Consider the following 133,770-nt stretch of genomic DNA (forward strand, 5'->3'; position numbering starts at 1 on the left):
TTCATTAGACGTAGCCTATTATCTAAGTTATGAAGAAAAAGTCTACATGACTAATATTACAATATATTCGCTTAACATCCAACGAACAATTGACTCTCATGGCCTTCGCAAGTTCTGTAAATGTTGACAAACATATCACAACTGGTGAAAATGTATTTGTTTTAGACCATTTTCTTTCTGTGGCATAAAAAAACCCAGTGGAAACATGTGGTGTAAAGAGAGGCCACAGTGCCATAACAGTATTGCCAGGAAAAAGAGAAAAATTATTTCTGTTATTATTAAGTTTAAAAGGCTCTGAAAACACTCCAAAATAATGAGACAAAACATAAGACTATTACATTTATTCTGACTACAAAATGATTTCTTGCTGAATCATCATGCATAAAGACCTTTTTCAGTATATTCCCTCTGTCAAGTACAGCCTGCAGGAATGGAATATTTGAACCAGTTATACAAGTATTCACGGCTTAAAAGCAGTATAATTCTTTTCTTCAGTCGGACCTTCTTTTTTTAAGTTTGGCATTCATGTAGCTATGCTATGCAAGCTCACAAATTAAACAGACCTACAGTATATCCATCTCTCAGAAGTGAAATAACAAAGACAACAGACGAAGCCATATTTTTTGCACCATAACTGACACAGGTCTCCGACTTAAATTCATATCCAGTTTGGGTTTGTTTTGTGACACATAACAGTGTCTTGTGAGTAAGGTCCATGAGTGAGTCCAGATGTGATGGCTATAGAGGCCGAAGTGCGTCATCACAGAGACCACCAGAGCCACCGGAGAGAAGGCACTTATTAGTGACAGATGAATTCTGATTGGCTGATACCTTTTGTTATAGTTGGCAAGCTCCTCCATTTGTGATGGAGGGGAAAATGGAATTGGACATTTAAGAATACTGTTCGGTGAATTTCTGGTGAAACTCCTGGACTTTGTTCAGCAAGATCTTCAGCTTTTCTGTCGGTGGCAAGATGGTCATTCTGGTTGAGAGGGCAAGAAAGGAAAGACAAAAATGATCCCGAGTGAGTTAACAACAGCTTTGGCTAACAGTTAAAGGTTAATATGGACTTTGAAAAATCGCCAAAGAATTATTTTATTATAACTAATAACTAAAGCGACTGCAAAAGGGATAATGTGTAATTTCTCTCTTAAAAATAAGTAACAAGCTTTTAATTAATAACAAACCAACCAGCTTAGGTACACCGAGCAAAAACTGTAGCAGTCTAAAACAGTAGCACTGCAGAAAAAGCCAACCTTTTAAGCCTCCACTGGTTGATATAAATGGTGTCATTTGAATACAACATTGCCAAAACTTCTAACCTGACGCACCAGATGGTTTGTTTCACCGAACCATCTGAGAAATTGCCCTTGAGAACTGTTTGTAAAGGGCAAAAACTTTCAGACCAACCAACCGACAAACCATCTGTCTATCGCTGTGTATCGTTGTTGTTTTTGAACGATCAGTCGCTTCTCGCTGTCATCGCACCTGAACCACATCCGTAGCTGCCAATAGGTCCTCATAAGATTGTTCCAAACCACTGCTGGACACAAACGCATAACTTGAAGGCTAACAAAAGGAATTCTCGCCTCATTTTGTGATCTTACGAATCCAGCTGCCTTGTAAGTTAACAAAACTTCGACTGAATAACTCAATATCTTTGACTGTTGGTTGGACAGAAATTGTTTTTAATGGGCATTTGTTTTTCTACTATTCTGATATTTTATTGATCAATTCGTTGTTTCGTTGAGAATATAACTAGTAGATTAATGAATGAGCAGTATAATAGTTAGCTGCAGCCTCAGAAGCGCTCTGTACCTGAAGTGGTAGGTTCCATCCTTCTGTCCAAAACCACTTCCAGGTACGAGGCAGATTCCCGTCTCCTCCAGCATCTTCATGCAGTAAAACATATCTGGCAGTTGTCCTTTTTCCTAACACAGAGAAAAAGAAACATTACATGAAGTTTGATATTCTGGTAGTTGGGACTATTTCTAAAGTAAGTAATCGACCAGAAATCGAGCAACTTCTTTTTTGATAAGTGTAGTTATTAAAAACTATGTCTATTATGGATAAAACTGTTTTAAAAAATAAACAGCTTTTGGTAGAGATGGTTCATAATAAAAGAGATTTTGACACATTGCATTACTTTATTATTAGCCTTCATCTGAATTCAATTTTTGATTTGACCAAACAAATTTAGGATTTCCAAATGAAATAAAATCTATTCAAAGCAAAGAAAAGATGAATTACAATTTGACTGTTCTTTTGTCCTGCAAAACCTTCTAAAACCTCTTTAACTCATTTTTTTCTGCTGTTCTACACCGTTATTTTGTTCGAGGCCCCCTAGTTAACGTAAAAAAGACATGTTCTTAAGCAGTGTAAACGTAACTTAAGGATTGATGAGAATAAAACAAAAACGTACGAGGAACATAAATCGTAAATCTAATTTCCTCTAAATTAAAAGCTTTCATCAAAATATTCTGAACTGTTTTTTGCGTCTCAACCTTAGAATCCGCTGAGTATTAAAGATCAAGACAAGCTCGACAGGTTGCAATGAGCAACTATGTTTAAATTTAAACTATGACCATGTTGACATAAAGGAGATCTTTCTTTGTGTGTGTTGGTGTTTTGGGGTAAAGCTACGACTGCAAGATCAAGATGGTGATCAGAGTCACTTGGATTGATCAGGCGTCAGTAGGTCAGCTTTTCTCTGACCTTATCCTCTGTAAAGCTAATCAGATTTTCAGTGGCTCAGCCCTCCATGAAATTCCTACAGAGCAGTCAGCCGTGGGACAGAATAGAAACTACGAGCTATTGGAAATCGTTTGTTCTCTTTAGCAAACAGGGTGGTGGACGCACAATGTACTGAACTTGTCTAAAGAGTCTGTTAGTCCAACACAGTGCTGTAACTCCGGTGCTGTGTTTAATTCAAGTCCTAATATGGATCGTGTGGGGTCAAACACAGGTGTTAGTACAAAGGTTGAGGTCATGGAAAGATATCATAATTAAAGCAATAATAAGTGGGCCAAATAATAAGAAGGACATTAGAGTGTGTTGAGAAGGAATTCTTGTATAACTGCATGATTCATTTTATTCCTGTCTTTTTTGTTGCTTCTGATCAACGTAATTACCTTGTAACAGTAATACAGTGCAACTTGAATCACTGAAACATTTATAAAAGAAGATTCAGGACTGACCGTGGCCTCTTTGACAGCCTTTTCAGGGATGGTTATGCGAGGGAAGGAGTACATTGCGCCCTGAACAGGATTGCAGGTGATGCCTTGGACTGTATTGAGAACCTGCTCTGTAAGTTTAGCCTTTTCTGCTAAGGCACTTAATGTGGCTGTGCGTTCCTGCATATGTGGGAGACAGTAAGAAAAGAAAATACACACAATAAAAAGCGTGCAAACAAAAGAGAGATCTCACTAGAATCAGGAAACACAATATTTATGATGCTTTGATTGACTGTTCTAAAATAATGATCCGGTGTAGCTATCCCCTGTATTGTCGAGTTCAATGATAAAATCTAAAGCAGTGTTTTCAAATGACCGGGTCTGCAAAGAGTTTGGTTTTGTACCATTAAGTGAACCACGGCCTTATTTTATTGGATGATCCAATGTGTCCAGCCTTTCCTAAGTTTTTGCTTGAATTTCTCGTGACGTCTTTGAGCTCCACATGACAGAGGAATGGCCACGCCAGATATTGTACAGCACGTAAGATTGAGTGTGTGTTTACATTAAAGAGAAAACTCAAAATAGCAAATTAAAGCAACACCAAACAAATTACTAGGTCAAATCCAGCAATGTACTGACAGCATTTTGCATTGAGAATGTGTAATGACACTGCTGTAGAAGAGATATAGTATATCTGTGTATTATGGATAACTGTACACACTGCTGTGACTGTTGTACAGTAGGATGTACTGTAGACCGTGTACCTTGATAAATCTGTCATATGAAGGCTCCCCAGGCTGCGGAGGGTTGACCACCAGGTCCATCAGAGCCTGTCCGGGAACAGGAGGGCACAGACGGACCGACACAAGCTTGGTCAGCTGGGCCTTCACCTCATCGTCCATGTTGATGATCTCCATGTAGCCTCCACGGAAACCACACCTGAGAGGAAGATTAGGATGTGACAAAGACAGAAAGAATTACAGAAAAATATAAAACAAATAAGACAGAAATACAAGCTAATAAGCTGTACTGTATTCTATGAGGGTTTTTCTTTCTGTGAACTGAGTAGATGAGATCAAATTCCCGCTTCCAATAATTCAAGCAACAACCATGTGGTTATGACCATTTCAACAAGGTCTGATGGACTTATCCCCAGCATGAAAATGAGATGACTTACTCTCCCATGTAACACTTGGAGGTGGAGTGGAAAGACACCAGTTCCACTGTCTGCGAGTACTCCGGCCCCATCTCAAACAGAACCTTCTTAAAAGAGTGGAACTGGCAACCGTCAGCATACACGTTATCCTGGTACACCTGGCAGATGGGGACAGAATGACAAATATTACAGGGTGAAGAAGGAGCATGAAGCGGGTAGATGTCTAAAGAGAAGCAGAGACACTACCTCATCAGCCATCAGCAAGAGACGTTCCCTTGCTGCAAATCGGATTACATTCTCGATGCACTGTCTGCTCTGAACCTGACCTGTGAAAAAGGACGCTCATTATAGAGACAGGTATGTTGTTTTGCCGCCATCTAGTGGGTCTTCTTCTAGCAGTGCAGAAAATGAATTCTACTTGGGAGGAGACATATGTGGACATCTTGTGCATAAATGGCTTAATGTTAAACATTTTAATCCGAGGGTGTCTTGGTGGGCCTTGTGGTTTAGGGTGTACGCCATACAGCCACAACGTCCGTTGGACTCGCTGGCCAGGCAACATTTGTTGCATGTCACGCTTCATTTCTGTGTGTGTTCATTTCATCTGTTCTATCTCCACCTTTGTTAATTCGCTCATGAAAGTAAAATACCTTCAAAATAATCTATAAAATATGCAAAGAGAGGGACAACAGAACACAAATAATCTGTGAGGTAACTGAAGATGTGTCTGCTAAAACAAGTGCTTACTTTGTAAAAAAAAAAAAAAAGAAGTAAATTACTATGTTTTCCATGGCTTTCATCCACACCTTATGGTCTCTTCAGCAGACTGAGAGTTTGATCAGTTGTCAGACAATAAACTCAGCTGTCATCAGGTCCTGTGACGACAACTGAGCTTCAACACAACACAACAAACTCCATCTGCTGAGGAAGACCACAAGATACAACTGAAAGCTCCAGTAAAAGCTAATAAATAGACCTCGAGTTAAGATTTTATTTGATCAAACTATGGTTTCCAAGGGCAGAAATTAAACTTTCATGCTCAACTGCTAAATAATTAATACATCATATGTCACACATATGTGTTGAAATAACAAAGAAAAAAAATATAGCCCACACATTAAATACTGCAAATAGATTCCAAGCCTCATGTGACACCTTCACCTCATTTGTTACATATGAATTCAAATAATTTCCATCCTGGTTTTTATGATCTTCTGCCTATTCACTGTAATGGACGCTACTTGATTGTAAAGAATTCTGAAGATGATTTACTGGTCACTAATAATAATCATAACAACAGCCATAAAAGGAATGATTTTGATTGAAAACCAAAAAGTGTACCAGTGGGGTTTCCAGGGTTGATGATGCACAGGGCTCGGGGGTTGCAGTAGTGTCTGGCCTCATCCAGGGCGCGCTGCAGCTCACTGATGTCCATACTCCAGCAGTTCTCCTCATTTAGGTAATAGTTGATCTGCACAGCGGCGAGTTCAGCCAGGGCAGCCGAATACAGGGGATACTGAGGTATGGAGATCATGACGCCTGTACTGTCCTCACCTTCGCCGCACACCAGCAGCTTCAGCATGGTCTGAGAGGGCAGGACAGGGAGGCCAAACAATACATGAGACATACTGTTTGTCAATTCAACCATGTTACTACCTACTGTACATAAACACAAACATATTTTAAGAATTATACCGTAGCAGCTTCCCACTTAAATATGCATACAAATATACAGTATGTTATATACCATAAAAGGTCTACTATTAGCACATTTATTTAATGTGGATGTTCTGCTTCTGCATTATGGCATGAAGTCCTCAGCATACAGTAAGTCCTCTTTTTAATAAAAACATTATACACGGTGGGTTAGGACCCTTAAGAGGATCTTGAAGAACGTGATCAACAACATACAACTGACAAAACATTTACAAAACAAAAAAAACAAAAACATTACTGTTGTCTTGTGATTCTAAACTTCTTCTTTTTTTTTTTTTTTCATGAAAAACAATATAAGAAGGAAACATAACTCTTAAACACACAGACAGCTCAAAGACAACCCACAAAAGGGGTCATGAGAAGGTACTTTCTGGCATCTTTTACCCCGTTTCCAAGTGGTCAGTCGAGATGCATGTAACGTCAGGTGGGAACACGGCTTAAAGCTCGTGAGCCGATCTTACGTGTCACATGTTGATGCAAGGGGGAAACACCCACCTTGATCTAATTTCTAATTCTAAATTAATACTCTGGTTAACCTTGAATACATCATATTACTTTTGTGCTCCATCATCGAGTTGCTGCTTGTATTATGTGTCTTTTAAAAGAGGAATCACTGATGAAGGTTCAACTTTAAAAAGTTGAATTAGTCCGTTTATTGTTGATAAATGTAGATTTATTTACTAAAACCAGGTAACTTCCCCTATTGTTACTGGAAATTCACATTTTCCTCATTACTTTTTTGGAAAACAAACACGCATGGTTAAAAGCACAGTGGAGACACAAAGTCTAGATGAGAAGCGTGTCGTACCACGATGCCGTCACTGGCCCCCGTGGTGAGGTAAATGTTGTTTGAGTCGCAGGGCACACCGCCATCCCGTCGCTCGATGTAACGGGCCACATCCTGACGCACAGAGTCGATGCCTTGACTGGCACTGTAGGAACCTGAGGGAGATTCAGAAGGAGACAATACAAGATGTTACGGCAACGTAAAGCTTCGACACAACAAAGCACCACCAGAAAAACACATATATCCCTCTGTGGGCGTATAAAGACACTGAAGGTGATAATTAGCAACCACGCTTAAATGAAGATTATTGTGCTTGCAGAAAAAAAAAGAAAAAAAAAATCACACCCATACACACCCATACTGTTCCCTCCGCAAGACTGCAGAATGCGGCATGCTCTACTTTTGGCATCCTCTGGGAACGTGCTGTCACTCAACAGTTCGGGATAGGAGCACAGCGCCAACACCTTGAAACAAAAGAGATGTGTGAGCATAGGAGTGTAAAATCCACCACTGATTACTACACAGATCAGAGACATCTACCTGTTTAAGGAGGGGGAAAAAATCATCTTCACATTAGGGAGACAGAAAGGAGTTGCTATATTTAGAGGTTGGGGGAAGGATTTAGGCGCAGACCTGTCGGAAGAAAGTGATTGGCTGCTGGCCCATAGCATGAGCGTCACCGATGTTGGCCTTGATGACCTCAGCAAAGGGCTTCTTCATTCCCTGCCAAATAGAAACACAACGTACAGAAATGTAAGAAAAATGTGAAAAAAAGTCAACCATTAATTTTTTTTACACTATATATATATATATATGCATGGGGTCGGCTCAGAAGCCCCACTGCAGCTAAAGAACTTTGACCGTTCGCCTGCACACATTTTCACACTTGCACAGCTGTTCTATAAACATGTATGCAAAGAGGCTGAGAGTCCAGCAGCTGAAAACACAATGGGTCGGTTGTTTACTCATAACCACTCGCAATGGATTATTGCTTGTTGGTTGGACCGGACCAATAACTTTCCTGCGGCTGGAGTGTATAAAGAAATGGAGTAAAGGTTACAATTCAAAAATCATCAAGTGATGCAACAGCTATTCTGCTGCGTTTGGAGGCATAGTTACATTAGCCAACAGAGAACCTATACAGTACTTTAAAGCAGGTGATAGGTTTTTTTTCTTCTAGATTTAGGTCAACTTTCATTTAAGTGAGTCGGTCAGTAGTTCTTGCTAGAACTAAGTTGGTTTTTTTTAGAGTGGTTTCCTGTTTTGCTTCTTTTTTTTTTGCACACAAGGACACATGAACAAAAAACATAGCAATGCATCCGCAAAGGCAGAGAACAATGAGGGCAAGAAAGTGTTGACCTAAACAAGGCAGATCTCAAATGCTCCCAAAGAGCAAGAAATGTTTTATGAGGAAGGAATGCATTCAAAACACGTTATGTTTTGATGAGACAGTGAAAAAACAACAACTTATTAAAAAAAAACAAAAAAAACCTTTTATTTCCATGTTACTGATTAACATGGAAATAAAATATTTTCTAAGTGAAATGTTTAGACAAATGTAGGTCTACTCTACATGGAGAACTGGGTTTACTAGGGATGTCAGGGAAGCCCTGATCCAGATAAACACGGGGACAAAGTTTCAACCTGAACAAACCGCTTTATCAGACTAATAATAACCTTAACCTTCTGACACACAAACAGAGACATACATTACACAGAGGCTTTTCACCCGCTTGGTGTAAACAGATAAAAGAACAGAATGTATGATCTGAAGCAGCAGTGAGCAAAATGCCAGAAATATATGATCTAAGTAAAGGTATTAATTTACTGTCTTTCAGGCCAATGAGATGATACTTTTGAAAAGATAATCTCTTAAGCAGCTGAGACCACTGACATCGGATAAACAGAAACGCAAGCAGACGCGCGCACAAGCACAAACACAAGCACACACACAAACACACACGTGCGTGCGTTAACACCGCGTGTTGGGAACAGCGTGATGCTGCAGAAAAGCCACACGTGGAAGCTCACACGGATGCCCTGCAGGAATCCAAACAGCCTTGTTTGTTTGATTTAACCAGTCCAGTTCAGGTTTTAGGAAACTTGAGTCTCTGGCTCTCATTGGTCACGCACAAGAGGCGTCTCTCAGGCTGAGCCAATAACATTATAGAGCGTGAATAACAACCCCTGGGTTAAAGAAACCACCCATTCATGATGGGGATCTTTTATAGACAAGCTGACCTCTGCTCCTTTGAACCGACTTGAATTCCTTTGCTTTTTGTCCGCCGTGCCCGATAAAACAGTCCAGCAGACAATGCCGAAGTTCCAGCAGAACCGGCAGTCTTTCTTTTTCCTGCAGGGTTTTATCACTCAATTGTTTGATCAGTGACATAAAACAGCAAAACCTCTGATCATAAACTACGATTTTAAAAATTCACTTCGCACTTTGTATAATTGAAGTTTCTTTGGTCTGTTCGGCTAAGTTGCGCTCCAATAGGTTCTCAGTATTGATGCCAAACACACACACCAGTGACATCAGTGTGTCTGAAATACAAACCCATCACAGCTTCTACAATGGAAAACATTTGAAATGTTTTTATATTTCTTTTCTTTCTGGTACAACAAGTGGAAAGAATCTGCCCGAAGGAAACGCTTTGTTTCCCTGTCCCCATGGCAACACTCTCAAAAGGTCCCCATTCACCATCAGCTAGCTTCTCATTAGGAATAAACAAAGACTACAATGTAATGACTGCATGTGAAGTCTTTATCAGTGCTCTGAGTACAGGAGTAGGGGATCACAGTGTGCCTTCTTCTGCCTGCCTGCCTGTGTGTGTGTGTGTGTGTGTGTGTGTGTGTGTGTGTGTGTGTGTGTGTGTGTGTGTGTGTGTGTGTGTGTGTGTGTGTGTGTGTGTGTATGAGAGAATAGCACTGCGACCTATTTCCCAAAGTAATCCAACACCATCCAAACCGTAGTTTGAAAAAAGTACAATACTGTGGTTCCTTAACAAAACAAAGAGGAGTATGTCATACCGAAACTTAGCGCGACAATGAAACATTTTTAGAGTTCAGTGCTTCTGAAAAGTGTTGAATAATGTGAGCGAGGACAGTGGGTAATTACTTGCGGCACATTTCTGCGTTTTGGCTGGCTGCTTAACTTTTGAAAAGACGGTGAGAGGGACAGTAAACGGCTGCATTTCATCTGCCCTGGATACAAATGTGATAAATAGTTTATTATCAGCTGTAGAAAATCCTGTTTTGGTTTTAACCAGCTGAATCCAACTGCAATCTCTTCTGCTTTTTGAGCATCTTAATAACAATTCGATAACACCTGATCAAACTCATGTAGAATTAAGAATAAAGTAAATGAACTGGAAGGAAACAGAATAAATCCCATATGAAGAGAGGGATCAGCTGTGGATAAGCATCAGTCAGAGTAAACAGAACATAAAATCTTTGGGACCCCGTGAACCATCTGGTTAAAAGGTTACTGTCATTACAGTCCCCAGCTGGCTCACACCGCCGTGCCTTTCACCTGTGCAAGAACCTGTTCGCATACTCGTTCCTTCCTGAGCAAAGCACTCAAAAGAGGACAGTCTTCACACCAGACTGCACTCGGTACACTAACAGCTGGTTGCCACATCACCACAAACAGTGAGAGAGGAAGAGATTGAGCAGCGAAAAGAAAATACTCCCAAATGGTCAATATTTATAGTGTCAATAAAACTGAAAGAGTCTATAATGTGGCCAATTAAAAGTCATTTCAATTACTGATTTAAATTTTGTATTTAAATGTTGGAAACAGGGTTCAGAGCTCTATTTTTATACATGCTGCAGTCTCTTTGCTCCTAAGAGGAACATTAATTAAACAGACAAAAGTGGAAAAAAAAACAAAAACAAAATCTGAATATTCACCACCAGAAACAGGACGGGGTCAAAAACAACCAAAGAACAACAAGACTGGCTTAGAAATTAACAGTGAGCAACAGAGTGAAACAAAAACAAGTGATATGTGACAGAATGGCACATCCACTGGATCAAACTGTCTGACATGATAAACCTCAGGATTTAGTAACTAACGGATGGACTTCGATAAAAGGGTGTGTGAGCAGTCACAACAAACAGTGTTCTGTTCTCTTTGGGATAAAGTTTCGATGGTGATGTGAGACTAAATCCAGGAATGGAAACCTGCTGATCTGCAGTAACAGCTAATAAAGATGCTGACTTCATCTATACTTACAGGCACACAAAAAAAAACCATATCTTCTTCATCAGCAGTAAATAACAATTACTGACGCTCTTTAACTGATTTAAATCTGTCATGTCATGGGAATTTTTGTAAAGACAAATTAACATTTACAGTTCCATGAGATTAAAATGAGCACATATATGAGAGTATGCCAGACTTGTACAATTTTGCCCGGCAACAAATCACAAATAAATACAACATGCGTTTTAGTTGCACAGATGAGAGGGAGACATGAGACACACGGTGTGCTGTCTACGGAGGATACAGGCGGTGTAAACACTGAGATCAGACGGCCCGTAGTACGAACCTCTGAGAGCTCCCTCTCCAGCTCCACAGCTCGCTGCACGATGGGCCCCCGCACGGCGTACTCCACTTTCTTCACCGTGGGGTTCATGTTGTCGATGGTCAGCACCTTCGCCCGGGACATCATTCCGTTCTCGGACATTTTCTCTTTGGGAAGCCCACGCCGCGTTGCACTCAGACTCGATAGTGCTCTGCCGGGAGAGGAGGAGGAGGACAGAGGGGGAGAGATCAGTGAGCGGACCCTGGCACCGCCGCCGGCCCGCTGCGCCCCACAGCTGCCCGCTAACAATTCGTTTCGCCTCCGGCTCAAAAGCCGGACGTTTCTGGGTGATAGCAACTGCATCCGCGTGGCTGACATTATTACGCGGCTCTCTTTCAACAAAGCTGGGTAACTTTAAACGGCTCGGCGGTGCTCAGCGACTTGCGCCAGGTTGCAGCCGAGAGAAGTGAAATCAAAGTTGTGCAAGTGGAGCCTCCGCGCTCCTGAAGTCACTCAGCGCTCGGACCTTTGCACCTTTCAGAGGTGGTATAATGTTGCCGATTGGGTGAAGCGACGACCGTGATATAATCCCAAAGAGGATCTCAGGACCCTGGCTGCATCCACATACAAGTTTGTCCGTGTTTTTTTTTTTTTTTTAATTTTTAATTTTGGGGGGGCGGGAGGGGGGGGTGCACATATAGCAGCAGCGATCGTATCCCTCCCCCTTTGTGTAACCACTGTTACTTTTCCGCCGTTACACTACGCACCGTGAGGCTGTCAGTCAGCGTCGGTTCTCCGGTTACTGAGACCAAACAGCTCCAGACTACAGACTTCGCTCTGAGCGATACAACCAGCGAAGCGGGTGCAGCTCCCAACTTTGCTCCACGCTTCACTGCGCCTCACTCGTTGTCCTGAGAGCTCCACGCGGTTCGGGAGGAGACTCCGAGGGCGACTTTATGAACGAAATGATTCTCAAAGTTCCTCCTGCCGTTAAGTCACCTCCATACTCTGAAGGGGATTAATGCAAATGATTGCGATCGGATCTGTGATAACTCGTCACATTAGAATCATGTGAAAAATGCTACCAGACGTGCAGTGGTTTTAATAAAAAAAACAAATCACTCTTCCTGGAGTATCTCCGGAGGTATATTTAGAGTTTCTATTGCTCAGCACAAAGTTTGCTGAGCCCTTGGGGGGGCAGGGTCAAGCAGCAGAGACAAGGTCAGGGATAAAAACTAGATCAAATGACCCATTTCGCAGGTTAAACTAGGACAGTCCTTTGAGGAAGTGCAGCACATGTCCTGTTCTCTGACTGTGTCTATCAGAAAACTCTACTAAAGATAAAAAGTAAACACTCAAACCAGAGCATCTGATGATAAACTAGGATTAGAAACTGCTGATTAGGATGTTAGCGATCCTCAGTGTGACTTTCAGTTTTAAACTCAAAATGAAATATGAGACAGTGAACAGTGTTACTTCAGAAGTGCAGTTATAAATCATTAAAAAACACTGATAACAATCAGGAGAAGTGCTTTTCCATACCAGTGTGTGTGTTTGTGTGTGTGTGTGTGTGTGTGTGTGTGTATTTGGTCACTGCATCCATTATTACACTGTTAAATACCGGTTTCTTTTTATTTACACAATGCAAAGGTTGTTTTTGTGTGCATAAATTAGTTATATAACAAGTCTTAACCCGTGTTTTTAGATTAGCTTTCTTTTTTGTTTGTTAAATACACTCAGCTGACTGTACTCAGTGTTCACTGACTGTGTTACGCAACCATCAAGAAAATGTGTAATATGAATAAACATTATAACGTTTTTACTTTCATTGGCAAGCAGGTTAAATTTAAATAATACTGAAATCATTCCGTAGTTGTTGTTTTTTTAAGCGGTTTAAACGTCTCATTTGCAGATGCAGTTGTTGAGTTCTGCAATGAAACCAGGAGTGGGAAAACTTTGTTGTTATCACATCAGCAGTAGGGAAAATGATACCAAGATCCAGAGCAATGAGCCAACTATATTTAGGTTTAAAACCAGAGCGAACAAACAATTTCACCTTCTTTGAATGATTCAAAATACAACAAGAGAGCAGGCACTTATTTTTCCCAGTGAAACATCTTCACATTATATATATATATATCTTTAAATATACTGTAACAGTGCAATCCTAGTGATTATGTTACTGTTGTGACATAAACAGCCTTGGTGCCACTATAAGGTTGGACACGATTGTGCAATCACTTGTTTTCATATTTGCGTCAGCATTGATCGGCAGTCCAATAAAAACAGTCTGATAATTAATTAACAGTGATGTATTTTTCCTACTGAACATCTCGTCCCAGTGCTCAGTTAATCATTGCCTTTACATAAAATTAAAGCACATTTTTATGCCTCTTGATCTGTTTGTCAACGTGTACTCGTATATGTTTGCATTCATCAATAAAGTAAAAAGAAAAATCAGAACACCGGCATGTAGATTCACATTATCGATGAATAGTTATTCACACGTGGTGTAAATCCATTAAAATCCTGTGCCAGCGAGTATATCGGAGAGAGTCTGTGTGGTCACTGTACGCAGAGCAAAGGTGGGCACAGAAGGTAAGATAAGCAGAAAGAGCTGGTGCTGTGGTGTCTGAAGTCCAAAGCTTTTGCACTCTTCTGTTACTAGATAGCACTGTTGTGGCTGGTGGGGGAATCCAAGGACAAAGTCTTCAGTGTTGCGTCTCTGAGCCCTCTCCTCGGGGGAGACGCACGACGTCTCCTCCTGGTTGAAGTAGCGTGACGTGCTGAAGATGTAGAAGAGTTTCAGTAGCTCCCAGCAGCGCGCCTTGGACAGTGGAGGAGACTCGCCGTGGGAGTGACAAGTGGAAGTCCGGACGCAAGACACCGAGCGACGCGTTTCGCGGTTGATGAGGAGAAGTGCCAGCACATCAGGCCTCAGGGATACGGATCCCGGCAAGCAGCGCTCTCCAACAGCCAGGCAGTCTCTCAGGGTCTCGACCAGGGGTGACCAGAAGCGACCCACCGGCCCCGTCTCGGCTCCGTGCAGGGAAGGAGTGGGACCGCACAGCACGCACGCATCTGCCCCGGGGAGCAGCTGGAAGCGCAGCAGGCGGTGGGCCACGGTGGGGCTGCCCTGAGGAAGGAAAACTGGGTAATCACAAGAAGCCGACCCGGAGGCGGAGAGGGAACGTATCAAAGCAGAGAGGAGGACGACTTCCTGCGGGGCCAGGCGCCACCACTTCTCGGTCGCCGTGGCTATCCGCCCGTGGACGACGAGGCACCCGAACTCGCTGTCTGCAGCCTGAGCAAAGCTGTCCACGGCCTCCTGGAGGAGAGCGGGGTTCGGAGGCAGCAGCGAATCGGCGCAGTGTGTCAGGCTCCCCAGAATGCCCTCTTGCCTCTCTTCCAGCAGCTGATCGATGAGGCTGAAGCAGGACCTCAAGTCCCTCTTCAGCCTCTCCACGTTCCTGACGTTCGCCAGCTCATCCTGCCCCAACACCAGCACCATGCAGTTCCACACGTTCTCCAGGAGGCGTTGCAAACGCACCTCCCGCTCTTTGCTGCCGCCCGCGCCGCTCCGTGCGCCCCCGGCGCTCACGGCGATGAGCATCACGCTGTCCCGGAAGACTCGCCACACCACCTTCCCTCCACCCTCGGTCTCGCAGCAGGACAACGCGACTCCCTGGCCCCCTCCGAACATGTGCACGCCGTTCAGGGAGCCGATGACGGAAAAGGGCAGCTGCTGCTTGGAGGCTCCTCGTGTGAAAAGAGGAACGCCGCTGCTGGCTGTGAGGCACAGGAGCTGCGTTGACCCATCCTGGAGCATCGTTGTAGGGTTAGCTGAGGTAACGGTGGTAACGGTGGTAACTGTAGTAACGGTGGCAACGGTGGTAACGGTGGTGACGGTTTCCGCGGAGCTAACTGAAAATCAGGGAGTCAAACACCGAACTAGCTGTTACGTCAGCGCGCGTGAGCCGTTAGCATCCCGTAAATCACTCAGCCGGGGGCACGAGCAACGAGACAAGGTACCATGCAACAAAACCGTCCTTTTATAACCGGACACACACACATACACACACACACACACACACACACACTACCCGGTTGGATAACCACTAAGCTTTCGTTCCGCTACCCCGCATTTAACATGCTATGGTTAACAAAAGAAGTTACCGTCGTTTCCACAGTAACGCTCTCCCATGATTCATTCTTCACACTGGCGAGAGGGCGATTTCATTCGGCTGGTCGAGCTGCAGTTACGAGTTACGAGCTCCGTTGTAGCCGCTTCAGGAGCGGGACACGGAGACCGACCTGGGTTCAGTCCCGGGAGTTTCAGGAAAACCGCTCTTTCGCAACATGGATCGGGCAAACGTTAATTCACATCTCGCGAGAGTGGACCATTTATCGGTTACGCTCGCGCAAGCAGATGGCGAGGGTCCTCAGTGACGCTTTCAACGCGTCATACGATTGGATTACTGAGTAGTACGTTTAGTTACGGACTGTAATTAAGTACACGTTGAAAGGTACTTTTACTTTTATTGGAGTAATATAGTATGTTCTACTCCACAACATTTATTTGACAGCTTTAGTTACTTTGAAGATGACGATTCGACACAATGGATAAAAGAATTTAAAATACAACACGTTAATTTGGTTTTTAACCTTTTGTTGTTGTTGTTGTTGCACGAATCAGTGCATAGTTGGGATCACATTTCAGATGTCTATGAGTTGTTAACAGCGCCACCAAATATTGATTTTTCCCTGTAAAATCCCCACGTGGTTTCATTTCAATAAATGTTCCAATGATCCAAAACCTCACCAAAAATCAAAGATTAAAATATAGCCTATGTGTAGATATAATTTACATTGTGATATTTTTTTTACTACGGCTTAAGAGAAGGATGAACGTACTTTGTTCAGTGATCTTCCACAATCTAATGTCAGAAAATATTTATCATACTGTTCTGCAGCCGCAGTTATTAAAAACGATCTACCAGTGGACACGAATGGATCAGGCAATTCGGCCCAAAAATAGTTTTTTGTATTTATTTGCTCTGCATTCTTCTTCTATTTAATTCTATTTCCTAAGCGTCGCCTTCCAATGAACAAAACTAAAACATAAAACATTGGAAATACAGTGTCTCTTGACCTAACCTCTATATTTGGTCAATTTGGTGATCAACATATTGGTTGTTTCTATTATTATCTTCTTTAAGATACGTTCAAAATATTGCCTCCTGTCAGCTATTTACCACAAGCAGTCATGTTTGTTAGAAATGGTATCAAAAATGATGCCAAGTAACAAAAACAAACAAAAAAGAAAATGCATATTCGTACAACCTTTGAGTAGTTAAGAATGTTTTTATTCATTAAATACAAAAAAGTCCAGAACGGTGATGACTAAAATAGAATAATAGAAAAGGCACAATAATTTACTCAAAAATCACACTGTGCCATGAAAAATAAAACTGTCTCCTTTCTTCTACTGTGGCTGAAAATAGAGGGTCTTCTTCCTGACGATGTGTTTTACACTTGAGAGATCCCGTGGCAGTATAATGGCTTGGCATGAGGAGCAGTGATGAGGTCAACTTTTCCCTGTAGCATCAAAATGAAGGCCTGCAGAACAAATAAATATAAACTGAAAGCGTCAACATTGGATTTGATTTTTCAATGGGAAAATAAATGTAAACAGAGCAGCAACAAATAATTAATACTAATTTAAAATTTCCAATTAAAAAATGCTAAAATCACTGATTCCAGCTTTTTAAAATGTGAATATTTTCTGTTTCCATTAGTCCTCCATGATTATATACTGAATATCTTTTGGTTTTTCACCGTTATCTGACTTTCTAAAGAACAAACAGCTCAGACAAATAAATAATGAAAATAATCTTTTGGTGCATCCCTAAATTAACTACTATTTTTACCTTTTAGGGTAAAGTAAACAAAAGTATAGGGGTGTAGATTTCATTCAACAGATTTAATTTTTGGCACACTGAGGATACAAATCGACAGCAATGGAGTAAAATTTGCTGCGTAGATGTGACAAGTTTCTTTGGATGTTTAGAAGATTTTCCCCACTAACAACTGTAATATTTAAGATGAACACATCAGTCGTTATTCTGCGAAGAACATTACTCACCAATAAATACAGTGGTTTCACAAGAAGGAGCAGACCTTCTGCGGCCTGAAGGGGTTGGTGCTGGAGGACACACCGGTCAGCAGAGGGTCCTGCAAGGCGTTTTGCAAGCAGAACTGTTGGAGGTCTGCAGCTGCCTGGGAAACCTGGTGCCAAAATGTACATGGGATTATACAGTGGCCTCTTTCACAGCCAGGTTAAGGCGCACAAAAACACAAACATACACATCAACTGTGAATAATCCTACACAGCTAGAAAAAACTGCTTTACAGGGTCTTTTCTTGGTACAAGAGGATATTTTCAAAGTCTGGCAGATGACCCTGATGATCATTTGGACAGATAGTACTCATTGAGTTAAGGAAAACCGTAGGATCTGGTATTTAAACTTGCATACGAGATGAGAACCCACTGCCTGAATTGGACTGTTGCACCAAATGGAAATGGAGGAATATTTTAAAAAGAGATCATCTTAATTCACATAGAACTGTGAATGGAGAAGCACGAGGGGACCAAATACTGTGTACTCTGTTTGAGATGTGCTGCGTAAAGCACCGCTGTACTCTTTCAATGTTTCAATTTGCAAAACCATCCTGTAAAGGCGATCCTCTGGATTTGATTCATTTTGAGTACATGCAGTTACCCATTTCTTATCTTACTATTTGGTTTATTTGATCTAGTCAGAGTTCTCAAAGTTGCATTGCTAATTTGCCTTGAAACTTTGTTTTACGAAGTAAAATGTTTGCAATAACTTACATACATAAACCCTCTTTTTATGTGTAACTGGGAGGAACAGTAATGTTTCCGGGTCAAATTGACCCAGTGAATGTTTGACCTTTGAAAGTAGTTCAACTATAACCATAATTTTAAGCCCAGACAATATCAATTAAATCTTTATTTAGTGTAATCAAGTTATCACCCCTTACAGATAATGATTTTACTTCTTTTTTTTTTTTCTCCCAGCTAGCAAAAGCTAGATGTTCAATACATTCGTTTTGTTTATTCTTATATTAATGAGACAGGAGACCCCGGGGGAAAACCAGAACACGCTGGAGGGATTATATACCCCAGCTGGGCTGGGAACGCCTCAGGATCCCTCAGGAAAAAAATGGATAATGTTTCAGGGGAGAGGGACGCCTGGGCTAACTTGCTTGGCCTGCTGCCACCCTGACCCGATCCCAGATAAGTGGAAGAAAATGTCTGGATGGATGGACTTTTACAGGAGTTTGACATATTCTGTCATAATGGCATGTTGATTACAGGTTGTTGTTTTTTTTTATAGTTTTCTGTATAGGGGTTTAAGTGCTGTGGTTGCAGTGGGCAGTTATTTTCCACATACATTTGGACTATTAGCATTGACACATTCATAAAAAGTACTGTACCATTATTATTATTATTTTTAATCACATAATGCAAATAGACTATATTTGTTATTTTCCACTTCCATGTTCATTATACTAACAAATGCTGTAATAATGCTTCAATAATGAACACAAACGCGTCCTATTTACAACAAACCAGCGGAGACGTATGGTGAGATGTTGAAATAATGGAGGAGAGGAAATGACATTTGTGGTGATTGGAGTCGGTCACGTGCAACGTTTTACTGCCCTAATGGAAGTTTTAACCCCAGATTTGGTGATCTTCGATTAAAAAAAAAAAAAAGATAGCGACAACCAGCTCGGCGCGTCGGCATTATTTCCTCTTTCTCAGATGTTGGGGTGGAGGGGGTGGGTGGTGGTTGTAATAATCAAGCGAAATACTTCCTCCCGGGTCCAAACTACGCCCTGCTCCGCCTGTTGACTGTCGGCGGCGGCGGCTAGCTTTGTTAGCAGATCAGGATAACGGTCGAGATTTCTCCGTTTTCTGGCAGGAGAAAGAAAAAAAACAACAACAACAATAAAACAACCGCTTACCTTCACTCTGTTTATGCTCGCCTCGAAGCGGAGCTGCTGCACCACTTTTTGCATGGCTACCAGATTGGAGGAGCCCGACATTGTCGCTGTGTTTTTGTGTGGAAAAAAAAATAAGACGCTGGGCGGTGGGTGCGATCCGCGGGCTGGATGCTGAGACAAAAGCAAAAAAAAAAAAAAAAAAAAAAAAAAAAAAGATGATGACATCCGGATTCCGGTTGTTCAACGCTTCTGACTTGCAGCTCCCGTTTAAATACACCAGTGGGCGCCAAATTAAAAAAGAAAAAAGAAGAGAAAACTTTATTGCGCTTTCACACCTGCAGAGCAGAACATCGTCAATCTATTGTCAACGTATACATAAATTAAAACTCATAATTTAATACTTATAGAATCTGTAAACATTATGGTCGCTTTCAATGTCATCAATATGCAGGAAGGGATTGTTCAAAAAAAAAAAAATCCTCTGGATATAGCTTAAATTGTCAGCGTCGATCTGTTCGTAAAAGACAACACATGAATAATGGCAGACTCCTTAAAGTGCTTTCTTGTTTGATTTAGCTTTGGTGAATGATTTGTGCGTGTCCATAAAAAAAAAAAATTAAAAAAAAGTGTTCAATGCTGTTGGAATTCAGCCATGGGTTTCAAGTCCATTGAAGGAAAAAGAAAAGAAAAAAAGACACTGGTGGTTCTTTAATTGAGGCTGTTCTCATCTTCACCCAAAGAGAACATGCTGAAGTCACTACAGCGACCTCTGCTTCTGGATTTGACCCGAGTGTCTCCTTCATCATGGTGGCTGGACTCTTGCCAGCATCCTCGATTTGAATGTCTGGAGGAACTGAAAAAGGCGAAAGGCAAGATTAACGATTAACATGTGACACGGCACAAACACCGAATACATTCAGGGTGCAAAAGACACCAGATTGTCGTTAGGAAGTTAAAAAAAAAAAAAAGTCATATCCTACATTGTCTGCGTTTCTCATGAAATATCACTGCACAAATTAAACTCAATCACTGAAAACAGAGAAAACGGTGCTTTAGAGACAGAAGGATACCTGCTGTCTGGTATCAGGCGGAGGGTCCGGTAGAGTTCCGCTGTCGATGGCACAGCAGCACTTTGTAAAGGTTTAGGAGTGGAGAACAAGGTGTAGGTTGATGATTTGGCCGGCTGATCCTTCACCGAAGACATCCTGATCTCCGGCTCGCTTCCTGCAATGGAGCAAATCATCAAATTTAACGTCGGTGGAAACAGTTTGGGGCTCCGAGCGCTGCAAGACTTTTCTGACCCGATGTTAGCCCACGTTTGCATTTACATTTGCACCTCACCTTAGCAATATTGGTCTCGTAGAGCCATGATAATTTTCCTCCTATCAAAGCCTGTCCTCCTTTGCTTGTCTGGCAGCTGATTCAGCAGTAGAGCTGCTAGTACTCCGACCAGAGCTTCTTATGTTAGCATCCTTTCCACTGTTGCCACGTTCAGGTTGGGGCGCGTATAAAAACGCTGATATTCTGGCGTGTCTGTCAGACGTTCGAGGTCACCACCTGTCCATTAATAAACTGATCTTACTGGCTTATAGTGCACTTACAGTTACGTAAAAAGCGTAGTTGTCAACAACTTAAGAGTAACATTATCTTTACTTCACCCGTTTCTCCTCTGCTTCTTATGAAAAACACAGAGGAAAGATATTAGCGCGACTGTCAATGACAGCAAAACACTGTACAGACTCCAACTGAACTGAAATTAAAAAGGTGCACATAAATTAGGTAAATAAGATAAATAAAATATGTTTCACAGAGGGTGGGGGGGGGGGGTCCTGTTCTGGCAACGGTCTGCTCCGTCGTGGCAATAATAGTGGGAAAAATGTATAACATAGTTAACAATTATATCTCTTATTGATTAGTTCTCCTGTTGCACTGCATGTGTCTACTATTTTAGTTTTCACTCCAGTAGTTGAACTCAAACCATGAGGTGCCCCGCGTTTTTGCATTTTCCTCACTGATGTCCTTCAAACAGGATGTAGAAAGTGAACCGCAAGACCGGGAGTCGGGTCGGTCTACCTTTCCATTTCAACTTGTGGCACATAAGCTAGGCCCATAATGGATGAAGTGTTACTGAAAAAGGTTGTGTGGTAGTACAAATTGAAATAGCTTTTATTAAAATGACACTGACTTACGAATTGACAAGGCACTCTGACCATCAGAGGAGGAACATCTCCTACGGTCTGTAAAGGGAGTCATGTTCAAAAACTGATTTTTGAGCCAAGAGGCACGGTCCTCCTCAAACGCCTTTTTCTGTGGAATACAAAAACATTCAAATAAGTGAACTTGCAACCCTTAAAATAAATGTTTAATTGAACTAAGGCGCCACTCAAGAAGACTCGAGTACCTCGCGCCCCAGGCGAATAGCGGCCTCTGTGAAGTTCTTTCTCTCCCTCTCAAAGTTTCTCTTCTGTTCCTCAAAGAGCCTCCATTCCTCTTTGAGGCGCTCTTTCTCCTCCAGCGTGTAGCAGTCGTTAAGGAGAGCAGCCGTCTCATCGTCAAATGATGTGTTGAGTTGTTGCTGCAAAAGCAGAAGCATTTATCCTTTAACCCCATGTTATTTCTTACTGTTTCCAAGCAATTTTCAATCATCTGAAACAAACACAGACTCATTTATCTAAAATGCAATTTCATCGATTAATTTGCTCTTATTATGAGGAGGCTTGTTATATTTGTATTAAACGCTTCTTCTTTTTTTTATTTTTTTTACATAGGTTAGGTTAGGTAGTTACTTTATTAATCCCTGAGGGGACTTTTTTTTTTTTTTAGGTTAGGTTTTTTTAGGTTAGGTTTAATGATTATCTCATCATTAAACAAGCAGATGCTGACCTGGAGGAGCAGTTGTTGCGCGTGAATGAACTCTTTGCACTGCTGGACTTCACGCCTCATCCTCTCCATCTCATCCTCGTGGGTTTCCCGTAGCATCACCTCCCTATTGGACTCCAGCTGATTCTGCACTTGTGAGGCTTCGCAAACAAAAACACTTGATAAACTGACAACCCCAGTTTCTTTCCAGGTATAATTTATGTCTTTAAATGCTAAAAAGACCAGAGTAACCACATCGAGAGTGAGTATTACGGATCAAAGTGTTTAAGCTATAAAACTTTTGCCACAAGAATTTGGGAGTACGTACCTTGGCTGTCTAATTTCTCCACGTGGCTTCTCAGCTTCCTCCACTGCTGGCGGATGCTGTTGGTGAGCTGCTCCCTCACATGCTCACAGGATTGGTCCAGAGTTTCCCTGCTGGAGTCCCCCGTCTTCTCGTCTCCATCGAAATCATACTGTAGCAAAAATAATATCTTGTCAGCATCTCCTTTAATCTAATGCACATGAACACGAGTCCTCCCATCAGCCCTTAACTTTTCAAATCCATCTGCTACGTTTCTTTGAGTGTGTAAGTGTGATTCAATACCTGCTCCTGGCTGTCATCAGCAGAGGCTCCTCTGGTGGAGGGATAGCGTGGACTCAGGATATGGATCATCTCCTTCTTCATCTGCTGGAGGACTTTCTTCAGCTCAGCGTTCTCCAGCATTAAGGACCTCTGACTCGCCTCGTAGTCACTGAGCAATGACTTGTACATCTCACCCTCGTGGCTGCAGAAGGAAATTTACAAGTCATTTATGTAAATAAGATTCCACATTCCACAAATTCTATGGTTAACAGATGACAAGGCAGCTTTTATAATACCCGATTGTTGCTTTTGCAGTCTTCCAGTGGCTCCTTTTACCGTCTGACCGACCCAAGCAATTCAATACGTCGATGGCTATTTGGGAAAATATGGAACCAAAATTCTATTTGATTGTTCTAAAATTCACAGATAAAAAAAACAAAAAACAAGGTGCATAAAGTTTCGCTGAGGACAAGGACATTTACCTAGTTTCTTATCTTTTCTGTCAACTAGTAGCTGGCTGAGGCGTTCCTTGAGCTTTGCCGCTTCTCTCTCTTTTCTCTTGGCGTCGTGACTGTATTGAGAGGCACGGCTGGCAATGATACTTTGGAGCTTCTGAACCTGTCCAGGATGATTGAAATATGAGAGTTTGTGTGGTTCATGCGTTCTCAAAATAAGACTTGGAAACACAACTGCTGCAGATTATCGCATAAAAGGAAGTCCTACCTCATCCTTTTCTGTTTTCAAGCAGCTCTGCAAAGTCTTAATTTTGAGTTGGAGCTGCCGCTCCGTCTCATGTAGACCAGACTTCTCCCTTAAGGACAGTTCCAACTGATCCTGGAAGGAAATACATGACAATAAAACTCTCTTAATCTTTTATAAAGTAACGAGAGTTCCCAGCACACAACACGCGTATACTGCTTTGTTAGTTAGTTTGGTTTCTCTATCACAGCAGTCATTTTGATTTGGAAAGGGGAGATTTGCATTATATTGTGTATTCTTTTCTGCCCCCTAGTGGTGAGAAATCTATTACTGCAGCTTTACTACTGGACATGCAGTATGCCGATTATAGCCTGCAGATGTACAGTTAGATCCGAAGAGAAATGGAAAAAGACAGTCTTGTCTCGAAACTGAACTAAGGATAAAGTGACCCTGAGAAACCCCCCCCAGTCAAACATGCCTTGAGTCTGGAATTGCTTATCTGCATGAGCTCCAAGTTGCTGGATTTCTTCAGCTGATCTTTCTCGAGCTCTTCTAAATTGCACATATTTCGTCTGTGAATCTGTAGCACCTCGTACATGGCATTCAGAGCTGGCACAGCGTTCAGGCTGGCTCCCTCTGGTGAGGTGGCCTCGATACATGTGGAGAGGCCCAGTGAGGCAAGCTCCTGTTGAAAGACAGAGGGCTTATGTCACATCAAATTTTCCCTTAATTACAAGAATGCATTTTGTTTTTATAAAACACAGGATATTTCCATACCTGATTGATGTATGAAATGCATTGAGGAATGTTATCCTCGGTGCAAAAGGCACTTATCACACTGTAGGAGGTTTTGAACGAGGGCAAAGAGTACATTGACACAAGGTTGTTCTGTCTCGAGGGGGACATCGTCACGTGCGATATGCTGGAGATCTCATAGTTTTCTGAAAACAGAGAACAGACAGAGGGACACTACAGCAACTGTAAGTACATCACAGCTACTGTTCTTTATCTTACTAGGCTTGAGGCTTGAATTAGGTTGCGGCTCTAAATGAGAACAAAAATATGGGTCACCTCTTAGCACATCCCAAAAAAAGCATCGCTCATGGGCATTTCTATTCTTGAAATGCTCTGGCAAACGCATCCTATTAGCGGAGAAAATTACCCATGGATGTTTCAGTTGTCCACCACTCTCCCATATCACTGACACATCAGGGCACGAGGATGCCGGGTCATGAGTTATCCCCAGGGAGGCGGATTAGCAGTCAGGCGGTGGATCCCACTGGAACAGAGCCCTGCAACAGAGCATCAAGCAATGAGATAAACTACCAGCGATAGATAATCTGGGCTGCCGTTTCACCCACACAGGATTATGCGTCAGATGTGTGCCAGTTGGGTTAGACCGGGGCTTAAAGGGGCCCTCCTATTGGCCGCTGCTATCTAAATTGCTGGGTAGTGAGATGTGATCTCAGCCTTGAGCCAAAGGATTTACAAAGATATTAAAAAAAAAAAAAAAAATGTGACAAGAAGGTCTACATCCGACAAGCGCGCGTGTGTTTTTTTTTGGACGTTGGTGCCTTCAAGGAAATATAGGAGACGTGCTCTGATGAAACAGGCTGAACCAGATAACACTTTTACAATGAGCCACTCCCACAACTTTTACGATGTTCCAACTTGCGCTCAAGGACGAGTTGTGTCGATGAACAAAAGGTGGAATAAAACCTCGCATTCAAGTTCAGTGGTGCCGCCACAGAGAAAAGCTGCGGGGGGAAATGTTCAATGAAGAAAACCAGTCAGCAGAAAAAAAAACAGCCTGCTGCTTCTCCGTGTCGGTCATGTCAAGTCTCTGAAGACTCTCTCCACTCTTTTTTTTTTTTTTTTGTCCAGTAAACAAACACAACTTTTATCTACAGTTAAGCAGACGGGAGGCGGAGATAAAGCCAAGCGTGCCTCGGTGTAATGTAGTTGGTTATAACCGTCGTGTTATTGTTTGATATCCAGAATGTCAATGAGTCAATTAAAGTCATCTACGTCGTCAGTGAGCTAGTTTGCTTTACCCGATGTCGAGCCAATAATACGGCTGTTCTGAAATAACTTACCAACTTCAGCATCGGTTTCTCGTCTTGAGTAATGAATTTGAGAAATACGCGACATTACCGCTGACCTGAATGCCTCATGACGTCAGCTCGCTTAACCTGTGTAACAGTTTACCGCTAACCAAACAAACACTTTGAACATACTCACTGAAAAGGGCGTGAAATATATATAGGTCGACTAAACCCGTTGGCTTCCCGAGTTTCCGAGGTGGTGGTAAAACTACCAAACCCCTCCTTCGTCGACGACACCTACGACTGCGGTGTCCAGCTCGGTCGTCATCGTGTCTGCAGCAGAAACAGCTCTCTCTCTCTCTCAAAAAAAAAAAGTCTCACCTACTTCAATCCCAACGCAGCCAAAAAAAAAAAAAAAAAAAAAAAAACGGACAGAGAAACCTCGACAGGTTTCACAGGTGGAGGCTCAAGCCCGCTGAAGGCAGCTGCTTGTGTGTGGTTTTTTTTAAGTCTCGTCCTCCTGCTGTCTGCCGACCAAACCGCGTTGTTATTGGAAGCAGCGTTGTTAAGCAACCAGTATGTGAGCCGCGCATTGGATGGGACCTTGTGCGGTGCTCGATTACGCAAACGCCGTCATGTGTCTCCCGCAGCACCGCAATGCGCCCATGTGGCAGTAGCGTGTAAGTGTTCACCTGTGATGCTGCAAAGCGGAGGTGGAAGAAGTATGCAGAGACCAAATATAGCGATGTAAAAAAAATATATATATAAAAATAATAATAAAATAAAAATTAAAAATAAATACAAGTACAAGTCCTGCAAGAAAAATCACACTTAAGTAAAAGTAAAAGTTGTATCAGTAAAATGTAGTTAAAGCGTTAAAAGTAAAATAAGTCTACTGTTTTGGTCCCCAATTTAGATGACATCATTAGATTATTAATACTGAAGCATCAGTGTGTATGCAGCTTGTTGTAGCTGCTGCAGGTGGAACTAGTTTGAACTACTTTATATCCAGTTTTATAGCTTTACAAAGGGCACCAGATAAATGAAGAGTTGTCGGATGATTAGGTTAGGTTAGGTTAGGTTAGGTTAGGTAGTTACTTTATTAATCCCCGAGGGGACTTTTTTTTTTACTGGGAGAGAAAAGAAAAGAAAGAAATTGCGATACACAAAGCCGTTTTCAGTTTTTGACTTTTTCTCGAACTTTTGATTTTTAAGTGACATTTTGGATCTTTTGAATATTTTTTGGGGGAATAAAACCATGTAAGAAGTTTAGAGGGAAAAATCATTACTTTGTGGAGCTGTTCACAAATCATAGACATCTGAAACGGGATCCCAACTACACACTGCTTTTTGCAAAGCGTCAAAAGTCACAAAGGTCTGAAACCACTGGCTTAATCTTGTACAATGTGTTGTATTAGAAGAGCTTGTTCTATTAATCATCGTGTCAAATATTCATCTGAAAAGTAATTAAAACGGTCAGATAAATGCAGTGGAGTAGAAAGTACAATATGTCCCTATGAAACCTCCAAAATTAATTCATTTCATTTTTGAGTCCAAGTCAACACTTTTCAAGTTATTCCCCTCAAGACGTTCCTGAGATATTACATAGTTGAGAATTGGACATACGTACAAACGGACAATGTGAAAACATAAAACCTCTTACCAGCGCATAGAAATGCAAAGAAGCACTACAAAATAAACTGCACAGTTTTTTCAAGCTATGGATTAGGTAGGTTAGGTAGTTACTTTATTAATCCCCAAGGGGAAATTTTCTATGGTACATTCAGGGTCACATTTAAGTAAATACACTTGTGTTACATACTGTAAATGAAGTACTGTATGTACTTGTAAAATGACAAGAATAGCTCAGTTATGTTTTTATTCTGCAGTCGGCAGGAAATTCTTAAGTTTCCGATTCTGTAGTTTTAATGCCAAGAAAAGCTGCCCACTACTTCTGAATGCATCACTGAACTGGGGAGGAATCTGTCGGTTGTGCATGTTAATACTGTAATGATAAACATCAGGATGTCATATTAACTTTTTCATGGAGACCATATCCTGGAGCCATTTGAACAGTCTTCAACAGAGAAAGTCTGGCAATTTAAATAAAAATGTATTATATAAACCAAAGTAAAAACACATCTTCTTAAGTAACTAGATAAACTCGCGCTCTTATCATTCACTAACATAATCAAAGACTCCATACAGACTATTAGGACTCAGTGGGGCATTTCGCAGTCTCATGAGGTCACAAGTCTTCGCTCACTCAAGAAGTAAAAAGTACATCCTGTCACTTCATCCACAGCAGCCACACGAAGAGACGCAGCAGGTTGATGCCTCTTCATCAGTCTGGTATCGTCCGGACTTGGGCTGGTCCCTGCACTCTGCTATGAAGGCCTGGAGCTGGGACACCGGTTCCTTGTCTTGCTGGTGATGCTGCATGAGAGCCATTGTAAAAAAAACAAAAAAAAACAGCAACAACATTAGGACTCTCAGGATAAATAACATCTAAGTGTCTGTGAGGGTGACTCAGACTGACCTTGATGGTCTCGTAGGTGTCCGTGATGACAGCGATGAAGAGGCTGAGCACCATGTAGATAAAGAGGGAGATGAAGGAGTAGAGGTAGAGTCGGCTGAAGAGCCACACCACGTAGGTCTTGTCTCTCATCTTCAGGAAGGTGGCGTACATGTCGTCCCCGTTGATGAGAGAGAAGAGGCACTCTGTCACCTTGTCGAGTGTTCGGAACTGGAAAAACAACGGTTTGATTATGGCATTTTGAATTTTCAGTGATTGATATAATGCCAGATCATGCTTGGGGCCCTTCATGAACACTGGAAATGAACTGTTTATATGTTTCATACCTTATCATGGTAAGGCCCGAGGACGATCCAGCCACAGAAACAGTACCCGAGGTAGATCATGGCCGCGCAGCAGCAGAATCGGACCACATTTGGCAGCGCCGCCCTCAGGGTTAAGATTAAAATCTAAAAAGAAATAAAAGAGTTTAGTTCCTCTGGAAATGCATTTGTTATATTTGTTGTTGCATTATCTAAAAGCAGCTCCTTGGAAGTTCTTGCATTGTATTTCTTGAAGAAACCAAGGTATCGAATCACACCGACCCAGACCAGCATTGTGGCGGTTCCCAACAAGATGCTACACACATCATAGTTTGTCAGGAACTGAAAAAAGAAAGAAAGAAAGTATTATACAAGAAGCATTAGGGCCCTTGTTAATATTTCAAGCATCGTGAATTATGGGTGCTTTTTGTAGAGAATTTAGCACAACAGGTTTCCCTTAAAAAGCACAAACTGAGTCCTACAGTATGTGACAATACACTAAAAAAACGCTAAAACAAACCAAACCTTTGTTTGTATTCCAATTTTCAGCACTGATCCAGCGATGGTCAGCGTGTCGCTGAGGATGATGAGGATATACCAGCCATTCACAAACTCCATGCTGTCTGACCAACTCACAATTTTATTGTAGTAGGCATGAAAGAAGACTTTGAACTCCTGTAGAAATCAAGATATTGTAAAAATAATAACAAACCAGTGATTCAGTCTCCGAGTTGGATTGATTGATTTCCACATGAAACGAAAAAAAAATTTTTGTACTTATAGTATAAATTTGTCCTTTTTAATCTCATGAAGAGGTGTTGACTTTTGAAGCATTATATGATCTGATCGGGACCACAGTCATTATTTTATAACACTAATAAACTACCATCCTTTAAAAAATGTTGACAGCAACAACAAAAATAGAAAAAAACCTCTCAAAGTTTAGGTGTTAAAACCTTCAACACACAGCCAAGGACTTCATTTCTGGTCTATTTGTTGCTTAAAAGTCGCCAATAAAATACCTACTAACTGGATCAGTCATTTTTCACTGGATCACTGATCTTGTGTACCAAAACCCTCCACCTATGAGTAGGGAGGGTAAAAGTCCATTTACTTGCGCTTTCTGCTGTAACTTACGGACTGGAGCTTGACGCCGTTGATGACGGATCGTATGCAGAGGATGACAGAGGTGAAACAGGCGAGGACGACCACCGAATCCAGTGACAGAAGGAGGTAGTCGTTCTTCCCAGCTACAAACCAGAGACACAGATTTAGTTTCTACAACAGACAGTTTCTACAAAATTGAGAGACTTGTCTTCAGATCATATGTACTGTATATTGGGACTGTTAAATTCCCTGTGCCCCCTGCTGGCTTTAGAAACAATAACAGTCACTAGTGCTTGGTTTGTTGGTGTCCTACATCATCAACTATGGGAGCGTTTTATAGATATAAGAGTTTAGATGAAAACTTACAGGTGCCCTCCACGGTCCAGTCGCTGCATTCATAAATTCTAATGTCATTTTCAACATCGACCTTTATCTTCCCGCTGTGTGCACGATTATCAAACATAATCTGTGTGAAAACATGCACAGCAAAAGTTATTTCGGAGCTTTTGAAACAAGCTGTAACTAATACCCTTGTGTAAGAATGACCTAAATCCTTGATTGAGTGCGTGCACAGTTTTTAGACTCTCACTTACCATTATATGGAAGTCATAACAGTCCGGTAGCTCGTGGTGCCGCACAGTCTGCAGATTGATGGTTTTCAAAGTGAGGTAGATGTTCACTGATAGCAGCCTGAGCACACAAACAATTATTAACAAGTAGTACTTCTTATCAGCTAGCACCAAACCAGTATTTTCAGTTTAATCACCTTTTGAAATCTAAAGAGAAGTCGACACATGTTGCCAAACTGCTGTCTTTGCAGGGCTGCATGGGATGTATGGAAATACAATCTGTGAGGAGGAACCATGTGTTCAGAGGTTAGAGAAGTTAGAGTTCATTTAGTAGAGCAATCATTTAACATGGATCACTCTAGAAGAACAAGCTTCCTCTTTTTAATGTCACAAGCACGTCCACTTTGTGATTATTTTCCATATTCTTGCCATGAATCAGTACCATAAATACACATGACACAACACAAAGTAGCCACGAGCCTTAAATACAGCAGATACTTATGAGTTAGTCGACTTGTTTATGTCTTCACTCAACATGTTTGTGCTGTTTCACCTTTATCGATATGTGGATCGATGTCAAAGGTATCATTTCCAGGATCGATGCTGCTGTTTCTGTAGAACACTTGGCAGACAGACAGAGGAGTGTACTCGCCATCAACCCTCTCATATGCAAGATTGCCTACAGTCAGGTTTCGCAGATTGGTGTACTGAAAATAAAAGAAGAGAGAAGCATTTTTAAGGCTCTGAAATTATAAAGAAAATGCCATGAAATGTCCATGTCATTAAACTACATTTTTCAGTACCCTGCTGATAATGTAGGAGATGTGATCATACACATCAGCTTTGGTGTAAAGTGAAAAGCTTCCCGGCTGGTGGTCCTTGTATCCTTTGAGAAACAGATGTCTGAATGTCATCAGATTTTCGTCTTTGAAGGTGACCATCATTTCGTTGCTCAGGCCGAAGGAGACCAACTGATTGGAAAAAAGTGGAATAAGAATCAAGCAGATGAGACAAGTCTGTGCACATTCATTCTTGGTGAAAAGTAGATTGTAACGAGTGGATTCGATCTAGTACCTGCACTGTGATGATGGCGATTTTAAATATTTGTAGTGTCAGTTTCCACGGTTTCCGTTCCCTGGCTCTGTACTTCTCACAGGGGCTCATGAAGAAGTATTTGAGCCTCCGTCTGAAATCCTCGACCGCCTTCGAGTCCAGAGTGGGAGTGCTCCATCTGAAGTGGCCGTTCAGCCTCCTTTCCTCCGACCTCGCAGCCAGCAGTGGCTCAGAGTCCTCCATTATCTATCCTGAAGTTCAACACATAAGCGAGTCGACTACTTTTTTGAGAAGATCTGTTTTTTTCACCATACATCTGAAATCTTTTGGAGGAAGGCATTGAGCTATTCCAGTCATTCTGATGTTTATCAAACCAGTTCTCCTTCATGTGTTCACTGCTTTCGCTCTCCCCTCTGCCTCTTAAATTTGATACGTATTATGTGTGTGCAAATTGTGCTACACATAACATATAATGTTCTCCAAAACAGTAAACGTGTATTTTGCATGACTTAACCCATTTTAGTCCTTTCCCCCATTGTGTACTATGGCAGAACTGCCCACAAGAGGAAGTATCAATGACAAGGAAAATTAACAGATTGCAGCAACTTTTAAAACTAATTCCTGAACATATCATACTGTTAAATGTAATTTTCTCTTTGGGAGAAAAATCATGACAGCAAACTGTAATTAAAGTTAAGACACTTAATTTTGATGCCGTTTTTGTCATCTTAGTGTAATTATTTAATATTTTTACACATTTAATGTAATATCTTTACTACTATATGTCTTAAAAAACAACATTTACATAATAATAGTAATAGTAAATGGATTACCACCAGTGATCCAAACAGCAGAGTCCAACACTCAGGGCTTCTGTGCAGCTTCTAAAGACCGTCGCCACAATGACTGTCATTCCTCTGCGTCACTTTCAGCCTTTCCAGTTTTTCCAAACACAAAAATAGAGCGACAGAAGCTCTGCACGCTCATGTCAAGTATAAAGGCTCCAGCAAACTGTCAATGATTTCCCTTTTAAATCTGAAAATTAATACGGCATCTCAAGAGTTATCGATAGTCTCAGATACCGTTTTAGAGAGAGGATTGCTGAAAAGCAAATGGGTCTTCATTATCTCAGAGGAAGGAAAATAAACAACACTTAGTTTTTTTTTCTAATCGACCGCAGAAACACCAACAAAGAAGAAAAAAATGCAAGTTGAATTCAAATATAAAACTTTTATGCAACACATTGTCGTACATAACCAGTGAATGAAGACATAAGCGGGACATATAGTTTCCCTTTCAGTTTTGTAGTGATGAAAGCATGAAGCCAATTCTTGATGATTTAATGCTGACTGGCTCATTATTACAAACATCTGACGCAAGTGTCATTCCAGGGTATAAAACATCACTTATTCTCACTGCAACTAAACTTGAGCTGCCAGGTTGCTTCCTACAGTTCATCATTGAATAAGAATCAGATTTTCTGAGCTCATGACCAGGTTACATTATGCTTACTGTCCTAAATGTGTCTGACGAGTATTGATCAAGTGCTAAAGCTTGTATTGAATGCAAGCACAGATTTCTAGCGTCCTTATTCTCTGATTTAACAACTTCTGATTGAAATTATGATTTTTTTTTTTTTTTTCCTTTTCTAGTACATCTGTTTAAACGTTTGTAGAAATCACATATATGTATTCTAAGAAATAAGGTATAATTTTGGCCAGGGAAACAAATTGGCTCCAGTATCAAAAACTTTTACACATCACCCAGTGACAAAATGTCCCTATTTTATCTCTAAATCATTGATTGGAACAGTGATAACATGTAGTATTTCCCATGTGCAGCGATTTCTCACAAATTGCCTGATCAAAGGGAAGAGCAACCCAAAAGGAGACAATTGGAGTGTTTGTATGTGAACTGAGTTGAGTGGTTGTCCCTTTTTCACGCGAGAACTGTCTTTGCGGACTTAAAAGATGCTCCTGTGTGATGTTGGAGTGAGCGAGCGCGACCGCAGCGGCTGGAAGTTTGGGTCTCCTCCGCTGCTGCTGCACCCCGGCCCGCCGGCATCGATGTTGGAGGGGGATTCAACCAGCACCTCGTCCGGCAGCGGAGGAGCTCCCGGGTCGCCGGGTCTCGGGAGGCTGGAGGAGGGTGCGGAGGAAGGCACGGCGACGCTCGCCCCAGCCACAGAGGGCAAGTCTCCACCCTTCTGTAACGATGGCAGATTGAGCGAGCCGGAGGTAGAAGGGCTGCATTCTCCATCCGGGTGGAAGAGCAGGGTGGAGTTGTTGGAAAACGTGGTGGGGAGGTCTCTGGTTGTGCTGGTTGGGCTGCTGAGCTGGCAGTCAGACGAGGAACTGGAAGCCCCTGCTGATTAAGAGACAGAAGAAGAAAGGAAAAATGGGGACTGAGATGTTAAATCAAAACATCCAGACGATATCAAAGATTTAAACCACACAAAGAGTTTAAGACCTATTCACCTCTGATGGACTCGAGCTTCTCGTTTTTGGCCTTTTGCACCTCATCTGTGATCTTGGCGATGATGTAGTTTTGAGAGCGCATCTCCCGGATGGAGTCGATCAGGACGTCCAGGCCGCGGGGGTTCTCGGACAGAATGTCCAGCAGGGTGGCCGTCCTCTTGGTCTGTGTGCTCCTGCAGCTGATTTCCTCCGCGTCGTCTCGGGTCAGGATCCTGCGAGAGCGCAGGTAGTCCAGATGCCGGTCTGCCCTGATCTTGTCGCAGAGGTAGTGCCGCAGTCTGATCAGCACCTGGAGATCCGTAGCAGCCGTGCGGGAGAGGCGAGACGGGAACAGAGTGAGCTGTCAAGACCCCGAAGAGGAAGGGGACTCTTTGCCTCGGGTAGAGGTATCAGAAATCACACGTAGGCCTAAAACCTGGTCTGGTTCTGCTCTTCCTGAATTATCTTCTGGTAAAACTCATTAAAACACAAACAGACACAAAAGAGTGGAGTAGACCTCCAGCCTGATGCCTCATCTTACAGAGGACTGGCGGTTGTCGTGGGCACAGGGAGGGTGTGGTGGAGTATTTCCTCCTTAATCAGGCCTTTAGCAACCAAACAAGGTACACATGTTTGGTTAGTAAACCTGTCTATTTGCAAACAGACCCAACCTTATTAGAAAGATGATTTACTTGGAAGACAGTTTTAGGCTGAATTATGATACTTACGTCTTTCTTTATCTCTGCCATTTCATCCTCAGTGAGGTGAGGAGCATCCATCTCTCTCACCCGCACAGTGAAAATCCAGGTGTTCCGGGTAAAAGAATCACGACTCAAGAGAAGTGAAAAGTTCGTACAAATGCAAGAAACTTAAGTCAATAAATAAACTTCAATCGTTGAAGTATGTGACACCTCATTATTTGTCGTTAAAAGGCGGCGTATCCACTGCCCATTCAACTTTTTGCGATTCAAGAACGGGAAAAATAAATGCCCGTACTTCCTGATTGTTTCGAGGTTCAGCTACGTCGACAGATGAAGAGAGAAGTACTCACAGTTGAGAGAGCAGTTTAACACTCACACACACTTTAAGCTCGTATCTGTGAAGAGAAAGTTTATATTCGAGAGGAGGTCTATCCAAAGTTTCCAGAAAAGGTCAAAACTGTCCGACTTTCCAGCCTTTGACGCTGCAGATCGATTTGTTTCGCTTTGCAATGTTTCCGATGCAGATGAAGCGCTGCTCCCATTAACTCCTCTGGGTGGCGCTGTCGGATCTCCTCACATACACACACGCAAACACAGTTCATTACGAGGCAGGAGTTGGAAGTAACTAAGTACATCTACTCAAATACAATCTTTAACTGATTTAGACTCTCAGTGATTTTTACTCACCTATATTTTAGTGACAACTATAGAAAACAGTGTTCGGTGTCCTACATCGTCTCAAAGGCCGATGCAAAGTCTGCGTCGGACAAGTATTTAGTTTATTTAAGTGTTATTAACCTGTGGTATTAACCAATACAATATGTTGTTTCAATGCAAATAAATTAGATTAATGAGCTGATATTTGCAGCCAGTGGTGAAAAGTAACTCAGGACATTTATTCAAATATAATTTCGAGGTACTTGTACTTTACTTGAATATTTCCATTTGCTGTTATACTTTATACTTTCACTCCACTACATCTCAGAAGGACATACTGAGGGACATACTACTACTTTGAGATGAATATTTTACACAATGGATTAAAGATTGAACCGTCGGATTATGAACATTTTACAAAAGTCAATGTTCGGGGTCACATTTCCAATGTCCAACTAACAAAAAGTCAAAAATGAAAAGCAGATTTGTGGATCACAATTTTTTTTTTCTTCCTTCCTCTCCCAGTAATCATCTGATGACCCCTCACATGTATCTATTGTCTCTGTAAATAAAACTGGATATGATGTAGTTTAAACTAGCAGTAACATGCTGCTTACACACCGATGCTTCAGTATTAATAATCTAACAGTGACATATATAACCATATATTCGTCAGACCCAGAACCAACAGTATTACTTTCATACCTTAACACATTTTTTCTGCTGATACTTTGGCAACCTCCTTAAATACATACTTAACTTCTTACTTAGGTGGGATTTTTCATGCAGGACTTTTACTCGTAATGGAGCATTTTTACATTGCTCTATTGGTACTTTTATGTAAGAAATGATCTAAATACTTCTTTCACCACTGTTGATAGTAGAAAAAACAAAAACATGCATCTGGATATTTAGATGCTCTTATTTAAAATAAAAAAAGCTGTGCAGGAATCAACTTGAATACTTTGAAGAGAGCGGTATTTTACTTAAGTAAAAAAAAAAAAGAACACTATAGCCTATTAAATACTTGTTTAAGAGGAAGAATCCCTAATTTGAATCCATCTGAAGTACAGACGTATTATCAACTAATTTTACTTCATAAGTGAGAACATAATTGCATCAGATTTTAGAAGCTGATTATATGCTTTATCATTAAAGTCATAATCATAAAGAAACTACAAATGTCTGACAAATATTTTCCTCAGTTGAGTTGAGTAAAATTCCTAATGACTGTTTTCCTCCCACATAACACAGTTCTTGGCCAATTGTGCATGAGTCACACCTCCTCTCTAAGTACACCCAAAATTAATTCAGTACAACAATGTTCTTTATTTTGTCCAAATTGTTTTAGAATGGTTTTATTTTAATTTCACAGTCATTTTGGGTCTGTCATTGATATAAATGGAATGGACAAATACAAGAAACGCCTCTCAGTGCAACAAAAACACACCTCAACACAAACGCAAACTGAAGCCTCCAGCCTCTGAAGAGTCTTTGTTGCTGAGTTGTAGCATTGAGGCTTCATTTTAGCCAGTTACACCTAATAAACTGGTAACTGAGTGCGCTTTGAATGCTGTTGTGTAAGAAGTAAGGAACTCCCACACGGGTGTTTTCACTTATTTTGCCGAATTAGACCTTTTTTTTCAACATTGTGTGGGTGCATAAACTATTCTTGATTGACATTATGCTCCTTTGGCTCCTGTTAAAGTGAAGAAATGAACATTTGTATTGTTCTCAGGGACAACAGACATTTATGCAGAAGGATCCCTTTCAAAGAGTTATATTATTATATACTGTATATAATATGATACTGATGCAACAACAAGTAGCCCATGGCTGAGCTCTGTTTGAACTATATTATATAACTTATTGGTTGTTGGGAAGTATTACATCATATCTCATAAGCTAATCACATGTCTTCTTTGGATTTGTCCACTTGTCCACTATGTAGCACACTACAAAGTAGAGGAGTGGCCAATCAGAGTGTATTTTTTTCACTATCTGGTAAATATTTGGGGGGTCAAAGGTCAAGGTCACTCTGACCTCACATCTGTCCCATGCTCATTATATCTCAGGTAAAAATTTGGCACAGGCACTCCCTTGGACTCACAGATGAACTGATTTGCTTTTGGTAGCCAAAGGTCAAAGGTCATGTGAACGTGAGATCATAACTCAAAGAACAGAAGGGGAGATTAATATTTCAGTTCTGGTCAGATAGGGAATTGGTGATATTAATCTTGGGTGTCCACCTTGATACTGAGGTGATCGTACCATGTGTGCTGTCGGGTTAAAGATGTGTGTGAAGCATCCATATTTTAGAATCGTTTACAGCCATGGCTACAATGTTGTTCTATGAGAATCAGATTTGTTGGCCAAGTTCCTTTAAAGTCTTCACTACATACCGTATATTAAATGTGTGTGAATTGCAACTTGACTGGTTGGTAGCGGCAAACACCCGCGAGGCGGTTACATTAGTTTATCAGTCTTTGTTATAGATTTATTAGACATCCCACATTATTTATTTGTGTTCACTGATCTTCAAACACAATTGAAGGGATGTGACAAAAGCTGGCATTAAATACAAACAAATGACAGCAGCAGCTGTAGAGCCAGCAATAACAGAACTGTTTTGTAGGATTGGCAGATTAAGAGTGAGCCAAAGTAAAGAGAACAAAGTGTGAAAGTTCATGAATGCAACGTGAACTGCGGTGCTGGAGAGGAACCAATGTAACACTCCAGTACACAGGAAATAGATTATAAACTGGCTGAACACATGCAGTCAAGATTCTCCCTTCCCTCTAATCACGATATGCCACAAACCGAGGATGGGTGCTCCCTAAGGAGATTGTTGTCAGACTTGTTTTGTCATGTTCTGTAATGTAGTGTTGTAGCGTGTCACTGGAAAACACCATGCCAAGCTAGAGAGCTATGCAAACTGTAAATCAGGCCATGGCCTTCTGTCTCTCCCCTGAAGGGTTTTTTCGTGCAGTGATAATGATTTGAATTGGAGGGGGTCACACAGGATATGATAACTGTGTGGCTGCTATTGCATCCTATCCCAGTCATTTCTGGAGGAAAAGTGTTGCAGAAAAATGCCTTTTAAATTTCGCTTGTCAAAGGTCAAACTGCACTTTCCTTTAAGTAAGGAAAAAAAATACTTGAAGAAACTGATAACACCTGCCCACTTTTCTGGCTTCATGACAGATCACATCATCAATGCCGGCAGCAGCAGCAGCAGCAGCAGCAGAGTGCAGCAGCAGAGTGCAGCAGCCTGGAAATAATCCACAATTGACTGGGAGACTTTCAGATGAACCCAGTGTACCGACTCGTGAGTGGCCCTTCTCGGGAACGAGACACAAAGACAAGGAGGCATTTATAGAAGTGATGTAATGAACTGGATTTTCACTCATATCTGCGCAGCCCCTACAGACGTTACCGTCTGTGGTACTGTGTGTGACCCGCTCTCACATAGCAGCCAAAACAAGCTTGTCTCAGACCCTCTGTGGTTTTACACTGAACACCACCGAGGTATTTCTGCCTTTTCCATTCTCCGAGGCCAATCTGAAGGGCCACACAGAACTTGAATGCCATATTTGTTTGGCTAACAGCATCAGAAGTGTTGCTTTGCTAAAATGGTCCTGAAAATGGCATCAAGTCTCACCCTGAGCTATGACATTAAGAAAGAGGAAATAATAACAAAGTTTCTCAACCCCAGTGATATTAGAATTTATAAAGTGTAAAGTATATTCACATGCTGCTCTGAGGGTGGGATATGCAAACTCCTTTCCAGGTCCCCCAAGCAGCCTGTTATGTATCTACTGTTCCTCACCTAACATGGTTCTGCAAATTCTTTGTATTACAGCTTCTGAGGGAAAAGTTTCCACTCCAAACCACAACAGTCAGCGATTTCCAGGCACCAGTGAGTGCGCCGAGCTCACGCCTGCTCGCTCTTCATCTGCTTGAGCTGGCACCGACTCAAACTGGCCTTCCTATCCTCAGTTAGATAAGAAGGAGGCCGTGCCAGTCTGCTCTGCCCGGCCTCTTGTTCTCACAGGTTATAATGAAAGGAAAGGCTTTTTTCCCCTTCCCTGATAGTTTTCATTGTTCTTTGATGTGGATAGAAGAGGATGCATTTCGTCCTGGAAGCTATTTCAAAGAAACCTGCAATGCTCATCCTGAAAGGAATGTTGCTTCAGGCATTGCATAAGTTTGTGTGTGTGTTTCTCATTCTGGATGCTCTCGTTCAGACTGAACAAAGGATTCCTGAGGTTCAAACATTCCAGTAGGCACTCGTCTCCCTTTTTTTTTTTTTTTTTTTTGTGATTCTGAAGTCAAACACAAATCCAAACTCGAATCGAATCCATCCACACCTTAATAAGTGACTGACAGGAATTTCATCATCTGCGACTTTTAACACTTTTGAGGGTCAGGAAATCCAAACAGCGATCACAGACAATGTGCAACAGTCTAAACACAGCTTCAACCAAGATAGAAACTCAGTTGGTCATAGAAATATGTAGTTTTTCCTCAATATTTATGTCAGAACTTGTGGTGCCCCCGATGTTGAGGGGCAGCGCTCATATGCACGGGGGGGGGGCTGATGAGGGAATATTTCAGGAATCAGTTACAAATGTATGCCTTTTGCCCATTATGTAATCACATGCAGTATCACCGGTGAGTAGTCTCACTGAGATTAAAATATCTTTTCGATGAGACCCGGATAAAGAAACTAAAGAACACGGCTTCGACAAACAAATAAAACAATCAGAACAATGCATTCACACACACGTCATAAAAGAATAGAAATAATATTCAGTCACGATGCATGCATGAGTTTTAAAACCTAGTTGGATAGAAAAGCAGACAATATTTATCCAAATAACAGATTCATTGCTGTATTTTCTAGCACTGTATATGCATTTTGTACTTTAGGTAATATTTTATTATACTTATAAAAATAATTTTTTGTTCTTCATGGTAGAGAAGTTGGTCCTGGTTCCACCTGATTAGAAAGTAGATATAAAAATATAAAATTACACGGTTAAATTGGAGAGAAAGCCTTGGCAGAGTGAAAGTTGTGAACGGTGGATGTTGGCACTCTGAGTGAGAGGGGAGGCAGTGTGTGTGTGTGTGTGTGTGTGTGTGTGTGTGTGTGTGTGTGTGTGTGTGTGTGTGTGTGTGAGAATTGGGGGTGGATTTCTTCTGGGCTTATGGGAGGACGCGTGGAGAAACATTCCTCTCATAGTTTCGGGACACCTCTTCAGCCCGTGCAGACGTCAGATCTGCTTGGGGAGTATAAAAGGAGATGGGGACTCCGAAAGCGGGAGAGCAAGCACTCTTCAGCTCACTGCCAGGTCTGGCGTTTGATCCTTAGGAGATTCTTTTATGTTATTTTTTTTTTTTTACTTAGGAAAGATAGCTTCAGCTCCTGAACATGTGGACAGTCTTTGTCGGTGTGATCCTTTGCGTGACACTGGTGAGGAAATAATCCCTCATCATGTATAAGATGTTTGTTCTACTGTTGTGTAAGGATTGCTTTTGCTGATGATTAGACATGTGTGATGTTTTGTCTTTTGTCAGGTGTCAGCCTCATGCCCGAAGGACTGCCAGTGTCCCAGAGAAGTCCCCAGATGTGCAGGTGGAGTCAGTCTCATGCTGGATAGCTGCGGATGCTGTAAGGTCTGTGCACGGCAGCTCTTTGAAGACTGCAGCAAGACACAGCCATGTGACATGGCGAAGGGACTGGAGTGCAACTTTGGAGGTGGATATGACTCAGCAAAAGGAATCTGTCGAGGTACACTGACTCCTCTTCTTTATGTTTACTGAATCTCACTTCTCAACCTTCTTATTTCACACCAAACTTCCCTTGTTTCTCTGCTACAGCCAAATCAGACGGGAGAACTTGTGAGTACAACAGCAAGATTTACCAGAATGGAGAAACCTTCTGTCCCAACTGCAAACACCAGTGCACTTGCATGGATGGCGCCGTTGGATGCGTCTCCCTGTGCCCACACGAACTCTCGCTGCCCAAACTGGGCTGTGCCAAGCCCAGGCGGGTCAAGGTACTGGGACAGTGCTGCAAAAAACTCGTCTGCCTGAAGGGGACAAAGACAGTGAGCTCTGTGACAAAGAAGCACAGACGAAAGTACAGTAAAGACAAAACATCTGAAGATGAGCTCACTCACAAGAACGAGTTGGCTCCTGTGTGGGGAGGAGATTCAAAGTCTTTACCTGGTGAGCACAACGCCCTCTCTGGTGGGATCTAAGAGGGAGCCAGATATGTTGAGACTTGTGCATGAGATGTTTTGATTTTTCTTATTCGTCTATTTTTTTTTCTTTCTTTCTTTTTTATCTGTACAGCTTTCAGGAGTGATTCAACGGTCGACATGGTTGCTAGTGGAGTCCAGTGTGTGTCTCACACCACAGCCTGGTCGCCCTGCTCCAAATCCTGTGGCACTGGAGTGTCTACCAGGGTGACCAACCGCAATACTCAGTGCAAACTGATGAAGGAGAATCGGATCTGCGAAGTCCGCCCCTGCAAACAAATGAGCTTGAAGGTACCCTCAAAACCTCTCATGTCCTCATTAATATACTCATGATCTAACGAGACTCCGTAGTGTTAGTGTCAAATGTTATCCATAGATGTAACTGTAAATCTCGGCATCTTCTCTCTTACAGAAAGGTCAGAAGTGTAAGCACACAGGAAAGGCCGGCCATCCAGTTCATCTGTCCTACGCAGGCTGCCGTAGCCTGAAAATGTTCCAGCCTAGTTACTGTGGGTCCTGCTCAGACGGGCGATGCTGCAGGCCTCACAGAACCCAGACGCTTCCTGTCCGCTTCCGCTGCAAAGACGGAGAGAGCGTCAAGAAGATGGTGATGATGATCGAGTCCTGCAAGTGCGACCTCAACTGCTCCAACAGCAACAAAAAGACACGCAGCCTCCATGGAATTTTGAACGACATCCACAGACTGAAAATGGAAAGGAAAGGCTTGATTTAAGTGCAGAGAAGAGTCATTAGGCGGCAGACATCAGTTTCGTGAAATATATTGTTCATAATTTTGCTTCATAACACTGGAGCATTGAAGTTTGCTTCTTTGTGAAGCTTTTACATAACGAAACTTCTTAGTTTTGTAGCTAGTTTTTGTAGCTTTTTAGTTTTGACCAAATTTTGTTCTCCACTTTTATTTGATATACTTAACATATTTTTCTGGACAAAACATGTCACACAACATGAAAATGACGTAAAAACTGCGGCAGCTACGAAAGAAGTCATTACACAATGTTGCCATGTTTGTGTTGATCTACAGTACTTATTGATTTTATTTATAAAGATGTATGTTACATACTTTGCATAATGTATTTTTATATTGAATGTTAATCATGGAATATTGTACAGCAGTTTTGGTTTGTCATTGTGAGCTCTACACTCACTTGTCTACGCAAAATGTTGAAATATGACTGATAAATGGATACATTAATGTTTCTTAAATAAACACAAAGAAAACCAACAGTTTGTCAATATCTTATGATGTACTTTCACAAAGAAAAGATCAAAATATGCTTAACTGTCTGGTGTAACAATTTTCAGTAGGAATTAGGCCATACTCTTCCTTCAGCATCTGGCTGACCTACTTCTGAGAGTACCTACTGTACAAATCTCCGAATACTTTGGGGAATGTAAACCTCTGAGTAGTTTTCCTTCTGCTTGACAGATGCTGGGCACAAGCTGCGAAATTAGGTTTTATGACAAAGTTATAGACCGAAGAGGATAATCTAAACTCCCCACAGAGATTTATAATGTGCAAAATGGAGAACAATCCCGAGTCCTTAAACTGTCATCCAAACATTAGCAGCAATGAATTGCAAATCTGAAGTATTACTTTGTGTAAATGAAAATAATCAGGTTATTTTTCATCCAACAGTTTATACAGCTGCTAGGTAACTTTGTGTGACCTTGAGAGGGAATGTTTTAAATATATGCAACACTGAAGCCTCTGTTTGTTTTGTATAATTGGCTCTGCAGAACTGAATTCTTTAAAAAAAGAAAAAAACAAACAAATGGGTCATTTGGTTTAGAGCCTGATGAGCACATAAGCTGAGGGTGTGCCCCTCATGCCGCTGAAACATAATACCTCCGAAATTGCCAAAAGTCCTATGGAAGCATTTTTCCCCAAGCAAATATCAGAAAAAAAGCGTATTCCCAAAGTGATCAACAGAATTACGTAAACGGGCAAGAACAAGAGCGAAGGAAAAACAGGAGTGCTGACGCAAGCAGAGATGAAATGGTTCCATCCCCTGACAGAGAGCACAATAGAGCTTTGTCTCTGAGAAGTTTGAAAGGAACACTGCTCACTCGAGGGAATACGTCCGCTGCAAGAACACATCAGAGCATCACAGAGGTCTGGACTCGCAGAGGTTTATTACCACAGATACAAGAAGGAACCACAAGCAACAACGGCAGAAAAAGAAACAGACAACAGGTTGTTGTCGGTAAATCTACTGCAGGAAAATCCTGCTGCAGCAGATACCACAGTTCACGGGTTTGTCCTGAAAGCTTCAGAAATATAAAAACCTCCATTACAAAAGCAGAAAAGAAAACCAGCAACAGAGTTTTAAGTGGTTGGGAAATAGTCCAGTGTTTCATGTATCTCACTGATTACAACCTAAAGGCACGGCATTCACATCTAAGAGCTGAGTAATTAATATTCAGCCTAATTCATCTCAGTCCAGGAGAGAATCTGAACATTAACACATTAAAGACACACCACACCTTTTGTATGATCCAAGTTTACTTTCAGCATCAAATTCAGATTTTTGGAGTGTCAAGAGTCTACATTTCCCTCCAGATGCATCATTCACAGAGGAAGAACATGATGATGTGAACGAAAGCAAAGTCAGAACATATTTCCCATTTAAATGGAGCACTGTGGGAATTTTGGCTCATACTACCACAGGTAAACACAAGCACACTCATGATGTCTGGTTTTCAAACACTACTTGTATTGGCTAACACTTGCTTTCACATTTATGTGTATGTACAGCTTCAAACTGTGGCCACAAAAAAAACATCTTCATCAAGTTCATAAGGAGCCAGTTGCATAAAGACAGACAATGTATGGAGTAATGCATTGTTGGTCAAATAAGATACTCCACGGTGGAGAAATACATCTCCCCCTAGTGGCACATTACTTTTCAACAGCTAGAAGCTCTATTTTTTTAGTTCATGAAAATCAGTCAGTGCCTGACCAATTTATTGTTTGGTTGACTTTGGCAGCTGATATTGGCCTATTACAGATGTATCTTTATCAGCGTATATGGTGTCCAATTAGAAAATCTTTTTTTTACAGATCATAATGCACAACATTTACATAAAAAAAAAAAAAAGTTATTTAAAAGTGTTGTCTTAGTGTTGTTTTTTTTAAAATGCCAGTTATTTATAATGATTACATTACCATTTTATGTTTCAGTGCACTGATGTCATTCTGTACGATAAAGTTTATCATTAAACCCGGCCTCCAATACATATATTTTTCATGTGTTTCATAACTACATTTCTGCTGATACTATCAGTATTGGACTTTTTTTTTTTTTTTTTTTTACTTCCGTTTATCTTTATTAACACTGACCACAGATATCCAGTGTCAGTTGGGCTGGAAAATGAAAAGTTAAGGCTTTTACAACAGACCACCTATTTTCCATAATGTGTAAGCTGCTCAAACATATTGCTATGACAACGAGTTAGTCTTTCCCATCCTTACAATAAAAAGGGGGAGCTATTTATACAACAACTGTCAACAGGTTAAAAAAAAAAAAACTATAAAGCTCTTCTTTTTATACAACATTTATGTAACTGGCTCCTTGTTGTATGGGAGTACATAGCACCAAAAGTTCATGGTCCACAAAGCTTTGAAAATGCTACATAGCATATATTGGACTATGAGCTAAAACAGCTAAAAATACCTCGTAGCACACCAGCAGATTTCTTTGATATATGTAAACGGTCACAATAGTAAAGGTAGCTATTTAAAGGCAGTGCAAATCTATTAAAAATCAGCCCTTAGTTCCCCTGAAAGTAATACTAATTCTTGCCCCAATTGTCATTTTTAAAACAGGTCTTATAAATATTACAGTGCAAAACAAATAAATACTTTTACAAAATGTAAATGCAAACCTTTATCATTTCAGAAAATATGATGATCCGAAACACGACGCCTGCAGTCCTTCATCAAACATGGTCTTGTAGGAGTTTTTGAGGAAATCAACATAGTTCTCAATGCTTTGTTTGTGGCTCTCTGATTGGTCGAGGCTAAGCTGCAGGTCCTTCAGACGCACCTCAAACTGTTTCTCTGCCTGCAGATTGAGAGACAGACCGACAGTGGTTTCCTCAGATGTTTACTCAACAACAGCACATCTCATCATTTGCTTCTATGAGCATGGATGCTCCTTGACAAAGACAGGGTTTCTACATTTGAAAGGAAAGCGTGATACTCACAGTGAGCTTGCTCTGACGAAGAAGCCTCAGATCGTTGTCCCTTCTGCTCTTCTCGGCTTCCAGCTCCAGGACTTTTGTCTGAAGGGCCTCCTCTCTGGAAACAGCCAGGTGTTTTACCTTGCTGACCTGGACACATGGAAAATGTGTAGTGAGACATCGCTTTCCTTTGTGCTAAATCTTCTTTCTCGTTGAGACCTGCTGCATCAGAGATTGGGTGTGACTGGGAACTGGTTGTTTACAGAAGAAAAAAAACAGACAATATAAAGACTCTCGGGAACTGCATCATATAGAGGGGGTATTGCGCAGAGCTTTATCATTCAGAGACAGAGAGTGGCAGGACAGATGTACGACTGTCACAACTGAATATTTCTAGCTGAAATCTGTGTGGAGAAACACTAAAACTGGTCCATACGCATAGTTGGACACATTTTTCAAAGTATGCTAATTCGAAATGTTGACTGGATCGCAAGTTTGCACCGTCTTCCTTGATGATGCAAGTCAACGACATTTTAAAGTGAGCTGCTAGACATCATACCAACAGCTAAAAAAAATATATCAGATGCTTTTTTCCCTCGTTTTGTGGTGATTATGTGTGAATTTCCGGTTGGGCCGTCCCAATCACAAATGATTAGTTGTAAATAATAAAATAATTGCGATTAACTATTTATTTGGCTTTTTCTTTTCATTTTAGTTTGACCGCCAGCATTTTGCCGCCTCCCCTAAGGTACTGGGCTCTCCTTTTCCATCTGGTTTAAAACCACAATGTTCCTACAGAAGTGTGTTGTGTTTGGCTTTGCAACTAGGTCATTGATGCTCATGTCGATAGATGCTCACCGAAATGCAGTCGGTCAAAAATGAGAGGTTAATAACTTCGATATAAATTATGTGTTGGTGCTAAATGTCCACTCACGTGCCATTAACATGACGTCATTAAAAGAGCGCCAGTCAAATTTAGAACCGATAGAAATATGACATGTGTTTCATCCAGCTGTTTTTTTTTTTTTAGTAGATTCATGGAAACTATTTGAAAGATTATGCAAAAATAATCGCAATCAGGCGATGATTATGCGGTAATTGCGACGGACCTAATATCAGCAAAAACTTCAAACATCCTCCACTGCTCCTTTCTTCGTCAGACATCAGAAGACGGCCTTTGAGCCGTACCTGTTGTTTGACGTCTGATAAAGCGGCCTCCAGCTGCCGGCTGAGGGCCTGACACTCTGACGAGCGTTGATCCAGTTGCCGGTTACTGTAGCTGAGAGCTTCCTCCTGAGCTGCGAGCCTCTGCACGAGATCCAGGTTCTCCTGCTTCAGCTTGTCCATCTTCCTACAAACACACAGCGTGCACAATGTGGACAAGCTCACTGTTCGAAGGAACCAGACTTTTGTTATGGGATGTCTTACCTTTGGAGAGCGGTCACATTTTCTTGCAGTTTTAAGTTGCCGTCATGAATGGACTCTTTCATCTCCACGGATGATCTCAGCAGTTTGGTTTGACTCTCCATCTGTATATATAAAATTGTAAATTCAGAATCACCTGCACTGAGTACAAATGAATGGTGCAGAAAGATTCATATCACATGCAAACATGAATACAAAAAAAACCAGCTAATTTAATGCCAATTGCCACAATCTTACAAACACAAAACAGGCAGTTTTCCAGATACCACTTCACCATTGTTGGTAACTGAAAAGGACTCACACGGCACAAAACAAAATAGATGCGTCGGTACGGATGGGGACAATCTAAATGCTGCACAGCAATCACAAAACACCAAAACTCACAGCAGGACCAGAGAACAAGAGGCACCATCAGACACATGGGGTTGTACTACCGCCTGGTGGTCAGACGTGGGAAAATCACTGCACTTTACATTCTCTGACCCGCGACAGCGCGCGTTGCACACCTTGACCTGCAGTTGCCTAATGGACTCTGATTTTTCAGAGCACTTCCTCTCTGAGCGTTGCAGGTTCTCCTGGCACTCGGCGAGACTCTGCTCAGCTGCGCTCAGTAACTCAGGGTAAGCGTTCAGTTCGTCCACACGCCTCTGCAGCTCCTGCCTCACCTGGGCTCCAGAGGACGACGGCAGAGGGAGTGAAGTGTTGGGAATAAACACAATATTAACCTAAGGATTTATCACACCTCTCAAAGGGAGGCTCGCAGTTGTGCAGAATTCTTTGAGCGGGCAACCCATGCCGGTTCTCCAGAGTGACCGGAGGTTAGGTTTGTCTAAATGCATGCAGGTGCTGGTGCAACAAATGTTATTGAGCTAAAAAGAAATCTAAGAGCACACTGATTGGACATTCAACAGCAGGAGAAACAGCGCTGTACAGCTGCACATACTTCAAAACAAATCACAGAAGTACAGTTAGAAAGAAAGTTTAATTGAACTGGAAGATGTAATATTTGTGCACATAAAAGAGTTCAAAACATTCATAAAATAAAAGGGCAGTACCTTCTCAACTTCTGTCTCTTTTGCATCTCGTGTCTTCTTAGTCTCTTTCAAATTATTTGCATATTTTTTCCTTAGATCATCAATCTCAGCTTGAAGCTCGGCAGCCTTGGGGAAGTAAACCACATAATATTAGAGTGAAACCCGCTGGGTCTTTCCCAACAGTCGAAAACTGCAAACTAGCACAAGTGCTGAATCATTCATTCAGCAGTCTAAACAGAACACATTCAGTGGTACACTTGATAGTAAATGAAAAGCTCGACAGAATGTGGTGATAAAAATCATAATCCTCTTTGAAAAGCACTTTTCAAAACATGGCTTTTTAACTGCTTTAGGAGGGAGCATTTAAAAACCAGAAGATGGTGTCAAAAGTAAAAATAGGAAAGAGAGTTGAAGAGCACAAGAAAAGAACAGTTTAGGGAATAAGAAGGAAAGATAAAAGGATTGAAATTTGTCTGGAAATAAAACACAGTATGTTGATTCTTACTAATAAGTTCGATTGAATGAATAAAATGTATTAAAGTTATTCATACATTCTCTGAACTGTTGTTATGTGTGCGTAAAATAAGATAAAGGGGTGTCTTTTTCTCTTAATTGCTTGTGGGTTACTCTATGAAAACAAAGAAAACCACGAAAGTAAAAAGTTAAAAAAAAAAATAAAAAAACAAACCTGACATTGAGACAGTTCAGCTTGATGTTTCCTCTCCTGTGAGATGATCTTCTCTTCCGTGAGGTCAGACTCATAATCAGCGAGCTGCTGCTCCAACTGAGCGATGGACGCCTGAGGTCACAAAGAAATAAAAATCAATTCAGTGACGGGAATAAAAATCCGCAGCAGAATGTGCAGTGACATTGAAATTAAAATTTGATATTTAAAAAAAACAACATATATATGTGGCTTCCAGCAAAAACTACTGATTACTAATAATAATGAACTAATTACAGACTGTCTGTACTTTTGCCAACAGCAGCCTGCAGAGTTACTATTGATTTCAAACTTCCTACTAAATGTCTGTGAATAATTACACGCTTGACGCTAACATACAAGCTGTTTGCCAACTTGTACCTTGAGTGTTGCATTATTGAGGCGGAGGTCTCCATTGTCAGCGCTCAATTTTTCAGCACGCTGCATGACAGTTTCATTAGCTGCGATGAAGTCATCCTTCTCCCCCTGCAGCCTCACTGTCAAGCCTGCGATTTGACTTCATTGGAGATAAACATATTCATCATTGAAAACTCTTGTGCATATTGACTTCTACTCAATACAGAGAATCAACCAACCATTTCAATAAGTCTACATGAGCGACAAGTTTGTCTTTCTCGTCTGCCATCTGCTCCTTCTGCCGTCTTCTGGAGTCTCTCTCGGAGTTGGCTTCGGCCAACTGAGCGTCCTGTGAGAAAACAAGATAAAGTCGGTCCAAGCCGGGTCCCGAACTGTGACAGTGAATAGAAACGACACTACTTTTAAAATGAAAAAAATGATAGTCGTTTTGACTCCATACCTTTTTCCTCAACTGTGCGTAGCATTTCTCTATAGCAGCTTCAAACCTTTCTGCTCTCAGTCTCTGAGTTCGGGCGGCTTTCTTGAGAGGCTCTTGGTCCTGTGCGGCCTTCTCCGACATAGAGGTGATGGACCCTTTCAGATCGTTCATCTCCATCTTCTGTTCAGTGAGTGTTTTCTCCAGAGTCTGGAAAAGACCATGAAGACACAAGTCTAACGATTATTTAACAAAATTTTTTTTTAAAGCAGTTTGTCGACACGGCAGCAGGCTGATCAAGACGTTCGTACCCGCAACCGCACAGTCAGACGGTTGTTTTCAGCTTCCTTGTTGCGCAGCTGTCCCTGTAGGTGAGCACGAGTTGCCTCCACTGACTTTGTCATGTGCGCCGCACTTTTTATGTTCTCCTGTGGAAGCCAACATGGGCATATGCTTTCAAATTCAATCATTTTATTAATCTACAAGATGAATGACATGAATGTTTACCTGCTCTTCTCTCCGCAGATCTATCAGTTTCTCGACTCGTCTTTCCGTCTCACTCAAATCTTTTTTTAAATGCTTGGGGACAGAAATTATTCACATGTTAGAGATTGGACTTTTCATCACTTTATCATCCTTCTAGTTTTTATGCTTGTCAAGTGCCCACTTCCTGAAGTGCTTATAATTGCATACATTAAATGTGTTTATTGCATGTCTTTTTTTTTTTTTTTTACCAGGGCAAGATAGCAGCAAGTGACGTGGTTATTTGTTTGCTTGTTGAAATGATATGACATGAAACAATATGCTTGCCTGAATAATGGACTTGTTTTTCCTGTGTAAGATTTCCTTGGAGTTTTGTCGTTTGAATTGAATTGGGTTTATTTATTCATCTTATCGTTTAGTTTGAGGACAAATCGCTACTACATGGATCTTCCCAGCTAAATCCCAAATTCCTATACACTTAAATTAGGTTCTTCCCTTTGTGCCTTCACTTAAACAAAATAAAACACTCACCTCATTTTCACTTTCAGCCTGTGTGATCTTCTTCTGTAAAATGTCAATCCGTTGGTCCGCATCAATTCGGGCTGCCTATATGGAAATATACGAGTTATTTAAAAAAGGTTAAGGAGAACTTGAAAAAAAAATCACATGTTTATAAGAGACATTTCAGTCGGTACTTCATTTGCTGCCGTGAACTTAAAGTTACCACAAAATTATTGTGCACTACAAATCTAAACATAGTACTCATGACCCTGAGACAGCAGTCTGTGGCTGAAGTGTAACTAACCTCTTCATCTTGGAGCCGTTTCAGTTTCTGTCGCACAGATTTATTTATTCGTTTGAAATCCTCCAACTTCTCCAGCAAAAGTCCTCTCTGTCTTGCAATTCGGCGATTATCTTTGGCAGACTGTCTCGAACCCTTAATTGACAGAAAAACATGTTAAAACATATGTTTAATGTAGATAAAGTACTTTGTGTTGCCACATGGAAGGACCAGGTTTGAACCCAACTTGAGTTACGCAAAACTGCATCAAACTTACAGCAAATTCATCCGCTATGGCATCTTTAAAAGACACAAGCTGTATTGCTGCAGAGTTGGCAGCTGCTTCTGCTTCCGTCAGTACTTTCAGAAAAGGGCTCTTTCCGTTGACAACGTCTGCACAACTAAATCAGAAACAGGAAAACAAGAAAATCTTTTAAATCCGTTTTAATTTTCATCCCATCAGATAGGGCTACATGTTCAAATGTTCACGCATCACAGGACCTCACCAACTGATCTCAGACTCTGTGGTTCTGGTTTGGAGAGTGCTGCGCGCCTTGCTCCCCCTCCCCGGCTCATGACTGCCATCCAGATCACCACGGGTCAGGGTGAGATCCTCCCTGGTAGAGCTGAAACCAAGGGGGGGACTTTGGGATTCATCCCCTGGAGACATACCTTTAACTACCAATACAACAAAACAAAAACAAAAAAACAGCATCAGTCAGTGTTAAAACACACAGGAGGGAAAGGATTCAACACCACCGTAATTCATTTAGTTACACTACATACTCTGATTTGGACCATGGGTCGGTTATTGTTATGAAAGCCTGTCGTCAAGCACGCTAACGAGCTTACATAGTAACACGAGGTTAAGTGGCTGCTAAGCGTTGCGTCGCAATAAACACGGCAAGCCGTTTGTTTTTTTTCTACCGAGTAAAGTCACTGGCGCCTCCATTATGATTATTGGAGCTAAAATAGTAATACCTTACAAAACTATGCCATCGTAAATGTAAGTATTACTTACACTGTCGCTGTGTCTGTTGTGAATGACACTACTCCAAAACGGAGCCATACGTACTCCCCAACGGCACCGCTACAAACTGGAGTTGAACGCTCGAACCGGATTGGTTAGCATTGGCGTGACGTAATCACACCGACTGATTTGCTCGCTGCTGATTAGTTTCCTCGGGCCAAAGTAGGCGGGACTCAATTTGATTAGAGTTACGGACAGCCAATGAACAGAAGAAAAGAGGTTAACTGGCTGAAACCATAGAAACGAAAAGGAAGTTTACTTCACGGTATCTGGAAAAGCGTTCTCTTGTAACATCGATTTACGATTTAAGACTTTTTTCTTTTTTTTTGGTGCCTTTCATTGCGTCGTTTTACATCGTTGTTTAAATCTATATTCAGCTAAGTCTCTCTGAGTGTCATTTACCTTAATTCAGCGCTATTGCTTAGCATTGCCGGAGCTTCTTTAATCAAAGTTAGCTGGGCAGCTAATGCTCAGCTTCCGTTGAGTGGAAATGTTCAAAGCAAAAATACTTTTTGTTGGTCCCAATGAGGTGAGTAAATGCTTATCTTATGTTGTAGCTCGCGTAATTTTAACTTTCAGATAACGACGGGTCGTTAATAGTCAAAATTGTTAAAGGTGCATTAGTCACGTTAGCTGATATTGCTGGCCATGCGCAGCACAAGTGTGTTTATAATTACTTAAATGCATTATTTTTCACAGGGTTATGATAAAAAGCTTTATCTGTAAAATAAGCATTTGCTACAATTGTCAGACAAGAATAGTGAAGTAAATTGCAATAGATCCCTCAGAAACACTTGTGGAAATGTGGAATAATAAAGTCGAAGTACCTCAAGCTCGTTCTTAAAAGTACAATAGAGTAGTTATTGTAGAAAAGGTATTTTCAATCTCTGATCTTGAGTTAATGTGTTAGCTTTCATTCAAACCAATGGGACTATTTTAAAGCCATCTGTCTGCCTATTTTTCAGAGCGGGAAAACGATTCTTTCAAATTTTCTCTCTGACACAACAGAAAACGTGGGAGGTGAATACAGACCAACTCAAGGAGTCAGGTACAAAGCCCGTGACAACTTTACTGCTTTCCACATGATGCTCCCACATTTACGGCCCTGAGAAAATGGGAATAAAATTCTTACAAATCTTACAAAATTCTTGATTAATGCAACATAATATCTGTCTTTCCTCGAGAAGTATTCGTTTTTATGTTCACGAAAAGTAAACGCTGTCACTTTTTACCGTTTCAAGGATACTGGAATTTGAATCACAGCCTAAGGGCAGCGGTGACAACAAGACATGCGAGGTTGAACTTTGGGACTGTTCGGGGGATTTCAAGTGAGTTTAAATATCATGAACACGGTTAACAAATTCCTTTCCCTTCTTGTGATATTTCAGAAAGGTCTCATTACTTTCCATTGTTTGTTTCCCTTGTTATGTATAATGCTTTGATGCTGATGCAGTGGATTCTCTTCATACAGATTTGAATCATGCTGGCCTGCTCTCATGAAGGACTCCAGCGGCGTGGCGATCATCTTTAACCCGGACATCCCCAGTCACCTCAAAGAAATTGAGACGTGGCATTCGATGTTCATCTCCTCTCAAGGTTTGCATGACAACCAGTGTCTCCTCATAGCTCACCACAAGCCCGGCAGCGCAGTTGAAGATGGACGGCTGCCTTTAGGTAATCTCCCTGCAGTCCCCCTAAAGCTGTTGTATGAGTTATTATTAGGATTTTTGGGCTAACATATTCACTTTCTGTGATGCAGCCTCACATCTGACCAGACTGCCGCTTATTCACTCCAACCTGGAAGAGGAACCCGAGGAAGCGAGGCAAGCTTTCTGCAGATACTTGGGAAATGTTGTAAATACAATGTCGGAGAGTCGAGAACGGGAGGAGATGTCCATCATTACATAGCAGTAAAATGTATAGAATATGCAGCTTAATGAAGACATATTTTGTTGGCATCTGCAATACTTCTTATTTTTAAGTTATTTGTACATTTTCGCTGCCAATCAGCTGAGCATGAATCATCTTGCAACCTTTAATATTTTCCTACAGTCAGGCGTTCTCGTGTCGTTCTGTTTTTTGCATTTTTGTAAGTCTTTTTGTGAATAAAATATATCCCAACTCACTCTGGAAATCAGGAGACACAAAATCTTCTCCTCTCATTACAAACATCTGTTTATTTGAAAATTTGGGGTAGTTTGTTGAGAATGTGATGATCAACAGTTTAAAGGGAGAAAGAAAAGTTCAACATTTAGACATCGTATCCAATAATGCCTCCTTTGCCGATGCATTCTCCAATGTAGAACCACATTAGAACCTCGGTGGTTACGAGTCCATTCCTTAAAGCATCCTGTGACAAACAAAATAAAACAGCTTTTATTCAAGTAAACTTTGACAGGCTCTCGAATTAGAGACAGATTTATGATAAGCTATATTTGCATGAGACAAGTGTCGGTTGCAATTAAAACTGCAAGCAGTGACCCAACGGGTCGGGGCCGCCGGCTCCCCAACGTGCAGCACGCGAGGGTCCGCATATTGCCCCTTGCAGTTTAAATTTTTTTCTCGATCTTGTTCCTTATTGTTCCTTAAAATAAATTGCCTTTTTTTTGCGGTTTTAACATCTCCAAAAACTCATGACAGTTGGTGCCTGACGCAAAGTTTCGTGAGGTTTGACCTTAAACATCAACTTCCTGAGTCACAGCGAAACATCAAACTTAGCCGAAACGCCCTGGCTATACTATATACTACGTACAATAATACATTTTGACTCACTTTTTGGACGACATGCTATAGTATGACTTTTTTTTGAATATTTTGGACGACGTACAGCATGAATTTTGTCACACTTTTTGGAGTATGACCTTTTTCTGAACTGACATGCATGCCTCAAGTTGCAATCGAACCCAGTTACTTCTCACTGAGGCAACTGCTCTAACCACTGCACCACTGTCATACTACAGCATGTCGTCCGAAATATGAACCAAAAAAAGTCATACTATAGCATTAAAATGTACTAATGGGTTATTATTTTGTATTAAATATTTTATATTAGGGTTTTTGTATTGTTATTGACCTTTAGTTTGGTATTAGTATGACTGCATGTATAACACGAAACCTGAAATTGTGAGCTCTGTGTGAACTGTGTAGCTTACCCTTAGAGGGACTCCCCCCTCCGTGAACCGTGAATCATGATCCATGTGTGTTACCTTGGCGGGGCTCAAACCCGTGACTTCATGAGGTCCTTTCCAGCTCGGTGTCAGTGTCGTAGCGTCGACTAATGCAGGCACTTTGGCAACAACTTTCTGAACTGCCAGAGCCATAGTAAGCCTTCCCAAGGCACCAGAGTGTGCTCGATCTGTACTGGAAACCCGAGGAAAGAAGGAAAAAAATGGTTTCCGGGTCGTTAATTTCAAAATAGAAGCAAAATGTGAAATTGATCATGGACTTTTCTAAATAAAGAAGACTTTATTTATTTTCTAAATAAAAGCAGAAGTTAGAAAATAGGCCAAATAAAGTTTTGTTATATACTTGACTTGTAGCCATAGATTGATCTATTATTTCATAAACCAGAAAAAGGCAAACCAAGGCCACTTTATTTGCATTTGTATACCCTCAAACAGAGACTTTTCAAAGTTCTTTGAAAGTATAAAATGAAGAAATGCACCATATTTTAAAATAAAATATGCAATGGCCGGCCTGTTTTTGATCTATACACTCTAGCTCTGTGTTGTAGGAGGCTGGAGCCAGCCATCAGACTGATTGGGGACACCTGGGCCCGGTGTCTCCACATCATGAAGTCTCCACCCTTCTTTCCTTCAGAGAGACTTCTCCACTCACACGCATGTTTTTGTCATGCCACATAACACAGCTTCACACCATACTACTCACCCATCCATCCATCCATCCATCCATCTCCTTATTGACTTAACTGACTACCACACATCATATGTGTTCCTTTGTTCTTTTGCGTTTAACTTTGTTTAAGTTTTAATAAAGTAGTTCTGTTTGGCCTTCAACCTGCGTCTCTTCAGTTTTGTCATGGCTTTTGAGCTGGACCGTGACAAATAAAATAATAATAATAAAGAAAATAAAAGTGCAGCAGAGAAACCAAACAATTAAGTTTTAAATTTGGACAGATTCCAATCAAACTCAGTAAGGTGGCTTGAATAATTATTTTTTCAAACAAAGGAAAATACTTCAATTATTATTTAATTATCAACGCTTAATCTACTAACAGGCAGCGCACATAAAGATTAACCAGAAGAACAAATAAGACTTAAAGAACACACCCTGATATGCCTCGGTGCTGTATTTGTTCGACTAAAGTTCCAAAATGGCCACACACATTGGATAATTACAGGATCACTATCGCAGTGTGTGCATTGTGTGAAAGTCAAGGAAAGAAAGGCGTAACAGGCAATAAAATGTGTCAACATTGTATGTGTGTGCGTGTAATTGTTATGTATTTCATGGATGACTAAATCATTACTCACTCTCTTCTATCTCACCCTGAAACCCACATGAAACAAGACACCGGTGCAATAACAATGTACCATCAAGAAGGGAGAAGAGATTATTTCCCAGACAAACACCCAACGGCTGGTGCTAGCTGCTTCATTTACAATTTTAAACATTTAGCTAATTTACTGCACCAGATGCCTGCATGATGTCCCGAAGACAACACCTCCTAGTAGCACGAGCATGAACATCTTTAAATTGGACATTTTTTAGACGGTTGTGAGTGTTAATGAACAAATTGAGAAGTTTAATGATAACTTCTAAAGATTTTCTCATCCCATTTTCCAAATCTCTCTCTCTCTCATTTAAGGATGTGTTACAATACTGAAAGGAGTTGTAGAGATACAGAACTGGAGGCTATCTACGCCTAAAACTCAGGAAAAACACTGAACTACCTTGTGTTCCGAAAAAAAACCCACTAGTTGAAAGGAACTTGTATTTAACCTGTGCGGTTTCTCTAACGGAGGATGGGTGGAAGAGTGCTGTGCATTCCTATATTTTCATATTCTCATGTAACTTGTTGCTGAACGCACTTTAATGTAAAGCATTGAATTTACCTGGAACTTACCAAATAGGGGCAGTCTTTCAAGGCCTTAGGTCTATTCGAGCCTCTGATGCATTGGTTCCTCATATGCGTCACAGAGAAACACTGTTCAAATCCACAGAACTTTATTTTGAGTTAAACTTAAATTGCCCATGGTTTCCAAAAATAGCAAAAATGTCAGCTTGAATTATTGAGAAATATCATCAAAAGAAAAATGTTTCAAAAGGAATTAAGAATTTTCCATCTCAAGTAACCATTAAAATGTCACCTTAGATTTCATTCAGTGTAAATGTGACAGCCATTTAAAGCCTTTATAAAAGCAAAAGTAAATTACAAACAGGTATGATGTGGTCAGACACTGGGGCAGACTATGTTACTAATGTTGAGGCTTTTTCAGAGTAACTAAGCAGAAATGTTGAACTGTGAAACAAAATCTGGGCTGTTGTAATGCCCAGAACAAATTACTCATAAAACTGTCCACAGAAAGGGAGGAGTTTGACATTTTATAATTTTTTTGCCAAGAGTTAAATGAGAAGATGGGGACGATTCTCATGTCCTCATTTCCAGTCTTTATGCTAAGCTAAACTAGCCTAGCTCCAGCTCCTTATGCACAGACAACAATTTCTCATCTAACTCTTAACAAGAAAGCAAAGACGCCTCTTACCCAGCATGTCAAACAATTTCTTTAAGGTGTGAACAGGATACACTGGAAGACAATACAGAAAATTGAAACTAACATCTAGTTGCTGCTTTTCAAATGCCATATTTATCCAGTGTTTCATGCTGAATATTTGAAATAGTAGCATTAGGAGAATAGGAGAAATTTTGATGTGGGAAAAGACAAGAAGCCAATTTGAAGAGTAAAAGTCAGAGACTTTGCGCCTTCCGTATATTCGTGAAACCCTAAAGCACATAGGTCATTCAAGAGTTATGTGTTCCACACATTGGAACAGAAGGATAATGCGAGTTATGGAAACAGACTGAGACAGACAGAAATAAACACAGACAGACGGGAACGGAGGCAGCGGACTAAATCTAGCCTTTCATGGTCTAAAATTGCCTACACATGCAAATGCGATTAAAACAAATGACATCACTCCCTCAGCTTTGGCAATCAGCACAAACACACATTTGGTGGCAGAGCAGCAGTACAGGCCATTAATGAGTCTTGGCCCTCCGGGGTATGAAGACAGATAAGGGCCTAATCCAGTTCTGTGTGCTGATCTGTGTATTACTGTCAAGCTGCTTGCCAAGACTGGGGTGATACAGTCATTTGTTTTAATCTCTTCTGTAGCTATTTCAGAATCTCAGACACCAAGCAGATTTTTATACTCCACGGCTCTTTCTCTTATTTCTAATAATCATCTCTACCCTAATCAGTCGTTTCCTCTCATTTTCTCAACTGTGACTGTTTTCTCTCGCTCCCTGGCCCTGTTCAGATCTGACATATCAGCTGATAATCCATCAGAGGCACACATCAGTTCACAATTGACATAAAATTTGATCTCCGATATATTCTGATTAGACTACGCTTCCCCACTTGCAGATTTTATCTGTGGGAATTTGTGGCCATACAGCTTGAGAAGAGGATTATTGTGTGCTTCTGCAAATTGGATGAAACTATAAAAAAAAAGAAAAAAAAAGAAAAGAAAAGAATAGAGTTGGATAATAGAGAAAGAGAGAGTATAGCACATGATTGTACCTCATGTCAGGTAAGTGTGCTCATTTCAACCTGTTGTCTGCATGCAGATGTGTTCAATAAAAAACTCTGACAAACCCTCTGAACACTACCCAGCTCAAAACAGTAGGTAGAGAAAATTAGAGAGTAACTGGTGAACACATTAAACGTTTTAGCAGATAAAGAGACAAATATGGATATGGTGGAGACCAAAACAGAGCTCAAAGGATAAGGTGAATTTTAGCCACACAATCATTAGGTTACCCAAAACAAGCCTAAATATATTTGAATGCGTCTCCATGTCTACTTAATTTAATATTGCAGCTGTTTGCCATATTAATCTGCTGATAACACTAAGTTAGTATTGGGTTCACAGCTTGTTGTGGTTCAAAGGAGAACCATGTTTTAAGAATGCGAGATTGATCTACACTAGAGTTGCAGTCTTCTCAAACTCTGAATTGTATTTCAAGACTGGTGCTGTGCCAAGACCTGGTTGTCTGTCAGTAACAGATTGCCCACAAATAATAGTTTGTAAAGCTACAATATTTCGATACTGCTGCTTTTGTCCGTATTAGTCATAATGAGTATGCATGACTTTATGTCTGTGGTAACAGCATTCACGGGGGTTGTATTCTAAACATTATAGCTCATCCTGTCCTTTTTTTACCAGTAGAATTACACTTAAACAAGCAGTACAAAAGTGATTGCAGCTCCTATCTTTTAGACTTTTGGTTATTTCTGCCTCAAAAGAACAAGAACCAAGAACAGCTCATTTCTAGTTTGAAATGTTTGTTAAGTGTTAATGGCTGTCCCCCAAACGCACAAGGTGAAGACGCTTACCGTCCGAAAGGAGATGTCGGTCAAATCTGCTGCAAAGTTTGGCAACTGAAACCAAAAAGATTTCAGCTATAAAACAGCGTGCAAAGGAAAAAAAAAAGAAAAAAAGAAGAAAAGTGTAACGCTTTCTTGTCAAACTTGAATCTGCACTTTGAGAGGAAGCCCACTGAAAGGTAAGCTCAGTGACGCTGGCTACGGTTAGCAGTCTGACTCTTTACCACAACTCTTAAGAAATCTCTTGGTGATAATTAGTTATAGGCTTTACTTATTTGCGACCATTACTGCACGTATTAGCGCGCAGGTTTCGATCGCTTGCCATTTATTTGCCACCTGGCTGGGTTTTCAAAGTGAACAGACTAACACGTATTTATTTATTTATTTATTTTGTCTGCCACAAGTAATAAACCAATGTTTTTGTTTTAAGATGCCTTAAATTGCCTCAGACGATATTTTATTTATCTCATCTCTCATCATGGCTAACTCATCAAAAGATTTCAAAATGCCAGAAATGCGCAGAGCTTGGCATTTTTTTTTTTTTTATTTTTTTTTTTTTATTTTTTTTTTAAAGCTTCTTCAGTCCCACATAATTTATTGAGTTTGGACACTAATGTCATGTGACAGATGCTGTAGTTAAATATTTCATTCTAAACCCAAAGACTGCTTCAAAAATAGCCTGACGGTCTTAAGGTTTGTCCTGACTCATATTTGTTAAATCTAAAAACAGTATATGCTATATTTGACAGTTTTGGTCACATATGTGAAATGGGTTTTGAGGTGTGTCATTCATGAATGTGTCCGAGTCTTATTTTAATTATTGAAATCTGAAACCTCATGCTGGTTTTGATGCCGTCACAAAGAAGCCTGACGCACACTTTCAAATAATTATTATTATTTTTTTTTTTTTTTTTTTCCATTATCAACACGCATAACACAGACTCACACATGCAGCTGTTGCCGTGTGTGCCGTTTCTCTCAGATGGGGGAGAGGATCTGTTGTCACGCAAGCTGGCATCTCCATCAATTTAGTACAAGTTCATGGCTGTGTTTTTACTGAGATGCAAAATGCAGATAAAGTTCCAATGGTGGCGCAATAATGTTGTGATGTTACAAAGCAAAGGGAAAATGCTGGCTAGTATGGATCTTCTTGGTGCAGTACAGTTTAAGCCCGTGGGAGTAACAAAAACTGGGCTTTATGTAATCGTGGTGTTTGTGTGGTTTCAGACGTGTTCATAAATGTGTATGTGATCACCTTTGTGTGCTGATACAACAGGCCACATGACAAACAAAGCGGGTACGTGACTCATAGCTGCAGGATCCAGACCGGGGAAAAGCATGAGGCTGAGGTGCAAGGTAAGATGTAACACTAGCAACATCATCGCAGCTTCTAAACATTACATCTGTCACTTTTATCTTTTAATATACACCATATTGTCGACCGCTATCTCAGGCTTAGCAATAAGATGCAGTGCAGGATTAATGTAAGCAGGTGCAATCCTTAACGAGGATTTTAATCACAAATGAAAGTCCAAACCAAGATTTTTTTGTTTTTTTTGTTGTTGTTTTGGTTTTACATTGCAATCTTGAGAACGCACTAAACAATTTTGCACGAGTTATTTACATCCCTATGCTGGACATTGATTGGTTTGTAGATAGATTTGCAGCCGGTGGCCTTTTCTGTTTGAATGCAGAAAAGTAATGAACACATTAATTTCCTTGTCTCTATATATTATTATTATTATTATTATTATTATTATTATTATGATGACTTTACAACCAGAAAAGTTTTGACATTTTTAAGTTTTGATTTATTTGTTGGATGAAATCACAGTGAACAACTTTGTCTCATCCTCCCTCCGTGTTCCTTCGATAAGTTTTTACTCCTACTCTGGTTCTTTTTCTTCTTCTATTGTTTAATGTGTGACGATAGCTTCTCTAAACTTCCTGTAATTGGGCTGAAAGTTCAAACCCTCCAAAAAGGGTTTTTAGACTGCGGACAAAATGATCCAGAGTTCAGTTTGATCTTGCTTGGACTGAATTTTGGCCCTTTTGGCCGGACGGGGTCCTCGGCACCTTTCACACCTGCAATTTTGGTCTGAACCAAAGTGAAAAGTCCAAATGTCCGGAACAAAGAAAATAGTTGCAAAGGTACCCTAAGTGTTGCACTGTCCAATAAAGCAATTTGATAATGATTCATTTTTATAAATAATTAACAGAACTTAGTTAGTTTACAAGTTGGAATAATGCTTTGGGCTTTTTTTTTTTTTATATCAACCTTGATGTTGTGCTTAATTGTTTGATTAGAGAAGGAAATTATCATTAAATGCTTGCAGCAGACAAAACCAACTGAGAACTGGCAAAACAAAGGCAAAACAAGCCCAGAAATATGTATATATGTATATATACACAAGACAAAATCACCTTTCAACTTGGTTAGTTGTGGTTAAACAAACAGCAATCAGTGATTATTCAGTCAGGTGTCTGTCTCAGCTTCAACTTGGACTAAAGTTAGTATCTTACAGATTTGTCTTTACCCCGTGTAGAGGTAAACTACTGGAATGAAGTGACAGGTGGAAAAAAAATAATCTTTCACTAACTAGACACGGTCTGGTAGTGAACTGGTTACCATGTGTGCGCCATTACTGTCATCAGTAGTTTGGAGGGCTTGTTGGAGGAACAACACGTTGCCACTGAACAGTAGCCAAAAAGTGGAGCTCATGTTTGCATCCTCGCAGGTTTCAGAGTTTGCCAAACTACTGCTAAAGCTGACAAACTATTTAGGGCTGCAACTAATGATTTATTTTCATGACTGATTGACATCCAGATAATTTACTTGATTAATGTATCATTAAACAAAAGTAATTGCCCAAAGCCCGTGTCAATATATTAAGCTTATTTTTTTTGTTGTCCAACAGACCAAAAGTCAGTCATAACATAACAAAAACCACTGACAATTAATTTATCAACAAAATTATCAGTTCATTGATCAAGTGATTGTGGCTTTTTTTTTTTTGCTCTGAAGTGATTACATATTAAGCTGATTAATAGCAATTTGACTTTGAAACTGCCGACCTCTGCATTTGCAGTTTTGTAATTTCTTGGGAGTATTTAAACTTCAGACAGACATCCTAAATCATTCAAATTATTTCGTAATGCATACAAAATTATTAGATACCCCTTTGTAATATGAGCATAGAGAATACACATGTATATCTGGGGAAAAAAGATCTTCCCCCTGGTCTTTCTGACTACAGCTCCCAGCCTGTGTTGCGTGTCGTGTACTTTCATTCTGATGAAACAAAAAAAGACTGAAAGAATGTTCCAGTGACTCAGTGTTTTCTGTGTTTGGTCAGACAGCCTTATATTTGTACCCAGCAGAAGTAACCCAATACACAAGTGTGTTCCAGTACAAGCCCCCGCTGAAACCTCCTCAACATTTCCACTGACTGAGGAAGTCCTTGCCGTCGTCAAAAGTGCCGATCTGATAGTCTGAAAACTTAAGTAAACTTTAGTAAGGATGAGCCTTGTAGGTCAGAAGGATTCTATGAACAAAGATTTACACTTAAAATGCAGCGTTGTGTTTTCTCATTACCTGGAAGCATAATGTAAGATGGGGTAAGTGATATATAAGTAGTAAAAGAAGTATTCGGTACATAAGTAACATTACAGCAATACAAAAATACTCCAGAACAATTTAACACCATTCAGAAACGTACAGAAATGTTTTTAGAAAATGTACTTCAGTATCAGAAGTAATAGTATTCATTCTGCAGAAAATGGCCCATGTGACTTTTATTATACCGCTGGAAGAATATTAATATTGTAGCTACTAACACTTCAGCTAGTTTAAACTACTTCATACATCTTTTAAGAAATTTACTCCAGTGGTTCTCAACCTACAGACCAACAATCAATGACTAGCTGGGGGTCATTAAATGATTAATGATCTTGGGAAGAAGAAAACAACAAAGCTCTGCAATACCAAATTAGATCTGTAAAAAAAATATTTTATCAAATTGTTGCCTCAGTTGAAGCTTTTTGTGCCTCAGTTATTCAAATGGAAACTTTGGTTGAACTGTTAACAACCTCAGACACTTGAAAGCGTGGCCGCAACCTAAAAAGGTCAGGGACTACTCTTAATCTTGTTAAATGCATTGTATTTCACAAATTTATCAAATATCATTTTATATAAAAACCTTAACCTGTAACACATACTTAGGTCCTTATAAATACATTTACCTAAAACAAACATTAATGATTCTTAGTGAATAGTTTATTAATGGAACCTATTGGCAACAGTCAATTTCCCAGTAGTATTTGTAACCATATTGTTAGTCCTTTTTAAACGTGATTCTGACTTATGTTGCTGGAAGTGCAAAAAGAGACTGCCAAGTAATTATTGAAATGCATCACTTGACATAAATTACAGCCAGAGGAGTTTTCCTGGAACCTTTGATTGGCACGATGTGGTGAATACAACTGGAAAATCTCTGCTCCTGTGATGTTTTAGTAATACCAAACCAACAGAGGCAGATTTCCTCCATCACAAGCTTTACAGTGTGAGGTTTCAATTTAGAGAGGCTGTGTGGGTACATTTATGCACTTCCTCTGCTCTGATGAGTACACTCTGGTGGTTCTTGGAGAAAGGCCTTAATGAGGCTTAGTGGGAATAGTCCGATGACCTTTTAGAACAGTAAATTAAAAATGACATCTTCAGTTGGAGGTAAGCCAACTACTGTATATTGCTACATATGCAGGACAATATACTGTACATGGCAAACACTAATTACACATGCAGATTATTGTTGTACAAAATGCGGTATCCTAATCGGACAGGTGATCCATGCCGGTTGACTGCAGCTGCGTCGATGTTTCTAGAGGGCCTAACTCCGGTTCCTGCTGAACTGAGCCAGTGCTTTTTTAACATATAACTGTTATCAGCTCAGTAGGCACAGGAGGTTGAGCCCAAGCACCTGCACCACCCTGCTTTCACCAGAAGGGGAAGCAAACAACATACATACATACTGCAGAGTTTGGACATTAAATTAGACAGAAAATCTCCCCAAAAGGGGCTTTTACAAATCAATTTAAAGTGTGAGTTCACTCAAGTCACAAAGAATATTTCTTCATTTATATCTGTTGTTGTGTCTTGCCATGTAGACTGTTTTCTATGTGCTCAGGTTTTTAGATCTAATCAAGCTGCTGCCATTAGGAAATCACATAATACAAAAAACTCAACATCATCAACATCTCTATTCTGGATAATAAACAGATTTAATTGTGAACAGTTTAAATTAAAAAAATAAATAAATAAAAATCCTTTAATTAAAGGAGTTTGACACTTAATACGAACGGAGGGTCAATATAATATAATATAATTAAAATTTAAAGGGATTAAAGGGGAGAAAACAAAACATTGAAGATACAATCTCAAAGATCTCTCAATTGTTTTGTTGTTGTTGTTGGTGCCAAGCGGTGATTTTGGAGTTCCAAAACTCTTTCCAAAGATCCAAACAGGTGGTAACACCTTTGTGACGTCAATCAGTTGGCAGTTGAAGTGCGAGCATGTTGCGTTTGCTCCATCTACCCTCCGTCAGAGCAACCACTGCTGGGCCATAAAACACATGCCAGTAACTTTCCTAGCAATGTCGCCACAGACAACCGGCTCGTTCAATTTGTTAAAATGCAAACGAATGCGACAATCACCACCGCTTTGCCTCACTCCGCAAGAGTGATTTAAGAGACATTACTTCAATAAAAATCTTTGAGATTATTACTTTACTAAAAACTGGAATCTAATTAAAAGCCAGACTAAACACAATATTTTAACGTTCTTGTATCAAAATCCCAAAATGATGTTGGTCAGTGTGCAGTGGTTGCTCTTTTAGTTGTCTTTTGAAGTCGTACTTAGATTGGACTTTACAGTTGGACTTATTTGGCTACTGATAGAAAGAAGCTTGTGTTGTTTGTGGTGGACAAATTATACATAGCTGTAAAATATACAGGACATCCCAAACAAGAAAGTCTGTCAGCTTTGGGGAAATGCACAAAGGACAATGTTAGAAGCACTGTGATCAACATACATGAATTCTCATGAGTGTCCACTTATAACACACACACGAACACAATCAGGGCTTTGCTTTCATGACCACCCAGACAGTAAATGAGTTCAGGGTTCACAATTACGTTGCTACTTGTTTTCCTGATGGGACATTTCCTGTACTTCCTTCCTGTATGACGAAGACCACCCTTCACTGCCTGCAGCCCTTCTCTCTTTGCCATCTCTCTCTCTTTTTCATAATCCTTATCTTTGTCTACTTGGAGAACACACCAAATGCTGCGGTTTGTCCTCCGTCTGCTGTCAAGAAAATGCAAAAGAAACAATGAGAGAGCAACGAAAGTTTGCTGCTGAATGCCCTTGAGTCTAGCTGTTTAACACACTGTAACAGAGAAGCTTGTTATTTTGAATTGAATGGCTTGGTCAGAAAAAACATTGTGAGCTCCTCTACAGAATGTCAGATATGCAACCAACATGTCTATTGTACAACACGCGCCTATATAGCCGGACGTTCTCATTATTATTGGTGGGAAGTGGGAAGATGAACCACAAAGTCCAGCATTACGTTTTCTGTGTTTATTTCCTTGAAATGAATCACCTTACTATGCTGGTTGTGGGCTGTAGCGGCTCATAATTTCATAAAACCCCTCGATGTTGACACTTACAGCTGTCACAACAGTCCGAGTTAAAAGCTGGAAAGGCTTGCGAGGAGCGGAACTTAGCCACTGTGAACACAGGCTTTCACTGAACTGTTCACGGAGCGAGCTAAGTCCTTCACCTCCACCAAACTCGTACTGAAAGCATCTGCCGTGACTTTTTTTTTTGGTACATTTTCGAATGGAAATATGCTCATTCACTTTCTTACTGAGAGTCAGATGAAAATGTTGATTCATTAAGCTGATGGGAAGCAATTCTGTACGTAGCACCTTTTGAGATGAAGGCTGTTGTTTGCTCTCTATATCTAATATCTGATTTCCCTTCTCTAGTGACAAAGCTCGTCTTTGATCGCTGATCTGTAGCTGGACGGTCCGCCCGGCGCTTTGCTCTCCAATGACTGGATAGACTTAGGTTACGCTAGTTCTACATGGCAGAGTTTGCACTGCGTCGCACTTTGTTTGCTCTTTTTGGAGGGAGTTGAACATGGAACTTTTTGGCGGTCGTAGTAATCTTTGTATGTTTTGTACCGTAGCATTTCATCTCGCAGTACTGCACATGTTTTACTGGAGCCTGGTAGTTATGTGCTTTTGTCCTTCTGTTGTTTCTTAATGGAAAGTTTTAGGTACATTTCTGCCACCTTCCAGTGGTGGTAGCAGGTTACTGCCAGATGCCGGTAAAAACAAGGGGAAATGTAAGTAAATACAATAGTCCCGTAAACCTTTTTCTTTTTTGGATGTTTAAATGACTATTCAGAAACCTTAAAATCATCACCCATCTCTACTTGATACCGCTTCTTATCTCTGTAATAACACGAAGCTATTGCCAGCGGCAGGTTATCTTAGTTTCGCACAACGACTAGAGCTGGGGGGGGGGGGGGAAGCAGCTAGCCTGCCTCTATCCAAAGATAACAAAATCCACCTGTTGGCACCACAAAAGCTTAACATATAACATGTTGCAGCTCATGTGAAAACCTTCTCATGAAACTAACAAAGACTTTAAGTTACTGGACCTGGCCAATAATTCATCTGGCACATTATCTCAATATAACTATATTTAAATAAACATGTCGGTTTTTTGTGTGGTTTTTTTTTACCCTTTAGTTTTTGTACTTATTAAACTAACAGGATATATAGTGTCAATAAGTGAGCTTTAGTGGGACCGCTTGGGAGATGTTTTGTTTTTAAATCTCTGGACAGAGCTCAGCTTGGCGTAAAGAGTGAAAGCAGCTAGCCTGACAAACCTTGCTGGCAGTAACTTGAGACATTAGAGCAGTGTCGGTTCCCGCTCACATCGTGAAAGGATGCGTCAGAGCATTGAGTGCAGTCAGTTCATGCTAACGTGGATGTTGTTGAGCAGCCCTCAGGTGTTGGAGACTTGCGTGGGTTTCAGCTGTAGCTGGTTGGAAATCCCTGGCAATGTGATTTAAATTACATCACAACCAAATCACTCTGCCAGGAATCCCTCCAGCTAAACCAACCATTCAGTATCCTGTTGGGTAAGACAGACACCGAGGAGGAGGAGGAGGAGGAGGAGGAGGAGGAAGGGATGGAGAGGAGGGGAGACGGTAGAAAAACAGAAAAATAAAAGATGCATGTTATGGTGAGAGAAGGTTGCAGGTGAGGACATGGAGAGAACGAGCGCAGACTGCAGGTGGCTATCTGAGTACACATCAGCACGGCAGAGGACATTTAAACCTTCATCACTATGTAATTATGGGGGACACACTTTTAAATGTTAACACATGCGCACGCACACACGCACACACGCACACACACGTCATGATTGTGGTGTGCACAGGTTGATGGAGTTTTCTTTCTATTGACGCACCTGGACAAACAGAACTGTATTTTAAATCTATATGCTCCCGGTGATTGTAGGCACATGCACAGGTGGCGGGAGATTGGGTGCAAGTAATCTATCAAGCTTATGCGTCTGTTCTGGAGCTGTGCAGGCCTGTGTTGGCTCAGTTGTCTGAGTTGGGCCTTATATTTCAATACTCGTGTGCACACACACAGCAACTATGCAAACGTATACAGAAGCATCTGGAGTAATTTTACCCTAAATCAGCAAAATGGTCTCATTATTTTTCTTGCATACCAATCATGTTACCAATTTTTTTTTTTTTTTTTTAAAGTAACACAAGAAGAAGCCAGCTTTGAGGTATACAGTACATCTAGTATAAGAAAAACAGCCAGTCCTCCAAAGTTAGGGAAAAATCTGACTTGGTTAAAGGTTAGGTGAGCTACGAGCTAACGCTTAGTAGATTGGAAACAAACACTTGTCAAAGTAACAGGTTGTTGACTTACCCTTACCTCCATGTAAAATGTTGTTTTAGGTATTTGAACAAATAATGAATTCATAATTCTTTCAATCTTAGAAAAAATTTCCACAACTAAATAAACATTTTTTTGCTCCTTTGCTGGCCCAGAGCAGAGCGTTTACCTATAAAAGTCTTCTTTAATTTTGAAACTTGATTGAAGCCAAGTTCTACGTGATGTTTTAGTGGTCTTAAATCTTTAGGGGCTTAAAACCCTTTCAAATGAGGCATGTCTACTTGTCACTGATGGGAAAAAAAAGAAAAGAATATACATTATAAAAAGTATATAATTAATAATCACTAACTTATCAAATGTTCAGCAGAGAATAAAAGTTCTCTAACTACTGCTTTTTTTATATAATGTGTTTGAGTCCTCCTAGCTACATGATGTGATTGTTTTTACTGACAACATAATTTTGTATTTTCAAGGTGCTTTTAAAAGTGGTTTATCATTACCAAATATTACTTCATAACCTAGTAGTTAAAATATTCTGTAGCGTGATCTAATTATGTCAAATCAGTCAGTTTGAAAGCTTTATTGTTGAGATTCTTTTTATATTTCACGAGTTTATATTTATTGGTATATGACTGTTTGCAGCCTACACCTACATTTATAGTAGAAAATTCCCCTCATTTTTCACACAATACACAATGTTCCTGCATTTGTCACCAACAGCTTCCTGTAGCAAAGCACTTAAGTGAACTGGTTAAAAAAAGAGGAAAAAGAGATTTTCAACAGAAGATTTCATGCGGTTTAACAGCAATAGTGTATTATTTTTTTTTAATTTTTTTTTTTTTTTTTTTTATAGGAAAAAGGCATCTGTTAATGTTACAGTTCACTATTCAACAGTGAGATTAAAATTATTAGGCATGTTTAAAGTTAGCAGTTTTCTGTTCTTTGAATCGTTGCTTTTTTTTTTTTTTCTTTTTTTTTTTAACAAACTGTCTTCATTGTTTGATTATAGTTGACTGTTGTAGTAAAATGACGACCGCAGCCTCCCTCGTAAGCAGGCAGTAGACTGTTGAACTGCTTCCTGATTTTGCGTTCCAGAAACAGCAGTGAAGGGGGGCATGTGGCTGGCCTTTGCAAATATTTATCTCAGCGCAGTGTTTCATTGAAGAGGAAATGTGAGTGACCAGTCCAGAGTAAACAGCAGCTTTCCTGTCCCTCTGACACCGATATTTGAAGTTGAATGTTTCCGCCGCTATTGCCCATAACTTTTGGAATTGCTTATACAGATCCATTCAAACTGAGAGTTTGTTTTAATCTGTGTTAAGAGCAGGGAGGTGTTTGAAAAGTGATATATTTCAGCTTTCACAAGCACAAACTAGAGCATAAAATAAAGAACTATTTGAACATCCTTCGAGCTGCTTTAAAGCTGCTATAATCAATATTGTTATCTTATCAGTGGATTAAACCATCACGTATGTTAAAGAGGTTTCTAATAGGGACAAATCCACAAATCATTTATCTCTAGAGGAAAGATAAGCTGCAGCAGCACTAACAGATATAACAAAATTGAAGCCAGAACACAAACAATGCTTCTTGTATCCTTAAATTTTCTTGACAGTCTACAATGGTCATTTACCAATATGGCTTTGCACACGTTGCTCACACTGGGGGACGATCTCTACTGTTGACAGCTTAGTGAGTTTTGGAGCACAATATGTCATATGGTGGTTAATACTAATTGTTTGAAGGCTACCCCGGTTGTCTCAAAGTTAACTAGAGGTCTATGAACACTGGGATGCAACACCTGGAAACACTCTTCAATTCAGTCTGTCTAGACCCAAATATTCACGAAGGGAATATTCACGAAGGGAATTTGGGTCTGGTGTTAACAGCTGACCTTTTGGTGCCCTTCACTTCTCTCACCAGGTACCAATTCCAGATTTCAGAGGTAGTTGTTTTCGGCCTAAATGTTCCACAAATCCAGTATACACTAGGCGAGTGGCATGCTGGTCAAAATAGTACAATATAGCCGGTAAACGGACAGATATTTCATTCAGAAGTTGGGTGTGACCAAAACGGAGCCAAAAAGAGAGCGAACGTTGGATTTGCATTTGTTAGGGGGGGCCAGAGACACAACTTGAAATGAATGATGACGTTGCTCAGCATCTGATTTGTAAAAAGGGAACTGTTTGCTAACATTCGCTTTATTTATTTGAAAAGTAATACTACTGTATGTGAGCATTGTGTTTAAAGCTTGTTTTTGTGCCCCCCAGCGTGACATTAAAGTGTACTGAACCCTTTCTAATCGCTTTACTTGTAAATAGTCATGTCATTTTGTGTCGCAGTGCTGCAGTAGTTCTCTACTCTATCTGGTACTTTTTTTTTTTTTTTTTTTTTTTCATAGCTGGCTGACAGTAATAGCCATGAGCTAGTGTGTGTCTGGGCTTGGCTTTGACAGCCAGTCACGGTAACTCAATAGCCTGGTGCTGTCTGCCTTTCTCCATCCATGTTTCCATCTCCCTCACACTCCATCTGTTAACCACCAACCAGAAGGGGTATTTCGGGTAGTGATGTGCGCTAATGCAGTGCCACTGCGCTAATGCAGTGCCACTGCGGCAAGAGTGACAAGTCTGCACACTGTCGAGTCGAGCTTCATCTGCAGGATTTGTTTGGACACCAAATGACAAAACTGACACAACTAAAGAGAGACGCAGCCACGTGAAGCTTTAAAAAAAAAAAAAAAACAGAAATCTGAATTACCCCTGGTTTTAACCTCAAAGGATTGATCACATGGCTCCAAAAACACACTCACATGACAACATGAAAATAGTCGTACATTTCAACCAGAATAAAACTTGCTCACTCTTTGCCTGTGGCTGCCTCTCGGTTATGGCTGTTTGACAGCTAAATGAGCAACAATTGGCCTGGCTGAGCTCCAGACCGCCTGAGCTACTCAATAACAGCAGGATGTACGTACATGACTAATGCCCTCCACTCACTCCAAACTCTATTTTTCTGTTCTCTCTCATTTTCCACCCTTCATTCTTCCAATGCAACTAACACTGAAATGGCAACTGCTGTTCGTCACAACCCATTGTACTGATTTTAATGAACATAACAGAAGATGTTAGGATAATCGAATAAACTTAAATGAAGCTTTTACATGTTTAACCTCCACCTTTTAACAGATTTTTGGAATTGTAATGCAAGCTCCTGACTTTGGTTCAGTCAAGGATGAAAACTGCTCAGTTAATGAAGCGCCTCTCAGCCTTCAGAGCTTGAAGGCAGTCATCTCATGACAAAAACAAGCATTTTTCTAAGACATGGTGTATGGGGGAGGGCAGGGGGTTGCATAGCAGCCTCCATCAGCCAATGACCCTTTAACATTTTTCACTTCACTAAGTGCCTTGTCTGCAGGGCTGTCCTAGTAGTAAATAACACCTGAAACTCTATTTCCACAAGTGCAGACATGTTCTTTAGAATGACGGTTATAAAGTTTGCAGAAAATGGCTTTTTCTCTGCATCGTTTTACCAGGTAGAAAAGTATGCTTGAAACCTAGAGTGCTGCTAGTTGGCCTGAGAGCGCATCCATTTCTGAGGCACCCAAACATCAGCAGCTGCCACCTCAATCTAAAAATGCATTAACGCAACACTCAACACACTCATGGACCTCATGTATGGGATCCCTCGCTGACTGCTTAACAATCTATGCTCGTCTCAGCTTACCTTCTCATTCTCTGGAGAGCTACAAGTCAGAGCTCTTCTTGTGATAACCCCGTGATTTTAACAGCCTCAGCTGTGCAGTATTTTGGCTAGACACTTTATTTGGGATGAGGCCAGGGGCGCACATGATTGTTCGGGGTCTGTCTGGGGCTTGCACATGATTGGTTTAATCTAGTTTGACCTGTGGCGTTCAGTAACCCAAACTACAAACACTGCCGCTCCTGGATGCTTGGATCAGTTTTGGCCATTTGCTCATAAATGTTCAAAGGTTTGGATGAGGACTCGGTGACCAGAGGCACAAGTGGTAACTTCTGTAGTGTCCGTGTCAGTGTGGACAAAGGAGGCAATGCAATTTGTAAACCTAGAGTAGGGTTTCCTGAGCCAGCATTGCAGTTGGCTTTGTGCTCAGTGTGAAGAGCGGCTAGCAGGGAGAGGGCGAGAGTGGCAGGACAGAAAGAGAGGCAGACACAGGAAGAGGGGAACAGAGGAAAGTCAGAGCGAGGAGACATGACCTATGCTGAGACAGTGAGAACTGTAAAAGCACTGAAGAGAATAGCTTCAGAGATGGAGAGATTTAACTTCACATGGCCTCTAGCTGCTTTTTAACTGCAGATTATGACTGCAGGACCACTGATACAGTCCAGAGGCAAAAAGAATCACCAGTGGTGTTTGTGGAGGTATTTGCATATCATCTGAAGACACAATGTCAGAACAAACCCTGACATTAACAGGCTTCTCTTACAATCCTGTAGGCTAGTGGTTCCCAATTTGTTTCGCCCGATGTACCTCCAATGTTAGACGAACAAAAATACGCTTTCATCAGCACCCATCATCTTTCAAATTACTCGTAGCTTTTAACTTTATCAATTTAGTATCCATTACTTTTAGCTGTTTGAAATCATCCAGTGCTTTTAGCTTATCATTTCACCCTTTTTATGAACTACTTTTAGCTGTGTTTTTGTCTTTGACCAAACAATAACTCTCTTATAGTATTCAGTAGGAAAAACTGCCCAGAAATGTCCTTTGATCTTTTATAATTTGTAGAAAAATAATTTAGTTATTTTTCACTGTGGTCATTATTAATTATTATATCAAAATCTGATGGACCAGTATTTCATTATGTTTAAACTCCAACTGGAAAATGGGGAAATTTTTATAATTAAATACATGTTTAATAGCTCCTCTGGCTTTGAAGATTTTCAAGTCCAAACATAACCTGTAAAGTATATATTTTTCCAGGTCGTCTCAAATGTCAACATATGTGTAAAACTAAATGAAAAATGTCTCAAAATAATCCTAATTACACACCATAAAATGGTTTACATTTGCCTGTGAAATAAATCAAAAAAATGATTTGGTTGAGGTTCGGCTACAGCAGCCAAATCACTTGTGCAGAAAGTCCTTGCCCACTAAATCTCTTGCAGACCCACATCCCAGCGAATCTGGAGGCTAAAAAGCTCTTAAAGAGCCCTTAACTTTATTTACCTCTTTACATGATACCAGAGGAATGTAAGCCTTTACAACTTTTTAAAGGGCCCTCTGTGGACTCGAAGTTAGGCTTTGACTGAAAACACAAATTACTGCTTTGGGTGCTTGGAACCAAACAGGCCTTCAACACATGAAGCTCTACACATCAGCAGAAGGAGATGCCCAGAGATACTCAACTTAAATGACTGCGATCATACTTACTCGGAATGTATTATATGATTTGTACTATATTACATGCAAATTAGACCTGACACTATTAGTTATTTTCATTACTAATTAATGTGATTTATTTTTTGGAGTAATACAATTATAATTTAGTCCTTAAATCATTGTTAAATTGTTTTGTTTGTCTAACCAGCAGTCCAGGAGCTAACAATATTCAATTTACAATGGCATAATGAAATCAGAATGTTTATGAGGCTTAGAGAAGCAAAGATTTACTATTCTGTATGATTTCTTGTTGGAGTTAAACAATAACATGAGAAGAAATATTGACATTTTAATCAACCACCTTGTTGTTTAATTGCTCTGTTAGTTATTATAGTGTTTTATATTACTACTCATTAAAAAAAATACAATTATTACGCTTTACATTGATAATTTAGTTTATAACTTTAATAACTTATATAATTGATATATTTTGTATTAAGAAAATACACCATATGATTGATTTGGACACAGCTATATTCACAGAATTACCTTCATGAAGTAAAATTTCAATTAATTGTTGGACATTTTTAAGTAGCTGTGGTCGTTGGTCAGAAGATGAAAACTTGTTGTTTGTGCTTAAAAGCACTGACATTAGACAGCATGACAGAAAAAACAAACTCATGCAGTGACGTGCATAAACGCCACACACACACACACACACACACACACACACACACACACACACACACACACACACACACACACACACACACACACAGGTCTAAGACAGAATGAATTCTTCAGAATGTGATGTCTACCGTCAACCTGCAGCTAACGTGCAATTCACTTTGAAAAACACCCCAAGATGAGTCCAACCTTGAGCCAAGCAGCAGCAGCAATCATAGTTTCCCACACATAAATGAAGGTACAGGGAGTTTATGGGGCTTGGAAAAATGCAATAAAAAGCCTTTCTGTGAATGCAGCCATCTGTGGAACTTTAAAAGAACTTCCTGTAAACAAGACTGAGGAGAACAAATCCTCTCACACTCTTCCAACACTCCACTGCCGCCTAGAATTAGCCTTTCATCTTTGTTTTCCTCCATTTCTGTCCTGCTTTGCTTTCAGCCCTGGATCTTTGACTTTCCGCTTTCTTTCTCTCTGTCACTTCTCCCAGCCTGTGTCAGTGTAGCTGTCTTCCTTGCTCTCTGTTTCTTTCTTCCATGACTTGTCCTCAGAGCACCTTACCGATGTAAATGTGCTATTTATTCCTAAATCAAATTTGTCAAATCCAGGATGCTGTTTGAACTTCATTATTGCATATTAATAGTGGAACTATTCATGCAAGCATAGTGTGAGCATAGTGACATGTATTTATTTGCAAAACTGAAGCTTTTTTTTTTTTTTTTTCTTTTTCATCTGTGAATTGTTTGCTGGACTCCAGTTGTGAACGTTTACAGGAAGTTTATCTAAATATCACAATACTCCCAACATTTTTGGAGCTGGTGTTTATAAACAACAAAATCCGTACTGAACCATAAAGCAGCCTCATGACATTTGTCATTTGGGTGTTTTTCCAAGTTTCCACTGTGCATATTAATATCAGACCAATCAAATTCAATCAGCCAGGCCTGGATATTGTCTCGGTGAACCTCTACTGAAGTGTTGTATTTTATTAGATCAGGTGTTGATATAAAGTAGTTTTACAGCAAGGTTGTACACAAATTGCATGGGATCACAGTATTTTTGTTTTTTTCTTTCTGCTTCTCATAAATTAAAATGTCATTAAACAAGTTTTAAAAAGTCGGGGAAAAAAAGTATTCTAACAGCAGCAAAACAGTTATGAAGTTTTTTAATTTTTAAAAAAAAATTATTATTTAATGTTGATTATTACGCTGTCCCTGACCAAATGGAACTGAAATTTGCCTCCGTGACATGCCACTAAGATAAAAACTATTTTTTTTAGAAAATCACATTTCACGCTTTTGTATATCAATATGTGTGAAATATTACACATTACCAGCAAAATCACATCAAATACAGCTGCACATGATCTCAGTACAGACTTATTACCGACGTATTTTCATGTCAACAGCAATTTGTCACGGTGACGTGCTACTGCTCCTACCAGTCTTTTGTTCAATGCCTCACTTTGTTCGAGAAGTTAACCAACTCTGGACTGTCTCAGCACTCCCCCGACAAATAGACTGAGGCAGGTGTGTTTTTTCAGTCACAGTTTGCTGTGCTTTGCCCGTGTTTTCTGCACAGCATCAGTTCGATTTTTACTGCTCGCTGAGGAAACCCAGATAGACTAGTAAAGCCAACTGGGTAGGCAGCGAATTGGGTGAGACGTGTGCGTGTGTGATTGTAAAGTGATGTCAGGTGGAAAAGACTAGCTACTTCCTCCATCTGTGCCAACGTTCAACGTATGGAGAGGAGGAAGAACGATAGAAAGAGCGATAAAGAGGAAAAAAAAAAAAAAAAAAAGCTGAAAATGAGAGAACAGAAGCCACATGGTCTGAGTTTTAGATTCTGTTTGTTCGTTTTCTGCCGGCATATTCAGAATTACCCAAATCACCTTTGAGAAGAAGTTCACTTAATCAATTATACAGTTAAACACGAAACTGATCCCGATGAAAAGCGTTTTGTAGCTCTGGGCATATTGGCTGTTTGTTGACGAGGGAAGCTGTGGAGGGCCGAAGAACGCATTATGGAGAAGCCAATTATTGTACAATCAGAACAAACAATGGAAATTTTACATCTTGCCAAAAAAATGCTCTCAAAAGGTATAGCAACAGGGCCTTAAATACTTTGAGTTTAATAGAAGAGCTGTTTATATGAAACTCTCACTAAAAGATGTTCAGCGGAATAAAACCGGAGACAGGACAGTAACCCGAAGCCTTCCATGTACATCCGAAATCTGATTAATATTTATAATCTACTGTAGTACGCAGACTGCATATTAACAAATCAGTCTGCTGAAAAATTAACTTTAAAATCAAATTACATTTTACCATTTTTTTTTTTTCTGATCATGCTTTTCTTGCTGTCATGTCGCCTCGATCGCGTACAGACAGTCACATGCGTTCATTTCCTGATGAAATTAGCAACCAGCAAACCAGCAAAATCACTTAATGTATCTATAAATATGCAGGCATAGGAAGTCTGCTAGGCCAAAAAGAAGCCATAAACCACCTCCTAATGAATTCAATTTGAGATGTTTAGGGAAAGAATATCCACGAATGAGCATCTTAAATTCTGAATAAAGAAAGTGACATGCAGTTTTGTAATTTCACCGTTTAAACTTTTTGAAACTACCTCACCTCTTTCAATTTCACCTTTCCAAGCGCCACCACATGCAAACTTCTTCCTCTTCTGAAACTTCATAGATACAAAAATTGTTCCCATACTTACACACATCTTTGAGTGGAGCTAGATTAGGACAAAAAAAAAAAAAAAAAAAGAAACAAAAAAAAAAAAGCCCTGATGCCTCTACGCGCTCAGACTAAAGAGATCCAAAAGTCAGAGTGCAGCACAAAGACAACACAGGTCGCAGCGTGCGTACATGTTGCCTACAAAAGCCTCCAAGCTCAAGTCCAAGCTCACACTGCTCCAAGACATGCTTTGCTCCACCTCCTTTAAACTCCTTTTTAAGTTGAAGGGTGTGGACTATGACTATAGAGTCCACATCATTCACACAAGTTTGCCTCTTGCAAACCACACCCAGTGAGTGAGTGAGTGAGTGAGAGAGAGAGAGAGAGAGAGAGAGAGAGAGAGAGAGAGAGAGAGAGAGAGAGAGAGAGCAGAAAGCAGAAAGGGAAACACTGAAGTTTTCCTTAAATAACAACAGAGGAGGAGTGAGGAAACTTATGGTTTCAGGGTCACCAGAGCCTTGAAATAACCAGTTTCTGTTCTGAAAAGCAAATAATGACGCAAAGCAGTGGTCATTTCAGGATGTTTGTTATTTGGCGGAAGCCCTGTACTTTTTAAGATGGCGGTAGGCGTACGGTGGGCGCCGACATTAAACACCCGATTACCTAGATAAAAGGGATTAGTTTTGTGAGTGTGTTTGTGTGTGCTCATGCCTCCACACGCTCCGGCTGCACGGCATCTTCTACTCTCGCAAACACGTGCATACGTTCATGAGTGTTTGAGTAGGCACGGCTGCAGCCTATAGTTTAGGCTGCCTGTGCTTCTTGCTGATGGCAAACAGCTGCCATCTCTTTCCTGTCTGAGTGGGTATACAATCCATGGTATGATGTAGTAATCATACAGTATACCTACATCTGTTTGGCGTTAACCAAACACGTGTGATCCCAGAGCAATTCTTCTGCCTCTCCGTTTATTTGATCTCACTTTATTATAACATAAGGCCTTGTGGTGGCTGCTTTCATCCAAGGTTTTTTTTTTTTTTAACAGTGCTGTGAATGCAAAGCGTGCATTGGCGGCAATCAAGCTCCTATTCCAGTGTCCCGGCCACGTTCTACCTTTTTAGACTGATTTTTATAACCCGGTCAGTTTCATGGATTAACGTCGTCAAAACCTACAAGTCAGTGTACTTTAAATATTCCATGGTCTCAAGAGGTACGACGTATTTTCCTTTGTATGGATAAGGCTGGTAGCATTCCATGTTTTTGTAATTGTCAATAAGTCCCATGAAAAGACCATTACTAGAAATCCATTAATCTGTCTTGTAATACTTTCCTACTTCTCTTCCCTCTCTTTGGCAGCCCGGAGCTCATTTGTTCCTACTGTAATGTAAATTTTGAATATGAGTTGCATGATGATTGGGTTACAAATATTTACTTTTACGTAAAGGAATATATATATAATTGCCTAGAACAGCTGCGCATTGTGGTTTTTAACAAATATTACTCTCAAATTTTCATTCATGGATTGGCAGTTATGGTGATATTTGTAATGTATATGACATCAGAATAGTGAATGTGGGATCCCTTCAAAATAAACCATAGTTCCCATAATACTTGTTTTGAAGAAACACTTCACCACATGTGTCTTTTTAAAAAATTGTTGGATAACAATAGAGCTCAATGACTAGCAGAAAAGGCTAGATCAGGATTTTGGTGTACACAAACGGCACTTGTTAGTCGGATCAGTTCATTTGTGGTTTTGGTATTTTTGTGGAACTGTAGAATATCACTAGACCTTAATTTTTTACAATCAGCTGTTTAAAAACTCTGGGAATGGAAAAATCGGGATATTTTAATGGAGAGATTAATTCCTTAGGGTTGGATGAACCATCAGACAAGAGGAAATATTGCTGATTTGTGTTTAATAACAGCATGGGTTCTTGTTCTTTTAAGTTCTGTGGTAATATGTTACCTTTTGAAAATTTAAATAATATACTATGTAACTGGAACAGTTAAAAAAAGAAAAAAAAAAATCCATTTAGAGCTACTTCGAAACATGGAAGTACAAGCTTGTCATTCTCAACATGTGTTTGTATTTTATTTTCACCAAGTAATTTTGTTTTTATGAGATTTATGTTGGTTTTTTTTAAAAAGAAAAAGAAAAATGTTACCCTGTCCTCTGGACTCTGCATCTTTGTGTGGTTTGGATTTTGTTGCCTTATTTTTTACATGGCTGTAGGTTAGTGCTATTATGGTTCCTTCCTTTCGTATGCTGTCAGCGAAACTAAACTAAATTTCACATTGAAGTTCAGCCTTGAAAATGCTTCTATTGTCGTTTTTTAAACATTATTTCAATGAATGTCATTGCAAAAATCCCCAAAATTCTCTCAAAGACAGATGTGAATAAGGTGTGAAAACAAAGAACTCTTTTCCACAACTTTTTGAAATTCCCCTTCCAGGGAGTTCCTCTGACTTCTGTTATCCAAAGAATTATGTCAATGTTCATATATTGTAGTCGTTCATAAAAATGACCATTGAAACCAGAGCTAGTGTTTGGAAAGTAGCCAAGCTGGGAAATGTTTCTGCATTTGTTCTATTCATGGCCAAATATTATGTTGCTAGGGAACAACCAGCTCAAGCCAACCAAGTTATCAAATTAACAGCTCGGTGAGCGGCAGCAACGTATATATCAAATCTCATCCTTTCCCTTTCACAGACTCGAAACAGAAACGCAATGAAATAGTCGGAGGCAAGATCCAAAAGCTGCTATTTGTAGTTTAGCTGACCACCATCGCTGATACCAAAGCTGCACAAGCTCCAGTAAATGGTGTTTATTGGTCTAGTTGGTGTAATTTACTGTGACTAAATAGATGCTGAAATATAGACAAAGCATTTCCAAGGAGCCATATAAAGTGCTATCTCACAAAGGAGGGGTCGAGAAACAAACTATAAAAAGTCTTGTTTGGTCTGGCAGTTTGCCCAGATGGCAAATGAAACTAAAGGCAGCCTACGTATATCAGTGACAAAAGAGAGCAAGAGAGACGCCAGACAGTTAATCCCACCAGGAACACTTTCACCTGTGCCGCAGACAAAAGCGAGCCCTGGGAGAAATGTGTGAGTGTGAGAGCAGGATCTTTTATTTCCTTTGGTGTGTCCATTTAACATGTCCTTGATGTTTTGCAGGGCTGCACATCTTCACCTCGGAGTAATGTAGTAGGTTTTTAAGAAAATTTCAAACAGTATATACTTTGTGTGTGTGTTCCTGTTTCCCTGTGTATGTATGAATGAGTCATCCCAGGGTGACCCCACCCTATGTGGGCGGTTGATTTGGCGGGCTGGGAGTATTTGGCCTCTGTCAGTCTGCCTGTCCCAGAAAGAACTTCTCGCATAACTGGGCTCTTTGTTCCAAATGTCACTCCTCAAAGGAAGAGAAGGGATCCCGCCGCCGCCACTTATGCTCTTTCCTCCTGTCTTTGTGCTGCCTGACCAACATAATATTACCATCTGCCAATGGCTGGTAACATTCATATCGTAAAGCTTGAACTAATAGCTTTTTTTTTTTTTACCTGCTTCATTTTGAATAAAGAGGCCCTAGGCCTTGTGTTTGAGATCTTATTAATCTTTACAGAGTTCACAATCACGAGAACAAATCAATTATTAGTGTTTGGGGGGGGGGAAATTGATTGGCTTGTGACTCCAGAGGAGAGAGGAGTGAAAGCATTGGAGGTTCCCTGTTTCCTCTTATCTTGTTGTTGTTGTTGTTGTTGTTTGTTTTGTCCTGTAAGAGTATCCTTTTAGCCATTACTTCCTGGTGCACATAATCAACTAAAATTGGACTTTTGTGGCAACGTTTGAAGTTGCTTTAAAACTCATTTTGGTTCGGTTATGTTTTGCTCCACTTGTGAAGAATCAGATTGTTTACTACAATACTTGCGGTGTCAAATGGCCATTTTAATGTTGTTTTATACTAGATTAGAAGGCATTGCATAACCTTCACCGATACGCTGCATCATATTCACACTTTCTATTTTATTTTGTGTCCGTTACCATGTGACAACAGTGTTTTATTTTACTGGCCCTGCTCTTGCAAACTGGATTCGCGGGAGGATGTTTTCATGACTTAAATTAAAGTTGAGCTATAAAACATTTGAGGGTTATCACGCACATGTTAAGCCTTTCATTTTTGCTGCCTTCTCTAACAAACTCTCAGGCGACTTTTGTTTTTGTTTTTCATTTGGAGACAGCTGGTTGCAACAGTAACGTCGCACCCTTGCATCGAGAGACTGGTGAGCTCATTTAATGATCACGTTCTTTCATTCAAAATCAATATTTGATTTTATCCCGTAATAATAGTAGCTCAGTTTTATATAGCACTTTACCTTGCTCTTAATAAAAACAAGTACGATTTATATTATTTGTAAGTTTGACGGTAAGTGATGAGAAAAGCTACAACACAAATGGGCACAAGTAAAGTAATAAAAGTCGTGTTCAGCTTTCTTTTCTTTCTTTTTTTTTTTTTTAAAACATCCTTTCTTCATTGCCTGGTCCATGGCAGCAAGGCAAGGGTGGTATATTGTTGGGCTGCCCCTAAACAACTATGATTCAAATCATCAGTTAAGAAGCGCCTTAACATTTATTAATTTGCTTTTTGTAAGTCAAATCACTGCCTTTGTTTTTGGTTTACCACCTTGGACACTGTTTGCGGTCTTTTTTTTTCTCCTACTGGCCCACTTGGCCATTACGGCAGAGTTTTACTGGCACGTCAGATTTTAGTGATTTATTATACATAATACCTACAGGTGTTAAGTTCCCTTTGGTTGTCCATAATATATGGTGATAACATTTTAGAGAGTGGGGATGACCTTGATAATAAACTCTTTGTGTCAATAACTAAGTCAATGCTAAAAAAATCTCAGTGTTTTGCCACAGATCGAGATTTACTTGTGGTGGGTGGCACAGTGTGTGATCGATGTTCATGCAAACATGTTCCTAAATGCCCCATGTGGATGGTAGTGCTCGCTAGGCACCGGCCACAAAGAAGCATCCAGTCATCAGTGCAGTTCAACTTAGGTGTGTGATCAAAAATGTGTTAGTTTGAAACGAGTGAAATATGGCATTGTAATCTTTAGCGGTGGATATTTCAAACAGAACTGCTATTTGAGAACTATTTCTTTTCTTTTTTTTGTATATATTCGCCAATATACTTCACAAATATATTTGTCCTCATGTTGTGTGATGCCTTTTAATTAAGATTTAACAGTAAATACAGAAATTGATGTCCGCATCAGGCTACTGACAGTGTACTGTCAAATTGAGAAGTGAAGGAGGCAGGTGTTAACCTTTGATTGTCTGGAAAACTTTGACTTTAAATCTGAGAACCGGACAGTGCGAATATTAGGGATGGGTCAATATTATCCCCTGATTTCATAGTATCACTATTGTGGGAGCCGAATTTATTATATATTGTCAATTCTACAATTGCGGTGTGATTTTAAGCTTTATAAATTTTTTTGTTTACTTTGTAAAGTTACTTAAAAGTTAAGTCTCCTAGAAACATTTTGTTTTTCTTGTAATTCACAAGAATTGGCATATCAGTTGTAAAATCTCAATACTTAAGTTTAGTTTGGAGCAGTTTTAATAATACTGTCTTAAGTTTGTTCCATGTCTGGATCATACTGCAAAATAACTTATTGTTATTTAGTGATCTTATGAGCATGTCCTGTTATTTATATTAATAGCACATCTGAACAGCTAATTAATGTATTGCAGATTAAGGCTAATCACATCTTCGAGCTTTATTTATTAATTTGCTTTTGTGGCAGGTGCAGTTATGCTGCATAGAGGCCTTGTGTTGTGAAATATCCCCGTTTCAGCACGGCACCATCTGTTTTCTGACAAAGAAACAGTTTTCAATGTTACAATTTGTCAAATAAACTCCTGCACAGTAAGAAAATAAAAAGAGAAACATTCTCAGACGCACAACAAGCTGCTGTGGGAGTAGGGTGGCTCCGGTTCATTTTGTTCCCAGTTATGAATCTGTGCTGCTCATGGTCTAACGTCCTCCTCTTTGAAGTTCCATCTGAGTAGAGAGGGTAAAGACCAGAGTCGCTGGCTAGTGGGGAGATCAAGTAAGTGTGCGGCCATGTGGGCCTCTTAATTTCCCTTTAATGGCTGCCATTAGGTTTCAGTCCTGAGTGCCCTGCCAGCAGCTATCCTGCTATTTTAAAAGAAACATTTACCATAGCAGCAACCGGTTCCAAATGTAAAACATTTTTTTTCAATATATTCGCTGTTTTCTCCCAATTGTCACCCCTGCATCCATCTGTGCGTCACGCAGACTAATTGTCAAGCTTGTTTTTTTTTTTTTTTTGGTCTGGTTTTATAGGCCTGCAGGGTGTCAGTACCTCCACACCCGCTACGGATACTGAAACAATATGTATTTGAGAAATCCTCAAAGGACCCTATAAACAACACTGCTGGAAGCATAGAAAAGTCAATAAATCATTCAGATCAGGCCTGCACACTGATATTCTGGCAGCATGTTAAAAAAAAAGAACAGGACTGTTTTATTTGATCTGTGTTCTAGTGCCAGGGAATATTAAGCTTTCCCACTATTTAATGCCAAGTGATTTGGAAAGTCAGAAAGGTCAAATGTAAAATCCACTTGAAGGCAACCTGGCAATATGGAAACACTTAAAAAGTGTGCTCTATTAGTCCAACACTGTGTACAACCACTGAATGGAGATGACTAGCGTCTCACTGATCAGGTTTTAGGGAGGCAAATTATCTTTGTCACCTGGAATGGATCAGGTTTTACAACAAATATTCAACATCATGGCAGAGGACTGAATGAATGTAAACAATCTGGAGAAAAATAATTTATATTAACCAGTAAACCATAAAACAAGAAGGGTCAAGTTTCTAGTTGTGTTTTTGGGCGCTATTGTCTTGACAGCTGGTTGGAAATACAGACTTCTTCTGATTGCTGAGAAAACATGTTTTCCAAAGATGAAAATAAATGGTAATAATACAAAATATGAACAAAACTAAATTACAGTGCAGTTGTGTTGGCATATACAGTGGTGGGTTTAGAAAGAGGTGATTCTGATCTACCAACTTGTTTTGCACCAGCATGTTTTCATTAAGGTTGAGCAGATCAATATATTATTATTGTTTGCTGAGATTGAAAACGAGGAACGGGTGTCGTGTTTGACATTTTGGACACGATTGATCCTTTTTTTTTTCACCACCAACAGGTGAAGTGTTGCATGACTGTAATTTTCATATCCATTAAAAGTGATGTCCTGCATTATTATTAGCAGAAAGGAGTGTATATGCTATAGATACTCCTTTTTTACCTTCTATCGTGTGAAGTTGTATGCCCTATTTAGTGCATAAATAGAAATTCAGAGACTTAAATGGTGCACAGTGAATACATATCGCAGGATATGGAGTACTTTTGGATACAGCCCTTTCTAGTGATTAATAGCTTATTCTTTGTGTAAACAGCTTGTCATGTATAAATTACAAGTAGGAACATTCAGTGCCCAGTCTATGTTGCTCCCTCAGGCTGTCATATTTGAATTGCAGGGTATGCTTACTTTTATGGTCTTAATAAACAAAAATCAGCAGGAAAAAGCTGTAATCATTTAGTTTTGTGCATGATAATATTTAGCGCACTGTTTTGTATATCTCAAGAGTTTGTGAAAAGTATGATCCATCGTAGCCACAAAGTATTGAAGTGGAGATGTAATAGTAAATGGAGCTTTTATTTTTTCTAATGGAGGTTTGGAATTTAAAACAAAGCCAAGTGACAAAATAAGACAAGTTTAAACAATACGCTGATGACTCCCTGCTCTAATTGACCTCAGCCACGCCCGACACCTACTGAGGCTAACCCTTTTCACTTTGTGCTCCAATACAAGGAATGTGGTGGAAAATGTAAACACCATGAGTCACATCGGGGTTCATGTCAAACTGAAAAGCATTCCGTGAACAAGCAAGGCATAACACAGGGCAGTGTTATGGGTCAGAGATGCACAAATTGGAACCATTTACCCATGACTTTTATTTATATTACGTTCATTGTAAGCCTTGTTACCCGTTGATGGATAAGTATCAGGTTACAGGTGTCCAGGTGACTAATTTTCCTAAAGATACAAGTCGTTAAACCCAACTAGAGCACATAAGGTCTGAATTAAGGCACTTGTCATTCTGTATTTTTTTTTTTTTTTTTTTTTTTTTTTTTTTTTAAATACACCCAACACTGTGGTCTCTATACCATCCACAGGGAATATTGCCCTACATATTGTTTATTGTAGTTGACCTCACAACACATCTTATGGATAAAAACAAACCACCCTACTCCTTCCACATGGTATAGGGTGATCCTGTGTCAGCCATGGACAGAGGGATTTGTAATTGCTTCATGAAGTACCATGATGTATGACTTCCTTGTTTTGATTGATAACAAATGATGGATCACTCACTCATATTTTGGACAGTCTGCCCCTGTCCATGCTCTCCAGATGTACAGTGCAGCCTTTGATTTTTAATACAGCCTAATTCATGGCTAAAGCACTTGGGAGACACCTTTGCCAGATCTGTCTTTTTAGCGCGTCACAGCGCTCGCTGGAGAGTCCTCGATGTAAAAATTAGATTTCATAAATTAATCTTTTGTTTCCCTCACTTTTTCAATTAGGATCCACCCTATTCATTCTTGCGGGTAAAATGTTCTTTTTTTTTTCGTTCTTTTTTTTGTGCAGCATCAGCCAGTTTGCGCCGTGCCATCACATGGGTGAATAGATGTGTAACCAGTGCCTTCTGTAATTTGTTGGCCATGTCCTGACAGCTGAATCTCTCTGGAGTTGAGTCCATCTTATTCTGACAAGAACAAATTATAAAGCAGAATCTCTGTGTGAATAAAACTGATGCTCTCTCACTGGGTAGTAGTTATATATTACATAAATTAATTATACCTAATTATTTAGTGGAAAAACTACTCATTTACTTGACAGAACAGATAGTAACTCAGAACCTCCGTGTAAATAAAACTGCCTCAGATGAGGACAGACTGTGGGTTGTTGGGAGGGGAAAATAATATACACAATAAACCACGCGAAATGGCGGGCTATAATATATGATAATAAAAACTGCCACAGGAGAATAGTCAAAAGGGGTCATAAGCAATTTATCACGAGCCAACAAAAAATAAACTGGTTCAGCTGTGGAATGACGTTAGTGTACATGCTCTCAAACCCTGTGAGCAACTTTCTTAGGATTGAATGCTGTTCCATCTTTGAATGCAGCATCCAGCTTTTTTTTGCCATAATTGCAGCATGGGACAAAAAAAAAAAGAAAGTTGTATAGTCTTGATCCGCTCTATAATGTTTTAAGGATGTGAGGTTGCCGTGTTAGGTCCCCTGTTATGGCTTAAGTTGTGATTTGGCGCCATATAAATACAATTTTATCACATTGGATTGAATCGATGCTCTCCAGTAGACGTTTTTGACTTGCGGCCATTTCACCTCTTCCCTCATCCCTCATGTTGCTGGTCTGCAGTTAAGGTTACAATTGTGTTTCACTCAGGTGAGTAGCAACGTTAGCATGTTGTGCTTTATATCCATCTGTTTTTGGCAAATGAGCACGCTTTGTTGGTATTTACATCAGTATGTGGGGCATCGTGATCTAAACATTTTCTAACCTACCCTGAACGCAGCATTGTTTACCTGAAGTAAATCACCTTGTACTTCAGTCTTGGGGGATTTTAGTGTCCATGTGAACCCCTGTACTTCATAAACCAGAGTTCTTGAGTTCATTCTTTGAATTAACTATACAAGCAGATGGTTAAAATTGATTTACTGGCACCACACCACTGTATGTTAAGATATTTCTGATGGAAACCAACGTGTGTGCCAGTTCTGAAAGCATGCTAATGTAAAACATGGTTGGTAAAATCTGTTTTAGCTGAAACATTTTCACCTCCGCCAGAAATATGGAAAAAAACATCATAAAACCCATGACAAAATGATAGGATGCAGAGTAAACAATTAAAACCCTTGATAGGTCTTACTGTACAAAGTTGTTGCCGTGAAAGTGTGCGTTTTGTCGGCCTTGTTTTGGTTCTTTAGGCGAGTTTCTGAGAATTGTAAACATACTGTCAGGACTTGGACGTAAAATCGCCACTGGAAAATCACTGGAGTTGGAAAATCACTGGAGTTGCACCTGAATCCTTTGTGTGTGACTGCTGGGAATGCACACACACACACACACACACACACACACACACACACACACACACACACAGAGCAGGGCCAGTCGCGTGAGCCATGTGCTTGTGGATATCTGTTGGCATCTGGCTCTTATTTCCTTTCTCCATGTCACAGAAGCAAAGGCTTTAAGCATGAGTCACAGCCCTCAGACCTCCAGGGCATCCAGGCTCGCCTTTAAAGACACAATACATGATCAGTGAAAATGTCACTACCATTTTGCCAAATTACAGTTACACGAAGTCAGACATAATCTTCAAAAATGTCATTTTTTTAACACCAGTAGGGGCTTATTTATCCACGCCAGATGTTAACAGTTTACTACATTTAAGGTATTGAACTTACTACGTGTCTTGTAGCTTCAGCCTCTCCTCTAGAGGTTTACTTTTTACGATTACGGAACTTTTCAGTCAATGTTGAATGAATTGAAAGAGACAAAATTGCCATGACTTCTTTTTTTCCAGTGGGTCAAGATTGGGGATTTGTTTCTGCTCCACAGCAGCGATGAGCGTGCTGTTTCTTATTTTGTGGCTCATGGGATGGGATCTGCTCTGATTGCACAAGATGTTGGTGCACACAAGCACGGGAAAGTAAACACATACTGTACTGAAAATAAAACAAAAGCCCTGTCAAAAACATGCATGGTGTGTCTAAAACGGGACAGGGTCTAATTTTCAAGGGGGCAAATAGATGTGAGCACTTAAAAAGGAGGACATATGATACTCAAGCAACATACCATTTTGATTTTTACTCAGAATTTCTTAGGATTTCCCTGTTTACACTTATTTGTTATTATATTACAGATTGATTCCTCCACAAATATTGTTTTGATGCACATGCCAACAGAGCCATCTAGGGTTTCGGGTGCCGTGATTAGCAGTGGAAGTGTGGGAACAGCACTGAGGCCAGAGGCCATGCTTTGTTCTCTTTCTGCTGTGCTCTCGTCCACTTGGGTCTGTAGGGTACATTTTGAGGAAGACGGTTATAACAATGATGCGCTGACTCATGCAGTGAGTTGCACAGGCAGGCCGGTAGTTTCCACAATGCATTTAAATCTGCGTCACGATACTTGAACACTGCGCCAGCTACACGGCAGATATCACGGAGAGACTCCAAAGGCTCGGGCGCTGGCAGGCGTGCAGGATGTTTCGGTCCTCTCTGTTGTACTGCTGCTGTGTCTGGTTTGGTCTCTGCTCTTATCTCATCTTGGGCTGGAGAGATGGAGGAAATACAGTCGGCCTCCACTTCCAGACCCGATAATTGCAAAAGCAAAATGACACAATGTCTGGCTGAAAAAGAAACACAGTCAATGTGGAATGTTGTGAGACATAAAGATATTTGATCCAAAAATAAAATTTGTTGTATCACTATATATATTAAAAAAAAAGACCCCCATAGAAGTAAAATTCCTGCTTTCAAAATTTGATTTAAAGCAAAAAGGAAATCTCAACTGAATGAACAATGAAATGATCCTTCCAGTCAGATATAGCTTAATACTTTGATACAGACCTCCATTATTGTTGGAAAATATGTATGAGTGTCACACTGTTGAAAAGATAATAAGGTAAAGTTAAGAAAATTAAAATAAACTACATACTCATGATCAGTTTTTGAGTTCTGAGTTTCAGAGTTCCAGAAAGAGTAAGACACAGGAAGTTGTGAATTACTGAGACACACAATGCGCGGTACATTTCAGTCTTTACCCAGATTTGGTGGCAGTAACAGCAGCCTCGAATAATGCCAAATATTAAAGTTTTATCAGTCAAATTTATATGAATTACAAAAGTATTATTACTGGTTAATTATTCATGCATTATCAAGCATTGGAGTTTGTATTGTTTTGTGATGTTTATACAAGAGCTGATCATACAGTTATAAAAGCCCTTATCTGTAAAGTCACTAAAGCTTTTGAATAAATGTTGTGAAACACAAACACAAGTATGAAATTGAAACAGTCAAAACCGAACAAATATCTCAAAACTGTATTTATGTACAGTTGTTGATTAACTTTTAGAGCAATGCATCAACTATCAGCAACAAAGAAATTAACAACTAGGAAGTGGTTTTCCAAATCAATATGTATCCTGTTTCACTATAACTGCATGTTGTAATTTTCCAACACCACAAAACCCACAGAAGTTTTTTTTAATCAAATTATGGATTTTTTTAAGATTATCTGTAATTGTCTGGAATAAATTTCACAATTTATGCCATGGACTTTCGCTTGCATTTTTATCGTGAATAAAGGTAGGAATTTCATAGTAGCTTTAATAAAATATTGGTTCATTTATGGGTAATATACAGCAAAACATAATTTCCCCTACACGCAAACGTCATAAATATGACATCACATCCTACTATCCTGCACTCTTACCTCTCGATCCCCTTCCTCTTACATAAATACATTAAAGTACTGAGTACGTAACAGGAATATATATATATAAAGACATTATTGATGTGAGAACACGGGAGAAAGGAGTGTAATGTCAAAGTAGTACACGGGTTTTTGGTTTTCACGGCCGAGTGCATAATACGACTGAAGTCAACTAAATCATGATTTAATCGCAAGATCTAAATACGCTCAGTTTTTTTTTTTTTCCTCTCACACTGAGGGTCAGACGCAGCAGTGACCTGCTTCTGTCTGCGTCTGGTCTGCTCCAGTACAACTGCACTGTTGTCCAGTCTGCCAGCTGGTCGTGACTGTCGGCACGACCTCTACCCAGGATGGTGGCCAGATGGTGAGACTGAAACACACACACACACACACACACACACACACACACACAGTAAGATGCGTGAGTAGTACATCCTCCTTTGGAGAGCGAAGGACTCGTAGCTACCTCAGTCGACCCCTGGACATGCTGCTTTTATTTTACAGGCAGAGGAAGAGCTCAGAGGCAGAAATATGAACTGAAGTTACTGATATGTGTAACATCAGTAGACCGCTGTTGCAGATTAGAGACAAGTCAAAACAACGGCAACACACTCCCGAACCAGTGTTTTTGGTTTTTTTTTTACGGGCTATTATTCTGATAATAACAAAAAGTATCATGTCAGCAAATTGAAAAGTTGTTTCACGCTCATTCAAACTGTTCTGCTTTTTTTTCAGCAGGCGTGGCGTCGAAAGGGTTTAAGGGTGTTAATGCGATGAGTGAAACATTTTGGTAATATAGAGTATTAAACCGTGTGTGTGTGTATATATATATATATATATATATATATATATATATATATATACATACACGACATAGTTTGTCTTTTAATTATTTTTATAGTTTGCTTGATTACGTGGACATTAATTTCTAATGATTATTGAATTTGGCCTCTTTAAATCTTTTCTTGTTTGATTGTATCTAATGGCAGAATTTAGGGATTAATAAAGCACAACCATAACCATCATCATATGAAACCCTAACCATTAACTAAATTATCATTTTCATAACATTTCATAACAAAAATGATCACAATAAGTGACATTTGTTGCATATAGTTTTCTACTTTTTATTACATTTGAAAAGTATGAAATATAGAGACAGCGCTGCGTTTAACATTGTTTGACAGCTGTCAAGCAACACCAGTTGGACAAACCGCACGGAAAACAGAAATGCACTGTAATACATGTAAGAAATGTCTCATCCATCTCGATTCAACTGTTTCACAAAACTTCAAATAAAATAAAACTTAAATGTTTTAAGTTTGGTAACTTAAAGCTGAATTTGTGAACTTTATAATACACTATATGATGCTAATGATATATAATAATAGTCTGTATGATGCAGTATAGTTTTCAAAGGGTTAAAAGTCAAAGTTGCTTGTAAAAATAAATAATTACAAAAGTCAGCAGACAATTACAAACACAAAGAAGAGACTGCTTTTAAACGTATATCTGATTCAGCACTGGCATCTGTTACAGGCAATGAGTCATGTTTGTCTATTCTCTGCAATTATCATCTCATATTTACCGTCATTACTCACGTTAATAAAAGCTTTGGGAAGGCCCCTTTTCAATGCAATGTTTGACCAGCTGAGCTATACAGCTTGTTCCCCGACTACAACCGTAACCTCAGAAAGGAACCGCGGGTAGAAATGAGAAAAAGGGCTTCACTCAATTGTGGTGTACTGTGTTATTTTACTTGCATCACAGGAGACAGGAAAATGGTCTGTTTTGCTCCCATGCTGTGTGCATGCATCATCAAATATTGCATCCTGAGAACGAAAAAGTAAACGTAGTAATACAAGTCCAGTTTTCTTTGCTTAACCCTGTGGCCTCTTGGCAGTCACTATTTATGTCATGCAACGTCAAGGCAGGAGACACATTCAACTCGCCCAGGTTGTGCAGCAAAAAATACACTTGTACAGTAATGAGCTTTTTTCACTTTTCATTTAACAAGCGATCTGAAGCGGCAGAAGTATAGTCAAAATATCCAAGATCCCACAGAGTATAAATCCTCTGGCATTTTTTTTTTTTTCCACTCCTATTTGACGGATGTTTATCTGAGAAACAGAGCAGGAGTGTTTCATTTTTTTTTTCTCGACACTTGGACACTCCCCAGCAGAGTACTCTGCTCTGAATGGCAGTGCTGCTGGTGAAGTGGACTGGCAGACAGCCAGTGTTCAACTACAACCATCTGGGGATGCTTGAAGACTTGTAGTCAAAAAAACATCTCAACTGCTATGTTCTTCTTACACCCTTCAAGTAATTTTGCTGTGATACTCGTAAAGTCTTAAGTTGTTTTGTTTTCCTCTTACAAATAAAAAGGACAAACAAATGAGCGATCAGTTTCACATTGTTACAGCAGGTAAAAAACTAAATGACAGCACTAAGTGTTTGTTTCGTGATCCTGATTTTACACGGATCTTCAATCAGTGATTAATAAACATTTGGTGCATTAGTGACCCAAAAAAAACCTGTGTTAATCAGCCCGTCAATACTTCCTGTCTGTCCCACCCTGTTTTTCACCTCCAGATCTTTTCATTCCGTTAAAATGGAAACAAATGTAGTGTAGAGTTGATGAAATGTTTCCCTTAAGCATGACTAAATAGTGATTTGCCTGCAACTACTAATCCGCTTCATCTGTGGATTTACACACACGATACAGCACCTTCACAATGCGTTGGGGTTGACTCAAAATACATTTCTGGTAAATCACATGAAAGACCAAAACCAAAATTGCATTTGGCCTCTCAACGTTGCCGATTTCTCCACCCTGTCCGTTGCACTAAGCATCGAGCCTATTTCTTTTCACTGAAGAATAAAATATTTGCAAATGGGTTACAAATATATAATTTCACCGAAAAAAAAACAACTCGGTATTTCCGTAAAACGTGTGCCTTGTAGTTTGCAACAAACATTACTCTAAGAAGGGTTAATAGTATTCTAGCTGCAGATTAATACATACAGGATTTATGCTAAAGCAGGTATTCATGGAAGGAGGATGATGTCTGGGAGATAAACTGCAGTGCCTGTATTCATATACTAGTTTAAAATCATGGGTTTTGATAGATGAGGGTGTGTTGATGAGAAATATTGAAATATACAAACTGTCCTTCTGATAAATGTGAATGAAAGTAGTATTTCATACTTCACTAGAATTCATCCAGCAGTGTTTTACTATCCTCTGCGGACGCACACTGGACGGCTTCCCAAAACCTTTTCAGAATTAAGAAGATATTAATCTTGTTTTCCCTCTTCTCTGGAGAAGGATTTACTATAAAAGGCTTTACGGTAGGGACCACCGTCCGTGCTTGTCATCCTGACAGTCTCTGTTTGTTATTCCAGGCAACGGCAATGCCTGATAGGCCTCCAGCACCCACAAGCAGTCTCATTCAAACTGCTTCTCTATGATTCGCCGCCACGATCCGTTCCCTGCGACTTGGTTTGTCCGCTCTCTGTCCCCCTCCAGCCTCCAACCGTCCTGCCTCTTTCAGCTCATTTACCCGTGAGTCATCGCTGTGGTTTGGACTAGGAATCAAGAGAGTGCAGATGGATGAATATGTCTCGAAACAGAAACGGAGTTAAAGCCGAGGGTTAAGAGAAGCCAGGATGTAAACCGCAACAAAATTTCTTGACATAATTATGTGCCAAATTTGCCGTCCAGCCATTTTTTTTTTTTTAGATAGTGGTAAAGGAGAAAGTGAAAAACCAGGATGTACAATGTTTTTTTGAATGTGAGCGGTATGGCCCATCTGAGGCTGAATCCATCAGCCATGTGCACCCACCCTTTAATGAGAGGTTAAGATGTGAGGATCAGCATTGAGGAGGCATTTAACTGAGTGTTGAGAAGAGTTTTATTTGAAAGAAAGGTTCAAAGAAGACCTGACCACAGTGGTGGAAAAAACACATAAACCTGGGTTATTTCTAATGTGATATTTAACTACATAGTATAATGCTCTAAGTTAATTAGTGGGATTTGGAAATGATGCAAGAAAGAAGTAACCAGAGGCAAGAAATACAAGCAAACAAACCACCAGATTAGTTTTAACTCATTTATAAGACAAATTAGTGGAACATTGAATTATTACAGCCTCTGACTTTCTGCTTCTGCACTGACATACCATATTGAATGTAGTTTTTACACAGATTTTCCTATTGAATGAGGGATTATACCTTGAATGTGACCATGTTTAAATATTTAACTCTGATTAAAGTATCCTGACTGCTTTGACTTGTGTGCAGCCTGTACGAACATCGAACCACTTGTTGCCACGTTGCAACTCACCGATTAGTCATTACTCTCCTTGGTTTTCGAACCCTCTATTAAACTATCCATTTGCAGGTATACGCCATAGAAGTTCTAGTAAGTGTACTTATTAGCAATGTGTTCCTGTCGATGTCCTCCCTGATATCCTGAGTCAATTCAGTGTACAATCATTTATATTTGAATATCTAAGGGAAACCCTGCACTTTATTACACAGCATACAGCATCATTTGTACCAGTACTGTCACAGTGTTTAATCAGTTCGTATTAGAGTTAATTATGATTATGAGTCTACTTTTAGTCTCAATTCTCAGCTTTTAATTCATCTATATTATTTTGTTTGAAAATTGTATTTTGTTTACTGCTTTCTTTTGTGTTTTTGTGATTTGGCTGCCTTAGCACTGCAATTTACTTTTCCGATTATAACTCAATTGAGTTATCTTATCTTACCTTGGTGAATAAATTGTTATTATAACAACCAGAAATAATGGCCAAAAAGCATGGAAAATGTGTATAGCGTTCTGATTAGAACGGCAAAACAATAATTAGATAGGTTTTCAGACCGATGATCGGCTAACACAATTTTATCATAATTACTTGAGAAAACGACAGCAAATGTTAAAATGTTACCCAAACAATGATTTGTACATTTTTAATTTTGACCTGCTGTACGTATGTAGTCCTCAATCCTCAGACACAATGGATGATTATAAATATAATGGACATTTTAATAGTCCTCATTCTCTCATGAAAAATCTTGTTGAAATAATATGATAAATTTAACAAGAGTTTTTATTATTCCTGAATGATCCAACTATTAACCTTTTGGCAGAGGGAAGCGGTGAGCCAACACCACCTGCAACCAATCTCAATGGTAACAATTTTTAAAATGGCAACTTGGCACATTGTCATGTTAGAGCTATTACCAAAATATTTGTATTTTTCAATATGTATTTGCTATATATCCAGTACACACACACACACACACACACACACACACACACACACAGGTATTTGCATTTCTTTGTGTAGCATGCTGGTTCAGGTACAGTGTTTGGGAGGTCTGCTGATCCTGACGTTGGGCCACTGTGGTGTTTTGGCAGCTACATTTACAGGCCTCGAGGTCTGTTGAGCTAAGAAGTTCAGGGGGAATTTAAAAGTTGAGTTTACAACCCACAAGTGGCAAAAATGCTTCTCATTATGCTGATTTAGCTTTGTTTGCTTCTTACTCAATGTAATCTCGAACTTTGCCTTAGGTGACACCTGAAAATTAGCTGTCAGTGATGAGTCTCGATATTCATGGTCCTCACAGACTTTCATCAGCTTGAATGGACTTTTACCCACCTTACATTAATAGAATTTCCCTCCTGGAGATGTGTTTTTCTATAATAGTTTGTAGTTTTCAAGGTGATCTATCCTCTTCTGCCAAATTTTCTGTATCATTCATAAACAGACTTGATAAACGAATCAAATAACCAGCTACCTTCCAGTCCCGTGTTAAAATATTCCATCTTTATCTGAAGCTAGTGAAGCTGCTGGTGGGTAACGTAAACCAGATCGCAGTTAATCTCTGCTTGAGTCAGCCTTGATTATAAAGCAACAGGAGAGAGAGGCAGCAGACCCGAGCCCCAGATTGCAGCCCTGTCGTCTACATACGCTTGATGTGGGAACATTGGTCCTGACAGCGACATACGTATACTGTTACAGCTGAAATTGCTGTGTTGCACGGACTACCTTTGTTTTCGTGTTGTTTTTCCCTCAGGAAGCAAGAAAAAAAAAAAAAAAAAAAAAAAAACGGTTGGGAAAAAGAAGCCAGCAAAAGCCTGTACAAGATTGCTGTTTTTCACTTTTATGACCTGTTTTCCCGCACATCTCCCACCAAAAAAAAAAAAATCCATCAAAACCACAACTGTTTGCTTGTTGTGATGCAAAGTTCTTAGTTTAATCTTTACATCTTCACCATGCAGCGACCAGTTTCTTGTCTCTTTCCTTTTGGTTGTCAAATCAAGGCCACTGAGGTGGCCGAGTCTTCAAAAATTCTACAAAAGACATTGTATGCAAGCCTGTGCAGCTTGTAGTCTTTACGTGATACATGCTTGGTATATTTTTCTATATTATTTACTGTCAACCTTTCTTCATTTGCGGTAGTGTGGGAGTTATACCTCCTTAGCTTGTATAACTGAGAGAAGAGCAAATAGAAGTTGTTTTTATTGGACCCTATGTGGACCACTCTGGAAATAATTGGCCAGGTTTTCTATTACCCTAAGTCAAAAATAAAAAGCTAATTTTTGTTATTTTAATAAAAACATTTACAGTTAATATGAAGCTAGTTTAGCACACTGGAAACGGGACACTGCAGGCATGGATTTGTTTTTTTTTGTTCAGGATAAACAAACTACATATAACATGTTAATTTAAGACCTTTGAAGGAGCTGGGAGGTGGATTTTTTTTTTTTCTACCTTTGGACAGACTAATTCAGACTCTTTCATGTTTTAATGCTAACACAGGTTAAAGGGAGCTAACAATCCCACAGCTTTCCATTCAAGATAGACACGAGGTTGCTTTGCACTGTGGAGTAATATTTCATGTTTCCCCTCATGTGTAAAAAAGTGCACAATACCTTAAAACACGTTTCCCAACTTTTGTTTACCGAGGCTGTCAAATAAATCGTTTTCTGCCTGCCAGTGTGGAATGAGAAACGCCTATTTTAAATTGTCCACACCCTTCGTACCCTCGTTCAGTTTTTCTTGCTCCATGGAAAAGCGGGAAGTCTGCCATCCGGTTACTGGAAGAGCCAGCCGACCATGTGGAAAGTCTGTTTCAGAGTGGCATTCTTTCAAAAAAACAAAAACCAGCATGTACACTCACTCTGTATAATGCGTCTGAGTGTGTGTGTGGGCGTGTTTCTGTAAACGTTTGGAGGGAAACCCTTCTTTGTTGAGTCACTGTTTTGACCTTGCTCAGGTTCTGTAGTCCTGCCTCGTAACGCGTCTGAAAACCATTTTGCCGTAAACCGGTCCAAGATGGAAACGGTGCGAGTTCAGCGTCAAACTTCATTCGTTTACTTGCCAAGCGTTGCCTCCAGCAATGAAAGGAAACGTCAGTTTGAACTCTTTTATTTTGCTTCTATTTGTATCCCTTCTTTTCTGGAGCGGGTGGTGGTGGTGGTGAGGTGATAATGATGATGATAACTTGCCAAGAGCAATTGTAGCATTTACTTTTCCATTGATTGATTGATGTATGTTGTTAAATGGCCTAACTGGAGGAGGGACTTCCAACACGACTGGCAAGAAGTTAGGATCCCCCTCCGGCAGCACTGTTTCTTTGTCCTCTGATGTTGGACCGAGGGCAGACTGCATGCTACAATGACTCACTACCGCCTCCTGAGGTTCAACGTGGTATTACGAGACAGGTTGGGCCGGGGCGAGACTGAAGTAGATATTGTTGCAACACAATACGTGCAAAGACGTAGCGGACCACATCCTTACCATTTTCATATATGTCCACGGAGCTCCAGCTGGCAGCTGGTCAGCCTCATTTAGCTTTGAACAGCGGGAACTGTCTGGCTCCCTCCAAAGTTAACAAAATTGGCACATCAGCATCTTTAAAGCTCATCTTTTAACATACTATATCTCACACTTCAAATCCATACAAAAATCTAAGCTGCACCCCCTTTTTCTAGTCTTTTTGCTAAGCTAAGCTAACAAACGGGAGTGGTTCATCAGTCTTCTCACCTAAATCTCAGCAAGGAAGCAAAGAAACAGTTCATTTTTCCTTTAAATGAACATAAAATGATTTTTTTTTTTAGCTGTTGATACTGAATTTGACATGTGAATATCTAAAAAGTTAACACTGAAAACTTTGGAAATGTAGTTGACGTACTGTTAAAGTTTCCCTGTTTAATCTTCAGTTATTTCTGTCCTGTGAATCTCACACACATAAACAGAAAATCACAAAGGATACAACAAGGCACAGATACAAGTACAAAACTTGACATTTGGTTTTCAGCACTTCATTTGAACAGGCAGTGCAAATGGTCTCTTTACATACACTATTCATTTCACATCTTCCCACTTTACAACTTGACATTTATGGATGTATGCACTTTTATCTCGGACTGAATTCACTGGGAATTTGTCTTTTGCTCTTATATATAAAATATACTATGTATTTTTCTATGGAAGATTATGTCAGTAAAACATGAAGTCTAGATTAGTGTAAATGATTTTAAAAAGCTGTCTAGGCTGTTTGTGTGCTTGCCACCAATTTGAATTAATTGGAACTGCACACCGCACTTGTGCTCTTACATGGCATGAATGTGAAACTGTGCTAATACTTGAGTGTGTGTGTGAGTGAGACAGATCAAGATAGGGAACCAGTTGAGTGGCTTGGTGGGTGTGTTGGGGTGTGACCCTGGTGACTCAGCCACCAGCTATGTTCTTCTTCAAGGTGAATGAGTCACAACCTCCTTCCGTGGGGAGATTCCTCTTTCCAACAGACATTTGCTTCTCCAACTAATATCTGCCTTGTCTTTAGTATAAAAAAAAAAAACATCCCAGAATGTTTCAAAATAACAGAGTTTTACAATGAATGCGTTGTGAAATTCTACAAAGAATTATGACATGATTTCTGTTCATCTCTGGTATTGTTTAAGAGACAGCTGCAAAATATTTCTGCGTCTGAATTCATTTGCATTTACTTTTTGCATATCTAAAATGTCACATGTTCATGCAAAACTTAGAGGTAGCTACTGACAAGCTGCAGTCACCTGTCTTTATAAACCAAATAAGGACCAAAGTGAGTGCAAATCAGCCTCATTTTAAGAAGTGCATGTCATGATTGATTTTTTTTTTTCCTTTTAAATGAGCTCTTTATTATACAAATCCATTAGTATGAATAAACGTTACTTTTTCAGCATCAAAAGGGGATAAGCCACTTTAAGGTGGTTCAACGCTGCATTAATTCCCATCTCACTGAAACAAATATCAACCCTTGACTCATCGTTTTTCTTTTGAGGGAAATTAACGCTTTGGCTCGCCCCACCTTTCTCCATTTCTTTTACCTCCACTCCTCCCGCCAGTTTCAACCTCCACTTCTCTTTCTTTCCCTACCTTCGCATCTCCTCTTCGTTTTGTCCGCTCTCATCAGCATTGTCCTGCTGTTAAACTTCTCATACGCTCTGCCTCTGGAGCTCAGCTGTGCTGCTGTAAAATGGAATTGCTGGCTGAAAGTTATTCCAGCGGAGCCACTGCCAATAGAACGGCAAATATTTTCAGTGGTATGAGCGGCCATCATGGTTGAAGAGTTCTCATCTGTTCTGAATAAGTCCTACCCTGAAAGTTAGACATGATGGTATTGAAAGTGTTTCATTTCGGCAAGGTATTGAAATTCATCTTTTTCCAAGTTGTGGCGTCGGTTACATTTTGGGGGTTAAAACACAGTTTGATATCCGCAGACTAATTATTTGTTTGCTGCAGAACCTCCATTTCGAGCAGGATGTATGTTTCAACACGTCGAGCCGCTGTTGCTGCAGCGGCTAAATGAGCAACTTGTTGAGAGTACCACAATGCTGCTCTGAGAAATGCAGGAAGAGAGCAAACAAAGAACAGCATGGAGCAGACCTGTTTTTCTGGGGGCGTCGTTTGGCAAGAGGTCACACGGGAGGTTAGTGTGATCGATGGGCTGATGTCTTCTCTTTGTCTCTAATGGGCTGAAGGAAGGAGAAGACAGAAGAGGAGATGAGCTGCAGCAGGACAGATTGTACACAGATTGAAAGTTTATTGGATGCGGTCCGTTTTGTCTAATCACTTACAGTCGAATTGAAATTTGAATTCTCAGATTTCGTGCCATGAAATACACACTTAGGTGATGCTGCAGCTATTGTGTGAATTATTTCCTATTTTTCATAAGGGGATAAATTAGTGTGAGATTAGATTCATAAGCAGCTCCCGCACGCTCCATCTTGTGTTTGTCATTAAAAAAGGAGTCGACTGTTCGTTGTATGTATTTCATGGGTCCATTTGTGGTGATTGAAAATGACCGGTGTCAAATATAGTCATATAACTACAGCAATTTGTATGTTGCTCCAGGACTCGAGTCACGACACAATTTATTGAACTACGGACTCCGGAGAGACAAAGTAACAAAAAGGAGTGCTCACGTTGCAAATGGCACTAGAGAACCGCTAAGAACTCTGTGTATTCCTTTAAGGAGGTCCGATGTCATCCACCGTCTCCAAAAAGAGGACATAACATCCAATCATTTGTGAGTAATAATAATAATAATAATAAATAAATAAATAATAAAAAGAAAGCAGGAATAAAATAATGAAGAAAGGGTGAGGAGGAACATAAAAGGGATAAATAATCAAAGGGATAGGCCGAGATGAATTGGGGCAGTTAAGCTATAAAGACAGCAAAACGGAGCAAGAGCGGGCACGATGTCTGTCCTCCAGCCGTCGCACATATTAAACCATCTATTCTAATGCCCCTCTCATTTGGGTTGCATATGTCCGCTGGCCTCCCGAGAGTTTTCAGTCAATTCATGTTTTCTGGCAACGGAGACGGCGATGATTCAAGTTCCTTTAAGCTGCTACTTGACGGTGCTTCTTATGCTGTTTTTTTTACGCCTGAAATAATGGCAGCTACAGCCTCTGAGACAGATAATGACGGCTCTTTTGATTCTGACTGAACAGGTTCATGGCAGGCTAATGAAATAGGAACGGGGATTTGAATCTGAGTGCTCATACATTTTTGTCATAAAAAATGAGTTGCAATAGTGGGCTTTTATTTGTTTTAATATTTAATGAATAAATAAAGTAGTTGAATTTAAATTTACTGCATTTTTTTTTTTTTTTTGGTGTGGGGTTATACATTTCCCAAACCCATTTGTGAGAGAACAAAGGCTGGTTAAAAGCTCTCAAATAGTTTCATATCAGCAAATAGATTGGCCATTTGATTACATTTTGTAACTTGATGTGGACCTGAACTTGCATGTTGTCCATTGGCTGATCCAAGTGCTTTTCATAGATTTAGTTTTCTGTACTGTATTTCCATCAGCCTGCATTTTGTCCATAGAAAAACTAAAATCTGCCACTGCTTCATACTGATAAGGTTGCATCATCGAAACGCCCTTTTTGTTTATGTTTTAGCGGGCTCTTCAGAACAATAAAGGTCGAGTGTTTATAAGCTGCCTGGCAGTTAACACTCTCTCACACATACTTATCCGAACAGCAGCCTGTTGAACTCGGGTAAATGAGAAGCTTTTGTTCGCTGTGTAAACTCCATTTACGTCGAGAACAATATATATATTTTTTTATTACCGCCCCCCCCCCCTCCCGCCCCCCGCCCCTCGCTCCCCTCCCACACACACACACACACACATTTTAAACTGTCAGCTTTAGTCAATTAAATTGATTTGTGCCTGGTCTCCAATGTATTTTTTATTTATTTGATGGCATGTTTTATTGATCCACGATACAATAAACCCTAATATAACAGCAAACATCTGAAGATATTGTAAAATGCATTTTAATCTCTTTCAAATGGAAAATCTCCAAATATGAAAAGTCATTCGAGGACACTCATTGTGAAATGACGCTTCAGCAGCTGTATGTGAACTGCAGAGTAAAAACAGAGCTGCAGTTTTACAGAAAACCTTACATGCACACTCTGAAATTCTCACGCTAAACTGGCTCCATTCATGCAAATTTGTGTGGGTGGTTTAGCGGTTACGTCTCTGCTGTCAGCTTGGATTTGTTATTTTCTTCAGGTTAGAACATGGCAGGAGTTGTTTAAAGGATCAGTTTCAAAGGACTTTGTCAAAATGTCAGGTTAATTAGCAGACTGTATCCATTTGCTATTCAAATACTGATCTGGAAAAACATCATTAAAATAAAATTTGAAAAAAATAACAGCTCCAGTTTATTAAAATGTCTCCACACTGCCAGGAACCTGCAGTCATTACAAAGTTCACTTATTGACACGTGTTTCATATTTTGTCACCTCTTGTATATAGCACAAATAGATTGTTTTTCATCTAAGACCTTCCCCTACTCTTGTATCATAATTTTTTCCATATTAGTCATATTAGTACAGTCATTTTTTTCTTTGTGTTTGGCTGCACACACCTGACATTTCTTAAAAAGCCTAAATTCAAGAACATCAACCCTCTTACAGTTGTTTGTCTTGTATAAATAAAGAATACTATCATTGTCATATTGCTAAATAATAATACTATTTGCAACTTAGTCAAAATTCTCAGTATTTGCTCTACTTATATTGGCTATCATAGTATTGCTACAGAAATCCAAATGGAAAAGGAATATAATTTTTTCTAAAAGATTTTTTTTTTTTTTTTTTTTTACATAAATAAACATAATCAATAGTTTAATGGGTCAAATCTTAAATACTGGAATAAATCGGACAAATAAAAAAATCTAAACTGTAATGCCATTTCAAAGAGGCATTATTAATAATCATCTACAGTGATCCATAATAATGCAATAATTATTTTCCACAAAATCGCACACGAGTTAAGTGAAACTAATTAAATTACGGAAATATTTCTTGTTGAAGTAAATCCGAAGTAAAACGTACATTTGGTGATATATCATATATCATATCATATCAGATCAGACACTTGATACTCATGTACAACCCCGTCCCTCTATTAATACTCTTTAGATAAAGAAAAGAAAAGAAGGATTTTCACATCTGACCTCTTCACTGTTGGTATAACCTGAAAGTCGACACCTCAGCCTGGCTGCACTCAGAACAACACGTTCGTTTGATCAGAAATAAAACGGCATATCAAGTTGATGGCAACTAAAAAAAATGAGGCACTTATCAGGACCACCCTGATGGATTACACAGCAGATGGAAAAATTTAACAAATGGAGACAGACACAGCAAAACTGCACGTTCCCGCAATTTAACAAATTAGAAACTGACAAAGACGGTGAAGCATATTTCTCCACTATGTACCACTATTGCACACTGTGGTAAAAGTGACAGGAAGTTCAACTGATGTCATCCCAGAAAGCCGTGACACCTGAACCAATAAGTGTGTCACTTCATGTTTCACCGTAGACTGTTGTTTAGGGGACAGTGATGTGTTGTGGCAGCAAATAAGGGGAACGTAGACAGTAGTGACAAAAGTCCAGGAATAAATTCCTCCATCGCTTAAAAATGTGTCTGTAAATGTGGTGTGTCTGCTCTGTAGAGCTGCTAAAGAAAAGATAAAACATCATGCTGGGTGAACCTGGGAGGAGTCATAATACTTTTATTCGTTCACAATCACGCACACACACACACACACACACACACACACACACACACACACATGCACACACAATTTTGTCTGAACTGTGCTCAGACAGGCATGTTTGTACTAGACAGAGTGGCTGCATTTTAAGTGTGCCTTGGCACCATCGGTAATAATACCTGCCCTGTTCCAGGTGGCTTGGCATGCTGTCCTACACGGACGCACGCACACACGCACACACACAAACTCAGTAAATACAGCTACATGCAAACAATGCACACACATGTTCTCAATGCTCTGTGACAGGTTGAAAACAGGTAGGAGTGAGGTAGAGGTTACGCGTCTCATTCAAGGGCGCCCAGAAGGAATTTGTTCAGTGTGAGCCGAGTGTTAAGATGTCGTAACTTATTTTGTCTTTCGTCACATGAGCGTTGTGAGGAAGGACGCCATCTACTGACAAAAGCAGCCACTCGGGAGTCGCGCAGTGTTCTCCGGTGGGCAGAGGGAGGACACTCGGTGGGTGGGGGAGGGTTTGCAGGGAGCGCTGCTGCAAACGGACTACGGTGGCGAATAATAGCGAGACTTGTTAAGTGTGCAATGTTCTTCCCATCCCTCGCGGTTGACCTCACGTTCTGTGTGCGCGCAATCTACTGGAAGGTGAATGTGGACTTTATTCTGGGTCGAGCCGAACCACATGTCGGACATTACCAACAAGCTGTTAATAATGCCCAACATGTGGCCGCTCGTTTGGTGTGTAGTTACGGAGCGAGGTAGCTTAACGAGAAATTACTGCCTGTATCTTCATGCGTTTTTAACTGTGCAGTTTTATTGAGAATGCAGTGTGTTAACAGATTAGTGAATTACAATCTCAGTTATGCATGTTTCATATCTGGTTTCCATCGTTTGTAGTCGCCATTATTTACTGCTATAATGTCCTAATACATCGGTCACAGTGGTTAACCCTTTAATTGTTGGACATGCGTTGTCACACTGCACACGTGGACGAGGTGAAATCTTAATTGTTTGTACGGTATATATAACTGTATATCTTTTCTGATTGTTATTAGGGCCCGAGCACCGAAGGTACGAAAGCCCTATACTTATTCAAGCGATTATTATGATTCTTCGTAAACAACTACATTTTTGGCGGCTTTATCATGTTTAAAAACTCCTGAAAGTTGGTACACCTGTCTCTCCCGGCGAAAAATTTCTTATTTTTGTGGAGTGGCAAGTGGGCGTGGCCAAATGGTTTGCCAGCGGCTCCATTTACCTACATGCATGAAATTCGGTGGACGTGTATCACACAGATGTACAAAAAAAGTTACATTGCACCATTACGTCAACTCAACAGGAAGTCCACCATTTTGAATTTAGTTGCCATTTTTGACGATTCACACATGTTGTACTATAACAAACTCCTCCTTCAGATTTTGTTGGACCGACTTGAAATTTAGTCTGGGCCCTCTTAACATTTTTGAAATTAAAAGTTATCAAAAGAATTTGTTTTCGTCGATTGGTGTGCCCGTGGCATGGCCCAAAAGTCATACTAAAGCATGTCATCCAAAGTGTGATATAAAAGTCATACTATAGCATGTCGTCCAAAAAGTGACCCAAAAATGACTTTTAGGTCACTTTTTGTTGTAGTATGACTTTTTTCTTTTCTTCATAATTTGGATGACATGCTATAGTGTGATTTTTTTGGGGGATTTTTTTAAGTCATAACAAAAGGGGGAAATCAAACCCCCACCCTTCTTACTGAGAGGCAGCACTGCTAACCACTGCATCACCAATCTTCCCAGGAGTTAGACAGCATTGTGACAAATCTTTGGCTCACTGCAACCTATAACTCCACCGTCCACAAATATTCATTCAAATGCAACCAAAATTGCCGCAGACATTCTTTGGATAGCAGATATACGGGGTCTGCAGTGATATTAAATATCTTCCTGTAATGTGTAGTGTATGCAAAACTTTTTCAATTTCTCCAAATGTTTTAACTTCACTAAAAGCTGAATCACCATCAACAGACCAAGGTGGAATTTGAACCATTAATAGAGACCTTGGTGAAGTAGAATCGTTTACCTGTTGAGTTAACCTGTTGAGCGGTCTATGATGCCGTCCCCCAGCTGGAAGTCACCTCATGAAGACACGGGTTCGAGCCCCGCTCAGGTATCACACACGATTCATGGTTTATGGAGGGAGAGTTGCCTTAATAATCCACATGGCTCACGGAGGCCTCCTAAGGTGAGTCCCTCTAAGGGTAAGCCACACGGGTTTGGGTTTGTACATGGAGTAATACCAAACCAAAGGTCAACAACAATACAAAAGTCAAACAGTCCAAAAGAGACATTTTTTTTTCATTGTGCACTGGTTATTTCTCACAGTGAGAAGTAACTTGAGGCATGCATGTCGGTTCAGAAAAAGATCATACTCCAAAAAGGCAAGATCGGGAAGCAGTCCACCTGTTGGAGGCTAAGAACACACGAGTATACGTTGATGGGATCCATCATTACGCCACCCCCCCTCCTCAGGGTAAAGAACATGCCACACCTTCAGGCACCCAAAGAGTCAGTGCTGGCACCCACAAGGGCTTGCCCTGGGCCTCCACTGGCTCTGCAATACAGACACCTTGAGGTATAAATACCATCTTTTGGCTCGACCCATACCCACCATGCGAAATATATACAGAGTCCTGGCACGCCTGTATGACCCCCTCGGATTTATTTCCCCCTTCACAACACGGGCCAAGATCCTAGTGCAACATTTTTGGGACAAGAACAGAGAATGGGATGACCCATTACTGCCTGAGGATGTGCTGCGGTCTTGGCGGATGTGGGAGCAGTTAGAACATCTACGTCAGATTTCACTACCATGCTGCTATGTGATCCCAGAGATGGACACTTCAAACCTCCAAAAAGACCTGCACATCTTTGCTGATGCATCAGAGACAGCCTATGGCTCAGTGGCCTATCTGCGGACAGAAAGCCCACACGGATAGGTAGAGGTGTCTTTTCTGGCTGCCAGGTTGAGAGTGGCTCCGAAAAAACAGGAGTCCATTCCAAGGCTGGAACTTTTTGCATCAATGACGGCTGCCCAGTTGGCAACACTACTGCTGAGAGAGCTAAATCTGAACATCCACGATATCATCTTATGGACAGACTCCACAACTGTCCTCACATGGCTTCAGTCAGACTCCTGCCGGTACAAAGTATTCATTAGAACAGAAGTGGCTGAGATCCAGGAGCTGACTGACAACCGGGCCTGGAGGTTTGTGAATTCAGCCAACAACCCAGCTGACGACATCACACGAGGGAAACTACTGATGGAGCTATCTAGTAAGAGTAGCCAACCACAGGAGAGATAGAGGATTCAGCTGAACTGCGATACCAGCTGTCTGCTGTCTGACTACGATTGCCCCAACCTCCCGGTTGGAGGACATCTCCGTCGCAGCAATGAGTTGGAGCCAGACGCCATCCACCCAGTGGTCCTGGATCCTAGGCATAAAGTGACTCAGCTAATCTTTCAGGACGCAGACGAGGAGCTTCATCATCCAGGAGCCGAGCGCCTCTTTGCAGGTCTCTGCTGTAAATGTATTGATACTTTTATAATGTCTTAATCCATCGGTCACAGTGGTTAACCCTTTAATTGTTGGAGCTGCTTTGTCACACTGCACATGTGGTCGAGGTGAAATCTTAATTATTTATATATATAACTGTATATCTGTTCTGATTATTATTTTCATTTGCTTCTGTTCCAGAACCACACACCTACAAACAAATACCAAATACAAATACCAGCGAGCTACATTTATTCACCGTAACAAGCGTGATTTACGGGTTTGACTTTGTTCTGTGGGTGCATGTATGTTTGTGGACATATCTTCAAAGCCTGAAAGTGTAGCGAGGGCAAATCGTGGCCATGGGAATTTTTCTCATCTCCGACATGATGTAGTTGCAACATAGATCTCACTGTTCTTTCTGAGGGTGCAGCCAAATTAAACACAGTACTGAGGGAACATTCCTTTTATATTAGGAGCACGTTAAGTTTACAGCCAGCAGGGATGGGCAAGAAGCGTGGAGGGCAAGTTTGACGCTCCGATGCTGGTACACAACCAGCACAAAATATCAGCACAAAAAAAAAATCCAGAGGCCAAAAGACAGACAGACAAAAAAATATAAATGATGAGCAAAAACTAAACAAAGCAACTAAAATGTAAATAAGTGAATGGAATCTATTAGACTTCCTTAATATAAGGCATTTAGGCATGACCAATTAAAATAGCTTGCATCAAGCAAACTAGTTTTTAACACGGGAAAACTAACACTGGCTTGCTTATGTACTGTATGGCACATTAAATGTAAAGAAAACAATAGTATATCATCAAGAATTTGCAAATAAAATGCATTAAATGATGATGTAAATTGGGAGGATTTAAATTACAATTCATAAAAATAACACACTCAACACCATGTTACCAAACATCATGCTTGTTAAAATAAATGGCAAAAATAATGTTGCTTTTGTCTGCATAGTAATTGGATATTATTATTCACTCTCAACTGTAATACTACTACTAACTCTGACTTTTCTTTGTGTTTGCATATATACAAGACACAAAATAAGACCTCCATTTACATTTGTTGGTAGTTAAGTTTGGCGTCACAGCTTGTGAGGACACAATGATTGCCTGAACCTACCGAAATTTTTACTGACTAAAGACTTTAAGGATGCAACTTGATTGTGTAATTCACTATTTTTATAGCATCTAATAGTTACCAAGAACTTGAGATGGACTTTATGGACAAATTTAGCGTGAGATTTAAGGAAAGCTGTGCAGCCAGAGAAACAGGAACAAATGGAATTAAATTCTGGAGAAAAAAAAAATGAGGCTGCTGAATATTTTAAGTGTTTTTTTGTTTTTTTTTCATTACCGTGAGCCCCGAAAACTATATTTATCATGTATGGCACTAGAGGGATGGCAGAACTCTTTAACACGGATATCACCAAAAAAAAAAAAAAGTCAAAGGTATCTGCATTGCTCTGACAGTATCAGAAGTAAGAAAATATGCTTTTTTAATTTATTTATTTTGTTGGACTGATTCTTTTCATTTCAATAATTGTTTAATTTTGTGACACTGCTGCAGGCTGTACTCTCGGAATGTGTGCAGTAAAATTAAAGTTACAGTAATGTCTGCTATTATTTCCTCTATTTTGGCAGTTACTGTGATGCTATAAAGATTTTATTACATTTTATTTCAATGATGTGAAAAACTTGAACGTGGACTTCGTCATTTTTTTAGATGTCACACACTCTTAGAATAACACTGCGGAAAATATGCAGCTGTAAAGTTTCAGTTCACTATTTAATTACTCGCGTCCAGTCTACCATTTAATTGCCTATACAGCAGAGAGTCGATGGTCTGTATAGCTTTCGTAATCAAATTTTACCTGTTTACATGCAGTTGATGTTACCTCACCCCCAGTTGAGTTTGTTTATATGTGTGTGTCTGTGCTGTAACGGGGGCAGCACAGGCAGCCCGGGTTGGGGGATGTTAGAGGGGTGTGTGGTGGTGGTGAGGTGGGGGGTGGAGGGGGAGGAATACAATATTAATTTTCAGCTCAAATAAACCTGGGAAATGAATACACCCCTCTCACACCTCGCCTCTGCACGATGTCCATACGTCATGTACACACACACACACACACACACACACACACACACACACACACACACACACACACACACACACACACACACACACACACGTACTACATTGTGTTTATGTGCTCATTGCTCCATTTATTTTTAGACCAGAGGCAGGATATTGGGTTTCATTAAATGTCCCAGGGCCCCTTTCTGTTCCCCCCTTTTTCCCCTCCTTTGCCTACTATTCCTCCACCTCACTCTCTCTCTCTCTCTCTCTCTTTCTCTCTCGCTCGCTCGCTCGCTCACACACACACACACACACACTCAGTCCCAGGGGCAGGTGGTGGTAGTGGTGGAGGTGGTGCTGGTGTGGTTTCCTGCTTGTGTTGTGACGTGAGGCAGTTCTGCTTGCTGGTAAAAAGGCCTCTTTGTATATGACCCTCTCTGCCCCCCCTCACGCACCCCTTCCACCGCCGACAATTATTTTCCTCTCCAACCCCCAGCTGACAGTTTAGTGTGTTAAGCCGCTGTCGTCATTCTTCATCTCGCTATTTGAGATAGAAAGAAAAAAAAAAAAAAGACATAAAGGAAGAGGGAGAGGGAGAAAAAGCAACAACTGCAGGTTTAGATTTCAGCAGCTGCACCTTTCATTTTCACAACTTTAAGTGTGACGATGGCTCAGGGGGCTCACAAGCTGAAAACCGCCTCAAACCATTTAGGCTGAAAGTTTTTCTTCCCATCAGCCCTATTTGCTGTGTTTTTGCCATGCCAGGCCACCCAGAATTAGACAACTTTTGTTTTTTTATTTTTGTTATTTTCTATTTTTCGCTAGGCCATCAAGGCAAAGACCACGAGGCAATTTCCATCTCCACACGACATGGAAAACATTTTGCTTCTAACCCCCTCCAAATTTAAATCAGCCAGTTCATACAATAAGCTACATTCCTCTGAGCTGAAAAATCTTTAACTTGGAGTCCAGTTGCTCCATTACACTTCACAGGCCCTGTCTCATGGGCCCCCCCCCCCCCAGATTATCTCACATGGTTTTTGGGGCCAGAGCAGAAGCACTGGTGTCAACAGTCATACTTGTGTTCCTGGTGCAGTTTGAGCAAAGATTTTTTTCTGTCTTCACAAGCACACTTGACACCCATGCACGACGGATTTCTTCCACAGGGCAGCACAGATGCCAAGAACAACCACCACTGGTCATTAGCCCTCTGCCAGACATCCTTTTCCCCCAGTTTTTCTCACAATGACTTGTGCAAGTGATTCCTCAAGTGACTCTGACTCTCTGTCTCCCTCTTCAGGAGCAACAGCTTGTCGACTCTCAGGAGATCCTGCTACTCACATTTGCCATATTAATCATTTGTCTCAGTGGTTTCACCAACTGCTTCTCCCTTGAATGTTTTTTATTACCCTTTGTAGTGATTCACAGCAGCACTCCTGTCATGTGCTACCGAGGTGAGAAGCTCCGGTGGTGGAAAAACTCCCCCAGTATCCCATTTAATAGCGGGCTTTTGAATGAGCTGAACCATAGCGCTGCCACACTCATCACGGTGGCAGGAATGAAACGAGAGATCAGTGACAGAGGTAACATGTATTAACAGCTCGACTGTTTGCCATTGATTTGGACTTTTCTCCATAACAAGATCCGACCAATAATTTGTCATATGGCCCCACATTTGGTGTCATGTCTGATCAGTCGAGCATGTGGGAATCTTCTATTTGATACTCAAAAATAAAACATGAGAGGGATCGTACATAATATTGCTCCCGAGATACAAAGTCCTTTTAGTGTGTGCAGCTTGAAAAAAATTATTTAATCTTAGAGCAGATATGTCGTCAAACCAGTCAAGTCTTGAGCTGTAGAGAGAGAAGCAACTGAACCATGCACTGATGCACAAATTTATATCCATATATCAGTCAGAGGGACCAAGCCAGTACATTTACTTTAACACTTTCACTACATGTTGCTGCTAATACTTATGCACTTTTACTTAAGTAGGATTTAAGTCCATGCAGGACTTTTACTTGTAATGGAGTATTTATACAGTGATGTATTGGTACTTTTACTGAAGCATAGAATCTGAGTACTGTAAATACATCATGTAAATACATTTCTAGAAAATTTTAAACAGAAAAAAGAGCAGTTTAATGTGCATTTGCAGCTGTTAGACCGAAAATAGGAGTTGGGTGCATCAAAATAAACAGGTGGTGTCATTTTTTCTCCACTCTCTACATAACTGCAAAATATGAGGGTGAAAAAGGTAGTTTAACTGAAAGAGCTCCATCTGAACAATGTAATGGAAATGTGGCAGCTATATTTGTTTAACGTATTAATCCAAGGACTGTCACGATCGCCTCACCACTTTCAAGTTTTTGTTTTGGTCGGCTGTTATTTTTTGTTTTATCTCTGTTGAGCAGAAGCTACGGTGATGTGCTTCATGCCTGTTGCGACTTACTTTTAGAGTTTATTGAAGTGTAAAAACCTTTCAGGATATTTTTTTTATTTACGCCATCTTAGCTTTATTTTGTATGTGCTATTTATAAAACTGGTGGATAAAAACCACACCTTCAGACACACTGACTCCTAGTCATAAGAAGCACTGTGAAAAAGGTTGTATGATGAAATCATTGCTGTCTTCAAGTCTTTTTGAGAAGATAAACTGCCAGCGGAAAACCATTACTGGACAAGTCAAGAGATCAAATTGGTTTTGGCACTACTTTTAGGTAATTGCTTTACATTGGAGGAATACTGAGGAAAAAAACTTTTCTGAACAGGCTGTTCTGAACAACCAAACCAATCTTTCATCTTTCATTTTTCTGGTAGCCTTATAGTTTGATGTCAGGACAGTTAAAGTCAGACAAAGTGAGAGTTTGATTGATTGTCTGTGTCTCCCTCCGTGAGCAATGAATTACCTCTGCTCCCAAAATGAGCCCTCAAACCTCATATAGACATCAATACAACTGCCTACTTACCAACAGGCAGTGGTAGGAATACTAATGGCTGTCAGAGTGACATTAACATTAATTCTCATACTCTATCACAAATTCAGTTTACTGTCAAGTGGTGAGCCTTCAAACAGGCGGGTAAATAGAAGCTCAGGAATCTCTGCCAGCTTTTCTTTATGCCATTTTTCATCACTGTTGTTGTTACATTTTTCAGTCTGAGGATTAATTTCCCGTGAGAGCCACAAGTTCACAGGTGAAATTATGAATCATGTAGAATAGCTTATGTCTATCACAGGGCCACATAGAGACAGATGGAAACAAAGATCATTCACTTTCTCATTCACACCTAAAGGCAATTTCTAGAACCATCAATCGGCTGTCAGAGTGACATTAACATTAATTCTCATACTCTATCACAAAGGAGGAAGCCGGAGTACCCGGAGAGAACGCGGGCACGGGGGAGAACATGCAAACTTCGCACAGAAATGCCCAGGCCCGGATTCTAACCCTTTGAACCTTTTTGCTGTGAGGCGACAATGCTAACCACTGCACCACTGTGCAACACTGTGGTGTTACAGCAAATGTGAGAGGATCACGAAAGTCAACACGATTTGTCTTCTTATAACAATGAATGTCTGAACTACCCTTACAGAAAACAACACATGAATTTCACGTGATCTCACATGTGACCACATACACGTGTGAAACATGTATTTTGCCCATGGAAAACATGGTTTTGGAACATTTTCATGGTGTAATGTGTAAAGCCCATGTAGATACCAAAATGAAAACTTTTCCATGTTTTTCCCATTTTATCATATGTTGCAACATGTAGTAAAGTAGTAAACATTTGTCATACATGTGACCACATGTGTCCCACATAGGAAACTTGTGTTTTTTTTCAGTAAGGGTAGATTTCATGTCAATCCATTCCATCCATTCGTTGTTGAGATATTTCCGAGTGGATCTGATGTGGTGGTCTAGCCCTTTGAGAGATGGCGTTGACATAGAAGCCTGCGACTAAAAGTTCCGCCTGCGTCCTTCCAGTTTTCATACTTATTTTTAAACTAAGCCTATTGTTGGACACAACACCTCTCGGCCTGACTATTGGTAAATCATCTATAATGTAAATTTAGTAAAACCCAGGAAATGATTCCTCATTTTGTTAGTAAATCTAATAATTTTGAGTTTTTGAAATCCAACCACTATGCAGACAAGTCATTCATTTTGTTTAATGATAAACAATAAAGAAACACGTTATTTCTAAATGACTTCCTGTGCAAATGTTGAGCATTTATTTAGCTAATGTGAAGTAACACACACTCTATATCTCCATTTCTACTTCCCTTATTTCTGTTCAAAAGTTGAACGTAAACTTGCTGTAGACATTATTCTACATAACCCTGAGAAATTGTCAAATCATCCCTGCAGGTCAAGAAATTTGTTGTTTTTACCACAATCGTTTCTTTGATGTGAGATGGCTGACAGGTACATCTAAAGGCGACCGTACAGTATTTCATTTTACAGGAGGGTTACAGCTGAACCCTAAGCAGGAGATATAACATATAGCCATATAACAGAATCACAATATCTGAAGAAACATAACAAGACATTTACAACTATGCAAATGTTAAGGGAATTAAAATAAGAGTGAAGATCCTATCTAAAATAATGACACAAGTGGTTTTCACCAAATAACATAATACAAAGTGCAGTAAATAGAAAAAACTTACATCAAATCAACATTTGGTGTGACTTCTCTTATATTAACAGCACTAGTTCACCTCAATACACTTGGGCGCAGTTTTTCAAGGTATTTGGCCGGCAGGATGTTCCCAGCATCTTGGAGAACTTGCTGCAGCTCCTCTGAGGATTTAGTCCGTCTCAGTGTCTTCTGTCTCTTCATGTCATCCCAGACTGACTCAATACTGTTGAGATCGGGGCTCTGTGGGGGGGCTGCACCATCTGTTGCAGGACTCCTGGTTCCTCCTGCTCCTGAATATAGTTATTTATGACTCTGGCTGAACGTTTGAGGTCTTTATCATGCTGCGGATTTAAATTGAGACTGATCAGATCCGTCTCCGATGGTATCATGTGACTGCAAAGACTGTAAGCTTACAGTTTTTTCACAGTAATGTGCATACAATTCATAATTTTGGTCCCAGTGGATGTAAATTGCTCGATGTGAAGGAAAACAAGCCCAATTATCATACATTTAAAAGCAAAAAGCAATTTTCAGCATTAGATATATTAAGACATGTTTTACAGCAGCACTCTGTTAAAAAGAAATGGCCCTTCAATGCACCTCATATGTCATTTATTCAATGCTGATTTTGTTGATGACACTAAATGACATTTCCTTTTCTCGGCTGCCTATTAAAACATTATAATTGTCGATGGAGGTCTGAACACTTCCTGCTTAAACAGAGCAGCTCTAATTATTCTAATAAAAGGAAAGTCAAAGTGCTTTTTTCAGAGAAAGTAAATGCTCGATTAGTGTGGCTCCAAGGTATGCTCAGCTATAACTGTATTCCAGTCGCTGTATAATCAGTATCTGCCAATGAACCTGTTGGCTTAAATTATCTTTAGTTACATTATAGTGGCCTTGGCTAAAGTTCTGGTCTCTTCTCTTTACATAATGTGCAAACATATTTTTTCATGTAATCACACCCCTTGAGCACCTTTTTGTTACTTATTCATGACTAATTATGCCAGCATAAAAGCGCTTTGATTTTCCTTTCAAGACACTTTGACGTCATTCAAATGAAGCCCTAATGACAGCATGCCCACACTTCTACAATTCAAATGAAAATTGCATTAACGGATTTTATATGGGCCATAATTGGAGTTATGATTTTAATTGTCAGTGTGTGGGATGGAAAAGGACCACATCGAGACAGTGGAGAGGCTTTGTGGATTTCTTAACTAAGATCGGCTGTATTTTCTATTGGCAGACAGCTGCTCCCCCAACAACTCTCTTTCAAAATGCCCTCTCAGCGGGGCGCAGGGCCGTACGGGTCACCTCCACCATTTGGAATTTAATCTACCTGACAAGATCATAGAAAGGTGTTTCACAAAGAAAACGTGACAGCTGATTTCTGTAAACAACACCTGGATGTACTGGGTGAAAGTGCATGAGCGTGCCTGTGTACATGTGTGCGTGTTGCCAGTGTTTGTGTGTGCACGTTGTATTGAGGAAGGTGCGAATGTTTGTGCGTGGGACACAAAAGAAAAGTAAACACTGTCTATGCTTCACCGGTTGTAACCCCTGCTCCAGTTGGAACCCACTCATCACATTTGGCAGCAGAGGAGCTCTCATTCATGGAGGCTGCCTTTCATCGGATTCTCAACAAACAGAAAAGAGAAACTTTAACCCTGTGACAGCCTCAGCTCATGAGTCCACCGCTATTAAATGGGGGGGGGGGGGGGGGGGGAATCCTGTTTCATTGTATTTGCAATTACCTGACAACATTTGGGAAGAATATTCCCCACACAGCAACCTCCATGGAAATACATACAACTGACAGCTTTTTGTTTGCGAGCGTGTGTTAGTGTATGTTTTGGTTGGTTAGTTGAAGAAAGCAGCACAAAAAATGGACAGAATCAAAATACAGCCATTGTTTTTAAAGGAATAGTTTGCTAATTTGGGAAGTTTGCTGTCTTGTCTAGATGACAATCACAAGAATTCACAATTCTTTTGTGATTAGAGAGTTGGTAATTTTAACAATGAAAATAATGACAATATATCCATGAAATTTGATGTAATTACAGTCATCAATGGACTGTTAGTAGGCATTAATGTTTGTTTGTGTAAACCCTATGTAATTTCTGGAAATCCATGATTATACTCTTCTGATATAACATGAGTACAAAGCTCCAGCCAGGCGGCATTAGCTTATCATAAAGACACGACAAAGGGGTAAACAGCTTGACTTGCTTAGTCTAAAGTGCTGAAATATCAACAGCTTGTGTTTAACAATTAACATGTTGTATAATGTTCTTAAATCCATATCATAAACATAAATGTAAAAACAGCACTATGGTTTGGATGGAGTTCCACCCTGTTAGTATTTGTTGGTGAACACTGGCTGGATTAAACAACTAGACATTTAGGTTATTGAGCTTTAGAAGCTTTGGGTGGTGTATTTGGTGTACCAGTGTTGGTGTTTGAGTATAATGATAATACTAATGATAATGGTATGTTATGATGATGATAATGATGATATGGTGGCCAACTATTTAAAGGCTTTCCCAAAAGTTTCAAAATTAACACAAAGTCTTAGATGCAACTGGAACTATTCCCGATGGAGGGATAGCTTTTCAGCAAAGCTAAGCTAATCATCTCTTGGCTCGTGCTTAATATTTAGCATTGAATGGTATATTCTCCTCTAACTCTATGCAATGAAATTAAATAAGTCCATTTTTCAAAGTGTCCAACTATTCTTTTAAAACACTGCATGGCTGTTTTTCAGAATGATACAAAAAGTGTTTCTATTTTAATTATTCTCTTTTCCCTAAAGGAACAAAATGTCAACCAGATAAAACCAAACAAACACAAAAATAAGCCCACAGACATCTATTCTAGAGCATTAAATTGAAACCTTCATTCAAGTGTATATTTAGTGTTCAGTCATATCCAAAATATCATATTCTCATATGTCTTAGACTTTACTTTATTGTCATCTGTCCAAATGCCAAATAGTTCATACCAAGGCTGCCGACATCGTGATATGTTAAAGGGAGCATGATGTGCCTGCCTGCAGCTTTCAGGCCAAATTCTCCTCTTTCATCATCAGAAGTGTGCGACTGTCCTGTGTTGTTTGGCCGTGGTGTTTTGCTGCTCAGTTGATAACCTGATGTGCCAACACTGGCTGGCCTTGGCAGGAGAACAGGTTACATATTAAGCCAAACACTGTTTGTCCATCTGTATTATGTGTCTGTGTTTTCCTACACAAGTGCGTTAATTAGTTGTATTCATTATCATGAACAAAAGATGCCAAACGCAATTTGGTCCTTTGAAATCAGCCAGTTGCTCGATGAAGACTTTTACACAACGAAATCATGGTTGGCATTTATTGTTTTTGTAATTTTCTCAGAGCCCTAAACTCAAACAATAACCTCCTTCACCCTATTTTTGATGGTCAGAATCAATTCACTCCGTTATTGTTGTTGCCTTCCTCTGCAGCGACAAACTTGATCTCGGCGTTGGCAGTCCTTGAAGCCATGCTGCTATCTCTGACCTTGTGCTTGAACAGGAAGGGGAACGTTTTTCTGAAGGACTTCTGAAAGCTGGCTCCCATGAAACCATAAACTATGGGGTTGACTGAGGAGTTGGCGTAGGACATGCAGTTGGCCCACGTCTTGATCTTGTATGTGGCATAGTTGGCCCGGTAGTTTGGATTGAAAGACTGGAAAAGGATGAAGATCTGGATGGGACCCCAGCAGATGGCAAAGAGGAAGACGATCACGACCACCATCTTGGAGACTTTGCTCCTGATACTGATGGTTCTCTCAGACAGGAGGTTGACCTGAGGAGGAGACGAGGGTGAATGGAACTCTTTACGAAAGAGCAAAGGAAGTTTTAGTTTTGCTTTACTCATGCAAATGTGACCTCTGGGCTGTTTGGGCTTTCTGTGCGCGTTCATCCCAAACACCCACTGTATCAACTCTGCAGACGTTAGCTATAAGCTAGCTGGTAATGAAAAAGTGCGGTCTGTTCTGAGTGTGTTTCTGCTGCAGCTCAGCCTCTGACTGATTGCAGAACTCACCAGTAGCTGTTTTTTTCTTTTTTCCACCAAGCTCCTTTTTCTTATTGTCACTGTGTACATTTATGGAGTAATACACGCTAAAACATTTTTAACTCAAACGGATGCACGGTTGCATCGGTTTGCTTCTCTTTGGGCAAATTCACCTTCCGTTTAGCTTTTTTGGCCTTTTGGGAGCAGAGTAACACAAGCTGGAAACAAGTGTTATATTTTCACCTTTGAGGGTTGATAGTAACCAGTTCCTTATTCATACAATCATCAGATACATTATCATTTATTTGGAGTCACGTTTGTTTCCAACTGAAGAATGCGTGCCCAATTTCCACTCTTCTTTTAGCCCTGTTTTGGGTCTCCTCCAACTGCCAAGGGAAACATGTGACTCTTAAGCTGCTAAATACTCAATACTATTTTCACCTAACTCGGCATTACACCAAAGCTTGTAATACACCCTCCAGTCTACTAGAAGACAATGTGTCAGTGTCACAGCTTTGCCTCACCTTGGCGTCAAAAACGATGTGGTTTAGGAAAACAAAAAGACGTGGAAAACCATGTCATTAGCATCTACTTTTTACTCTGACGCGAGGCCTCCGGTGGAATGGTGAGTAGATTACATGCTTCGGCATGATACTGGCCTGTTTTACCTTCTAGTTTCGTACTGTGTCTGTCTGCGGCTTGGTGCTGGGTTGAGAAAAATTGAGAATTGCAAAAGACAAAAAACTTCAAGTTCATACAATTATGTTGAAGCTGTGACATTTCTCTGCATTTCATATTTGAGCTGTTTTTAGCTCGGATTTGCAATGATATTTTTACTCTTCTGTTTTTGTTACTCAACAGTATTAATTAAATAAAAAACATGCAACCGAAGAATAGAGTCAAAGCAGTAAATCTGCAGGCTTTTAAGCAAAAAGAATGAACTAAAAGACACTAAAAAGCCTTTTAAAGGGCATCAGCAGATTTGGGTTATATTTCTCTGCACGTTTGTCACGACAAGGTTTTCAAATTACTCGTTTAAAAATGGTTGTTAAACAGTTGATTGCTGCCACCTCAGAGAAAGGTGCTTCAAACCACATTTTCAAAGACAGGGCAAAGAAGACAAGACCTCTTTAACTTTTAATTGACTGACAGTTATCAGTGGCAGCTTTCACTCATATCTCATTGTCAAGTTAAGCAATTACAACTAAGCAGAAGCCAAAACAAACCTGTTCATACCTGATAATTGTTGTCTACAGGTTCTACAGTTGGCTGTCCGACTCTCTTCACCATCAGAGTGTAGCAGAAAGAGATAGTGAGCACAGGCAGCAGGTAAGCCGCAATAAACTGGTAGAGGATGAAAGCCCGCTCGTGTGTCTTCGAGGGAAATCTCTCCATGCAGTATTGCCTTGGGCCGTACCAGTAGCCCTCCTCTATACGCTGGTACATTAAAATCGGTGTGGATAGGATGAAGGAGCCTGAGCAGGACAACAGATGTGTTATGCATTAGCTGAAACCATTCACACACATTTTTTTTTTTTTTTTTTTTTTTTTTTTTTTAACCTATTTGATTTTATGTGAATTTGTTTATGGTATTCAATATCTCTGTGGAGAATTAAGTGAAAAGAATGATTCAATTCTGTTAGAAAAGGACACGACATACCGATCCAGATACAGATGCTGACAATCATGGCTACTTTTGGGGTACGGTGGCGGAGAGATTTCAGAGGGTAGACCGTCACGTAACAGCGGTCTCCGCTCATAGCAGTCAGCGTGATACAGGTGGCTTGGACTGTCACCTAAGAAAAAAGGGGAAACCATGTACATGATGTACACATCCATTATGCTCTGTAAATGTTCAAAACATTATGATGCAGCGATGCGTACTGTGAATCCAGCCCTGGCACACCTAGAATTAACATCCATCCTGGGTCACCAGATCAGAAGTGGTCAACTAAAAGTACAGATTTGAACGCACCCAGGATTCACTGAAATCCCATCTACTCACACTGTCTGGGACAAAATGACCACATTCTTATAGCAGTGTGCAGTGCAAGCTTGGGCAACACTGAAGGACTACCGATTTAACTGACGTGCTCTGAATAAACAAAATCAATTTTGCTCTTGTTGCCGTGTTCCTGTCGTGTTAGCGTCATGTTGCAGCAGGTTCTTAGTTCATTTTTTTTCCCTCCACTGAAACAGTTCTTATAACTCAAGATCTCTGCCTGCTCTTTTATGTTTTTTTGGCCAGAAAAAATATCTTGTGTGATTCTGCAGTGTACAGCTAAACTGTACAGGAAGCAGGAGAGATTTACCTGCAAACTCAAGGCTATAAAGCACCTGATAAGAGATTAAAACAACCAGCTGTACATGTCGCTTATTTCACTAAAGCCCCTGTTTGTCTACACGTTAAAGTGTAAAACAAGTTTTTGTTTTCTTAGTTTACCTTATTTGTAATTTCTGACACACAATAAACCTACAGCTGTAGAAGAGAATGCAGAGGCCGACCCTCTCAAACCTCCTGGAATAAATACATAAATAATCTGAGCTTTAGTTGACATGATGGGGTCAATCCTGAAAGTTAAGCTCGTGAATGACAAACTCGAGTGTTCAGAACTTCACAAACTTGAAATACGTTATAAAACTTGATGAGTCGGGGATATAATACCAAAGACTCATAATGTCAGGTGCATACAGGGCCTCTGTCTACAAATGACTGGGAAGCAGTAGCAGGAATCATATGTTTTGGGAGAAATGTAATGATGCATAAAGTAAGTTAAATTTTTTATACTTTTTTTCACTAGAACTTGAAGGCAGACGGTGAGAAATGTAAATACATAAGCCTTAGGGGTTTAAGAAAGGAAAAGAAACTCTACAAGTATCCGCTGGTATGCAATAAAACACGAGACCAGGAAATCAAAAAATAGACCAATTAAATAAACCTTATTATAAATCAGCTTGGTCACCAGAGCTTGGAGCTTCAGGCTTTCCTTTTCCTGCGTCTTCCTTTGAATATGATATCATCCACATGAAATATAAAATAATCTCCACCACCAAAAACAGTAGAATTAGTAGGAAAAAAAAGTCTCTAAGTGGCCAAAGAGAATAAATAGTATTAAGAAATTGAATAAAACAAATAGATAATTGCACAAAGAGAAAACACAACAAACCAGAGAAACTAAGAAAGCCTGGGTACATTGCAATAAATTTAGTGTACAAAATAATCAGTCTATAGTTTAGTCCACTCAGAGTGCCAGAGAGTACTACAAATTATATGCACTTTAAACAAAGAGCAGAAGGAGCACACAGAAAGAGTGCATCAAGTGCAGGTTAGGTGTACCGTATGTAGGTATTTTTATGATGCATGACCAATTGGCAACCCACTGTGACATCATCCATAGATTTGTAAACTGCCCTTTTGAAGGCTTAAGACTGGTGTTTTGGTTGTCGCCATATTTGGACGAGTTGAAGGGTGAAGGCGAGGGGTGGATCTGCCTTAGAGCCCAAGTACACTCCGTCTGCCCTCCTATACTCGAAATATTACTGCATATCAATTAAACAAGACACACCTCCAAACTTACCTTTGTTTGAAGCCTGATATCTAATTAATTATGGGATTATTTTCAGAAGGACCACCACTGATCAGAAGGAATTCATTTAGCATGATTAGTATTTCATTGGCTTCACTTTTTTTGACCTAAAGACTACTTCCATTTTTAGCTATATACAGTCTGTATGCAGGACATGCTCGCCTATATCTGGCGCCATGTGAACGCTCACTTGAGCGTGCATATCTTTTCCATCATGGCAGCAGCGTGCTATTGAATTTGCATCATTACCCTCTTAACTGTGCCTCTGCTTCCAATGTGACACAAGGTGAGTCAACAAGATAGCAAACTAGCAGAGTCAAAGAAATCACCTCAGTGGATTGCAGGAATATAGACTGGTGTGCCAACTGCTGCAGCACAAAAACAGAATCAAACACCAGTGTTCAAAAATGTAAAAGTTGTACTCCAGATGTATTCATTTTAAAATTCCGATAAATGTTTATAATATTTTTACAACGTAAAAAAGTGTACTACAGTTAGTGCTCAAGCTATTAAAGGATATACTATTGGATGGCCTCATCCCCTTTTTAAGAAACACAAGTTCAAGCAGCTTTTTTGTTTCCTTCCCAACTTGTCTGTAGTTTAGCGGATGAGCTCGTATGCTTTTAAACTAAAGAGCATGCCAGACGGTAAAGAGCGAGAGGATAGAGCAAGGAGGGAGGTATTCAGAGAAAGAGGAAGATGGCCAGCAGGGTAAAGGCGGCATTTGTGAAAAGTAATTTTCATTAGCATACGAACAAATCATCCAATTTAGTTTTTAATGGGGTTCAATGATTTAATTCAACTTGGGCTCATCAGAAGGGTGGTAATTAAAGGCCAAATGAAGAAATAATGTGTTGTGTACATGTGAGAGTTTGACACTCACAATTCAGACTTGGAAAAGTATTTTTTGGGAACACAAAATTGAAAAGACACAATATTCTGTCACGTCACATTTGCTGAAAGTCTGAAAGCATCATGTCAGTATCAAACATATTTCAAGCAACCGCTGATAAAATGAAAAAAAAAAAAAAAAATCCTTTTAACTCAAGTCTCCTAGTTATCTGATGTTTTTGTACACTGATTTTCAGTAAAGCAGGATGACACAGACAATAAGCCTTGTCTTCCTCATACAAATCATATTTTTGTTCACTTCTAATATATTGCCTATAAATATCTTAGTGTGTTATATCTCTGTAATCTAATCTATTTCTTTGAAATATGTGCAGCAGGGTGAAAAATGAGGGGTCAGAAGTTCCCTCTATGCTCTTTTCCAAATAGGATCTAATTTTGTCCCCCTTTTGTCTATGTACTGCATCGACCCTTTTTCTCTCTCTACCTGTTATGTGAGACTATAAAGCCAGCACCCATTACCCTCTCGAGGTTTGGAGCACCACATCAGGGTTTCAAAGGCTGTGATGAGAGAGACAGAAAGGGGTCATGATGAGTTCAGTGTTGAGGCTGCAGAGGAAATGAATACCTCGATCCTATGCTTTTTAAGATGCCCGGTGCATTAAAAACACGCTACTTTATTATTTCCAATGCATCATTTCTATTCTATTCTATATCTTTTTGACGAGGAAAGATTAAATGGTGCTTTAAAAAAAGGTCATATTTAGGTTTTACGATATTTCTCCCCCCCAAAAAAGAAAAGGAAATGTCTTCACAAGGCTCAGACGAGAGAGTGTCAGCAATGAAAAGCAATTCACTCTGTATTTGTCTCATGATGACTCTTCCTTTGAGGATCTTCTGTCTGAAATATGTTACCTCTAAATAACAGGTGAAAACATGGGGCTTTTGGAGTCAGAAATGTGACATGAACATCAAACAGTTTCATGTTGCCTTACTCTCTTTCTTGATAGCTCCCCGCCGTGTTTATATTATGTTATTGATGTTGTGATGTAAGGCATCAGTAGGCTTTACATGTACTCCCGTTTCTTTGCATTTTCTCACAACTGATTTACAGATCACGGTGAGTGTTTGTAGCGGAGATGCATTGTGAGATGTGCGTCACTGAAAAGGAGGAGACTGCTGAATCTTTTTAAACTTTTTTTTAACATTGTTTTAACTCACAGCAATACTAACAGGCATCAGAAACACCAGAAAACAATCAGGTGATCACAGTTCTTGCATTAACCAAATTATGTTTCTGTAGCTGAGCTCGGTAACCGTGGAGCTGCAGCTTAAGAGTTTTGAACATGTTACCAGACTAGTATTCTGAACGCAGACACTTTGAGCTATGCACAATCCTTTTAATGCACATCTCCATGCAACACAAGCACAGGCTGCAATAGTCTCTGTAGAGTTACTATGACATGGAACAACAAAAGAAAGCCCAGTCATTTTGTTCTATGTCTTGTCCACTTCAAAAAGATAATGCTGACCAGTGTCTGAGCTCTTGCTAAACTTTCAGACAGAAATTCTCCCACCAATCATTAGCCCCCCAAAAAGGATGTGATGTTACAATTCTGATTGAAAAGAGCAATCACAAACTATGAACAGTATGAAAGTAATAGTAGATAGTATAATTTCATGTCCAGTAGTGTGATAATCCTAGTGATAGATAATTCATATTTGTTGACTGCACTTTAAGAGGGAGCCATTTATGCACACCTGCATGTGGATTCCTGTGTGTTTCCTGTGTGTGCGGTGGCCTGCAAGTGAAAATACATTTGACAATGAACTCAAGTTTACTGCATCAGATCACTGCAGCTGTGATATACCTTAAAATTGTGATAATAATGCACAATACTGTACTGATGCAGTAGAATTACTTTGCTTGGTACACGCTAACAAAAGAAAGGGAAAAACACAAAGTGAGTAGGAAGTTTAGAAAAAATAATCATAAGTAATTGTGAAGTCATTTATTGATCTGAAATGCAATCCATTCCTCGGGCATTTTCTGCTACGCTATGATCAAATTGTACTATGTGCCATAGTAGCTGTAGGAGGGTCATTTTAATTGTATTTCTGAATATAAACACAGCAGATATGATTCAGTTCACCGATACCATTTCCCTTCGGTTGTTTTCATTGAACCGTGGACATTTTGAGACAACACAAAGCCTAACAGACCTTATTTCTTCTGTCCCATTATATCATGAAAAAACTAATTACCCTTCTTGCATGTACATGCAATCAAAGTAAATGGTGGCAGATCTCCTGTCATTAGAAACTGATTAAAAAAAACAACTTCAGATTTGGATGATAAAGGGCAGAGATAATGGTTGTGTGAATGTAGCAAAAAAAACCAGACAGAGCCACCTGTTTGATTCTGAAGCTTTTCTTTTCGACAAAGCAGATGTCTGTCAGAGTCATTTCACCAAAGACAAGCTCACAATTCACTAGTCTACATGTTCAGATGAAGAAACAAAATCCCATCTCTGTTTTATTACAAAAATGCTTTTAGCCGGTTTGCCTGTGTTCTTGGCTTCCCTCTCAGACTAACATTAGTCTTTTTTATTCTCAAATTATCCATTAACAGAGTCATTCTACGTTAAAAAGTAAAAAGCCTCTTTTTTTTTTTTTTTTTTTAAAAAGCCTGACAGATAATCTCCTGCTCTGTCATACCTTCAAATTGAATGAGGTTTCACCCAAGTCTTCAAAGAAAATGATTTGCGTATTGGGGTCAAGCTTGGCTTTATATAGAAAAAAAAAAAAAAAATTCTCCCAGGGAAAGTTGTGGTCAAAACTTTGCTTCTTTTGACAGATTGTTTATTAACCAAACAGATACTATAGGGTCCTTCTTTTAGATCCTCAGTGACAGTTATTGTAGCCTTTCAAACCTCTTTGGGTCTGGTTTCTAGTTGATTTTCTTTAGAGAAGTCAGATGAGTAGTAATTAGTGCATGGCTGAGTGTAATTACAGTTTAGCAGAGACATGTGGTCTTTAAAGACCTAAAATTATGCCCAATCATTGTCACACGCTATGCATTTAAGGCTTTTTTAATTGACCTTCCTCTTGGAGTAAGCTGCATGGAGTCGACAGGCCTGTGTGTGTGTGTGTGTGTGTGTGTGTGTGTGTGTGTGTGTGTGTGTGTGTGTGTGTGTGTGTGTGTGTGTGTGTGTGTGTGTGTGTGTGTGTGATTTTGTGCCCACGTGTGATCGGGGTGCCTCCTCTTTTTTGGGATCCTCACCTTTAACGGTCCACCTCTCCACTGGTAAGCCGCAGCCCTGAACACCTCTTTTAAATAATTGTATAGGGCTCTTTTAGTAGTAGTTGGTGTTTAAAAAGATCTTTGATTGAACCCCTGTTTTGAATATTACATGTCATAATAAAGAATACTTGTTTGTAATGGAACCACGTCTCCTGCTCATCAGTGTAATGAACCTGAGTGCCTTCTGAGTTCTTGATACTGTGTGGGTGAAACTTATTCTTTAGGTGAAATTCCGAAAGTGACGTTGTCGTGCTCTCACTAATACTATTGGTTAATGTCCTTGTGAACTCTAACCACACCCTCTTCCCGCCACACTTGTACATCCTTTTTATTACTTTGAGCTATCCTTGTGGTAAATCAGCTGTCAGCTGTGTACGACACATTTTCACAGTTGCTCTTTTTCAGCCATCAAGTTTAAACTACTTTCATTTTGAACCCATGAGAAGCTGGATTTAAAGGCAACAATGGCTCTTTTTGGATTTGGGCTTTCTTGAGATTCCTGAGCTGCAATTTTATAAGGACAAGCTGTGACCCCTTTCAGGGGAATTACAAAGATGAGTTTTTCTACGACATTCAGCTAAGCTGGCTTGCTGCTCTTGTGGGTGGGTGTTTGGTTATAAAAGCCCTAAATGTCATCACTGAGCAAGTTTACGAAATCAAAAATAGATCATTTAAGAGCAAATGTGGCGTTTTTTAGTACCTTTTGTGGAAAGCACATTTCTGAGCCAAGAGATATAATGATTTTGAAGGTTTAAACAGTTTACCTGCTGCAGAAAGGCAACAAATTTGCACATGAAGTTGCCAAAGATCCATCCAGGGAGGGGATAGAGGGTGGCGGTGAAGGGGACGCAGCACACCAAGAAGATGATGTCAGTGGCAGCCAGGTTTGCTGAACAGGGAAAAAAACAACACTCAGTACAGGATGTGTGGTGCGCAGTGGTTCACCTGTACTGTATCTGGAAAGTTGTGGGAGGGAGGTAAATGTCAGAAGTGGTAAATAGTGCAGAAAACAGAAACGTCTGACCACCATTACTACACTTCTACTCACTGATACAAGCCGGAATGGAATTTTTTTGTTTTAATTGTGTGACAAAAACAGGCATGTGTCATTTTGCATATATATTATGAAGTTATGGGCAAAAAAATGATCTGCAAATCTTTGAACAAATATTAATTGTCTAGTCATTGACCAATAAAAGTCATATTTCAAGCATATATTTTAAATTATTATTGAATTTATAGAATATTTTATCAATATTCATTAATATTGATCTGAATATCTGATAGAATGAAAAAAAATAAGGTATTTGAATAAGTCTACTCGGGTTTTGGGAAACTGGAATGGGTATTTTATTCAATATTTGATGGACCATTTTGGGCATTTTTTTTAATGTTTGATCATGAAAATAACTGTTGCTGCAGCCCAACAGCAGCAGTAGAGATTGTGACTGACTGGTTGGAAATGTGACATAACTGAGGTTGTGCTCACCAATGCCCATAATAATGTGATTAAACCACTGATTAGAGGAGCAGACAGGTTAATGTTTATTAACCTGGCAGGTTAAATATTAACCTGTCTGCTCCTCCTGTGCTACTGAAGTGAAAAGGAAGTAAGCATGCTAAGATTTCAATGAACCGTTAACAAATATATGGCAAAAAAAAAAAAAAAAAAAAATCCCAATTACAAATCTGTGACTATCTAGTCTTGTCCATGATATCATCGACTACCAGCGGGCAAACATAGCAGCAAGCACAATTTTCACAATGTAATGCAATCTAGTGCAGTTTTGTTCGCATTTGGGGACTCTATGCTTAACGGTAAGAAACAAAGCATCTGATGTCAAGTGCTGAGATCCTGTGTCAGAATGAAAATGTGTTAACATGATGATGAGCTGTCGGTGCCTTTAGAAAATTAAAACAGTTGATTGACTGCCGGCAGGTTGTACAGTACACCTACACACACAGACCCTTTCTAATGCATGAGAAATGCTTGATTTCTATTCACATTGCAAACCCAATATCTCCATAGAAATACATATCTGTGTTCAGATAGCCCACCCAGCACAGGTTAGTGTGATAACCTTGCCAGTCTGGTTTTGGTTTAGACTTTTCTTCATTTATTCATCGTCCCAAATACCAATAAATCTGCCACACAATGTTTACCATTTGTTTTACCAGCTTATCTAATCAAATTATAGTTTCTGGACCGTAATGTTGAAAGGATAGGCAGATGGTGCAGGCGCTAATCAAATGTTGCTGAATATTAAACTGTCTCAGTCCCGTGGCTTTGGGATACATTATCCAAGATCAAATTCTTGTCACATCGGCGATGCACTGTGCAAACACAGGCACAAATAGTTCCTGCAGTAAATCACAGAGTCCCGCAGCTCAGTTGCAAAACAGATGAGCTCATTTCCTTGAATGTATTTGTGACCCATATTTCTTCCTCTATTTAAGTGTCTATTGTTTTTTTTTGTTCTGTGGACTTCACCTCCGTAAATCGATCAACCGTCTTGAAGTGACAGCTGATGTCACAGCTCTACCAGACGTGCTGTAACTGACTTCAAGAACAGAAATAAATCATCCAGGTTTCAAGTCTGTGTGCACTGAACATCAGAGGAGATATAAGCTACGAGCATGATTGATGTGCTCTTTTGATTTCTATTTCTTTTTATGATACATGAAAAATGAATGGATAAAATGTTTCGCCCCATCTGATTGGACTCAGATGGAAAAGTTTATCAAAACAATCTAAATGCATCAGTGGAAACACACTAAGCCAATAAAGTATGACGCACATTAAGCATTTAACTTAAATGTTCACTGAATCTTCAGCTCCACTGAAGAGACATTTTTTTGTATTGATTATTTTAATATCATGAATCCCCTGAGTATTATCTGCAGAGATGCTAAACCTTTGCAAATGAGCACAAACAAGTGAAGCATGCTTTAAGCTGTAAGCTTCTGAGCAATTAAAATTGCTCACTTGCACAAATTAATAATTCTAAATTGCAAACGTGTCCCAAAACAATCAGTGTAGGTAAATCTGTTTGCCTCAAGTGCCCTGTCTTCAAAACAGTTTACATTCAGTTGTGATTCAGGACTCATCTGAACACCGGACTCTTCCTCCAGTGGTTAAAGAGTGTTCAATGCATCTGTTTTCATGTACAAGTTGTGCACTAAGTGTGGAAATATGGGAAATATGGAAAAAGTCAAAATATTGTTTGAGGTGGTAGAGCTGATTTATGAATATAAACAAAAGTCAACAAACTGGAATGGACACAGACTTGGCAAATAAATTATGATGAAGATAAAGCATGTGACTTAAATGTTCACTGGAGACTGTAATGCTCCTTTAATTAATATATTAAACAAATATGAATGTCATATTTCCATCACATTTTCCTCAATGGTTTTCTATTCTTTGGTGGTGGACTGACACTCTTAATGACATGGTGCCTTATTGTTCAGCAAGCAACTGAAGAAAACGTATAATATTCTCAGTGTTTATTGACAACAATCCAATACATTTATACAAAGGTATAACATGTCAGCCTTTGTCAAGGAAAGAATTATAAAGTCCTGTACTTTTTATAAATGTTGTCTCTGGTAATGGGTTGTGGATGGAAACAGACTTTAATTCATGTTTCTTTTGACGATATTCTGAAAATACGATTAAACTTTGCACCAAATTTGGATGGAAATATGATCTTTATCTCTCATCATTCCATGATGAATATTTTTGTGTATTTTTTATGAGTATTATTTATAGAGAAGCTAAACCTTTCCAGAAGCACAAAACTTTGAGCTTACATGAATTAATAACTATAAATTGTGTGCAGCAAGAGTCCCAAATCAACCCCAGTCGATAATTATTATAAATGTTTAATGAAATATCTTTCTCTTGTTTCGAAACAGTTTGTACTCAGTTGTGATTCAGGACGCATATGACCAGCTGTCACTCCCACTAATGTGATAAGTGAAACCTGTAATCAACACGGGCGTCCGTGCGTGTAGCTGTGCACGACTAGACCAAATGGAGATTGAGTGAAATGGCTACGAACCCTTTGTGGGTCTTTTGAACCCATTATTTGTACACAATAAAATGCTACATAGTAGATGAAAGAGACATCAAAGAATTATAAAACACATTTGAAGTTGAGGGTTATGATATGTATAAATGTATAAGCCCACTGAGTTCCACATGTGCGGTGTCTGACCTGGTTTATGTCCATGATCTGTCACATCTCCCCCACAAACTGCCAGCAATTAGAAATACAGACTTGCCGAATGTAGTTCTTACTCACCTATGTAAAAGTTGGTTGCAGTCCTCATCTGCCTGTGTTTAGAAATCACATAAATAACCAGAGAGTTGCCCACCAGTCCGACCAGCATGATGAGAGAGAAGAACAGAGGGACCAGCCAGGCATCTGTGAGGAAAGGATGCTGGTCTCCTTCCTCCTCCTCCTCATCCCCACGTCTTCCCAGAGAGAAGTTTGCTTCGGATCTGTTGGTCCAGATGTGCTCGGTGGAGTTCCACAGCTCGGAGGAGGAGTACATCGTGACAGGACGGGAGGAATAATTATGAGGGAGGTCAGAGAACAAGTGAGGGGAGCAGGTTCTGTGAGGGATAGAAGAAGAGATGGCAATTAGGAGAGAGGCAGTGCGGTATGCCTGCACTGACTCCGGTATGCCTGCACTGACTCCGGTATGCCTGCACTGACTCTGGTCTGCCTTCAGGGGAAGGAGAGAAAGACGGTCTGAAACGGGGAAAGACGTGAGGAGGATGAGGGGGAAGAGGCAAAAAATCTGCCAAGAAAGATGCATGAGAGAAAAGAAGAGGAAAGTGCAGCAGTGAGGGGTGAACAGGGGGTGGGGATTGTTAAAGGGAAGTTGCCCAAGAGGTGAGGAATAACTGAATTTAGGAGAAAAAGAAATTGAAGAGTTAAAGAAAGGTACTAGATCAAAGGGAAGAGGCAGCAGGGGGGAATTAAAATAAGGGGAAGAGATGGAAGAGACACAGGAGAAAGTGGCTAAGACAAGATGGGAAAAAGACAATCTGTGACAAAGTGCTTATGTCAATGCAGAATAAAGTATAGTGAAAGAGACATGATAGATGAGGTCATATGAATAGGACGAAGAAGAATCGGTGAACTAGAGAGCATGTCTTTAGAGCGAGTTGGATAAAAACTGCCCCCTCTGCTGCCACCACATCACCACTCCAGGCTTTAACGCATGCGGAGGTTCGGACTTGTGAAAGACGCAAACCTCCACACAGCCCCAGGGATTTGTTGAAAAAAGGCAGAGAGTATGCTCAGAGGCAGATAAGCGTCTTCTGTAGAGCTTCGTCGTCAAATACCCGCAAAGTAAATAATCCACTTGCAGCTTTCTTTCATTTCGTGTAGTTCCTTTTGTTCCACCGCTGCACTTCTTCGAGCATTTTTTTTTTTTCAGTCCGTCTCCTCCACTCAGGTCTTTTGCTTTGGAGGAAAGAAGAGTAACTTGATTGAAAGATGATGGACGTTAGTGTAGGAGTCTGTGTTTTCTCTATAACCTTGACAAAACTATGCAGGATGAAACACTTTGTATCAAAAAAGGAAAAACAAAAATCCTCGAGCATCCTCTGCTGTTCATCCTCCGAGCAGAGCAGAGCTGAGTCTCATTTATGTTTCAGCAGAAGCGGCACAGTGAAGGAGATGCTGGCGGCTTCGTAGTGCGAGCAAGAACAAGGACACACAGACGCAGTGGGGAGAGGAGGCGCACACACACACAGGGAGTCTGATAGCTCGCAGGGTACTGCGTGATTTTGGGATAAATAGATGATGTCAAGGTCTCCTAGCAACATTATCCCATAATCCATTTTTCAGTATCAATTGCCAAAGAAAAACTCCAAAGGGAATACTGATAACCTAACCCTGCAGCAGACATAGAAAAGCATGAGTTTCCCATGTTTTCCACATTGGACACGTGGTCACATATATGACATGTTTGCCAAATGTTGCAACATATGCTAACATGGGGAAAATGTGAGGAAAGGTTTTCACATGGAAATCTACTTGAAATCTACATTACACCATGAAAATGTTCCAAAACCACATGTTTCCCATGTGGACGTGGTCACACGTGATCACATGAGTTTTTGCACATTTGACATTCATGTGTTTTTGGGTGCTGACAAGAAAGAGCAACAATATCATTGTCTATTGCCCAGTTAAATTTGGAAAGTTTCTTGATGGATTGTGGGAAATAAAAGTACATTTTAAAAAGTATATGCAATCATAAGTACCAGCATTATTATCAGTATGAAAACATCACCCCAAAAGTCATGATGTATTTTGTCTTCAAAATATCAAACAATCTGTATTTTTTTGTTATCCATCCATAATATAGTCAAAATGCCAAGACAGAACAAAATTAAGAATTTTTCACTTAAGGTAGACATTAACCAGAGTCTGCAAAGAACTCACAGATGTGCATGTGCATAGGATATCGTGTTGGTGTCTCGCCTCGCCATAAAAAGTCAGGTGCCTTATAGTTTACACACACAAAACAAACCATGGTTACGTTTGGGACAAAACTATTTAGTTAGGAAAAGAGTACTTTGAAGAAATCCACGACACTTTCCCACAAACTCAAACCCTTGTCTCCTGGGTGATAGTCCTGGTTTTTATCCATCCAACTCACCCCAACCCTTCTCCCTACAAGTGAACTTCTTCTTTGGCTCTGGTCATATGTGCATGTGCTTTTCACACCAAGGCGAGGCAAAATGTGACACTGACACAGTATCATATAGTGGACTGATGGATTTATTACATGCTTTGTTGTGAGACTAGGCTAAGCCATATGTTGGTCAACTAAAAGCAAAGTGTGTAAGTTTTTACTGGGCCTTAAAACAACAATTACTTTACAAAAAGTATCAAATTGTTAAACTTGTTTCCATTAAAAGTTAATAGAAGCAGAATGACAACAAGGAAAACATTACCCAACCAAACTTTGCAAAACAAATGAATCTTCCAAAGCAAACACCAGTGTGAATGTAAATGAACTATTTACAAATGAATTATGCACATGCTACTCGACCAGCATGTCCTGCCAGATGCAAGTATTGCTTTCTGCAGCTCAGGCAAACAGACTTTGCCATGCCAGCCTCAAAAGATGCTGAAACCTAATTGGAGGAATAGAGAGGCATGCATGCCAACCTGCCAGCTGCAAAGCCGAGTTGAAGAAAGGAGGAGACACCTCATATCTGGGAACACAGATGTCCATGCGGTAAATTATTAATGCACATTCAGGCAGGAACCTGTGCCGTTTGTGATGAACAGAAGCGAACTGAACAGACGTGAGTTCTTCAGAAATTAAATTCCAGAAATGTTTGGATTTGGCAGATTCCTACACACATCCTATGACCTATAAGTAAAGAAGAAACTACTCTGCAGTGTTCTTCAGACAAACAGTCTTCCCCTTTTCGTACAGGTTTAATAGGAACTTGTATCGGTCTATGGGTACAACGGAGAATATCAATAATTATTTGGGGTTCAGTAAAATGCAGCAATAATTGCTGCCAGTGTCTGTAATTTAATTTCCACATGAGACCCTCGAGTGCTGATGAAGTGGAAAAATGTTTCATCAAAACTATTTAATCAAGGGTTACCTGCCAATCAGTATGACATCATCTTTACTCCTCTAAGTTCATTTGTAGCTAGAATTACTGCCTAGCAGTTGTATGCCTCCTTTAACCACCCAATTTGTTGTGTACATATATATCTGTCCAAACCCATAAAGATGGGTGAACTTTGGCCATCAAAATCTAACGAGCTTATTACTGAACCAAAGTAAACATTTGTAATAAAAAAAATGTAATTCCCTAAAGGCGTTCCTGAAAAATTTACGATCACAAACATAAGTAAATGTGAGGTGACAGTGACAGTGACCTTTAATCACCAAAAATCTTATCAGCTCATCTTTGGTACTAAGTTTGGTACTAAATTTGAGCAAATTCCCTGAAGGCGTTCCGGATTCATGGCGTTCACAAGAATGGGATGGACAGATGAGGGGAAAGTGAGGCTACAGTGACTTTAAACTTTGACCTTTGACCACCAAACTCTAATCAGTTCATCCTTGAGGCCATGTGAACAATTGCGCCACACAGAATTAAAAGGAATGTATGGAAGAAATTTCATCATGCCGTTTTTGAGATATCATGTTCATGTAAATGTGTTGAATTGGGGTAGCAGTGACCTTGACCTTTGACTTCTGCCCCCCAAAATCAAATCACTTCATCCTTGATATCAAGTGAATGTTTTTACCAAGTTTGACCAAATTCCATGAAGACGTTCTTGAGATATGGCGTTCAAAAGAACGGGACAGACAGACGGATAACACAAAAATATAATGCCTCCGGCTTTGGCCATCGCTGGTGCGGAGGCATAAAAATCCAAGAACTAAAAGGAAGCTATGTATCTTTTTGTCTTTGGTGTAAGATTAAATCAA

The 133,770-nt window shown here is 40.0% G+C and overlaps 10 protein-coding genes and 1 long non-coding RNA gene across 21 annotated transcripts; 2 read left to right on the forward strand and 9 right to left on the reverse strand.

Moving 5' to 3' along the window:
• Positions 1-326: 326 nt before the first annotated feature.
• gpt (glutamic--pyruvic transaminase) lies at positions 327-15,710 on the reverse strand. Of its 2 annotated transcripts, XM_069157656.1 has the most exons (12): positions 15,538-15,710; positions 11,386-11,572; positions 7,466-7,555; positions 7,188-7,296; positions 6,854-6,987; positions 5,671-5,914; positions 4,576-4,655; positions 4,351-4,487; positions 3,938-4,112; positions 3,198-3,353; positions 1,819-1,931; positions 327-982 (listed from the first exon to the last, which is right to left on the reverse strand). In XM_069157656.1, the coding sequence occupies exons 1-12, from the start codon at positions 15,570-15,572 to the stop codon at positions 892-894; spliced, it is 1,551 nt and encodes a 516-aa protein (XP_069013757.1). In that variant the 5' UTR covers positions 15,573-15,710; the 3' UTR covers positions 327-891. The 2 variants fall into 2 exon arrangements, with proteins under 2 accessions (XP_069013757.1, XP_069013756.1); XM_069157655.1 differs by lacking the exon at positions 15,538-15,710 and having other exon boundaries at positions 11,386-12,018.
• fuz (fuzzy planar cell polarity protein) lies at positions 13,359-15,527 on the reverse strand. Its single transcript, XM_069157657.1, has one exon. It carries the CDS (start codon positions 15,188-15,190, stop codon positions 13,883-13,885), a length of 1,308 nt encoding a protein of 435 aa, XP_069013758.1. The 5' UTR covers positions 15,191-15,527; the 3' UTR covers positions 13,359-13,882.
• Positions 15,711-16,705: 995 nt separating the features above from the next.
• gng5 (guanine nucleotide binding protein (G protein), gamma 5) lies at positions 16,706-19,582 on the reverse strand. Its single transcript, XM_069157659.1, has 3 exons — positions 19,417-19,582; positions 17,507-17,649; positions 16,706-16,980 (listed from the first exon to the last, which is right to left on the reverse strand). Exons 1-2 carry the CDS (start codon positions 19,495-19,497, stop codon positions 17,524-17,526), a joined length of 207 nt encoding a protein of 68 aa, XP_069013760.1. The 5' UTR covers positions 19,498-19,582; the 3' UTR covers positions 16,706-16,980; positions 17,507-17,523.
• A 104-nt stretch (positions 19,583-19,686) lies between these two features.
• On the reverse strand, positions 19,687-26,085 carry ssx2ipa (synovial sarcoma, X breakpoint 2 interacting protein a). The gene is made up of 14 exons (XM_069157658.1): positions 25,781-26,085; positions 24,702-24,831; positions 24,317-24,480; positions 24,018-24,224; positions 23,564-23,674; positions 23,323-23,458; positions 23,137-23,212; positions 22,862-23,042; positions 22,583-22,730; positions 22,279-22,415; positions 21,797-21,970; positions 21,585-21,702; positions 20,466-20,619; positions 19,687-20,248 (listed from the first exon to the last, which is right to left on the reverse strand). Exons 2-14 carry the CDS (start codon positions 24,733-24,735, stop codon positions 20,104-20,106), a joined length of 1,785 nt encoding a protein of 594 aa, XP_069013759.1. The 5' UTR covers positions 24,736-24,831; positions 25,781-26,085; the 3' UTR covers positions 19,687-20,103.
• A 1,167-nt stretch (positions 26,086-27,252) lies between these two features.
• LOC138203082 (mucolipin-3-like) lies at positions 27,253-31,326 on the reverse strand. Of its 2 annotated transcripts, none has more exons than XM_069157661.1 (12): positions 31,173-31,326; positions 30,902-31,069; positions 30,652-30,805; positions 30,296-30,377; positions 30,123-30,219; positions 29,896-29,995; positions 29,560-29,672; positions 28,948-29,097; positions 28,705-28,764; positions 28,447-28,569; positions 28,124-28,330; positions 27,253-28,020 (listed from the first exon to the last, which is right to left on the reverse strand). In XM_069157661.1, exons 1-12 carry the CDS (start codon positions 31,260-31,262, stop codon positions 27,880-27,882), a joined length of 1,485 nt encoding a protein of 494 aa, XP_069013762.1. In that variant the 5' UTR covers positions 31,263-31,326; the 3' UTR covers positions 27,253-27,879. The 2 variants fall into 2 exon arrangements, with proteins under 2 accessions (XP_069013762.1, XP_069013761.1); XM_069157660.1 differs by having other exon boundaries at positions 28,663-28,764.
• A 1,040-nt stretch (positions 31,327-32,366) lies between these two features.
• Positions 32,367-34,819, reverse strand: bcl10 (BCL10 immune signaling adaptor). 2 transcript variants are annotated; one of them, XM_069157663.1, is made up of 3 exons: positions 34,336-34,819; positions 33,629-33,917; positions 32,367-33,515 (listed from the first exon to the last, which is right to left on the reverse strand). In XM_069157663.1, exons 1-3 carry the CDS (start codon positions 34,384-34,386, stop codon positions 33,115-33,117), a joined length of 741 nt encoding a protein of 246 aa, XP_069013764.1. In that variant the 5' UTR covers positions 34,387-34,819; the 3' UTR covers positions 32,367-33,114. The 2 variants fall into 2 exon arrangements, with proteins under 2 accessions (XP_069013764.1, XP_069013763.1); XM_069157662.1 differs by having other exon boundaries at positions 32,367-33,518.
• Positions 34,820-40,273: 5,454 nt separating this feature from the next.
• Positions 40,274-42,050, forward strand: LOC138203086 (CCN family member 1-like). The gene is made up of 5 exons (XM_069157667.1): positions 40,274-40,441; positions 40,546-40,759; positions 40,849-41,199; positions 41,326-41,522; positions 41,644-42,050. Exons 1-5 carry the CDS (start codon positions 40,400-40,402, stop codon positions 41,962-41,964), a joined length of 1,125 nt encoding a protein of 374 aa, XP_069013768.1. The 5' UTR covers positions 40,274-40,399; the 3' UTR covers positions 41,965-42,050.
• Positions 42,051-43,366: 1,316 nt separating this feature from the next.
• Positions 43,367-51,754, reverse strand: LOC138203085 (outer dense fiber protein 2-like). Of its 2 annotated transcripts, XM_069157664.1 has the most exons (17): positions 51,675-51,754; positions 51,160-51,331; positions 50,931-51,054; positions 50,678-50,809; positions 50,404-50,478; positions 49,897-49,968; positions 49,701-49,817; positions 49,414-49,599; positions 49,193-49,302; positions 48,978-49,113; positions 48,582-48,692; positions 47,915-48,019; positions 47,366-47,524; positions 46,863-46,963; positions 46,623-46,785; positions 45,459-45,584; positions 43,367-45,316 (listed from the first exon to the last, which is right to left on the reverse strand). In XM_069157664.1, exons 2-17 carry the CDS (start codon positions 51,321-51,323, stop codon positions 45,143-45,145), a joined length of 2,055 nt encoding a protein of 684 aa, XP_069013765.1. In that variant the 5' UTR covers positions 51,324-51,331; positions 51,675-51,754; the 3' UTR covers positions 43,367-45,142. The 2 variants fall into 2 exon arrangements, with proteins under 2 accessions (XP_069013765.1, XP_069013766.1); XM_069157665.1 differs by lacking the exon at positions 47,366-47,524.
• Positions 51,755-51,932: 178 nt separating this feature from the next.
• ift22 (intraflagellar transport 22 homolog (Chlamydomonas)) lies at positions 51,933-54,928 on the forward strand. 3 transcript variants are annotated; one of them, XM_069157668.1, is made up of 5 exons: positions 51,933-52,212; positions 52,649-52,731; positions 52,925-53,011; positions 53,155-53,357; positions 53,443-54,928. In XM_069157668.1, exons 1-5 carry the CDS (start codon positions 52,174-52,176, stop codon positions 53,589-53,591), a joined length of 561 nt encoding a protein of 186 aa, XP_069013769.1. In that variant the 5' UTR covers positions 51,933-52,173; the 3' UTR covers positions 53,592-54,928. The 3 variants fall into 3 exon arrangements, with proteins under 3 accessions (XP_069013769.1, XP_069013770.1, XP_069013771.1); XM_069157669.1 differs by having other exon boundaries at positions 53,155-53,279; XM_069157670.1 differs by having other exon boundaries at positions 52,692-52,731.
• On the reverse strand, positions 53,845-77,061 carry LOC138203088 (uncharacterized). 2 transcript variants are annotated; one of them, XR_011178692.1, is made up of 3 exons: positions 76,924-77,061; positions 54,836-55,038; positions 53,845-54,033 (listed from the first exon to the last, which is right to left on the reverse strand). It is a non-coding gene; the product is annotated as an uncharacterized lncRNA (long non-coding RNA). The 2 variants fall into 2 exon arrangements; XR_011178691.1 differs by having other exon boundaries at positions 54,836-55,043.
• A 35,957-nt stretch (positions 77,062-113,018) lies between these two features.
• kiss1ra (KISS1 receptor a) lies at positions 113,019-132,520 on the reverse strand. Of its 4 annotated transcripts, none has more exons than XM_069157674.1 (6): positions 132,480-132,520; positions 129,588-129,901; positions 126,045-126,169; positions 119,201-119,336; positions 118,777-119,015; positions 113,019-117,330 (listed from the first exon to the last, which is right to left on the reverse strand). In XM_069157674.1, the coding sequence occupies exons 2-6, from the start codon at positions 129,838-129,840 to the stop codon at positions 116,950-116,952; spliced, it is 1,134 nt and encodes a 377-aa protein (XP_069013775.1). In that variant the 5' UTR covers positions 129,841-129,901; positions 132,480-132,520; the 3' UTR covers positions 113,019-116,949. The 4 variants fall into 4 exon arrangements, with proteins under 4 accessions (XP_069013775.1, XP_069013773.1, XP_069013774.1 ...); XM_069157672.1 differs by lacking the exon at positions 132,480-132,520 and adding an exon at positions 130,549-131,005; XM_069157673.1 differs by lacking the exon at positions 132,480-132,520 and adding an exon at positions 130,640-130,724.
• Between the last annotated feature and the right edge of the window lie 1,250 nt (positions 132,521-133,770).

This window comes from Embiotoca jacksoni, unplaced genomic scaffold, assembly GCF_022577435.1.
Source record: "Embiotoca jacksoni isolate LCO1_2020_lvr unplaced genomic scaffold, fEmbJac1.0.p SCAF_22, whole genome shotgun sequence".
NCBI lineage: Eukaryota > Metazoa > Chordata > Actinopteri > Embiotocidae > Embiotoca > Embiotoca jacksoni.

Bases quoted from the DNA above. Each gene is read 5' to 3' on its own strand.
- gpt (XM_069157655.1), bottom strand. From the start codon at position 11,739: ATGTCAGCCACGCGGATGCAGTTGCTATCACCCAGAAACGTCCGGCTT. The intron at 3,354-3,937 runs GTACACGGTCTA...CCACATATGCAG, and splicing joins CATATGACAGATTTATCAAG to GAACGCACAGCCACATTAAG. The intron at 983-1,818 runs GTACAGAGCGCT...CCTCTCAACCAG, and splicing joins GATGGAACCTACCACTTCAG to AATGACCATCTTGCCACCGA.
- fuz (XM_069157657.1), bottom strand. From the start codon at position 15,190: ATGCTCCAGGATGGGTCAACGCAGCTCCTGTGCCTCACAGCCAGCAGC.
- gng5 (XM_069157659.1), bottom strand. From the start codon at position 19,497: ATGTCGGGCTCCTCCAATCTGGTAGCCATGCAAAAAGTGGTGCAGCAG. The intron at 17,650-19,416 runs GTAAGCGGTTGT...TTTTGGCACCAG, and splicing joins CGAGCATAAACAGAGTGAAG to GTTTCCCAGGCAGCTGCAGA.
- ssx2ipa (XM_069157658.1), bottom strand. From the start codon at position 24,735: ATGGGAGAGTGGTGGACAACTGAAACATCCATGG. The intron at 23,213-23,322 runs GTAAATGTCCTT...TTTCCCAAATAG, and splicing joins CAGAAAAGATAAGAAACTAG to CCATCGACGTATTGAATTGC. The intron at 20,620-21,584 runs GTAAGTCAGTGT...GCTCCATTGCAG, and splicing joins TCAGAGTGCCTTGTCAATTC to GAAGCGAGCCGGAGATCAGG.
- LOC138203082 (XM_069157660.1), bottom strand. From the start codon at position 31,262: ATGAGCCCCTGTGAGAAGTACAGAGCCAGGGAACGGAAACCGTGGAAA. The intron at 29,996-30,122 runs GTAAGTGAGAGT...GTTTTCACACAG, and splicing joins GTTATGACTTCCATATAATG to ATTATGTTTGATAATCGTGC. The intron at 28,570-28,662 runs GCAAGAACTTCC...ATTTCTTTTTAG, and splicing joins GTTTCTTCAAGAAATACAAT to ATTTTAATCTTAACCCTGAG.
- bcl10 (XM_069157662.1), bottom strand. From the start codon at position 34,386: ATGGATGCTCCTCACCTCACTGAGGATGAAATGGCAGAGATAAAGAAA. The intron at 33,918-34,335 runs GTAAGTATCATA...ACGGATCTCCAG, and splicing joins TGGCAGAGATAAAGAAAGAC to GTGCTGATCAGACTGCGGCA. The intron at 33,519-33,628 runs GTGAATAGGTCT...TCTCTTAATCAG, and splicing joins GAAGCTCGAGTCCATCAGAG to CAGGGGCTTCCAGTTCCTCG.
- LOC138203086 (XM_069157667.1), top strand. From the start codon at position 40,400: ATGTGGACAGTCTTTGTCGGTGTGATCCTTTGCGTGACACTG. The intron at 40,442-40,545 runs GTGAGGAAATAA...GTCTTTTGTCAG, and splicing joins TGATCCTTTGCGTGACACTG to GTGTCAGCCTCATGCCCGAA. The intron at 41,200-41,325 runs GTGAGCACAACG...TTATCTGTACAG, and splicing joins AGATTCAAAGTCTTTACCTG to CTTTCAGGAGTGATTCAACG.
- LOC138203085 (XM_069157664.1), bottom strand. From the start codon at position 51,323: ATGTCTCCAGGGGATGAATCCCAAAGTCCCCCCCTTGGTTTCAGCTCT. The intron at 49,114-49,192 runs GTTGGTTGATTC...TCTCCAATGAAG, and splicing joins CATGTAGACTTATTGAAATG to TCAAATCGCAGGCTTGACAG. The intron at 45,317-45,458 runs GTGAGTATCACG...CTCAATCTGCAG, and splicing joins TTCGTCAGAGCAAGCTCACT to GCAGAGAAACAGTTTGAGGT.
- ift22 (XM_069157668.1), top strand. From the start codon at position 52,174: ATGTTCAAAGCAAAAATACTTTTTGTTGGTCCCAATGAG. The intron at 52,213-52,648 runs GTGAGTAAATGC...CCTATTTTTCAG, and splicing joins TTTTTGTTGGTCCCAATGAG to AGCGGGAAAACGATTCTTTC. The intron at 53,358-53,442 runs GTAATCTCCCTG...TCTGTGATGCAG, and splicing joins AGATGGACGGCTGCCTTTAG to CCTCACATCTGACCAGACTG.
- kiss1ra (XM_069157671.1), bottom strand. From the start codon at position 130,107: ATGCATCTTTCTTGGCAGATTTTTTGCCTCTTCCCCCTCATCCTCCTC. The intron at 126,170-129,587 runs GTGAGTAAGAAC...TTCCCTGTTCAG, and splicing joins TGCAACCAACTTTTACATAG to CAAACCTGGCTGCCACTGAC. The intron at 119,337-126,044 runs GTAAACTGTTTA...CTTTTTTCTTAG, and splicing joins TTGTTGCCTTTCTGCAGCAG to GTGACAGTCCAAGCCACCTG.